Source organism: Zalophus californianus, chromosome X (genome assembly GCF_009762305.2).
Source record: "Zalophus californianus isolate mZalCal1 chromosome X, mZalCal1.pri.v2, whole genome shotgun sequence".
NCBI lineage: Eukaryota > Metazoa > Chordata > Mammalia > Carnivora > Otariidae > Zalophus > Zalophus californianus.
Window position 1 is genome coordinate 44633322 of NC_045612.1, and position 126283 is coordinate 44759604.

The 126283-nt window shown below is 43.3% G+C and overlaps 2 long non-coding RNA genes across 4 annotated transcripts; one reads left to right on the plus strand and one right to left on the minus strand.

Annotated features, from left to right (window-relative positions):
* Nucleotides 1–60380: 60380 nt before the first annotated feature.
* On the minus strand, nucleotides 60381–104844 carry LOC118356486. Of its 2 annotated transcripts, none has more exons than XR_004819798.1 (4): nucleotides 104437–104844; nucleotides 103679–103807; nucleotides 99462–100891; nucleotides 60381–61002 (listed from the first exon to the last, which is right to left on the minus strand). It is a non-coding gene; the product is annotated as an uncharacterized LOC118356486 (long non-coding RNA). The 2 variants fall into 2 exon arrangements; XR_004819799.1 differs by lacking the exon at nucleotides 60381–61002 and adding an exon at nucleotides 83809–84304.
* Nucleotides 104845–104934: 90 nt separating this feature from the next.
* On the plus strand, nucleotides 104935–119474 carry LOC113930992. 2 transcript variants are annotated; one of them, XR_003522644.2, is made up of 4 exons: nucleotides 104935–104974; nucleotides 116327–116408; nucleotides 117353–117449; nucleotides 118483–119474. It is a non-coding gene; the product is annotated as an uncharacterized LOC113930992 (long non-coding RNA). The 2 variants fall into 2 exon arrangements; XR_003522643.2 differs by lacking the exon at nucleotides 104935–104974 and adding an exon at nucleotides 109027–109444.
* Nucleotides 119475–126283: the final 6809 nt, after the last annotated feature.

Genomic DNA, 126283 nt, shown 5'->3' on the forward strand with positions numbered 1-126283 from the left:
CGCGGCCCAGTCGGGCCACTGCTCCTGCAGCAGGGACCCAACAAGCGGCAGAGCTGGGGAGACTCCCCTTCCTTCCCGGGGAGGAGCGGCGCGAGAGCGCGCCGCAGGGATCTGCTGGGTTTGGAGACTCCACACGGGGTCAGGTCCCAGAGATAGCATCGCTCGGTCACAGGCCGGGTGAGCACGGAGTGCGGCTGGAGACCGGGGACATGGGAGTGACTGCTTTTCTCTGACGGCGCACTGAGGAGCGGGGCCCCGAGTTCTCAGCTCCTCCGGGTGGAGATTGGGAGGCCACCATTTTTGCCCTGGTCCTCCAAGGCTGTACGGAGAGCTTGCAGGGAACAAAAGCTCCTGAGATCAAACCCGAGCAGCTTGCTTAGCCCGGACTGACAAGGGCGGGGCAATTCAGCCTCCGGCAAAGACATTTGGAAACCACAGCAACAGGCCCCTCCCCCAGATGATCAGCATGAACAGCCAGCAAGCCAAGACCAAGTTTACCGATCAAGGAGAATGGGAGAACTCCAGCGCTAGGGGAATACTGCACATAGAATTCATGGCTTTTTTTTTACCATGATTCATTAGTTCATCAAAGTTAATTTTTGTTAACTGTTTTTTTTTCTTTTTCCCTTTTTCAACCAACATCTTATCAATCTCTTTTTAAAAAAAAAAAAACATTTTTTATTTTTCATTTTTAGAGTCATATTTTATCCCTTTATAGTAGTTACCCTTATTTTTGGCATATATATATATATAAGTTGTTCTCTCTTTAAAATTTTGAGATACAGTTTCTTCTAACACATCAAAATATACCCTAAATCACTAGTGTATGTCTCTGTTCTAGTCTCCTGCCTGATCACATTCTCTCCCTTTTTTCTTTTTTTTAAATCTTCTTTCTTTTTTCAAACAACTTCTTATCAAGTCCTTTTATAAAATCTTTTATAATTTTCATCTTTACAGTCATCTTCTATCCCTTCATTGTATCAACCCTTATTTTGTACATATATGTCTTTCTTCCTTTAAAATTTTAGGAGGCACTTTTTTCTAACAGACCAAAATACGCCCAAAATCTAGTGTGTGGCACTGATCTATGCACTAGCCTGATCATATTTGATCACATTCTGCTTTTTTTGTATTGTTCTGTTTTTGTTTTTATCTTTTTTTTTCTCTTTCTTTTTTCTTTCTTTCCCTTTCTTTTCCCCTGGTTTCAGGTCTTTTCTGATTTGTATACAGTATATTTGCTGGGGACATTGTAAACCTGTTAGCATTTTGTTCTCTCATTCATCTATTCTCCTCTGGACAAAATGACAAGATGAAAAAAATCACCTCAGCAAAAAGAACAAGAGGTAGTACCGTCAGGCAGGGACCTACTCAATACGGACATTAGTACGATGTCGGACCTAGAGTTCAGAATCATGACTTTAAAGATACTAGCTGGGCTTGAAAAAAGCATGGAAGTTATTAGAGAAACCCTTTCTGGAGAAATAAAAGAACTAAAATCTAACCAAGTCGAAATCAAAAAGACTATTGATGAGGTGCAATCAAAAATGGGGGCACTAACTGCTAGGATAAATGAGGCAGAAGAGAGAATCAGTGATATAGAAGACCAAATGATGGAAAATAAAGAGGCTGAGAAAAAGAGGGAGAAACAACTACAGGATCACGAGAGCAGAATTCGAGAGATAAGCGATACGATAAGACGAAACAACATTAGAATAATTGGGATCCCAGAAGAAGAAGAAAGAGAGAGAGGGGCAGAAGGTATATTGGAGCAAATAATAGCAGAGAACTTCCCTAATGTGAGGAAGGAAACAGGCATCAAAATCCAGGAGGCACAGAGAACCCCTCTCAAAATCAATAATAATAGGTCAACAGCCTGACATCTAATAGTAAAACTTACGAGTCTCAGAGACAAAGAGAAAATCCTGAAAGCAGCTCGGGAGAAGAGATATGTAACCTACAATGGTAAAAATATTAGATTGGCAACAGACCTATCCACAGAGACCTGGCAGGCCAGAAAGGACTGGCAAGATATCTTCAGAGCACTAAACGAGAAAAATATGCAGCCAAGAATACTATATCCAGCTAGGCTGTCATTGAAAATAGAAGGAGAGATAAAAAGCTTCCAGGACAAACAAAAACTAAAGGAATTTGCAAACACGAAACCAGCCCTACAAGAAATATTGAAAGGGGTCCTCTAAGCAAAGAGAGAGCCTAAAAGCAGCAAAGATCAGAAAGGAACACAGACAATATACAGTAACAGTCACCTTACAGGCAATACAATGGCACTAAATTCATACCTTTCAATAGTTACCCTGAATGTAAATGGGCTAAATGCCCCAATCAAAAGACACAGGCTATCAGATTGGATTAAAAAACAAGACCCATCAATATGCTGTCTGCAAGAGACTCATTTTAGACCCAAAGACACCCCCAGATTGAAAGTGAGGGGGTGGAAAACCATTTACCATGCTAATGGACGCCAAAAGAAAGCTGGGGTGGCAATCCTTATATCAGACAAACTAGATTTTAAAACAAAGACTGTAATAAGAGATGAGGAAGGACACTATATCCTACTTAAAGGGTCTATCCAACAAGAAGATCTAACAATTGTAAATATCTATGCCCCGAACATGGGAGCAGCCAGTTATATAAGGCAATCAATAACAAAAGCAAAGAAACACATTGACAACAATACAATAATAGTGGGGGACTTTAACACCCCCCTGACTGAAATGGACAGATCATCTAAGCAAAAGATCAACAAGGAACTAAAGACTTTAAATGACACACTGGACCAAATGGACTTCACAGACATATTCAGAACATTCCATCCCAAAGCAACGGAATACACATTCTTCTCTAGTGCCCATGGAACATTCTCCAGAATTGATCACATCCTAGGTCACAAATCAGGTCTCAACCGGTACCAAAAGATTGGGATCATTCCCTGCCTATTTTCAAACCACAATGCTTTGAAACTACAACTCAATCACAAGAGGAAAGTCGGAAAGAACTCAAATACATGGAGGCTAAAGAGCATCCTACTAAAGAATGAATGGGTCAACCAGGAAGTTAAAGAAGAATTAAAAAAATTCATGGAAACCAATGAAAATGAAAACACAACTGTTCAAAATCTTTGGGATACAGCAAAGGCAATCCTGAGAGGAAAGTATATAGCAATACAAGCCTTTCTCAAGAAACGAGAAAGGTCTCAAATACACAACCTAACCCTACACCTAAAGGAGCTGGAGAAAGAACAGCAAATAAAGCCTAAACCCAGCAGGAGAAGAGAAATAATAAAGATCAGAGCAGAAATCAATGAAATAGAAACGAAAAGAACAGTAGAACAGATCAACGAAACTAGGAGCTGGTTCTTTGAAAGAATTAACAAGATTGATAAACCCCTGGCCAGACTGATCAAAAAGAAAAGAGAAATGACCCAAATCAACAAAATCATGAATGAAAGAGGAGAGATCACAACCAACACCAAAGAAATACAAACAATTATAAGAACATATTATGAGCAACTCTATGCCAGCAAATTAGATAACCTGGAAGAAATGGGTGCATTCCTAGAGTTGTATCAACTACCAAAACTGAACCAGGAAGAAATAGAAAACCTGAACAGACCTATAACCACTAAGGAAATTGAAGCAGTCATCAAAAATCTCCCAACAAACAAAAGCCCAGGGCCAGATGGCTTCCCAGGGGAATTCTATCAGACATTTAAAGAAGAATTAATACCTATTCTCCTGAAACTGTTCCAAAAAATAGAAATGGAAGGAAAACTTCCAAATTCATTTTATGAGGCCACCATTACCTTGATCCCAAAACCCGACAAAGATCCCATCAAAAAGGAGAATTACAGACCAATATCCTTGATGAACATGGATGCAAAAATTCTCACCAAAATACTAGCCAATAGGATCCAACAGTACATTGAAAGGATTATTCACCACGACCAAGTGGGATTTATCCCTGGGCTGCAAGGCTGGTTCAACATCCGCAAATCAATCAACGTGATACAATACATTAACAAAAGAAAGAACAAGAATCATATGATCCTCTCAATAGATGCAGAAAAAGCATTTGACAAAGTACAGCATCCTTTCTTGATCAAAACTCTTCAGAGTATAGGGATAGAGGGTACATACCTCAATATCATAAAAGCCATCTACGAAAAACCTACAGCCAATATCATTCTCAATGGGGAAAAGCTGAGAGCTCTTCCCCTAAGGTCAGGAACGCGGCAGGGATGTCCACTCTCACCACTGCTATTCAACATAGTATTAGAAGTCCTAGCCACAGCAATCAGACAACAAAAAGAAATCAAAGGCATCCAAATCGGCAAAGAGGAAGTCAAACTCTCACTCTTTGCAGATGATATGATACTTTATGTGGAAAACCCAAAAGACTCCACCCCAAAACTGCTAGAACTCATACAGGAATTCAGTCAAGTAGCAGGCTATAAAATCAATGCACAGAAATCAGTGGCATTCCTATACACCAACAACAAGACAGAAGAGAGACAAATCAAGGAGTCGATCCCATTCACAATTGCACCCAAAACCATAAGATGCCTAGGAATAAATTTAACCAAAGAGGCAAAGGATCTGTACTGAGAAAACTATAAAATACTCATGAAAGAAATTGAAGAAGACACAAAGAAATGGAAAAACGTTCCATGCTCATGGATTGGGAGAACCAACATTGTGAAGATGTCAATGCTACCTAGAGCAATCTACACATTCAATGCAATCCCCATCAAAATACCATCCACTTTTTTCAAAGAAATGGAACAAATAATCCTAAAATTTGTATGGAACCAGAAGAGACCCCGAATAGCCAGAGGAATATTGAAAAAGAAAAGCAAAGCTGGCGGCATCACAATTCCGGACTTCCAGCTCTATTACAAAGCTGTCATCATCAAGACAGTATGGTACTGGCACCAAAACAGACACATAGATCAATGGAACAGAATCGAGAGCCCAGAAATGGACCCTCAACTCTATGGTCAACTTATCTTTGATAAAGCAGGAAAGAATATCCAATGGAAAAAAGACAGTCTCTTCAACAAATGGTGTTGGGAAAATTGGACAGCCACATGCAGAAGAATGAAACTGGACCATTTCCTTACACCACACACAAAAATAGACTCCAAATGGTTGAAAGACCTAAACGTGAGACAGGAGTCCATCAAAATCCTAAAGGAGAACACAGGTAGCAACCTCTTCAACCTCAGCCGCAGCAACTTCTTCCTAGAAACATCACCAAAGGCACGGGAAGCCAGGGCAAAAATGAACTATTGGGATTTCATCAAGATAAAAAGCTTTTGCACAGCAAAAGAAACAGTCAAGAAAACCAAAAGACAACTGACAGAATGGGAGAAGATATTTGCAAATGACATATCAGATAAAGGGCTAGTATCCAAAATCTATAAAGAACTTATCAAACTCAACACCCAAAGAACAAATGATCCAATCAAGAAATGGGCAGAAGACATGAACAGACATTTTTCCAAAGAAGACATCCAAATGGCCAACAGGCACATGAAAAAGTGCTCAACATCGCTCGGCATCAGGGAAATCCAAATCAAAACCTCAATGAGATACCACCTCACACCCGTCAGAATGGCTAAAATTAACAAGTCAGGGAACAACAGATATTGGCGGGGATGTGGAGAAAGGGGAACCCTCCTACACTGTTGGTGGGAATGCAAGCTGGTGCAACCCCTCTGGAAAACAGTATGGAGGTTCCTCAAACAGTTGAAATTAGAGCTACCATTCGATCCAGCAATTGCACTACTGGGTATTTACCCCAAAGATACAAATGTAGGGACCCGAAGGGGTACGTGCACCCCAATGTTTATAGCAGCAATGTCCACAATAGCCAAACTGTGGAAAGAGCCAAGATGTCCATCGACAGATGAATGGATAAAGAAGAGGTGGTATATATACACAATGGAATATTATGCAGCCATCAAAAAGAATGAGATCTTGCCATTTGCAACGACATGGATGGAACTGGAGGGTGTTATGCTGAGTGAAATAAGTCAATCAGAGAAAGACATGTATCATATGACCTCACTGATATGAGGAATTCTTAATCTCAGGAACAAACTGAGGGTTGCTGGAGTGGTCGGGGGTGGGAGGGATGGGGTGGCTGGGTGATAGACATTGGGGATGGTATGTGCTATGGTGAGCGCTGTGAATTGTGTAAGACTGTTGAATCACAGATCTGTACTTCTGAAACAAATAACGCAACATATTTTAAGAAAAAAGAAAAAGAAGAAGATAGCAGGAGAGGAAGAATGAAGGGGAGTAAGTCAGAGGGGGAGACGAACCATGAGAGATGATGGACTCTGAAAAACAAACTGAGGGTTCTAGAGGGGAGGAGGGTAGGGGGATGGGTTAGCCTGGTGATGGGTATTAAAGAGGGCACATTCTGCATGGAGTACTGGGTGTTATGAACAAACAATGAATCATTGAACACTACACCAAAACAAATGATGTAATATATGGTGATTAACATAACAATAAAAAATTTAAAAAAAATTGCAATTATACAGTACAGACCACAGAAGAAAAAGATTTAAAACATAGGTATATCCTTATGTTTTAATTTTTACCAGGATGGTCAGGGATCACATCACTTTTTAAAATTCTATTACAGAGACATTGGTGTAGCCGGCTCTTTCCGAACCTTGGGAGAGTGAAAAAACCTCTCTGCGTCTTAGTTTCCTTTGTTGTAAAATGGGGAAACAAAAGGCCCTACCTTGTGGGTTGTTTTAATAATTGATTAATACAGGAACACACTTAGAACTGGGCGAGGCACACAGTAAGTGCTCAATAAATGCAAGATGTTTTTACAAATATATGCAATTTCAGATTTTTACAGTTTTGTAGGTTTTACAAAAGTTTTCCAAGTGTCTTTAATAAAGCTTAATAATCTTACAACCCAATCTTATTCACCAACTGATGCATGTTTTAAATCATTAACTTTCACTATAACCACAGTTGGATACCTAATTATCATGAGAACATCACAAAAAAAGTGAAAGACTAAAAAGTAAGAAAAACCCATAAATGCTATACTCTTTTCCCCAAAAGCTGAAGGTTTGCAGTTTTCTATAATGGGTAAGTTGGTGCTAGCCAGTTGTTCCTGCTGGTCTTCTGGGGGACGGGCTTGTTGCGCTGATTCTACGGTGCCCTTGCCTTGGTGGAATTGCGCCTCCCTTGCCGGAGGCCAGGCTCAGTGTACGTGGCTCCGGATTCCACTATGTGGCGCTGTTTTGCTCCCTGAAGGCTTTCGGCACATATGGGTGGGATGAAAATGGTGGCACCCCACTCTATGCCCTGAGCTGAAGGTTTGCACCCCCGACTTTTCAGTGAGCCCTCACAGAAGAGCAGTCAATAATTTTTGTCTCTCTGGTTTCCGTCTTTACTCTGTGTCCACCCAGGCTGTGACCGAGCGTTTTCATCTTAAGCACATTATAGAATTTCAAGTCTCCAAATTTTATGGACTCCTGTGGTGCAGACCCACGCTGTTCCTCCTGGAAGACGGCCTGGGGTCTCGCCATGCTTTTGCATTTAGCAGGGCCCCTGCCAGGATGATTGTGATACGACTCCGCAGTGGTTCGTAGTTTATGGCAACACCCAGCAGAAAGCCTGCACCTAGACTCATTTTCAGCCAGCTTCCCCACCCCAATGCCTGGGAACTCTGCTGCACTCAGCCCCTCCTCCCCCCTCCCATTCTTCTTGTGACCCTGGGAATCCTGAGACTACACTGTCCTACCTGCGATCCACCCTGCTTCTCCACCTGAGCACTTTTAAGCCAGGGACGTCCCCCACTGTAGCAGACCTCTAAGGGTCCTGATTTTGCGCTCCATGGCTTATAATACTTTGTGGTGGCCTCCTTAAGCTGGCTCCCTCCCTGCTACCCTATGCTCCAATATATCACCCTGGATTCAAGTCTCCACAGCTCCTACTTTCCAAAAAGTGGTCACTTTTCTATTTGTAGAAGTGCAGCATTTCTTTTCTCAGATCTCCGATTGATTTTGCAGGTGTTCAGAATGATTTTTTTTAATTAAAAAACATTTTTAAAAAGATTTTATTTATTTATTTGACAGAGAGATAACCAGAGCAGGAACACAAGCAGGGGGAGTGGGAGAGGGAGAAGCAGGCTTCCTGCCAAGCAGGGAGCCCGATGCTGGGCTCAATACCAGGACCCTGGGATCATGACCTGAGCTGAAGGCAGACCCTTAACGACTGAGCCACCCAGGTGCCCCTAGAATGATTTTTATAACTATCTAGCTGGATTCCAGGGACCAGACGAACTTAGGGTCCCCTACTCTTCTGCCATCTTAACTCCTCTTCCTCTACTGTCCATTTTTAAATTGGATTGTTTGGTTCTTTTGCTATTGACTTCCATGAGTTGTATTCATATTTTGGACATTAACCTCTTATCAGATATTGTTACTTTTTATTTGATGTGATTTCGCATCTTTTTTCCTCCCATTTTGACATTGGAATAGGAGCTTCCCGTTGATCCCCAGAAAGGAGATGGTACAGAATAACTGTGTATAAAGATGAGTTTGCTGTACAACAGAGTACAGGAGAGACCTGGCTCCCAAATACCAATTTAGTCCTTGCCTATAGTACTATGGGTAGTCACTTTCCCTCTGCTGGATTCAGCCCTAACACAGAACAAAGACTGTAAAACTTAATGGTTAAGGACAGGAGTTTGGATTCATTCTAGCTTGTCAACTTGGGAGAATTTAATACTGTTTTCATGATCTTTAGCAAATGTTGAGTCATATGTGCCACACAATACATATGTATCATGTAATGAATATCCACTATAGATGTACCCATAGAAAATGTAACAGGAGGAAAGGCACAGCCGTGATTCTCTTATTTTAATTAATAAAAGGTAGGATTGCTGAATAATTACATATTTCATTTTGGACTTAAATATTTTTCCACAATTTCTAAATTAGTATGAATCGTTTTAAAAAGCAGAATTAAAGCTCATAGAATTGTTGCTTGTTGTAAAATATTTTAGACAGAAATTATAAAAATAATATAACACATTTCTATATCCTATTAAATAAACTGCATTAGCTTCCTCCTTATCCAGAGGTCACCATTCACAAGAATATGGATTTTCCATTTTAATACATTTCTTTATAGCTTTGTTACATATGTATTTATCCCTACATGAAATATGTTATTATTCTCTTCCACATTTTATCTGTAGTTGCCTGGTTATAGTCTGTGTGTGGGTTTATGTGTAGGTATAGATTTTAAACATTTCCAAACATTGTTTCTCAAAGGGATTTGAGGAGGAATTTTAATGACGTGTCATTTTCATCCTATTCCTGGAAGTTAGAAATTTACTCCAATCCCCTTCCATGTGATGAGCCTTCCCTCCAACTGCTTTGTGAGACACACTGAAAGCCATTTCCTCAGAAGATGGCTTGGTGTGTACACAATCAGAACATGGAATATTATACTTTTTGAGAAGTTTTCTCAAAAAGGGTATACAAAATTTCTTAACTACAGGGATACGCTTGCAAGGAAGCCACATAAACAGGACAACCTCATCAGACAGCAGACACATATTTATTGCAGTCCTTGACCTTTCTGACTGTCCCTGCACAGCACTGCTGAGTGGCAGTCTGTCCAACTCTGGGGCTCATTAACAGGAAGCCCACCTGCATTGTGGCGAATCTAAGCCATGTTCTCAAACATAACCTTTATAAGGAATAAAGTCAATGCACTTTACTTCTTTTTCTTTTGTCATATTTATAGTCGGTTTAAAGACCAGATGTGCTGGGGCGCCTGGGTGGCTCAGTCGTTAAGCATCTGCCTTTGGCTCAGGTCATGATCCCAGGGTCCTGGGATCGAGCCCCGCATCGGGCTCCCTGCTCTGCAGGAGGCCTACTTCTCCCTCTCCCGCTCCCCCTGCTTGTGTGCCCTCTCTCGCTGTGTCTCTCTCTGTCAAATCTTTAAAAAAGATTTTAAAAGATTAAAAAAAAATAAAGACCAGATGGGGAGAAAGTGTGTGTTTGGGGGCTTTTAGAGGCCCAAGGATTTTTGAGCAAGATCATAGGAAGAGTTTGGGATCCAGTAAGACATAGAAGAGGGAAGAAGAACTGTGGATGTTTTTTAGACTCACCCCTGAGGGCAGACAAAAACGTGGTCCATAACGGCAGCTTGCTACAAGAGTTTTGAAGGGAGACGCCTGGACTGTGCAACCCATTTGTCATTCCAACCTCACTAACCAGGTAAGTGACTTTCTTGGTAGAGGAGTGAATGTACAGAGAGGTTAGATGTGTTTGGTCATGGATGTTTCTACACTATGGCTGTTCCTACACCAATATTTTCTTGGGAATGGAGGATAAGAATTCATCAGGACAACTAATGTATGGTTCAACTGACTGGGTTTCTGCCTCCTGACTGTAATAGTTTAGGCCTGCCTCTCTAAATTAACTCTGAGACTTCTTAAATGACACTTTTTTGTGTTTGTATCTAGGTGATTCAGTCCCACGATTATGGACAGTCTCTTAATTTTCTGCCATGGATGAATAACTGCTTAGCATAGCTTTGATTTCACATGTTCACACTCTGAGGGACAGCACATCTCCCAGAACACTAGGATACCTCCCTGGGACTCTGTGTACTGATAATACTCCCCTACTGTCTCTTTGAAACAAATAAAATTCCTAATGGCAGGGACATTCTTTGTTCCATCTACCTGGGCAGAATTCTGCCAATTGCCTGGGTCCTAGTCTGGTACCTCTGACTACTATGCTTCATCACATGGTGACCTGAAAAGCAAGGCTATTTGCTTTCAGCAAAAGTCAGGGGCTGGTTGAGTGTTCAGAGCCCTTTCTGTGTGGAGGACCCCCTTACACATACTGGTTGCCACAGACCTGATATCATGGTGATGGTGACAACTTTCTATAGAGATACGCATGCCTTGGTGGGGATTGCAGGGTTCCGCCTTCAGGTGTTTGGGTCTCAGTTGAGGGTGTGGGTCCCCACTATGAAGGATGAATTGCCCTGGGACATGGGGAGACAGAGGAATCCAGATCCTAGACACTCCTTTCATGCTTTGAAGCTCTGTACCCAGGCTGTCTTGGAGGTGAAGCCACTGGGGTCTCATCAGGCGCTAGAGAGTGTGGGGTCCAGATCCAGGGGTGTCCTGGAGCTGCTTTCCTCTAAAAGTAGGGACTCAGGAGGGAAGACAGGTAATGGCCTCTCTGAGTTCCAGCTTCCCCCTCTGTAAAATTAGGATGAGAATGCTTCACCCACAAGATCACTGACAACACTCAGTAATACACATGAGCAAGTCCATGGCCTTGTGGTTACTGTGGGATCATGAATGCCTGTATGAATTCAGACTACTTCTTACTCCTTCTCATCTTTTTTTATTAGGGGATAGACAAGGAAAGGAAAAGAAAAAGATCCTCTGAGAAGTCCATTATAACATGTGGTTGTTAGGATCACGACCCAGTTGTTTCAGTGTCATTGTCAGTAACCAAGTGCCTGACATGGCACTGAGTACATAGTTTCACCAGTAAACACGGCTCTCTCTTTGTGTAGCTCTTCATGGTGGTGGCCAAGCTCATATCAAGTGCCTGAAGGAGACAGATTCTGAGGATCTGTGTCCTGATGGCTGCTGAAGCTTCTACTCCTGATTCAAGAGCAGCTGTTCTCAGGAGACCCCAAAACTTGTCATGCTTAGTGGAATTGAAGTTGATTCAAGTGAGTTCATAGATCTGAATAAAAGTGTGCTGTGGAATAGCTTCTGTGAGGTTCAACAAACTAGCCTAAAAGTACATAAGTTGCTTTTTTTTTCTTTGAGAGGGAGACAGTGGGGGAGGAGCAGAGGGAGAGTGAGAGAATCTTTTTTTTTTAAGATATTTTTTATTTATTTGACAGAGAGAAACACAGCAAGAGAGGGAACATAAGCAGGGGGAGTGGGAGACGGAGAAACAGGCTTCCTGTGGAACAGGGAGCCTGATGCGGGGCTCGATCCCAAGACCTGGGATCATGACCTGAGCCAAAGGCAGACGTTTAACGACTGAGCCACCCAGGCAACCCGAGAGTGAGAGAATCTTAAGCAGGCTCATGGAGCCTGACACAGGGCTCAATCTCATAACTCAAGAGTCAGATGCTTAACTGAGCCACCCAGGTGCCCACATAAGCTGTTTTGATCTCATCATGGAAGAGGCTCAGCAGGTGGAATGTCATTCCATTAGCAGCTACAGCCTGTGTAGTAACACTTGAGGCCCATCTTAGGATGCTTTTTTTTTTTAATGAAAAGCAATACATTGTTCAAAAGTTGATCTTTACTATGCGTTTGCAATAAATAAACCTAAATTGTTCTCACTGTATAAATAATCTGCAATTCCCATGTATCTCATAGATGGGTGTGGTTATGCAAGTGTTAGATCTTCCTAGCAATTTGACATTGTAAACTAGATTCTTCCCTGGTGCCCATGGTTTTTTCCATCATATAATAAATTTTTGAATGAGCCAGAAATTTTCCAAATTATCAGTTTGAAATCTTAGTGACTAGAATTTAATATATATATTTTAACTGAAGTATAGTTGACACACAATATTAATTTCAGGTATAAATATAGTAATTTGGTCTATAAGTTATGCTATGTTCACCTCAAGTTATAACTATCATCTGCCACCATACAATGCTATTGCAATACCATTGACTATATTCCCTATGCTGTCTCTTTCATCCCCATGACATATTCATTCCATAACTGGAAGCCTGTACCTCCCACTCCCCTAAAAAATTTAATATTTAAAAAAAATATTTATTACTCTTGAATTTGCCTAAATGGTAGTCAGCCTCTTTCCATATAATTACCAGTTCTTTAAAAGATCATTATGATTACTTTTCTAATATATAAAATTTTATTTCTGTACTTCAGAAGGAAATGGACATCTACTTTTTCTAAATATTTGGAAAAATTCCATTACAACTGATTATTTGTACTTTGGTTATAGGTAGTGTGGACTAGTTTGATTAGATATAATGTGGGTCTGTTCATACTATAAGAATTTAATCATGAGAATATTTCACCTGATTTATTTAATTGCATCAGAGAATTATGAACATATAAATATATCTCAAATACTTCACTGAGGTATGGCTAACATAAAAACATTGTATATATTTAAAGTATATGCTTTAAAAAGTTTTCATATATATATGTACCTGTGAATTTAGCACTACAGTCAAGATAATGAGCATATCCATCACCTCAAAAACTTCTTTGACCTCTTTGTAATGTACCCAACTACCTTTCTCCAACCTGCCTATCCACATCACCCTACCTCATTTCCAGGCAACCACTGATCTTCTGTTGTTATGGATAAGTTTTCTGTTACAATAATTTTATGTGAACAGAATCTTACAACGTGCATTTTTGTCAGTGTTTTGTTCAACCTAATTATTTTTAGATTTATGCATTTGTTGTATATATGAATATTTCCTTCTTTTTTTATTATGTTATGTTAATCACCATACATCACATCATTAGTTTTGATGTAGTGTTCCATGATTCATTGTTTGCGTATAACACCCAGTGCTCCATGCAGTACGTGCCCTCTTTAATACCCATCACCAGGCTAACCCATCCCCCCACCCCCTCCCCTCTAGAACCCTCAGTTTGTTTCTCAGAGTCCATAGTCTCTCATGGTTTGTCTCCCCCTCCGACTTCCCCCCCTTCATTCTTCCCTTTCTGCTATCTTCTTCTTCTTTGTTTTTTAACATATAATGTATTATTTGTTTCAAAGGTACAGGTCTGTGATTCAACAGTCTTACACAATTCACAGCACTCACCATAGCACATACCATCCCCAATGTCTATCACCCAACCACCCAACCCTCCCACCCCCCATCACTCCAGCAACCCTCAGTTTGTTTCCTGAGATTAAGAATTCCTCATATCAGTGAGGTCATATGATACATGCCTTCCCTGATTGACTTATTTCACTCAGCATAATACCCTCCAGTTCCATCCACGTCATTGCAAATGGCAAGATTTCATTCCTTTTGATGGCTGCATAATATTCCATTGTGTATATATATACCTCATTTTCTTTATCCATCCATCTGTCAATGGACATCGTGGCTCTTTCCATAGTTTGGCTTTGTGGACATTGCTGCTATAAACATCGGGGTGCACGTACCCCTTCGGATCCCTACATTTGTATCTTTGGGGTAAATACCCAGTAGTGCAATTGCTGGGTCGTATGGTAGCTATATTTTCAACTTTTTGAGGAAACTTCATACTGTTTTCCAGAGTGGCTGCACCAGCTTGCATGCCCACCAACAGTGTAGGAGGGTTCCCCTTTCTCCGCATCCCTGCCAACATCTGTCGTTTCCTGACTTGTTAATTTTAGCCATTCTGACTGGTGTGAATAGTATTTCATTGAGGTTTTGATTTGGATTTCCCTGATGCCGAGCGATGTTGAGCACTTTTTCATGTGCCTGTTGGCCATTTGGATGTCTTCTTTGGGAAAATGTCTCTTCATGTCTTCTGCCCATTTTTTGATTGGATCATTTGTTCTTTGGGTGTTGAGTTTGATAAGTTCTTTATAGATTTTGGATACTAGCCCTTTATCTGATATGTCATTTGCAGATATCTTCTCCCATTCTGTCAGTTGTCTTTTGGTTTTCTTGACTGTTTCTTTTGCTGTGCAAAAGCTTTTTATCTTGATGAAGTCCCAATAGTTCATTTTTGCCCTTGCTTCCCTTGCCTTTGGCAGTGTTTCTAGGAAGAAGTTGCTGCGGCTGAGGTCGAAGAGGTTGCTGCCTGTGTTCTCCTTTAGGATTTTGATGGACTTCTGTCTCACATTTAGGTCTTTCAACCATTTGGAGTCTATTTTTGTGTGTGGTGTAAGGAAATGGTCTAGTTTCATTCTTCTGCATGTGGCTGTCCAATTTTCCCAACACCATCTGTTGAAGAGATGGTCTTTTTTCCATTGGACATTCTTTCCTGCTTTGTCGAAGATTAGTTGACCATAGAGTTGAGGGTCCATTTCTGGGCTCTCGATTCTGTTCCATTGATCTATGTGTCTGTTTTGGTGCCAGTACCATAATGTCTTGATGATTACGGCTTTGTAATAGAGCTTGAAGTCCGGAATGGTGATGCCACCAGCTTTGCTTTTCTTTTTCAACATTCCTCTGGCTATTCGGGGTCTTTTCTGGTTCCATACAAATTTTAGGATTATTTGTTCCATTTCTTTGAAAAAAGTGGATGGTATTTTGATAGGAATTGCATTGAATGTGTAGATTGCTCTAGGTAGCATTGATATCTTCACAGTATTTGTTCTTTCAATCCATGAGCATGGAATATTTTTCCATTTCTTTGTGTCTTCCTCAATTTCTTTCATGAGTATTTTATAGTTTTCTGAGTACAGATTCTTTGCCTCTTTGGTTAGATTTATTCTTAGGTGTCTTATGGTTTTGGGTGCAATTGTAAATGGGATCGACTCCTTAATTTCTCTTTCTTTTGTCTTGTTGTTGGTGTATAGGAATGCTACTGATTTCTGTGCATTGATTTTATATCCTGCCACTTTACTGAATTCCTGTATGAGTTCTAGCAGTTTTGGGGTGGAGTCTTTTGGGTTTTCCACATAAAGTATCATATCATCTGCAAAGAGTGAGAGATTGACTTCCTCTTTGCTGATTCAGATGCCCTTTATTTCTTTTTGTTCTCTGATTGCTGTGGCTAGGACTTCTAAAACTATGTTGAATAGCAGTGATGATAGTGGACATCCCTGCCACATTCCTGACCTTAGGGGGAAAGCTCTCAGTTTTTCCCCATTGAGAATGATATTCCCTGTGGGTTTTTCATAGATGGCTTTTATGATATTGAGGTATGTACCCTCTATCCCTATACTCTGAAGAGTTTTGATCAAGAAAGGATGCTGTACTTTGTCAAATGCTTTTTCTGCATCTATTGAGAGAATCATATGGTTCTTGTTCTTTCTTTTATTAATGTATTGTATCACGTTGATTGATTCGCAGATGTTGAACCAACCTTGCAGCCCAGGGATAAATCCCACTTGGTCGTGGTGAATAATCCTTTCAATGTACTGTTGGATCCTATTGGCTAGTATTTTGGTGAGATTTTTTGCATCCATGTTCCTCAAAGATATTGGTCTGTAAGTCTCCTTTTTGATGGGGTCTTTGTCTGGTTTGGGATCAAGGTAATCGTGGCCTCATAAAACAAGTTTGGAAGTTTTCCTTCCATTTCTATTTTTTGGAACAGTTTCAGGAGAATAGGTATTAATTCTTCTTTAAATGTCTGATAGAATTCCCCTGGGAAGCCATCTGGCCCTGGGCTTTTGTTTGTTGGGAGATTTTTGATGACTGCTTCAATTTCCTTAGTGGTTATAGGTCTGTTTAGGTTTTCTATTTCTTCCTTGTTCAATTTTCGTAGTTGATACATCTCTAGGAATGCATCCATTTCTTCCAGGCTATCTAATTTGCTGGCATAGAATTGCTCATAATATGTTCTTATAATTGTTTGTATGTCTTTGGTGTTTTTTGTGATTTCTCCTCTTTCATTCATGATTTTGTTGATTTGGGTCATTTCTCTTTTCTTTTTGATAAGTCTGGCCAGGGGTTTATCAATCTTGTTAATTCTTTCAAAGAACCAGCTCCTAGTTTCATTGATCTGTTCTACTGTTCTTTTGGTTTCTAGTTCATTGATTTCTGCTCTGATCTTTATTATATCTCTTCTCCTGTGGGGTTTAGGCTTTATTTGCTGGTTTTTCTCTAGCTCCTTTAGGTGTAGGGTTAGGTTGTGTATTTGAGACCTTTCTTGTTTCTTGAGAAAGGCTTGTATTGCTATATACTTTCCTCTCAGGACTGCCTTTGCTGTATCCCAAAGATTTTGGACAGTTGTGTTTTCATTTTCATTGGTTTCCATGAATTTTTTAAACTCTTCTTTAATTTCCTGGTTGACCCATTCATTCTTTAGTAGGATGCTCTTTAGCCTCCATGTATTTGAGTTCTTTCCGACTTTCCTCTTGTGATTGAGTTCTAGTTTCAAAGCACTGTGGTCTGAAAATATGCAGAGAATGATTCCAATCTTTTGGTACCAGTTGAGACCTGATTTGCGACCTAGGATGTGATCTATTCTGGAGAATGTTCCATGGTCACTAGAGAAGAATGTGTATTCCGTTGCTTTGGGATGGAATGTTCTGAATATATCTGTGAAGTCCATTTGGTCCAGTGTGTCGTTTAAAGTCTTTATTTCCTTGTTGATCTTTTGCTTAGATGATCTGTCCATTTCAGTGAGGGGGGTGTTAAAGTTCCCCACTATTATTGTATTGTTGTCAATGTGTTTCTTTGCTTTTGTTATTAATTGCCTTATATCATTGACTGCTCCTATGTTAGGGGCATAGATATTTACAATTGTTAGATCTCTTTGTTGGATAGACCCTTTAATTAGGATATAGTGTCCTTCCTCATCTCTTATTACAGTCTTTGTTTTAAAATCTAATTTGTCTGATATAAGGATTACCACCCCAGCTTTCTTTTGGTGTCCATTAGCATGGTAAATGGTTTTCCACCCCCTCACTTTCAATCTGGGGGTGTCTTTGGGTCTAAAATGAGTCTCTTGCAGACAGCATATTGATGGGTCTTGTTTTTTAATCCATTCTGATAGCCTGTGTCTTTTGATTGGGGCATTTAGCCCATATACATTCAGGGTAACTATTGAAAGATAGGAATTTAGTGCCTTTGTATTGCCTGTAAGGTGACTGTCACTGTATATTGTCTGTGTTCCTTTCTGGTCTATGCTGCTTTTTGGCTCTCTCTTTGCTTAGAGGACCCCTTTCAATATTTCTTGTAGGGCTGGTTTCATGTTTGCAAATTCCTTTAGTTTTTGTTTGTCCTGGAAGCTTTTTTTCTCTCCTTCAATTTTCAATGAAAGCCTAGCTGGAAATAGTATTCTTGGCTGCATATTTTTCTCGTTTAGTGCTCTGAAGATATCTTGCCAGTCCTTTCTGGCCTGCCAGGTCTCTGTGGTTAGGTCTGTTGCCAATCTAATGTTTCTACCATTGTAGGTTACATATCTCTTCTCCTGAGCTGCTTTCAAGATTTTCTCTTTGTTTCTGAGACTTGTAAGTTTTACTATTAGATGTCGGGGTGTTGACCTATTTTTATTGATTTTGAGAGGGGTTCTCTCTGCCTCCTGGATTTTGATGCCTGTTTTCTTCCCCACATTAGGGAAGTTCTCTACTATAATTTGCTCCAATATACCTTCTGCCCCTCTCTCTCTTTCTTCTTCTTCCGGGATCCCAATTATTCTAATGTTGTTTCGTCTTATCGTATCGCTTATCTCTCGAATTCTGCCCTCGTGATCCAGTAGTTGTTTATCTCTTTTTCTCAGCTTCTTTATTTTCCATCATTTGGTCTTCTATATCGCTGATTCTCTCTTCTGCCTCATTTATCCTAGCAGTTAGTGCCCCCATTTTTGACTGCACTTCATTAATAGCCTTTTTGATTTCGACTTGGTTAGATTTTAGTTCTTTTTTTCTCCAGGAAGGGTTTCTCTAATAACTTCAATGCTTTTTTCAAGCCCAGCTAGTATCTTTAAGATCGTGATGCTGAACTCTAAGTCCGACATCGTACTAATGTCTGTATTGAGTAGGTCCTTGGCAGACGGTGCTACATCTTATTCTTTTTGCTGAGGTGATTTTTTTCGTCTTGTCATTTTGTCCAGAGGAGAATAGATGAATGAGAGAACAAAATGCTAACAGGGTAACAACGACCCCAGAAAAATATACACCAAACAAACCAGAAGAGACCTGAAACTGGGGGAAAAGAAAGGGAAAGAGAAAAAAGAAAGAGCAACGAAAAAGAAAAAGAAAACGATAAAAACAAACAAAACCAGAACAAAACAAAACAATACAGAATATGATCAAATATGATCAGGCTAGTGCATAGATAAGTGCCACACACTAGATTTTGGGTGTATTTTGGTCTGTTAGAAGAAAGTGCCTCCTAAAATTTTAAAGAAAGAAAGACTTATATATTTACAAAATAAGGGTTGATACTATGAAGGGATGGAAGATGACTGTAAAGATGAAAATTATAAAAGATTTTATAAAAGGAATTGATAAGATAAGAAGTTGTTTGAAAAAAGAAAGAAGAAGATTTTTTTAAAAAAAGGGAGAGAATGTGATCAGGCAGGAGATGAGAACAAAGCCATACACTAGTGATTTAGGGTATATTTTGATCTGTTAGAAGAAACCATATCTCAAAATTTTAAAGAGAGAGCAACTTTTATATATATGCCAAAAATAAGGGTATCTACTATGAAAGGATAGAATGTGACTCTAAAAATGAAAAATAAAAATGTTTTTTTCCAAAAAGCGATTGATAAGATGTTGGTTGAAAAAGGGAAAAAGAAAAATTAAAAAAAAAAAACAGTTAAAAAAATTAACTTTGAAAAACTAATGAATCATGGTAAAAAAGCCATGAATTCTATGTGCAGTATTCCCCTAACACTGGAGTTCTCCCGTTCTCCTTGATCAGTAAACTCGGTCTTGGCTGGCTGTTCCTGCTGATCTTCTGGGGGAGGGGCTTCTTGACCTGGTTCCCAAATGTCTTTGCCGGAGGCGGAATTGCCCCGCCATTGCTGGTCCGAGCTAAGCAATCTGCTTGGGTTTGCTCTCAGGAGCTTTTGTTCCCTGCAAGCTTTCCGTACAGCTTTGGAAGACTAGAGTGAAAATGGTGGCCTCCCAATCTCTGCCCTGGAGGAGCCGAGAACTTGGGGCCCCGCTCCTCAGTGCGCCCCCAGAGAAAAGCAGTCAGTCACTCCCGTGTCCCAGGTCTCCGGCCGCACTGTGTGCTCATCCGGCCTGTGACCGAGCGTTTCTATCTCTGGCACCCAACTAGGTGTGGAGTCTCCAAACCCAGCAGATCTCTGCGGTACGCTCCTGCGCCACTCCTCCTGGGGGAGGAAGGGGAGTCTCCCCGAATCTGCCACTTGTTGGGTCCCTGCTGGAGGTGCAGTGGCCCAACTGGGCCACAGATTACAGTTTATGGCAACCCCGAGCTGAGAGCCCGCGCCTCGGATCCGTCTCTGCAGCTGGCTTCCCTGCTCCGATACCTGGGAGCTCTGCTGCACTCAGGCACCCCCGGTCTTTCTGTGCCCCCCAAGAGTCCTGAGACCACACTGTCCCACGAGGGTTCCACCCCCCGCTTAGCCACTGGAGCGACGTCCCTCAGCGGAGCCAACTTCTAAAAGTTCTGATTTTGTGCTCTGCTGCTCTATCACTTGCCAGAAGTGGCCAACGGAGGCCCCCTCCCCTGCCGTCCATCCTCCCGAATATCGCCTCGGATTCACTTCTCCGCACGTCCTACCTTCCAGTAAGTGGTCGCTTTTCTGTTCAGAGAGTTGTTGCTATTCTTCTCTTTGATCTCCTGTTGAGTTCGTAGGTGTTCAGAATGGTTTGATCCCTATTCAGCTGAATTCCTAAGACCAGAGGAAATCCAGGTCTCCTACTCCTCCACCGTCTTGCTCCGCCCACCATGACTATTTAAATGTAAGTTAATCAAATTTAGAATAAATTAAAAATTGATGTCCTCAATCCCACTTACCACATTTCAGGTGTTCCAACATCACAGGTAACTAATGGCTACTATGTTGGACAAGAAAGACTGACAAAACCAGAACAGAATCTCTAAGCACAATGGGACAACTATAAAAGGAGTAACATACATGTCACAGGATTCCAAAAAGAGAAGAAAGAAAGGAACAGAAGAAATATTTGAAAAAAACTACTAAGATTTTCCCCACCTTAATGCCAGACAACAAACCACAGACCCAGGAAGAGCAGAGAACACCAAGCTTGATATACAGCCCCCAAAATTTATACCTTGCCACCTAATTTTCAAACTACAGAAAATCAAAAATAAAGAAAATATGATGAAAGAAGCCAAAGGAACAAAACACCTTCCCTATAGAAGAGGAAAGATAAGAATCATATCTGACTTCTCAGAAAACATACAAGCAAGAAGAGAAAAAGATCCACCAACCTTGAAATCTGTACCTGTCAAATTATCCTTCAGAAGAGACAGAGAAAATAAAGACGTTCTCAGAAAACCAAAAATTGAGGAAATGTATTATCAGTTGACGTGCCTTGCAAGAAATATTAGAAGTTCTTTACAGACAAAGAAAATGATATAGGTCAGAAATTCAGATTTACATAAAGACTGGAAGAGCATTGAAGAAGGAATAAGTGAAAGTAAAATAAAAACTTTTCTTTTTCTTATTTTTAATTGATTTAACAGAAAACAGTTTTGTTTGAAATTAGAACATCAAGAATGCATTCAATTTATATAAATATATACACTGATATATTTTATGTATAAGTGAAATGAGATGAATAACAACAATGATAGCAGGGATGGGAAGAATGAATTTGGATTATTTTGTTATTAAAGATAGTTGCTCTATCTGTGAAGCAATATAGTATTATTTGAAAATACACATGGATTAGTGTATGTATATTGCAAACCATAGGGCAGCCACTAAAAAAGAAGAAAAAAAGGTGTAATTTGTGTGCTAACAGAAAAGACAAAAATGGAACCATACAAAATGTTGATTTAAAAAACCACACAGAAAAAGAGTGGAGGAAAAAAACAGAGAACAAAGTCAATAAGGAGAAAACAGCAACAGATACGGTTACATATTAATCCCACTATATCAATAATTATTTCAATATCAATGGTCTAAATACAGTAATTAAAAGACAGAGATATCAGAGTAGTTAAAAAAAAAAAAAAAACAAAACAAGACCTGGGACGCCTGGGTGGCTCAGTCGTTAAGCATCTGCCTTCTGCTCAGGTCATCATCTCAGGGTCCTGGGATCCAGCCTCGCATCGGGCTCCCTCCTCGGTGGGAAGCCTGCTTCTCCCTCTCCCACTCCCCCTGCTTGTGTTCCCTCTCTCGCTGTCTCTCTCTCTCTCTGTCAAAAAAAATAAATAAAATCTTAAAAAAAAAAAGACCCAATTATATGTTGCCTACAGGAAACCCACCAACCCTTGTGCAGGCTGCTCAGACCTTTTACCACCTACTCTCTGTCGTCCCCTGTCTGTGAAACAGGACAAAGCTGCCCAGATCCTGCTCTGATGCCCCAGCTGCACCACTGCCACCTGGTGTTTCAACTACTGCAGGTCCCAGAATATATTTTTCCACAATCTTCTATTACACATACCAGGTTTTTTTAAAAATTTATTTTTTAAAGATTTTATTTATTAATTTGTCAGAGAGAGAGAGCGAAAGAGAGAGAGAGAGAGAACAGCAGGCAGAGGGAGAAGCAGACTCCCCACTGAGCAAGGGGCCTGATGTGGGACTTGATCCCAGGACCCTGGGATCATGACCTGAGCCAAAGGCAGACAGACGCTTAACTGACAGAACCACCCAGGTGTCCTTTTTTTCTTTTTTCCCTAGACAGAATTAGAATTAGTCTTAGTCTGTTTAGGAACAAAGCCTGGGTGTTTGTAGATCATTGTAATTTTTGTGCTCTTTGTAGACACTTCTTAGGAGAGAAGTTTGATGATGGTGGTTCATTGGTGCCACCTTTTGTCAAAACTTGATCTGTAGCTTGAACATTTCTCAGCAGGATTGTGGGAGGGAGTGGCTTTGACTCAAACCCATGAGACAGAACTTTGTGTAAGGCAGGATAGAAAGGGGGGATTTTGTGGATATAGTATATTGATGGCCTCTCTGCACTCTTCATATAAACAGAATCATACAATTTATGGTCTTTGCATATTCAGCTTCTTTCACTTGGCTTAACATTTTCAAGTTTCAACCATATTGCAGCATGTATCAGTGCTTCATTTCCTTTGTCACCAAATAATATTCCACCTTTCATCATTCATTAATTGGTGGACGTTTGGGTTGTTTCTTCTTTTGGCTCTAATGAATAATAATATCATGTGCATAAGTATACTAGTTTTTATGTAGACATATGTTGTCATTTGTCCTGGTTGTGTGCTTAGGAGTGAAATTGCTGAGTCGTATGGTAACTCTCTGTTGAGGAGCTGCCAGACTGTTTTCATGACCCTGACAGTGTTGAGGAGTGCAGGCACAGTCTGTTGTTTTTGTCCTGATTGGACTATGATTTTGGGTTCTGGGAAAGAATATCACAGAATTGAAGTCCCTTTCTTGTCACATCATATTTAGGGGGATGTGAAACTCACATGACATCATTGTCATTGGAGATGTTGACCCTCATCAGAGGGTTCAGGTGGTGATTGTCTAGATTCTCCAGTGTACAGTAACTATTTTCCTTTCACCTATTTTATTCTTTAGAAGTAAATCACTAATTCTGCCCTGCCCTTAGGAGTGGGAGTCAAAATTAAAGTTCACCTAATGGAGGAAGTGTATTTAAGTGTATACATTATTTGAAATTATTTTAAAGCAGGTTTTCACTTGTTACTCATTTTTAGTTAATTCAAACATTTATATTAGTATGAATTTGTGTGCACTTATTTTGTAGAGGTTTTTTAATGGGTATATCTCAAAAGAAAGTCTAGCATCATGATTTCCATGGTGCAGAATAAAAATTTTGCCTAAACACTCAGGAAACAACAAAAGAGATTCCTATGGCCACCATTGTATATCACCACCATGGTATTGTCTAAATATGGTATATCAGACAACCCTTTAAGACAATATATTTAAGCATGGCAGAATTTGGAAAACATTATAATGTCACAAGGTTTTATTCCATACTTGGTTTCCTCAAGAAAGAAACCCAAATATGACAGAAATTATTGAAAGTATCATAAAAATTATTGCTAACATGCACAAAACATATTTGTAAAACCTTTTTCAATGAAGCAAATGCATGAGATATGTCCAAAAAATTTGTGTGTTTCATTTGTAAGCTCATTGGCTAAAGCATAGTCTTCCAGTTCTCTGACTCTGACTTTGTGGAAGTCTACCACTCTAGCTTTAGTGTAACTGATCACACTATAATACAATCCTTTGTCTATATCCAAGCAATTGAATTCTACCTTGGGGAAAAGAAGTCCTTTCCTCTTGGGGAAATACTGGTTTGTCTCCATTTGAACAATCATTTCAATATTCCTGATCTGTACATGTGGCCTTTGGGTGGTTGTAGAATTAGCAAGTGTAATATACATGGAAGCATGGGGGAATGTGGCTTTCTTAGATGAGGGATGGAGACCTAGCTGGAGAGGACATGTAGGGGAGAGTGATTTGAGTATCCAGAATTCTTAGAATTTTGGTGCAAAGGGAGACTATATGCAAAGAAGACATTAAGTATAGATGTGGAGAGGGCTCCAGGGCATTAAAAATATTTTTAAATCATTAATTTTAAGAAATGAAATTGTCGAGCATGTTGAAGTCTTAATGGGAAGGAGCCATCTCTTCTTGGATTTAACATCTGAATTTAACACTACCCTTTCCATACCTTACTTCCTTGTTTCCCTTTTGGAGAAGCCTAAAATTTAATCAAATGATGTAGAGTTTGCTCTTAATGCCTGTTAACTGTATGTATGTATGTATGTATGTATGTATGTATGTATAGATGTACATATGTATGTATGAATGATTGAATGGATGCAGGAGGTATCAAACATGTGGTGGGAATTCATGGATTTTTACATCCCAGGGCAGAGCTCTTCATGCAACTGACTGAACCTGCGGTATTGGTGGTTGAGAGAATGCAGTATCTGAGGACCCTGCAACTAATGAATGCTAGAAGAGAGGCATTTTTGGTGTGGAGGAACAGGTGTTGCAGCTGCCATAGAAAGGTGGCTTTATTGTGGCTACCATGACAACATTTAAGAGACAGTCACAGCCTGACCATAAGAGTAGGTCCTGCCTTCAGGTGTTTGGAGCTCAGCTAAGGCAATGCATCCCTTGGATGGGGGCTGAATCTTCCTGCAGTGTGGTGAGACAGAGTCCAGATCTAAGTCACCTCTCCTGTTATGGGCCTCAGTGGCCTGGCCTTCATGTAGTTAAAGCCATTGGGCTCCTGCCTAACCCTAATGCGTGTGGGTCCTGCTCCAGGGATATTCTGGAACTGCTCTCCTCTAAAGGCAAGGGCATAGGAGGTAAGACAGGTAACAACTCTGTGCCTCAGCTTCCCACCTGTAAAATGGGGATGAGAATGTTTCACCCACAGGATCGCTGAGAATATTTAGTGACACACATGAGCAAGCCCATGGCCCTGTGGTTAATGCAGGATCATGAATACCTGTATGAATTCAGGCTACTTCTTATTCTTTTTCAACGTTTTTTTTAGGGGATAGAGGAGGAAATGAGGAGGAAAAAATGCCCTGGTGAGACATCCATTATAACTTGGTTGTTATGATTATGACCCATTGTATCTGTGTTACTGTCACTAACCTGGTGCATAGCATGGTGCAGAGTACATAGTTACTCCAGTAAAGTATTGCTGGATCACTCTCTTCCTGTGCAGCTCCTCATGAAGTTGGCAGGTTCTGAGGATCTGTATCTTGCAGGCTGCTGAAAGGTCTACTTCAGATTCAAAGGCAGTAGTCCTCAGGTGCACCCCAACACTTCACCTTCCTGGTGGGATATGATGCCTGACACAAGTGAGTTCATAGATCTGAATGAAAGAAAGTTGTGGAATAGCTCCTGTGAGGTTCACAAACTAGACCAAAAGTAGAGAAACTGCTTTGATGGCATTATGGGAGAACAGGTTCAGCAGGTGGAATGTCATTCCCTCAGCAGCTGCATGCTGTGTTGAAAATCCTGAAGCATATCTTAGAGAAGTCCTCTCTTATCTGAAAGGAATGAATTGTTGACCTGAAAAAAAACCCCTTTATCTTTAATATGCACTTACAATGAATATACATATACTTTTCTGACTGTATAAATGATAATTAATGAATTATATGTGTTCCCAGAAGGATGTGAAAATATGCGTTATTTGGAAGGGTTCCTAGCAATTTGAGATCTTAACATGGATTATTTCCTGGAATCTTGGCTTTATCATTCTATAAAGAAAAATTTTGAGAGCCTGAAAATTTTCAAGTGCTAGTTAAAAACTTTGACTAAGTTTGACCAAACTAAGACTTTGGAATTTTTATAATAATACCACTGTGTTTGCCCTATTATGATTCCTAGTAATGTTCCTCATACAAATTGGAAATTGTTAAATATCAGTATGATTATATTCCCACATCATTTTTTCAGTTCTGTACTCATGGACCACTGTTTCCCTCACCATGCTCTGTTCCCAACCAACCACTTGTATTTTCTCAACAGATTAGTTTTGATCTTTTGTAACTTTATGTCAGTGGAATCATACAGGTTGCACTTTATATTCATCTGCTTGCCATGTCCAGTCATTTATTCACTCATTTATAGTTCTTTTTTTTTTTAAGAGAGAGAGAGCATGAGCAGTGGGGAAGGGGCAGAGGGAAAGGGAGAGAGAATCTTAAGCAGGCTCCACATCCAGCATGGAGCCCAATGCAGGGCTTGATCTCATAACTCTGAGACCATGACCTGAGCCAAAATCAAGAGTTGGACCCTTAACCAATTGAGCCACCCAGGCACCCCCATTTACTTATAGTTCTAAATTATCTTTTATTTGACATGAATATATGAAACATTATTTATGAGAAGCTACTCTGACTCATCATGGAAGAAAAGGTTTAGCAAGTGGAATTTCATTCCACCAGCAGGTGCATGCTGTCTAGTAGTCCTTGACACCCATCTCAGTGATGCTTTTTTAGTGAAAAGCAATAACTTGTCCAGTTGGAGAAAGAAGTTGGTCTTTATATGCATTTGCTATAAATATAACTGTTAAGCTAAGAAAAAAAGCATATGAAATGGCCACATATTGTATGATTCCATTTTTATGAAATATTTAGAGGAAGACCATCAATATGCTTTACCAAATAAATTCTCACCTTTACATCCTGACTTGGAGTAAGCTTTGTCTGGTAGATTAGGGTCACATCCCCTTCATCCCACTTGCTTTCACCACAATGTTCAAGCAGCAGTTCAGGCTTTTATCAAAAGATGGCACCAAAGTACCGTTGTCATCAAACTTCTCTTCAATGAAGAGTCTACAAGGACTAAAAAAAAAACAACAATCTCAAAACCCAGGTTTTGTACCTAAATAAAATAATTCTAATTCTGTCTGAAAAAAACTTGTACCTATAAAACTTTATGCCTATAGAAGAAGATTTTAGGCTATGTGAAAGCACATACCCCAGGGCCTGCAGACATTGAAACACTTGGTGGCAGTTGTGTATCTTAGCAGTCAGCGGCAGGTATTACAAAAGTGGTACAGGCCAGACAGGGGGTAGGTGACTGAGAGAAGATGGGGAGTCTGATCAGGGTCTGGGCATCTGTGCCCTATGTCACAGACAGGGGATGATTGACAGGGGGTGGAAGAAGGTCTGGGTAGCCTATACAAGGGTGGGGTGGTGGAGATTGAATGCCCTCTTCTCTGGTAGGGACCTTCTGTACGGTTCACATTGTGCATCAGCTGACAGTGATGACAACTAGATATATCGATGATGACCATGTAGTTTGAGGTCAACAGGAAATGGATCTACTTTAATACACTTACAAATTTTCCCAGGAGAATTGTTAAAATAGTAAACAAACCATTTCATGATATTTTTATACTCTTTGCAAAATGTATTCCTTTCCATTTAAAAGAAACTACAAAAATGGAGATAAATGTGATGTTACCTGGTGATGAGATCTAGAATGGCAGCTTTGAGAATCTCAGACCAGGGGGCTACCCAAAGGGGAGGGAGGATGGAGGTTGGGAGCTTGAACTCATGGAATCTGCCATCTTTCTGAATTTCCAAGTAATTGTAACAATCCATCTGTATCCATCACTTTTCTATGCTATAAGAAACCACTTTTGGGGCATATCTATACCTGAGATTGTAGGTCTAATGATATCAATGATTAATATTTATTATTGCCTTCTTATTGCCCAATATGAAAAATTAAAAATAGAATTACCATTGATCCACTAATTCCACTACTGGGTATTGACCCAAAGATAATGAAAACACTAATTCACAATGATATATGTACTTTTCTATTTATTGCAGTATTATTTACAATAGCCAAGATATGGAAACAATCTAAGTGTCCATTGATAGGTGAATGCATAAAGAAAATGTGATATGTATATACAATGGAATTTAGCCATAAAAGAGAATGAAATCTTGCCATTTAGACAACATGGTAGGATCTTAGAAGCATTATGCCAAATGAAGTAAGTCAGACAGAGAAAGACAAATAGCATATGATCTCACATGTGGAATCTAAGAAAACAAACAAAAGCAAACAGAAAAAATAAGCTGATGGATATAGAGAACAGATTGGTGGTGGTTTGAGACAGTGGCTGAGGGCTTGGCTAAATGAGTAATGGTGTCAAAAGGTACAAACTTCTAGTTATAAAATAGTCATGGGGATGTCATGTACAGCATGGTGACTATAGTTAATAACACTGTATTGCATATTTGAAAGTGTCTAAGAGTACAGATCTTGAATGTCCTCATCACACACAAAAAATCTACAGCTATGTAAAGTGATGGAGGCTAACTAGACTTATTGTGGTGATAATTTCATGATGTAGATATAGATATCAAATTATTACATTGAACATACAGAAAAGGTAATGAGGGGATGATTTACTTCCTCTTCCTCACCATAATCAGGAAACTTATGTACATAGAAATGGCACCTAAGCTATTCCAGCATATAAATATGTGTACATTTCCTCTCCTGCCCTGTCAAATCCCAATGATGTCTATGAGTTGTTTGTGGTTACGTCATCCCTTTTGTTAGAGGGAGAACACAGGAGTGACCATACATATATTTGCTGAAGTTTTACAGTATTACATGTCAGATACGTAATTTTGGTTTGTTTATTTCTCCTCAAATAGCTCTGGGGTAAGTATCAACCTGCCCATTTTACACATGACCTACCATAGGGTCACACACATCTAAAGAGAGGCATCTTTATGATTTTCTTTTTTAAAGATTTTATTTATTTATTTGACAGAGAGAGACTCAATGAGAGAGGGACCACAAGCAAGGGGAGTGGGAGAGGGAGAAGCGGGCTTCCTGCGGAGAAGGGAGCTCAATGCGGGGCTCGATCCCAGGACCTTGGGATCATAACCTGAGCCAAAGGCAGATGTTTGAGCCACCCAGGCACCCCACTTTATGATTTTCTATAGGTCATTTTTTCCCAATGAAAATACATAATTTTAGATACAGGAACAAAACCTTTATTCAAACCAGATTATGAAACAATAACTAGAGTGTGATCCCAATGTCTTTTGAGAAATTTGTATGTGTATAAAAAAGAATGAAGGAACATAAACATAGTTTTATTTCCTAGTTACGCTTATATTTACATCACAAAAACCGTAACCAAAGTCAAATGAAAAATTATAAATTGGGGGACATATTTACAACTTACATCATAAACAAAGGGTTCAATTCTTAATGTATAGAGAGTCATGAAAAACTGAATGCAAAAATGTCCCCCAAAACACCAGAGGAGAAATAAAAGTGATAGATACAAATATGTATTTAAAATGCATAGAACAACTGCTGTCCAATGCAGTAACCATAGCAACAGAGGGCTAGGTACACTTCACTGAAATTAAAAATTAGTTCCTCAGTCACAGTAGTTGTAATTTAGCAACTCAACACCCACGGGTAGCTAGTGGCTGCCATGCTAGATAACATAGATACAGAACATTTTTGTTTCTACAGAAATATCTGTTGCATGGCACTAGTGTAGAATAATATACCACCGTTTACCTATAAACAGGGGAGGAAACTCATCTACATATTGTAATCACTTATATTTTTAATTTTTTATTATTTATTTATTTATTTTAAAGATTTTATTTATTTGAGAGAGAGAGAAAGCACATGAGAGGGGGGAGGGTCAGAGGGAGAAGCTGTGGGACTCGATCCAGGGACTCCAGGATCATGACCTGAGCCGAAGGCAGTCGCTTAACCAACTGAGCCACTCAGGCGCCCCCACTTATATTTTTTAAACTGGAAGTTTAAAACAAAAGCTGATAAAAATGATTACATATAAGATTTCAGAGGAACTGCCAGGATGGAAAGAGATGATATATCTTCTCTTAAAAATTATAATACATATTTATAGGCTCCATGCACTGAAAAGCACAAGAAACAATGACCAACCCAGTAACAATGAGCAGCTCTAGTTCCCTTCTGACAGATTACCTTATTGGACTAGAAAATTTCTGACCGACAAGTTAAGACAACATTTCTGGGGAAGGTGAAAATGTAATTATGTGAGGTATTAAGGCCCAGTTTGGTGATGGTCCAGCATAAATGACTCCATTTTAGGTCTGTAGTTTTCTTTTTTTTTAAGATTATTTATTTATTTGACAGAGGGAGACAGCGAGAGAGGGAACACAGGCAGGAGGAGTGGGAGAGGGAGAAGCAGGCTTCCCGCCCAGCAGGGAGCCCGATGCGGGGCTCGATCGGGGCTCGATCCTAGGACCCTGGGATCATGACCTGAGCTGAAGGCAGACGCTTAACGACTGAGCCACCCAGGCACCCCTGTAGTTTTCATTTTAACACCACCAAAAGAGATATGGGCCAGGCCTAACATCACCCACCATGAGCTGACACAGTTCAACAAATGTCTCATCCTTCTCCCTAACTTTACTGACTACCAGTGTGGGCTCTGGAGACAAGAGTAGGGCAAAACCCTAGTTCTTCACTTACAAACAGTGAGAGTTTGATTATTCTGCTTTATCTTACTCAATTGCCTCATCTGCAAAATTGCACTTTTACAGTACTGTAGAAGAGAAAATTGAAAACAAAAATATATCCTTGTGTTTTGTTTTTCATAAAAATAAATGGTCAGAAATCACAGCACATTTAAAATTCTACTGCATAGACATTGGGATAGGTGGCTCTCTTTGAACCCTGGGAGAGTGAAAGAACTTCTCTATGCCTCAGTTTCCTGTCCTGTAAAATGGGGAAACAATCAGCCCTTTCTCATTGTTGTTATTTTGAGAATTGTTGAGTTAATACATAAACACACCTAGAAAAGGGCAAGGCATACAATAACAGCTCAATAAATGCCAGGTATTTTTATAAATATAGGCAAGTTCAGATTGCTACAGTTTTCATATTTTTACATAAGGTTTTCATGTGCCTTTAATACAGCTTAATAATCTTACAACTGAATCCTATTCTCGACTGATACATGTTTTAAATCACTATCAATACAGCCATTGCTGGATACCTAACAATCATGAGTACATCTCAAAGCACTTGGAACAATCTATCTTGGTAAATAACACCACCATTTCTGCACATGGCTAAACAAAAATCTGAAGGCTCATCCTGGAATCTTCACAAACTCCCACCCTCAGCCACTGAGGTCACCTCTCTCCTACCTCCAAAATGTTTAGTCCAGGGCCACATCTGCCCCCTGCACATTGCTGCAGCCCTTGGCCATTCCATCCTCATCCCTCACTTGGACTTCTGCAAGATTCTCCTAATGGTTATCCTCACAGCCATCTTGTCCCTGTGCAGTCCATTTTTGGGAAAGTCACCTTGTAATCACATGAATCAGATCATGTCACTCCCACACTGTAACACTTCACCCTCAATATGACTCCAATCTCCTTACACAGCTTAAACAATGTGGCTCCTGTCTGCTCACTTGACCTCATCTCCTACTGTCTGCACTTTGTCTGCCAGGCTCCAGCCACTCAAGCTTGTAGTATACTCTTTGAACATCTTTTGCCAGGCACCCCACAAACCAAAGCGCCAGCCCAGGCCTGGTTTCCTCTTGACATTAAGGACCCCTCTTCTCTCACAGCTGTGTTTTCAGTCAACCTTCCCTTTGATTTGTGTTTGCAGGAATGGGCTCCCCCCCCACCTGCCCCACTGTGCCCCAGACCCCTGTGCCTCTGTCTCCCCACCCCTCTCCAGGACTGCCCGGGTTAGTCGTAAGCTGTAGGGCATTTGGTCAGCACTATCTCAAGAAGCAAATAAAATTGCAGCCCAGTACAGCAGCCTCTGAATTAGTGTCATTCTCCTGTCTTTCCCCCCGTACCGCCCCACCAGGGTTTGCTTTCCAGATATATGTGTCTCAGCAAAGTCCATGGACCACCTCGACAATGATCACATTAATGGGTTGTGTCTGTGTTGACGCGTCTGTTCTCAGTCTAATGGGTCTTTCTGTCCCTGACTGCTGCCCCTCCATTATGGTCTCTGAGCACCCGATGCCAGCGCCAAGGGAAAGACTGTGCACATATTCACTTAAAGAAAAACAGTATTCCCAAGGCCACTTAATGATTTTAGCACCTCTTGATGCATTAAAAGCCCTTAAGGACAGCGGTTAAATCTATGCACCTTGCAGTGTGAACCCCAGCAAGATCCCCTGACGTGGTCACTGGGTAGGACATGCTGGCTATGCAGGACCATGAATGCCAATGCAACATCCAAAGGGTGGTAGGGCCATTCTAAGACATCGGGAGAATTCTCATCACGGTGCCACATCCCTCCCCAGCTCGATGAGGTCGTTCCCATTTCACAGGGAGAGAAACTGCAGCTTGAAGATGATGGGAAGTCCCAAGGCCACATGGCTGGTCTGTGCCAGGGACTGGAGTCCAGATCTATCTGGCTCCAATGTTCTTACCTGCCAATGGAGGGGGCTGCATGTGGTTGGCAAATGACTGTGGTTATCTTTCTGGCAGTCCCTTCCCTCACATGCTTCGTTCACTGCCTCTTCTCTTCCACTCCTGATTTATGGAAAGTTCTGCCTGGAACGTTCTAAGCAAAACATGATGGACAGCAGAGCCATGCTCCACGTGCCCAAAGCTCCTCTGAAACAGAAATGTGAGGATCCCACCCACAGCCGGCCTGCCCTGGCTTTGTGCTCTGTCCCTGGCCTCAGGAGAACATGTGGACATGCATTCCTGGAGGGGTACCAAGTAAACAAGATATTCGGTGTGTTCTGCCCTGCTCCCATGCAAAGGCATGCATACAATGTGGCATCTGATCCTGCCTTCCAGAGACCCCCTGGCCCATGTTCCCTTCCACCATTTATGCAACTATGACCTTACTTTCAATTTACTGTAGAACACATACCCTCCCGAAGGATTATGTTCCCCCCGAAAGGTGTCACCGGGAAAGGCTGAACAAGTCCAAACGCACTCTCGGTTGCTCAGGACAGGTATGAAACTCCCCTGGGAAGGGTTCGCAGAGCTAGTTTGGAAGGTTCTGGAGGGAAGCACACCAGGCCTGGTATTCCCTGACTCTGTTTGCGTGTGTGTGTGTGCTGTGTGTTTGTGTGTGTGTGTGTGTGTGTGTGTGTGTCCTGTGTCCAACTAGTTTGCAGGTTGCTGAGCACCTGTATCTCCTTTTCACAGTGTTATTGCCAGGCCTGTTCATGCACTGCACTCAACAGGACTTGCATGTTTCCTTTCTGATGCATTGATGGTTTTCTTAGAGTTGTGTCTACACATGTGCACACGTGTGTGAGCATGTGGCTTCTATCTACACCTGCAGCTATTGTTTTGGTCTTCCTGTATGGGCAGGGTAACATTCTTACAGGTGACATGTGATCTTTCCTCTGTACCACCCACTGCTGCTCTATCTAGGGAAGGACATGTTACACACACACACACACGCACACACGCGCGCGCACGCACACACACACACACACACACACACACACACACACACACACACACACACACCTGGCTGCTTTAACTCCCAAGACATTGCCATGAGCTCCAAGGTAGCCAGGGGAGGGGAGAGGAACAGAAGTGCACAGGGCCCCTTCTTTAGCCCACCCAGCTCCATGGCAGAGGCACGTCCTGCAGCTGCCTGGCATGCTTGCTGCACCCAGCCATGGGTGCCTGGAAGCCTACGTCCCGGGTAGCTGGCACCACCGCTCACATTCAGGCCTTTTTGAGTGTTGGGTCTAAGACCTGCAGCTTCATAACACAGGCCGAGCACGATTCTCACAATTGGACAATAAAATCATTTGCTCTATTTTCAACCGAATTTGTAAGTGGAAGTATCTGCATTGCTAGCACCCCCTGTGTGCCAAGCCCAACCCCCGCATCTTGGGATGCTGCCTCTGTATCTGCCCTCTAGGGCTGCTACGACACAACTGCACAGACGAGGCTTGAAACAGTAGACTTTCTCCCCTCACAGCTCTGGGGTCTAGAAGCCCAGGACTGAGGTGTTGGCAGGGTTGGTTTCTGGTGAGGCCTCTCTTCTTGGCTTGCAGGTGGCTGCTTCCTTGCTGTGTCCTCTCCTCCTTGCACACTTGGGGACAGGGAGAGAGGTCTTCTATGTCTCTTCCTCTTCTTACAAGGACACTAATCTTATCAGTCAAGGGCTCCACTCTGCTGACCTCACTGAACCTAAATCACCTCCCTAAAGGCTCCATCTCTAAACACAGTCACCTTGGGGGTTAGAGCTTCAACATCTGAATTGGGGGGACACAGTTCAGTCCCCAGTGGCTCCTTTTCCGGATCACTCCACCACCACCATCCTCTCTTCTTCTCACTACTACCCTCTCCCCCCACCCCGCCCCAAACAGGCTCTCCCGGGCTGGCATCTCCTCTCTCGTGCTGGGGCTGCTGAGGCCTCCAGGAGCTCCTCCCTGGACAATGCTGGACACACACTAGTCTGTGTCCCTCTCCTGCTGGGGCAGGCATGCAGAGCCCAGAGCTCCCCTGTGGTGGGTTTATACCTCTGCAGTTTATACCAATGACTAGTTGTGGGGGTAGGTTTGCATTCCCTGAGCAAGTATCAGCTGGACAAGAAAGGGTGGTGGGGCACAGCTGGCCAGAAGAGAACGCTCCTGAGTCATCTCGAATGTGTTGCCTGGGTTCCCCAAGCACCCACTGCACTCATGCCCAGCTCCGTGCCCCTGCTGCAGGAAACCCTCACTCTACCCACCAGAGCTCTGGCCTAATTGGAGGTTCCAAAGCACAGACTTAGAGGAAGACCTTCATAAATGTCGTAGAAGGCACAGACTGAGTGCTGTTCAGCTGTATCAGTGAAAGCTGAGCACCACTATGTGCCAGGTCTCGTGTCCCCACAGTGCCCAGCCTGGGGAAGTAGAGACATATGTCCTGCCAAGAATTGGGGACATGAGTTCTCAAGCACACATCACCCCACCACCAGCCCCTCCCTGCCCTCCCCCTGTCCCCATCCTGATCACAGGCAGGACCACGTTCCACAGACCAGGATTTCGTCCCAGTTCTGCTGCTTGATGGCTGGTGCCTGAAGCCCTCCAAGCCCAAGCTCCCTCACCATCAGACGGGCATGTAAGTGGCACAAGCTACAGACAGGTGTGAGGGGAGTTGTGTGGATGTAGAAGAACGAATGTACAAAGACAGCTGGCCCACGATTAAAATCAGTTGCTGGAGTCGCTTCCTCTGTGAGGTGACAGTGTCTGGAGCAGATCCAGCCGCTGGCCCTCCATTTACTGGCCCTGTCCTCTCCATCTTCCCATTTCCTCTCCAGTCACTGGAGGGGCAGGCTGGGTGACTGCTCTGTGTCTTTCCTGCATCATGTGCCCTGGTACTTAAGCCAGACAGACCTGGTTCACTTGCCCCAGACGTGTGGCCCCAACTTCCATCCAGAGCAGGGACAAGAGGGTTAATTCGGCAGTGCCTTTGGAGGAGGGCTGTGGGTGCAGGCTGGGCCAGTGCAAGGATGAGTGCCAACAGCACACAGGCCGGAGGGCCCAGCTCACTCCCTGGTTCCCATCCCACCAGCCAAGCAGGGTCCTTGGGCCACCAAGAGGACAGTGCCAAGGTATTGATTTGCACATGGCATCCGTCCCCTGAGCCCATGGCTTTCCCAACAGGCCTGCCCACCCTGCTCTGCTTTCCTCTGCAAGCAAGCTCATACTGTCTGCCACTGATCTCCACCCCAGCTGGCCCCCTCCTGACACACGACCCTCAACAGCTGGCTCTGGCTCTTGACCAGTGGGGTTTCTTTTCTTTTCTTTTTGCTTTAAAAAATGTCTTTAATAGTAATGGAAGAGAACAGTCACTCAGAAAAGACTATACAGTCCCATCCTTTATCCTCAACAAGCTGAAAAACCATGAGAACAGGAAATAACTCATAGAACAGGGATCGATCTAACTTCAATTTTGACCTCTCCTCAGAAAATGTCTTCAATTTTGCCCTCTGCCACAAGTGTTCACTGTAAAAATACAGATTTTTGAGGACAAAGGCAACTAAGAGACTCTAATCTTTTTTTCTTGTAGTGTTCAATGATTCATTATTTTCTTATAACACCCAGTGCTCATTACAACACATGCCCTCCTTAATACCCATCACTGGGCTAACACATCCCCCCACCTCCCTCCCCACTGAAACCCTCAGATTGTTTCCCAGAATCCATAGTCTCTCATGGTTCATCTCCCCCTCTGATTTCCCCCCTTCATTTTTCCCTTCCTTCTCCTAATGTCCTCCATGCTATTCCTTATGTTCCACAAATAAGTGAAACCATATGATAATTGACTTTCTCTGCTTGACTTATTTCACTTAGCATAATCTCCTCCAGTCCCATCCATGTGGATGTAAAGTTGGGTATTCATCCTTTCTGATGGCTGAGTAATATTCCATTGTATATCCGTGTATATAACCACGTCTTCTTTATCCATTCATCTGTTGAAGGGCATCTGGGCTCCTACAGTTTGGCTATTGTGGACATTGCTGCTATGAACATCGGGGTGCATGTGCCCCTTCTTTTCACTATGTCTGTATCTACACTCTGCTACACAGAGCAGCCTTGGAAGGCAAGGCTGCACTTCAGATCTGGTGGGAGGGGGCTTCTCTGAGACCTAGCTGCCTGGTGAGATCAGGAGACAGAGCATCCTGGGCACTGGGGCAGGTGGCGTGAGGGCCTAGGGGAGGAAGGAGCTGGGCTGGAAACAGGTACCTGGCAAGGTAGGAGGGAGCTCTGGGAGGACACTGTAGAGATGGGGAGAGGGCATCAGGTGTGCGGTGGGGTGGCAGGGGGCATCTAATCCTGAGCCCCAGGGCCATCAAGCAGGTGGGCAGGCTAGGGAGCAAGGTGGGCTGCCCCTGGAATGGCAGGGCAGCCTGACCCCACACTCCCAGCCCCTTCTGGTCCCTGGAGGAATGTGAGGCTCAATCTGCCCAGTGTCCGCTCGCTGCCCACACCGTCCTACAGACAAAATCTGTGCTGGCAGTGCTGTCCACTTTCAGCCACATGTAATGGATAGGTCCGGAGCCCAGAGCCTCATCATGGACTCACCAGTGCTGGCACCCTGTGTGGTGGTGGGGGAGCTATAGTTTCCAGAGCTTCACAGACCTGTGTGCAAATCCTGCACCAGCCCTTGTTAGCCCCCCGAGCGTGGGCAAATACATGCTCCCAACCTCAGCTTCCTCACCTGTCAGAGGGCGACAGTCATTCCTCCCCCAGTGGGCTGTGGCATGGAGGGTGAGTCTATACATATGGATGCTTAGGACAAGCCTGGCAGGTAAGATGGTCAAGAAACACTTTTTTTCCAATAATAGCTTTTTTGGAGATAGAATTCACATACCATACAATCCACCCATTTCAGGTGCACAACACAAAGGTTTTCAGTGTGAGCACAGAGTTGTACAACCATCACCACCCTCAATTTAGAGCATTTTCATCACCCCAGGAAGAGACCCTGTGCCCATCAGCAGCCACCTTCCATTTCCCCACACCTGCCAGCCTCAGGCAACTGCTAACATTCCGGTCTCTGTGGATTTGTCTATTCTGGAAATTTTACACCAAAGGACTCATATGCTATGTGGTCTTTTATGTTGGGCTTCTTGCATGTAGGATAGGGATCCAGGGTCCATCGGTGATGCAGGAGCTGTCAGAAGCTCATTGCTTTTGTGGCTGAGTAGCATTCCACTGCGTGGATGGGCCACATTTTATCCATTCCCCAGCTGATCATGTTGGGTTGTTTCCACTGTTTGGCTACCGTGAATAGCGCTACTGTGAACATGGATGTGCTTGTCTGAACATATGTTTTCTTTTCTCTTGTGTCATGTGGTAACTGTATGTTTAAAGGAAATGTTAGATCTCCTTGTTCTAGGGCCAAGCGAACCAAAGATCACCCCTTTCCTGGCCACCCCCATCCACCTTGGTGTTTTCTGAATGCACTTTTCACCTCTCACCCAAACTCACAATGTGTCTTTGGTTACGTGGTATTAATAGGTGTGCGGAGCAGGGTCACAGCCTCCTGACAAGAGCTGAAGTTATTCAGTGATGGCTGATGGGGCACCTGCTCGTCCACCCATACCTGCAGACAGCAGGATGAATCCTGCCTGCTGAGACAACTGGCCTCCGTGGAGAGAGTCTGCCGGCTGCCCACAAGAAAGATGGCCACCCATCGTTCCATCCCTGCCCCCACTTTGGTGAGCACATGCTCTGCAGTCAGCACTGCGCAGGGGCTGGGAGGCTGCAGAGTGATGGGGATATAGACAGGGTCCCCGAGCTCATGGAGCAAATAGTCTGGGGCGGGGTAAGGCGCAATTAGTCCACAAATAAACTAACTGAACGGGACACTCTGCTACACAGAGCAGCCTTGGAAGGCCTGGGCTGCACTTCAGATCTGGTGGGAGGGGGCTTCTCTGAGACCTAGCTGCCTGGTGAGATCAGGAGACAGAGCATCCTGGGCACTGGGGCAGGTGGCGTGAGGGCCTAGGGGAGGAAGGAGCTGGGCTGGAAACAGGGACCTGGCAAGGTAGGAGGGAGCTCTGGGAGGACACTGTAGAGATAGGGAGAGAGCATGAGACCAAGTGAGGAGTGAGACAGAGGGAGACAGAGGCAGAGGGGAGACAGAGGCAGAGACAGAGAAGCAAAGACAGAGGAAGTGTAAGGCAGTGGGTGAAGGCTGGGGTGTAGCATAGAGATGTAGGGCAGGGTGTAAGGCTGTGGTGTAGGATGGGGTGTAGGGTGGGGGTATAGGACAGGAGTGTAGGGTGGGGTGTAGAGTGGGGTGTAAGGCTGGGGTGTAGGATGGGGGTGTAAGGCGGGGTGTAGGACAGGGTGAAAGCGGGGTGTAAGGCAGAGCGTTGGCCCTCGCCCTCAGGCTGGCGGATCAAGGAGAGCCCAGGGGAGAGATGACACATGACTCATGGTGGTCTGGATCCAGAGAGCAGGGGGCTGGGGCCGTGTGTTGGGGGAATTCCTGAGACTTGCCCTGGTGAGTTAGGGGCCTGAGAGAAAGGGACACAGAGGAGAATCAGGAATGGCTCCTGGGCTCTGAGCTGAGCAACAGGGTAGATGGCAGAGCCATTTGTCGGGATGGGGACAAAGTGGGGGATAAGCATACTGGGGCACCAGACCAGCCTGTGTGAGAGTGGAGAGACCCTGAAGCCACGCTGATGCCATGGGTGCTTCCCAGGCATCACCAGGCGGCTCCCTGAGCCCCATGGTGGGGGAGCTCCCCCTCAGGAGAAGAGAGGCCAACTTTGCCCACCCCAGGCATGGGAGCCTAATCCCCACCTCCGGGGGGGGCTCAACTCCATCTCCCGAAGGTGAGAGCACTAGGAGTGCTGACTGCAGGCCAGGCACATGCTGCGTTCACTCGCTTAATCTCTACAGCCAGCCCAGGAGTTGTGAGCCATTTTCCCTGTCTTGCAGATTAGGAAACTGAGGCCTAGATGCCAGTGGGTTTCTGGTACCTCCAGCCCAAAGGCAGGGGTGTGTCATGAGAAGGGTTTGTGGGTGGTTAACTGCATCCAGAGAGATGGATGCTGATGGCGGGTATAGGCCTGGCAGGGCGCCTTGGCTCTGCCAGCTGTGTGTGTAGGCTCAGCACCTGCCCCTGCCCCAGCTCAGCAGTCCTGCTGACACCTGACCATCTCTTCGTGCAGCCACAAAGGAGCAGGACGCTAATCTGGGGCATACCTGTGCGGAGTCACCAACCCTAGCAGGGATGAACCCACAAGAAAGTGGTGTGGCCGAGGAGGAGGACAAAAGTGTGGTGGCCCTCAGCCCCTGGTCCCTGTGGGGGGCTTTCCAAGCTGGCTATAGAAGGGTCAATCCACACCTCAGAAGGGGAGGCTCAGAGAACATTTTGGACACTAGGCAGCCAGGGAGCACCTGTTCCCCAGCCAGTGGGTGGCCAGCTCTTAGCCCCAGTGAGTCAGGGGGCCTTGGGGCAGGCAGGGGCCATCAGTCACCAGATTGTTTTTCAGCTCCAGCTCCCCCAGGGGATGTCAAACCTGCCCCCTTCCCACTCTCTAGAAGCAGAGCCCCTCAGAACGTGGGAGCACTTTCCATTTCCCGCTGGGTTAGGACTTCCTTCTGCTGTTCCTGCTGTCAGGGCCCCTGGTTCAGGGGTGGGTCTGGAGAAGGGAGACACAGGGGCAGGAGGAAGAAGGGAATCCAGCTCATTGGAAGGACAGAGGGAAGGGCAGAGCTGGGGATGGGGTGTGAACCCTGGTTTCCTGCATCCGGACCTCCCCCATAGCCCAGGGAGGGACTCCACACAGAAACAAGTCAGGTGACAAAATCAGCTGCCAGAGCCCCAGCTAAGCAAAACACCCAACTGAATGGATTTCCCCAACAGAGGAAAGGTTGTGAGTGAGACGCTCAGCAAGAGGCCAGAGGAGGTAGGCTCCTGCTCAGGAGAGGGCCCCTGGGGGTCAGGGGAGAGCCCAGATCTGCAGGTGCAGCTCACACAGAGGACTCGGCAGAGGGCCACTTGTCTAGGAGAAGATGCTAGTGGTTATTCCTAAAGTCATGCTGTTGAGTAAGCAAGGACATTGCCAGCAGGCCACTAGTTGAATGCAGGGCTTAGCTCAGCTCAGCTCTGCAGCGGTCCCCAGGGACAGGACAACTAGGCCCAGGTAAAGCCTTCCTGCAGACATGACACGAGGGTCCCACCAGAGGCCACCCGGAGGCCAGCATGCTGGTTGGGTTCACTTTCTGAGTGGATGCTAATGCTGGGCTGTTTCTCTTCTCAGGAGCCCTGCCCACCCCACCCCACCAGCTGGGGGACTCCCTCGAGTTCCTTCTCTGGCCTCAGTGCGCTGACCCGGCCTCCTGGAGGCTGGTAGGAGAACAAAAGGAGGCACTTGTGAGAAGCAGGCCCGCCTAGTTGGTGGCTAGGGTGGGCTCTGTGCCGTGGTGGGACTGTGTATGGGGAGCTCCTGAGCCTCCAGGCCCCGGTCGTCCCATGGGGTCGTGATGGGATTGACCCTTTCTCGTTGATCTGAGAGCTACACTTTCTAGTTGGCCCTACACCCTTTTGTGACCTGTGTCCTTACTGTTTTCTATGAGGAAACCAGAGTCCATAGAAGTTTGGTGACTTGCCCAGTGGCCCAGCAAAGCCGTCTCAGGGTTGGAGCTTTTGGTTGGAGTGGTCTGGGGAGGGAGGAGGGGAAATTAGGAGAAGCCCTTGGTTGGGGGAGACATGGCCTAGGCACCCCGGGGTCTGATGGCAGGAGGGAAGCCCCACCCCTGGAGAGGGATGGGGGAGAAAGATAGGGGCAGTTGTCCTGGCAGAGCAGCCTTAGGGCCCCAAACCTGGCTTCAAGCTCTTCTGTCACCATCTTAAAAGTCAGAGTAGTCCTCAAACATGGGGCCACTTTGTCACTCTGCACCTGACCCTCACCCTGCACCCGACCCCACAAATTAAGTCAGTGCTGGCTTTTGGTGTCCAGAAAAAAATGAGCCCAAATTCTAGCCCTGACATTTTGTTGCATGACCCTGACAAATTACTTAACCTTCATGCCCCGTTTCTTCACCTGCAAAATAGGATAAAGGGTGCGCACAGCAACAATTGGTTCAAGGAGCTCCCACGGTCATTGGTCATTGGGTGAGTGAGGGCCATTGTCTCCGCACCTCTGGCTTGTGTGTTTGCCTCGCATATGTGGATCAAAGTAGCAGAGCTGCCCCACCACCGTCCTCCCTGCCCACAGTGCTCTCCAGCCCCTGCATCCTGGGTGCCAAGAGGGGTTGGGTGCTGTGTCCTGGCGCAGAGCACCTTCGCAAGACTTTTGGTGGGAAATGGCAACACTCATCCCAGCCCAGGGGCAAAGGGGATGAGGAGCAGGGGGCACATTAACAGTTGAGGAGGCGAAGCAGATGGGGGTTGGGCATGGAGGAGGGAGCCTGGTGTTTGCCAGGGTGACAGTGGCAGGTGGTGAAAGCACCAGAGAAGGGGACAGAGGAGAAGCAAGGAGACTGGGTTTGGGGAGAGGGCAGTGAGAAAGGTCCAACACATGTGGAGATGTGTCTCTGAGCCCAGGGTAGAGGGGAGGTCTGCAGACTTCCATGTGGAAGTGCTCAGTGTATGACTAGCTCTCGGAAGCATGATGGGGTGGCCCTGTGAGTGGAGAGTTTTGAAGGCTCCCCCAAGGAACCTCTTGTGTTTGGGGGAACAGAAGCTGGTGGCAAAGAGATGGAGGAACAGCAGGAAAGGGGCCCACAGAAGCCAAGGTGGGGGGAGAGGGTACAGGGAAGAGGGAGGGACCCCTCAGGGATCAAGTGGCTGTGCCAGTGACACACAGAGACTCTAAGATCCAGCACTGAGGAAACCACTGTAGCCCTACAATGGCAGGGGTGTGGGGGGGTGTGCAGAGAGAGCTCTCCATTCCTTTTTTTTTTTTTTTTGATGGACACAGTGGAGAGCCAGCTGTGAGGAGGGACAGGAGGGCCATGGTGAGGGATCACCTTGCTGGGAGCTTTGTGGTTTTATTTTTAAAAATGCCAATGACAAAGAGTGTGACAGACCACAGGGAAGGACCCTGAGCACCCCCAGAAGGAGGGAGGAGAGGCAGGGAGCTGATGGCTCCTGTTTTCTCCGTGGAGTAGGAGGTGAGGGTACCTGGGGTAAGTCAGGTGTCAGAGGTTGGGGCAGAACAGAGACGGTGTCACATGGTCCCCATGGAGACTGGGAGGAGGAGCCCAGCTGGACGGTAGACAGTAGCTATAGGCAGGTGTAGGGCCTCCGCCCTGGGGTGCGAGGGCGGTGTCTCTCATTGCTCTCAGCAGTCTGGAGGCAGGTGGGGGGCAAGTGCTTACAAAGCACCTACTGCATGCTGGCGGGGGGGGGGTCAAGGACAACGTGTTTGGAGGACTAACTCAGACATCTGTATGAGCATTCTGGGACTATTGTAACAAATTACTGCAAACTGGGGGCTTAAAACAAGGGAAAATTATTCTCCCATGGTTCCGGATGCCAGAGATCTGAAATCAGGGTGTCAGAAGGGCTGTGCTTTCTCCAAAGGTCAGGGAAGAATCCTTCATGGCCTTTTGCAGCCTTAGGTGGCTTCTGGCAAACCATGGCATGCCTGGACTCATTAGCTGAATCTGTTTGGTCTCTGCCTCTGTCTTCGCATGGCTGTCTCCCCCAAGAGAGCCCGTGTGCCTGCATCTCTGTGCAAATCTTCTCTTATAAGGACCCAAGTCATTGGATTTAGGGCCAGCCTCATTCACTAGGACCTCATCTTAACCTAAACAGTCACATCTGCAAAGACCCCCATTTCCAACTAAGGTCACATGCAGATGTTCCAGGTGGACATGAATTTTGGGTGGACATTATTCACCCCAGAACAGCATCTAAGCTTGATGAGGAAGAGTGTGAAGATAGGCAGGGAGAGGGGGACACTCAGGGGACGAGGGGCAAGCTGACCTCATGAAGTTGGAGGTGGGCATCTGCCATGAGAGGAATGGGTGGGGAAAGCTAGAAAGAGGAGAGAGTGCCAGGGAGTAGGAAGCAACAAGGTGGGGACAGGGCTCACAGGCTGATGGGGGTAGAAGGCAAAGGGAAAATGAGGGAAGGGTTGGGAGGGAGAGGCCATTGGATAGGTCATCATCTGGGGTCGGCCAGGCCATGCGTGTGGCCCGGTGCCCAGGAGGGGAGCAGACAGACCCAGGAGGAGGAGACGTGGAATGGGGTGCAGCCAGATAGTTGGGTCACAAAGAAGCAGTTGGCTTCATTTTCCCATGAAGATGGAGGAGGCCCAGCCTGGGAGCTGTGGTGTGGAGCTCGGGGGATGACCAGACACACCTGTTGACCCCACAGGCTGAGATATAGAATGTGAGCAGCCGGCCCCAAATGGGGTGAAAGACCAGAGGTCTGTCTTGAAGGAAGGGATTGAACTTGACCTCTGTGGTCCAGAGGGCAGAGCTCGGACCATGGGGAAATCACTGGGAGGCAAATCTCAGTCATTCCCAGGAAAGAACTTTGTAACAAGGGGAGTCTCTGGGACTAGGTGGGAGGAGAGGCACGGTGGGCTGGGAAGCACTGGGATCATCGCAAAAGTGACGTGGGGTTGGCCAGGGCTGGGCTGGAGGAATCATAAAACCCCACTGATCCTGAGCATCCACCTGCCAACCTGGATGCTGGTGTGGAGAATCTGGGCCTTTCATGAACAGAGTGAGAGAATGGATGTAAGGCTAGAGGATAGAAGAGGAACATGGTGTGAGACTGAGGGCATCTGTGACATACGCAGGTGAAGCCTGCAGTTGGAGGTGACAGCAGATGGGACACTGGAAATCCCACCCGAAACTGAAGCTAGAGCCATGGGTTCTCTCCTGCACTTGGGTGTTTCAGCTTCTCCTCCCTGCCTGCCCTCGGTTGTCCCTGGTCTCCATACCTAGACCTTTCCTGGCTTCTCCCTGGCCCAGTGGTTCCCTCTCCCAGAGGAATGGTGGCATCCAGGTTCTGAACAGCCAAGCAGGGGCCCCTGGCAACTTCCTGCAAGAGTGACAGGAGAATAGGTAGTCACAGTGTTTTGCAACCAGACACACCTTGGGGGTCTTTTATCCCAACCCCATCAACTTGAAGATGAGACAGGAAGGCCCACGGGGTTAAGTGACTTGCCCAAGACTATGTCACCCTGACTCAGAGCAGAGACTGAGGCCCAGACCCAGGGATACACAGCTCTGACGTGGTGCCTGTGTCCACCCAGTGGGCAGGCTGCACTTCAGCTCCAGCACTGATCACCCAGAGTTAGCAACAGACCGCACAGGCCTAGGGCCCAACCCCCAACAGACGCCAGCCAGAAGTCTCAGAGACCACTGGTACTTCTGACCCACCAGCTATAAATTCAGGGGTTCCCATGAACCCTCAGTTCCTTTTTTTAAAATTTAAATTCAACCAATCAACATATAGTGTAGTATTAGTTTTAGAGGTAAAGTTCAGTTATTCATCAGTTTCATATAACACCCAGTGCTCGTTACCTCATGTGCCCTCCTTAATGTCCATCATCCAGTTACCCTATCTCCTCATCCACCTCCCCTCCAGCAACCCTCAGTTTTTTTCTTATGATTAAGAGTCTCTTATGGTTTGTCTCCCTCTCTGATTTCATCTTTTTTTTTTAGAACTTTTTTAAAAAAGATTTTATTTATTTATTTGACAGAGAGAGCGAGAGAGCACAGGCAGAGGGAGCAGGAGAAGGAGAGGGAGAAGCAGGCTCCCCGCTGACCAGGGAGCCCGATGTGGGGCTCAATGCAGGGCTCGATCCCAGGACCCTGGGATCATAACCTGAGCCGAAGGCAGACGTTTAACCATCTGAGCCACTCAGGCACCCCTCTGATTTCATCTTCTTTTATTTTTCCCTCCCTTCCCCTATGATCCTCTGTTTTCTTTCTTAAATTCCACATATGAGTGAAATCATATAATAATTGACTTTCTCTGGTTGACTTATTTTGCATAGCATAATACCCTCTAGTTCTATAATTCAATAGAATGTCTCATAGACTGAAGAAAGCCCTATGCTTATGATTAGTTTTATTGTAAGGGATGTATACAGGACAAGATCCTGGAGAGAGCTGGGAGCTTCCATGCCCACCTCCCATGGAATCAGGCATGTCACTGTCCTGGCACATCCATGTGTTCACCGACCAAGACACTGCCTCAGCCTCAATGCCCAGAGTTTGTATAAGGGTTTCATTATATTGGCAAGATTAATTAAATCACTGGCCACTTGACTGAACTCAATCTCCAGCCCCATCCAAGAGCCTGGGCTGGTCCTAGCTTCCAACCATCCAGTCATGAGGTTGGTGATATGCCCCCATCCTGAAGCTACCCCAGGGATCACCCTTAGCATAATAGAGACCCTCCTGGTACTCAGGAAATCCCAGGGCTATGACGCTTTTTGGCAGGACCCCAGCCCAGCAGCATTCCCTTCAGGTCAGGCCGGCAGACCCAGTTACATGAACGTAGCCAAAAAATCCCACTCCTGATGATGGCAAATAATCCCCTTGAGAAAAATACTGGGAAGGTTCCCACCAAAACAGACATCACCTGAATGAGACAACTTAGCAGACCGATAGGAACCAAGGACAACAAGACAAGGTGCTGGCCAGGCCAAGACAGTGAGGACACTTCCTTAAAGGGCTGGAATGTCTTCAAGGGAAGAGGGGCAGCCTGCTGTCCAGGTTCCCACACCAGCAAGGGGACACGGGCTAGGACGGCGGTGCACAGGGACCTCTTTAGCTGTGCTCAGGTTTGCTTCTATTGCTGGATGATGGGCCACTCTGCACTCTGCATATTGAGATGAAAGTCATCATTTGCAGGAGAGAAGGCAGGACATCCCAACAGAAACCTGCACAGAGAGCTTCACCTCCCGGGTCACAGGTAAGCAGCCCTGTTAGAAAAGCCACTCTGGTGTGAGTCTGTTACTGTGCCAGCGATTTGGGTAGTGTTTGCCTAACAAGCAAAACTACATTCCTGCTGTCTGAGCAAGCTGAATGCGGAGCCATGGGCCTTGTGGACTTGAACCATGTGGGACCCTACTCCAAGCCAGTTCCGAGCCACCTGTCCAAAGTCACCTGCAGCCTCCAGTGCACACGACCTGCCCTGGGTTGGCTGGCTTTCCCGGCCTGGGGCTCTTGGGAAGCAGTTTATAAGCTTATCTGCGAAATTCCAGCCCAGCAAATCTCTGGAATGGGAGCAGATTCACCTAATGGAATTAAGAAGTATAAAATACTGTTGATCTTGAAAGGGATTCGGAAACTAAGCCCCTTCTGGAAATTGGAAAGTCGCTAACATCAGCTGGGGAAATTATAGACCTGTGTGCCCGGAGGTAATGAGGTCAAGCCACTCCACGTATCTGAAGGGAAATTGGGGTCTCCAACTCACCAGAGCCCTCTAAAAAGTTCATCAAATGGCAGGCATCCCGGCAACCCAGTGGACGTAATTTACCTGGGTTTTCAAAAAGCTTTGATGAGTCCTGCCTGAGAGCCGATCAGGCCAGGGGAACACGGCAGAGGAGAGTCCACTACAAGTGAGCCCCTCATTAGTGAGAGGGGTCCTGGGGCCAGCTGTTCCCAGAACTGCCTGAAGACAGTTCATCGTGGACCCCTTGGGCAGGCTTTGGGGAGGAAACCGCTATTAAATTTAAAAACTTAAGGGTCACCTCATGAAATCTAGTTTTCTTGGGAGCATTTCCACAGACAAAGAGGCAGTAAGGAGTTTTGTTCTTCAGAACTGTTTTCTGCCTTTGAGCCTTTGAAATGCCAGTTGGGATGGTGTCTGCCCCCACACCCCCGAACTGCCCCAGCACTGGCCAGGTACCATCCCTGCTGAGAAGGTGGTCGAAAGTCAGCTCTGGGCAGATGCAGAGTAGCCTGCTTTCTGGGTGGGTTTGGTGCTGCTTTTGTGTACTGCCATAAATCTGCCTTCTTCTGGGCTGAGGGTCCCCCAGGGCAGCAGAGGTGACCCAATGGCTAAAGCACTGCCCCCCCACCAGACCTCTTTTCTGGGCACGTTCCTCCAAAGGGGCCAGGGCCAGGAAGAAACAACAAGGAGGTATCAGCTCCCACCTGTGCTCAGAGATGCCCATAACCCATGCCCATATTTACTGGGCATTTAATCTCGTGGAGCTATGGTTCCAGGTAGGGGGTGTGGGGGTGTTTAGTGTCCTTGGTCTGCCATCCAGGTGACTCTTACCTGGCCGGCCTAGAAAGAAGAAAAGTGTAGCTCACATAGAGTCAGAGCAGCCTTCTGCTTCCAGCCTCTTCTTCTGGCAGCTACTCATGGAGCTGCCACAGAGCAGGGCAGGGTTCTCCAGCTGGGCGTCCATGACAGGTGAATACCTGACCGGGGAAAGAAGGTGCAGTGTCAGCAGAAAGTCTGTGTGCCTTTCCAGTATTCCAAACAAATAACATAAATTCAAAGTGCTATGGAATTTACAAAGTGCCTATAAAGTACCAACCTTCATTTGGATTGCTCCTTAAAAGTACTGGCCCCCTTCCAAGATGCTGTGCTGGGGGGAAAGGAATGGAGAAGAAATCATGAAAACGTTCACCTTTGCTGCAGTTCTCACTCTGGCCAGAACGTGTCCAGAACCATAAGTCTTCCACAGCCAGGGGACAGGCCCAGTGCCCATTTGGATCAGAGAAGGAGGGATTGTACTGAGCTTCTCAGAGCACTGGGGATTCTGGAATGCCTCATTAGCCCTGGATGTGTTACCCTACCTGAGCTGAAGTCCCCAAGCCCACTTAGCCAAGTGGCAGCCATCTTGAACAGGCGAGGGCAAATCCTTGGGGGTGGTGGTTGATGCTTACCTATCCTAGCCTTACCTGTCGAATTCATCCATCCAGCTTGTGTGCTCCTTTAGCAGCCAGACCACCTGAAATGAAGGGAGGAGAAGGCCACCAGAACAGAGGCTTCATGGCCAAGGGTCTAGAAGGCACATTTCCCTGTCTGGGCTACCCCTATGCCCATGGTCACAGGCAAATGGGTTGGTTCCCATCCAGTGGGAAGGAGAAGAGTGATTCTATTAAAGCAGTCATGGCCTGGCCTCTCTCATGCCCCACGCAGGGATACCTTCCAGCGCTGTGCAGAGAGAGTGGGCCTGGACAGACACCCGCAGCTCTAACGCCGCCCAGGGTCTGCTCTCCATAACCCTCCCAATAAGCCCACAGAGAGTGCCCACAGCTCTTCCCACTCTGCCTGCGGTCCTCCTCTCAAGAATGAAACCATGATTAAGGGGCCCTACCCTCGGAGCAGACAGTGGCACTGACCTAATTTAGGAGCCTAATCAATTCCCCCCCCCATGTGATTAATTGAGATCTTCCCATTGATTTTCCTTCAGAGAAACAGCCTAGGTGGAATTTGGAGAGAAATGTACAAGGGCTCGTACACCCCTGCAGCAGGGAGCCAAGACGAGGGGCTGTGTTCCCCCTCGTCTGAGCATGGGGCCAGCCACAGGTGCCCTTCCTCTCTGGGGTCCCACCTGCAGCCACTTTGGGAGCTCAGCAGACTCAGATCATGGGGAGCCTCCAGGGAGGGAGGGAGGAAGGAAGTCTGTGCATATTAGTTCAAGGGTGCTCATGCTTCCTCCTTCATTTACTCAAACATATTTATGGCATGTCAGCTTTGAACCAGGCCCTGTCTTAGATTCTAGAGACACATAAGTGTCCACATCAGTGGACAAAACAGATAAAAGTCTCTCATGGAGCTTACATTGCACTGGGCAGGGGGAGATGGACAATCAACAGAAATACAAATAAGCAGCATTGTGCCCGCAGGAGCTAAGAGCCATGGAGTGGGGATGGGAGGTGTGTGTGTTTGGGGGATGAATTGAGATTCTAATCCACATGAGAAAATGTATCTGAGCAAAGACCTCAGGGAAATGGGGTTTGGCTGGGGCAGGGGCAAAGCTGGAGCAAGTACAAAGGCCCTGGGGTAGCATGTGCCTGGAAAGCTCCACAGCCAGCAAGAAGGCCAGTGCTGCCTGTGGAAAGAGCAGGAGGGTGGTGAGGTCTGGGGGTGAACAGACCAGAGCAGGTGGAGCTTCAGAGCTGGGGAAGGACTCTGAGGTTTATTCTGAGCATGAATCTATGAGGCAGACTGGAAATCTCTCTCACATCCTGGTTTTTTCTACTCAGCCACCCCACTGGCCATTTCTCTTCTTCTCGGTGGTCAGGGGATTAGACACCCTTCAGGCCCAGATGACAGAAAGCTGGATCCAACTTCGCTGCATCCTTCACCACAGGCCCGACGTGACCAAGCCTCTCTAGGCACTGGAGGACTGGAGGCCAGAGGACTGGCCCTTGGGGTGCTAGCTTTGGCCTTGGCAGACAGTAGTTTCTTTAGAGTCAGGGTCTCAGACCTGGCCGCCAGTTGACCTCTTGCTCTTAGAAGCAGCCTTTGGGCACCTCTGACTCTGTTTAGCACCCACCACAGGCCCACATTCTTCCCTCCCAGGGGTCCTAGCTCTGAGGTGCTGAGGGAAAAGCAGGGCCACATGTGGGGGTTCTACAAGGGGTACAGGGCATGTGGGAGTTGAGGCCTTAGACGGCACTAGATCTATTGTGAGGGGTGTGGGACACCAGGCACGTTGGGACCACTTTGTGAGGAGGGCCCCTCAAAGAAGCTGAGCTTCAGTAGAGGAGTGGGACGCCCCCAAGGACTGACTCTGGGCAGAGGGTGGGGAGGAGTGAGGGGATTTCAGGCTGGACAAAGGGGGTTCACACTCTGACTCTCATCACTGCACAACCTTATCTGGTGATTAAACAAGGTGATGGATGGATTGGGCCAGGCCTTGGCGAGGGCAGGGGCGGGGGTTCTGCAAACATCAGTGAGACAAGGGAGGAGGGGTTCCCAGGATTTCCATGGTGTTCTGCCATGCAGAGGGCTCCACCTCTTCCATGTCTTCCGGAGGATGATGGCAGGAAAGGGCTCAGAGTCCAGGCTCCCATCACCCACCTCGTACTCAGTTTCCCCATCTGTAAAATAGGGATGATGCTCAGACCCACCTCTTAGGGGCCACCAGAGGGTGACTTGAGAGCCAACTAGGCAAAACACTAGGATCGGCACTGAGTCCAGGGGGCTGCTATGTGCAGGTGGGCAAACCCGGTGCAGGAAGGCTATGGTATTTGCTCAGGGCCTTGCACCTCGATGTGGCAGAGCCTTGATTCAAGCCCCTCTTTTTTCCAGTTCTTGCTCTGGAGCTCCATCCACAGAGCAGACCCAGCGGGTGTCCTGCTATCAGGCCCAGGTTTGACTTTCTGAATGTGCCCCCACCCCCACTCTCAGGGCACCAGCAGGGGCAGGGTGGGCGATGGTCTGTCTCACCTGCTTGCTCATTTCCTGGCCTCTGACACTCACAATTCAGCCAAAAGGTTGAGGTCGGGGTAATCCCACTGGCTCCCCTCACCACCTCCAGCAGCTACCTGTGCTGCTGGTGGCCTTCCTCCCGCTGATGGCTCCTTGGACCTGGCAGCTATCAGCCAAAGCCCTTGTGAGTCAGCCCCAGGGCTGCTCAATTTAAAAGGTTTGCTCTCCCCTCCCAAAGCCTGTGGCCACTCAGGCCACCTGCCCTGTTGACCTTTGGCCCCAGCATGACGCTGCTGCACCTGCAGAATTGGAAGGCTGCAAGAAGGGTCCCAGAAGGCCCAGACTGATGTGTGTTGAGCCGTCAGAGCTGGGTTCTTAATAAATGCCCTGTTGCCAGAGTGCACAGATAGTCCCGGTTTGGGATCACGTCTCCAGGGGGCACTTGGGACCTGTGTGGTCAGAGCATCACCAGGCTCACTGCTGCACCTGGGTCCTGGCCTCTCCTTGGCTCCTGGGGAGCACAGAATCACCAGTCCAGCACAGGGAAACATCTAGCATGTCTCTGCTCTACCTGCTTTCAGCCCCTCCAATGGCAGCTGAGCATTCTCCCAAGGTTGCAAAGCAGCCTCTCTCCCTGGCCCCTAAAAGTTTTGCTCTTCCCCTTCCTCCGTGAATTGCCTCCCAGATGAGACTGATTTGCAACCTGTCTGCTTCTCAGAAGAATAGGAGAGGTTCTTTCTAGGTGACGGCCCCTCTCCTGTTGATACCTTTCCCATATGCCTCTGTGTGCGGGCAGGTGCCCTTGACCCGGGGGGCTGGGGACCGAGAACACCCTCCCACCACACAGTAACAGGTCCTTCCCGGTGGACTCCACTCAGGAAGGGCACTGTGCCCACCCCGTCCTGCACTGTCCTCAACCCAAGAAGAGCATAGCCCCTGGGGTGGAGTCTGAAGATGCCAGGCCGTGTCTGCAGCTCACTCAGGGTATCAGGTCGGTGTCAGAGGGGAGAGGAACGTGCAACCACAGAAAAATGGCATTTGGCGTACACGGCTGCCCTGCTCTCTCTGCTACCGTACACACTTCAGCCTGATGTGCAGAATTTATGAGGGAAAGAATTTTGACATTTCTGGTTTTGAGCTAGTCTTGGAGGTAGAATTGCAAAGCCAGCTTTGGCTGCAGAAAGAGCAGCCCTCCCTCGAGCGCAGAGCTGGGAACCTGGGTCTTTGGGGCTATATCTGCTGGGATGGTGTCTTTGAACATGGAGCATGCAGCAGCTCCCCTGCCTCCAAGGTAGGTGGAGAGAGTCTGCTCAAGTTCAAGATAATCCAGGTTACCTTCTAGGCAACCAGCAGTGCAGGAGGAGCAGGTGGGAGTCCACTGGGAAGCCATAGTGTTGTCTCCCATAGCTCTGGGGTGCCAGACCCTCACCCCTCAAAGGGTTTGCTTATCTCCTGCTTGGTACAACTGAGAAGCACTTGGAGCCCTGCCCATCCCCTGTTGGCTCCCAGACCTGTAGCTCCTTTTAATCTGTCCGGGATCTGCCCCTGAGGGTTCCTGGCATCATTCCAGTTTAGGGAAATTATGCCCCATTTCCAAAGTGACCCCAGTAAGCCAGGGCTGGCCTAGCCCATTCCTGATGCCCAGTGAATGTGGCATCAGAATGGCTGCAGTGTTGATGGCGGTCCGTAGCTACCTACCCAGTGGTTTTGAGTGAGGGAGATTCTACCTTCTGCTCTTGCCTCAGCACAGGAGGGATGAGTGGGGTGTGAGGCTCAGGGGTATGGTTTCAGGTTTTCCCTCAGTGAGGGAGTGCCACTGCAGGCTGCTCCCAGTGCTTCACCTTCGCCTGCAGGTGCAGCGCTCCCCGCACCGGGTCCAGTCTGAGAGTTGCACCAGCCCGGCGCCAAGTCACAAAGCAAATATAAGTTCTTCTGCATAATCTCTAAATGACATGGGTTCTCCCTGAAAATGTCAAGAAGCAATCTTGGACTTATGTTAAGGAACTGGAATCTATTTTCAGTACGATGAGAAAACAGAAACAGAAAAAAAAGAGGATTCGGAATTCTTCAATGTAAGAAGCTGAAAGGTGTGCCTGCCTTGCTTTTCTTTGCCCAAAACAATAGCCAGGGACAGTGAGCAGAACTCGGGTCTGTTTCCCTGACCCCGTGGGTTCTCTGGCTCTTCAGCCAACCCCCCAGTTGATGATAAACCAGAGGGCTCTGCTGGTGGTGCATGCAGCTCAGCGCAGGCTGCACTGCTTGATTCCACAGCCCCTGCTAGCTGGAGTGTCTTTCCAGTCCCCAGTTTGCAGCCTGGGGCGGCCACACTGGGGACCTTCAGGATTTCACTTGCTAAGCATGCGCTGAAAATGACATCCTGCATGGGTTTCTCTGGAATTGGGCACTCCTCCTGAGGCTCGGGGTTTCTCTGGAATTGAGTACTCCTCCTGAGGCTCGGGGCTCCGGGGAGAAACTGCGTGGAGCACCCAAGGGCTGAGGGCTTGGAGTAGATCATCAGCTTCTCTGGAGGCCCTAGGACAGTCACTTCCCAGCATCTGGTGTTGCTGTGTTTTGGTTTCCTGATGATTCCCCTCTCACAATGGAAGGAGGCAAATCACTCCTCAGGCTGGAGATGTGACGCTGGGCAGATGGAGGGTCGGAGCCGATTGGTTTCCACATTTCTCCGCGCCCCACCCCCAGAGAACTTCTGTCTCTTTCTTAGGAGGAAGGGCGGCGGGAGAGGACACGGCGTCTTCCACCTAAAGACTTTCTCCTTCCCACAGTGATGCTTCTGCAATTTACGTTAAGGGCTATAATGGGTCGAAGTAAATGGAATACGTTTGCAATTAGTTTTCAAAGAACTTATCACATTAAAGTAAATGAATTACTGATTTAGTGACACTCATGCTTTTAGTGAGTGACATGGTGCCATCCTGGCTCTGTGCCTTGGTTCTCAGAGCTGGTGGCTGGCACAAGCAACCTTGCTTTGTGTAGGGATTTTATTTAATTAATTAATTAATTTATATTTATTTATTTATTTATTTATTTGACAGAGAGAGACACAGCGAGAAAGGCAACACAAGCAGGGGGAGTGGGAGAGGGAGAAGCAGGCTTCCCACTGAGCAGGGAGTCGGATACGGGGCTCGATCCCAGGACCCTGGGATCATGACCTGAGCCAAAGGCAGACGCTTAACGACTGAGCCACCCAGGCGCCCCTGTGTAGGGATTTTAATTTTAATATTTCCTTCTCATGACTTAGCTTTGTAATTAAAGTGCATTCACATGAGAAATGAAGGGTCGGTCTATGGGAATAGAAGATCCAGAGACAAAGTGTGCCTGCCTCCCTGCAGGGAAGAGCAAATCTAATACGTCTCTGACCTCAATAGCTAATGAAGGTTGAGGAAGGCAGGGGGGACACCCCTTAGGGGGTTGGGGCAGGTTAAAATGGACCCTCCATTGCTGGTCCATTAGCAAACCCCTTTCCTCTGGACCATGGAAGTTCATGCGTTGGAAGGTAGCTTCCTAAATTGCTAAGAGATTGTGACCAAGAGTTTGTGGGATGGCAGGGCTGGGCCCCCCAGGTTGGAAGAGCCCGGGGCAATAGCTTGAGGGCAGCTGAGCTCATCCTTGGCTCTGGAAGCAGAGGGAGCAGGAGCCCTGGCCCAAAGCAGAGGATGAAAGTTTCAGGCTTGGTTGGGCCTCGGTGCCAACCCCAGGACACCACTGTCCCCGGGATGCGCAGGAGGGTCTTCCCATCCCCCATTCTCTGGGCGGTGGGGGGGCGGAACAGGACTGCGCAGGGAGAAATGCAGGGACACTGCCCCTAAGCCATGGTGCCCTCAGGATGGAAACTTGCAGGCCTCGAGGCCAAGCCACGTGCTGGCTGCTGAACTGCTGTGGCCCCTGCCTGTCCTGGTGCTGACTCAGTTTTGCAGAGTCATCCCCAGGAGAGGCGACCACCAGGGGAAGACAGAGAACCCCATTAAAGTTGCTGGTTTATGCCGGCCTCGGGCTTCTGGCTGCCTGTTGTTTTCATCCTTGGTTCAAATTAACATGGCCTTGCCCCTGAGTACAGCTGCTGGGGACAGCTCTCTGGAGTGCAGGATGGGTGAGCAGGGACTGTGCCCCTGTGAGGTTACCACCTCAAACAGCAGTAGCAGCACAGGGGCTGGCATGCCCAACTGTCACTTACCGCATCATCAGTGTCCGGCCCTGGCTGGGCGGGGCCTCCTTTGGGTGGAGGCTGCTTTGGCAGAGGGCCCCTGGGAGCAAGGGACGCTCCTTACCTGCCACCACCGACGGGCAGGGCTGTGAACCAGGAGGGATCAGTCCTGAGCTGCAGCTGGCCTCCACACCTCAGGGTCCCTGCTCCCTGACATCAGGACACCTGAGCCCCTTCTGGAATGTGACAAACTCATGAATTTCAGCCTCACTGAGTGACACCTAGAAGCCTATTGGCCTGGGTGTTAGGGACCCAACAGTAAACTGGTCCTCCTTGCACAGCTGCATGCCAGCCTAGGCATCTGGGCCACTTCCTTTAGTCATTGATGACTCAGAAGTCCTGACACCCGCTCGGCAGATGGCTCCTCCCTGAGCCTGTGCTCAGCGGGCTGTGGGGAGAAAGGAAAGAGCTTGGGTTTGGGAATTCAAGTGGATCCACAAGTGGGCTCCTCATCCATTTACTTCTGCCGTGTGACCTCATGCAGGGTGTTGAACCTCTCTGGGCTTCCTTGCCAACAAGCCTGTCCCTCCCCACCCCCACCTCGTCTGCTATAGCTGGGAGAATTAAAGATGTATGAGTGTGTAAACCTTCTGGGACAGTGCCTGACACACAGTAGGTGCTCAACAAACAGCCGGGAGCCTCCTGTGCTTGGCCATGCTGCTGGGCTCCAGCGGCTGCCTCACCAGCTGGACACGAACTGCCCAGCCTGTGATCTGAAATCCCAGAGCAGCAAACCAGGGCCGTTGCTAACTGGTTCAAATGTGGCTTTTCAAATCCGTACCTTTCTTTGTAATAAATTTTTTTTTCCCTTTAGTTAAAAATGTTGACATTGTGCCTGGATACTCCGCCAGAGAAAGTGGCTATAAATTAAACATTAAATCTTTAATGGTCCATAAATAACTATTCATTTCTGGTTCTGTATATACTGGATATAAATACAGGGATTTTTTCATCTGGGAGGCAGACTTCTTTTTTTTAACCTCAGCTGGATAATCTTGTTAAGTGGATGTAATTAAAAGTTGAATTAATCTGTGTCCTCCCCCTGGCTTTGTCTGGGGTGGGGGAGGGGGGAGGGGTACTTAGGTGAGGAGGACATGGCCCCACTGGCTATAACCCCTCTTTGGGAGGTGCCAGGAAGAGGTCAGGAGGAGACAGGATGTCCTCCTCTGAGGCATTTGTCAGCCACCAGGTGCTACTTGGGCCATCCCAGGCTTCTGTTGTCAGGTTTCCTTGCTCCCTTTCCCAAACTGCACCCCCACAGTGGATTCAGCAGCCTGGAGCTCTGTCCAGAGAAGTAGGGGCTGCTCCGAGAACAACTTTGCAGAGCTCCAGGCTCCAAGAGAGTGCCACAGATGTGGGAGAAGGCTCAGAGTGGGCTAACACAGACCAGCGCCCTAGGAAGGTGATTTAGAAAACCCTCCTCCCCTCTGTGAGGGAGGAGCCCTGAGAAGGGGGCTTAGGGGCTTGTAAGGTTTTGAGACCTTCAGTTCCCCTTGGTGAATCTGTTCCTCTTGTATCATGCCAGGTTGGTCAGCTGGGGAGGTTGGATGCATGTCTCATTCTCTGTAAACGTTAAAGCTTGTAAAGGCCAGAAGGGAGAGGGAAGACAGGTAGACCGCCAGAGAGATTGGCTGGAAATGGCAAAAAGAGCTAGGATCATGTGCCTCTGGGGCCTTTCCCCTAAGCTAAGAAGAGCGTATTAGTTTCTGGTTGCTGCTGTAACAAACAAATGTGGTGACTTAAAGCAACACAGATGTGTTACTTCACGGTTCGGGAGGTCGGAAGTCTGAACGGGTCTCACTGGGTTCAAGTCAAGGTGTCAGCGGGGCTCCTTCTGGAGGCCCTGGGGAAAGTCAGCTTCCTGGCCTTTTCCAGCTTCTGGAGGCACCGCATCCCTGGGCTTGGGGCCCCTCCTCCTCCTGCAAAGCTGGCAGTGGCTGAGTCTTTCTCACACTGAAACTCCTCACTCTGCACCGGCCTCCCTCTTCCACATTTAAGGACCCTGTGATTACACTGGGCCCACCTGGATAATACAAGATAACCCTCCTATTTTAAGGTCGACTGATTAGCAAACTTAACTCCATCTGCTACCCTAATCCTCCTTTGCTGCATAACCTGACATAGTCACAGGTCCCAGGAGCTAGGATGTGGGGGGTTGGGGGAGAGCATTGTTCTCCGACCACAGGGGCTTTCCCTACCCCGATTGCAAACACAGCCTCCCCCAAAATGCATGTGAACCTGGGGCATGTCTTCAGTCTTCGGAGCCAGAGATTCTGAATTATAGCTTTGTGCAGCTGTCTGTGTCTTCTCATCTTATGTTGCCTAAGGTAAGACAATGCCCTGGGATTAAGGAGTGGAGTGAAGATGCCCTAACTAGGGAGAAGGGGAAGAGAGAAGTGCAGAGGGCCAAAGGGCTGGGGTCCATGATGCTTTGAAAGTAGAAGAAATCCTGCATGGTACCATGAGGGTTAACCTGAGGTTAGAGGATAGAACACTGTCTGGAAGAGAAGGGCCTGCAGCAAGACAGTGCTGCAGGTGGATGGTGGACGGAAGGGCAGGTGCAAAGTTGTCCCTGTGGCTGGAGCCCACATGGGAAGGGGGACAGGAGCAGCTGCAGGGGTGGGCAGGACCAGACCACATGGGACCTTGTATGCGAGGCCGAGTCTCTCCAAGAAGCAACGGAAGTGTGTTAATGGGAAGGAGGGAGCATGATCAGATTTGCATCATGAAAATATCTCCCTGGCTGTTAAATAGAGAGCGAACGGGTGGGAGCCTGAGTGGAGACCACTTGGGACTTGGTCCAGGTGAGAAGTGTGTGCCTGAGCTGGGGAGGTGGCATGTGGCACAAGGTGGCGAGAAGTAGATGAACTGCAGATGCACTCTAGAGGTCAAACTGACAGAATCAGTGACAGGCTGGATGATGGAGCATGAGGGCTTGCCCACTTGGATGGGTGAGGGCTCTATGTACCAAAATGGGAACCACTGACACGGGACCGGCTTTCTGGGAGAACCCTGAGCCTTGGATGTGTCAGGCTAGAGGAGTCTGGGAGACACTCAAGTAAGGGTGCACTCTGAGCTGGCCTGAACCTTGGGGACTTTGGCTAGAGGTGCCAGATCAGGCTTCCCTAGCATGCAGGTGCTGGCACAGAGTGTGGATGGAGTGGCATGGGGGCACAGCACAGGGTAAAAAGAGAAAGGCCAGGATTGGGCCCCCGGGAGCCAGGATATTCCATCACCCCCTAGAGGAGGCTGGAGCTACAAAGGGGATGGGTTGGTTAGGAAGGGCTGGAGAGGCAGGAGGGAGACCTGGTGTGGATGTCCCGTGCAGGACAGGGGCTCCTCAGTGGCAGTGAGGGTACAGTCAACAGTCCACATCCTACTGAGAAAGATAGGGCTGACAAAGGCCACTTGATAATTCGGTTGAATGAATTTGTCTGTGGAGAGAAAGAGGTAGGTCTTTTCCAGCAAGGAAAGGAAAGATCCTGAAGCATGAACAAGTTTATCAGGGAACCACAAGAAGCTCTACTTGGCCCGAGGGTAAACCCATGATAGGGGAGCTGGGGGGATGTGGGGCTACAAGGCAGGTTGGCATCCAGCGTGAGCAGCCACCAGGTTAAGGGTCTGGACCTTCCTGAGCCTGCAGGTGGCTGCTGAGGTATCTGATAGGGTCAAGGTTTGTAATGCAGCATTGAGGCCGGATTCACAGAGGGTCGGTGCAGAGGTGCATGGATGGAGCTCTGAGACGAAGAGGGGGCCTTTGCCATGTGACTTGAGAGCTTGAGTGTAGTGAGGGGCAAACAGATGCAAGAGGCATTGAGGAGGGAATGAGGGTAGAAGCCAGGGGGACAATTCGGGGAGGACACCAGGGAGGAGCTGGAAGAGCAAATTTGCCAAGGCTCTGAGCCTGGGGTGCTGGATCCCCATCAGCACCATTGGGAAATGCTGGGGCTGAGGAGTTTCTCAGGGTGGCAACCTTCAGTCCTCTGTCCCGCTCACTGAGTTGGCAGTGACCCTGGCACGGGAACCCGGGTGATGACCATGTCCAGAAAGGACCTGGATCCACCAGGCAGGAAACTTCCTTGTAGGAGTCCATGGAGGGTGGAGCCAGGGCATGGAGAAGTGCAGCCAGGCATGAGTTGCTTGGAAAGGAAGGGGCAAAGGGAGGGCAACACAGAGGTGCCGCTTGAGAGTCTGAGCTAGCAGCTAGGGGGCACAGAGAGCCAGGGAAGGGGGTGGCTGTCCAGTGAGCCTCACCGGGGATCCTCTCTGTGAACCTCAGCTCTGCTCTAATGTTTCTGTAAATCAGATGTTCTCCGGGTCAGGCAGGGCTATGAACCTCATCCCAACACGTCTGTCTGTTGAAGCGAATATTCGTCCAGTGTTGACCAACCACAGAAGCCAGTCTTGCCCACACCTTTTCCTCATTAGGGGCCCCTCCCCTAACAGAAGTCATTGTAATCATTATTGAAAGTCCTGATCACAAGCCTCAGGGAATGTCAGCATAAACACATTCACAATTCATCACGTTTCCCGTCTCAACAAAGACTTTCGGCATGAGCAGAGGACAGCCGCTATCTGTTATTAAATAAACAGAACTGTTAATGCAGGCACGATCTGCAAATTAGCCGCTTGTCAATGTGGGTTAGTCGCAGGCAGATGCTAGCCAGGACACGGGTATGATAGGAGGCCACGTTCACTCTTCACTTCTGAGACCACTTTCTGCAGAAGATTCCAGAATTGGTAAAGCGAGCAGCGATGTGTTAATCCCGAAGGGGAGTCACTGAATGGTAATCATCTTTTTGGGGGGTGGCTAGGCAGCAACAGTTGGGCGCAGTGCAGTGTGGTGCACTAACTCACTCCTCTCCCCCCTGGGGAAGCAAGAGCTGAGATCCTGAGGGGGAGACCAGCAGGTGCTTTAAAGGGACCCAGGATTTGTTTCGGCAGGCACAGTAAGACACACAGACACAGGAATGATGGTCAGGACAGAATTTTTATATACTCATTGTTCACTAGAAACAGGAGGTGCCCCTCATGGGGAAGCACCAGGGTCAGTCAGGAGGCAGAGGGAGCAGGAAAATCTGGGCAAGAGCCTTTATTGTGGTTTCCATGGGAAGGACCAGGTGGGGCAGTAGGCAGGCATAGGACTGGCTAGTTAAATGATTGCAGTGGGCTCTGGAGCACGAGGACTGAATCATCTGGTACCTGACCCTGGGGCTATGAGAGCAGGGGGAAAGTGGCCCCAAGCGTATAGAGGCTCTCGGTTGGTTGGTTTGTGTATTAAAGGCACATTCCTTCGCTAGCAGTCTGCTCTCTCTTTAGAAATTAGCCAGCCCTGGGAGGGGCAGTCCCTCCGGGGTGAGGTAGGTTCCAAAGTCAAGGCATCAGGATAAAGAAGATAAAAGGACTGGTTATGCAGCTGGGTTGGAGTAGAAAGGCCCAGGATGAGCTGAACAGAGGGAGTTGGCTAAGAGTGGGCTCTGCCTTCTTCACAGCACCTCCTGGTACAAACCTGCAGCCCCAGCACACAGGGGCTTTGGACACCAAAGCGCACCTTGGCTGCCAGTGCTCCAGCAGGTAGCAGTGACTGTGTCAGGTGTCCAGACTCCGTGGTGGTTCCAGAAGTAGGCCTGCAGGGCTCAGGGGTCTCAGGAGTCCTTGGTCAGCTGCAGGAAGGGGGAGGGGGCATGTGACATTGCTAATCCAGGGGAGGGGGGCCTTGTCCTGGCCCTGCAGGCAGGAAAACCCCTCCCCAGCCTTCAGTGGCAGGTCCCAGCTCACAGTAAGGACCTGGCAGGCAGGGGTCCACCCCTGCAGAAGATGAGGCAGTAGTCATGGGCCCCCAGATTGCCTGCCAAGCCTGAAGAGCTCTGAGCTTGGAGAAGAAGCACTGCAGAGCTGGGTCCTGCTGATTAATAAGGCTGGACACTGAATCACTCTGTGTGTCAACACTCACCAGCTCTTTCCAGCCTCATTCCCTAGAGAAAGTGACAGTGACACCTCTACCACCCGAGGCCACCAGCCACTGCTGGGGTGGCCACCTATAGAGAAGCCTCAGCTTCCCCATCTGTGCCTGGTGACAAAGACATGCATCTGGCAGCCCTGGGGAGGATTCGTGATAATTTTTGCCAAGTGCTCCCTAAACCATAGGAACACAGCAGACTCGATAAATGAAAACTGCTTACCTTTGCTTTACACTTGTTACCCCCCAGGCAAACCTGCTAGTTTAGGAAGCACAGTTTATTTTTTAAAAAAGATTTTATTTATTTATTTGACAGAGAGAGATAGCTAGAGCCGGAACACAAGCAGGGGGAGTGGGAGAGGGAGAAGCAGGCTCCTCACAGAACAGGGAGCCCGATGCGGGGCTCGATCCCAGGACCCTGGGATCATGACCTGAGCCAAAGACAGATGCTTAATGACTGAGCCACCCAGGCATCCCCGGGAAGCACAGTTTATCTCACACAAGTGGTGCCACACTCGCTTGGGTTTGAGTCTCCTTCCCTACAGAGGGGCACGTTGGTGCAAATGAAGCCCACCCCCCAAGTCTCCAAACCCCCACCCTCCCAGGGTGTAAATTGCTGCTGGCCTCTTCATCAGTTTGGGGCCAAGAGGTGCAGGAGCCTCCTTGGGGTTTGTTGCAAACTTCCCTCCCTTCCCTGTGCCCTGGGGCTGGGGGCGTGGAACAGCCACACCCTTTCCTTCCTGTTTGGGGGAAACAGCCCAGGTGGGCTGCAAGCTCAGTGAGCAGGTCCTGCCATTATTGTCCATGGATGCCCGGCTGCCTCCTCCCCAGCAACAGGTCAGGCACCTGATTTTCTTTAATCCTCCCAAGGGCACCAAGGGGTCAGTAGTATTTTCACCCCCACTTTACAGGAGAGTAAACTGAGGCACTTGAAGGCTGAGTACTCTGAAGGTCTAACAAGCATGCCAGGCCTGGCCCTCTGCCGTGAGCGCCCAGCACAGGGTCTTCTCTTCCCTGTGGGCTCCTGGAAAAAGCTGCAGGTACCCCATTCCATGATTTTTCCCAAAAAGGAAATCTCTGCATTATTTTCCTTTATTTCTACATGTGATTTTCTAGTTGCGTTGAACTGGAGCAGTGCAGCTCTGTTCTCTGTGTCTCCCCACTCTACAGAAGCCAGTAGGGGAGACACAGGCTGCAGACTGAGCTTCCCAACGTGGTCCCATATGGTTCCTAGGCCCGCGGGCGCCCATGGACTCTGCAGACAGCTTTGCTAACACCCAGCTCCCAGTGCTCTCAGCCCATTATCTGCTTTTGTTTTGTAAGTAGCTTAATGGAGACAGATTTCTGAAAATCTTAAGAGGGATGAACAGGTTGGTTTCTTAGGGTATTTGCTCAGGAAATGAGATTTTGCCCATTTCCCAAAGGAGAAAGAGCATGTCTAAATTATTGATAGAAAGCATGCCTCCTTTAAGAAGCCAGCATACAGCTGTCTGTGTGCTGAATGGCACTGTTTGCCCTGTGCATTGTCTCAGCTCCCTGGCCTGTCTCCGCCACCCACCCCATCCTCCACTGGCACTGCTCACAGACCCAAAGGGGCAGCTCCAACCCCACACGTCCCACCCAGCACTTCTGCTGAGGGGGCACGTTCTCAGTGCGGACCTGTCTTTCTCCGAGGAGAGGCCATGCATCTTCAGGTTTCTAAAAGTCACCTGCAGGGGATGTTGAATGGGTCTTGAGAACTCACTGGTGTAGGACACAGATCCCAACTATGGCTTTGAACCTAGCCCAGGCTGACTGTCTGTACTCAAGAGCCAGCTTTTAAAGAAAGAGAAGGGACAGGAGCCAAGGTGTAGCCAAGTGGAGACTGGACGGCCACCCAGACATGGCCATCACTGAACTCCATTTCAGCTGAGTGTTGAAGAGAACATGGTGTGCGTGCGGTACCCAGCTCCATGGGGAGCAGCGCAGACAGGGCCTCTGCTACCCCTATGGTTTGCATTAAAAAGAAGACCAGCCTCCTCAGTGTAATCAGACACCAGCACGCCAACGTGGCCAGGAAACCAGGCAGTCAAAGGTGTGCAAGACCCACAGTCAGAGCGCTCTCTGGGGGCAGCATCTGTCTCGTGGAGCACCATGCCCCTCCCACCTGAACTCGACAAATATTGTTGAATGGATAAATGAACTTGGAGACTGGGCAGCTGTGAAGTTGGATGTGCTGTTGAGGAGGTGCACGGCCCAATGTGACATCAAGAATGATGGGGAGAACATCAGACTACGATTGCTTGCAGCTTTTATCCCCACTGTGTCCTACAGATAGTTTTGTATCCATTTTCATAGCAGCATGAAATAAAATAGAAATGTGTCAATAGATAGAAGTCAAGATCAGAGAGCAGGAAAGATAGAACAGAAAAACACAGCTGTGGGGTTTTGAAATTCAATTAGCAAGGTTGGGCCACAGTTTTCCTGTGGTTTTCTGAACTTGCAGGCAGCCAAACAGGAAACATGGCTAACTTTATGATTCTTATCTTCAAATGTGGCTTAAAACCCAAATGGTCATCAACAGATTAATGGATGAACAAAATGTAGTCCATCCACACAGTGGAATATTATCCAGCCATTAAAAAGAACGGACATTCTGACACCTGCTACAACATGGACGGGTCTTGAAAATCTCAGGTTACGTGGAATCAGCCAGTCACAAAAAGACAAATACTCTGTGGCTCCACTTACAGAGGTCCCTGGGGTTGTCAGATTCACAGAGACAGACAGTAGAATAGAGGTTTCCAGGCGCTGGGGGAGGGGAACAAGGAGTTCATGTTTAATGGGGACAGAGTTTCAATTTGGGACAATGACAACGATCCGGAGATGGATGGATGGATGGATATACAACAAATGAGAATGTACTTAATGCCACTGAACTGTGCACTTAAAAATGGTTAAAGTTATAAATTTTGTTATGTATATTTGATCACAGTAAAAAAAAAAATTCAAACAAAAACAAAAAACAAACCCAAAACAAATAAAAAAGTGGATTCAAAATGCTCCCCAGAGGAATATCCGTTCTCCTGAGGTCCTTCACTCCGAAAGGTATTTCTCAGGGTCCGGTCATGTGACACCAGGGTGGGCGCCCAGCTCGACAGAGAAGAGCATTGGAAAGGACACCTATGGGAGAGGTGAGCATCCCAGGGGTTGGCATGTTGGGAGTAATGTCACGGAGGGTCACCCAGGGGGAAGGAAGTGCTGCTAGGCAGCTGGACAAGTGCCATGGTTGCTCTAAGGCATGCGGAGAAGGCTGCAAGAGGAGCATCCCGGCTGCCGTGACAAATCACCACACACCCGGGAAGTTTATTCTCTCACAGGCCTGGGGGCTGGCAGCCTCCCTCCGGAGGCCCTAGGGGAGAATCCTTCCTGCCTCTTCCAGCTCCTGGTGACCAAGGCTTTGCTTGGCTTGTGGCCACATCCCTGCTTCCCGCGCCTGTCCTCTGCCTGGTGTCTTCTCCCTGGTCCTTAGAAACACACTCACTGTACTTAGGCCCCCCCTGAGTCCAGGGTGACCTCGTCATGACCTTTTAACAACTACATCTGCAAAGACCCTATTTCCCGATGAGGTCACATTCTGGGGTTCCAGGTAGACATGCATTCCTGAGGGTGCTATTCTGCCCAGGACACCTGGCATCTTGTCCGTGTGCTATCGGCCCCGTGGGGTTCTGCAGACGTGTGGACTGGTCAACAGAGGTGCCTACTGAAATCTCTTCAGGGAAGGGCTGAAGGCCCACCGCCTGCTTCCCCTCCATGACTGGGGGACCCTGGGAATTTCCATGTCCATAGCAGAGTCTTTGGATGGTGTTGACCTTGGGGACCTCTGGGCCTCAGTTTCCATACCAGGCTGACCCGGGGACAGGAAGGTGATACACAGCAGTGCTGTCAATGCCCCTCGGCTGTGGGTGGCCACCTGTCCTGTGACCAGTGAGCTCACTTCCCTTCCCAGGTCTGTGCTGAGTTCAGCATCTTCCCCACGGCCCCTCCTGCTGAAGGCAAGGTGCCCAGAGACCCCATCCCCCAGACAGAGCCTCTTACATAGCATGAGCAATGACAAGCAGCACAGGGGCCGCTGGGCTGGGCCTGACATTCATCAGGACGTTACAAAGCCCAACACAGCCAGGAGAACCAGGTGGCCACAGAAGGTCAGAGAAAAGCAGGGCCTGGGGAACAGATAGGAGGGTTTGCACAGATGCTGAGCTGCTTGTGTCCAGGGGCCAGTAGACTCACTAATCAGCCATGTAGGCTTTACCGGCCTTTGCCGTGTGCACTGGTTGAGTGTCAGCAGCACTGTTATGACAGGGCCCCGGGGTGTATCCCTTGTCCCTTCCGGCAGAAGGTGAGTAAGGGGTGCGCCCTGCCCCTACTGGTCCTTGTGAAAGGAGACAGGAGAGCTTGCTGTGTGTCCGCCAGGTGACAACAGCAGGAAGACAGGAAGCAGGATCTTGCTGGGACCCCGGGTCTGCCAGCACCCTGACCTTGGACCTCCCTGCCTCTGGCACTGTTCAAGCCACCCAGGTTGGGGCATTTTGTTATAGCAGCCAAGCAGATGAAGACCCTGTGTCTTCGTGGGAAGACTCCCTCTCCCTGCTTCAGACATCTGAGGCTCCTCCTGCAAAAATGGGTCTGTTGTCTCTGGCAGCATGCTTACCCCTTCAGCATCTGCAAGCATTTCCCTCCTGGACCCCATTGCAAGGAGAGACCACTTTCTCTTAGCCCTAGAGCAATAGCACCTGTGGCTGACTCATTTATTCTTGCCTGTGGAGCTAAGAAGATGCTCAGGATAGGTTGTCCAAATACCCTATCCCAGAAGTGCAGGAGGCTCAGACCAGGATGAACGTGTGAGGGCCCCTTCCCTCACCTGGACATCGGGCACTATAATGCCTACCTCCTGGGACTGATGTGGGGTTTGTAATGCATCCTCATTGTCTGGCACATCATAGTTGCTCAATAAATAAGAGCCAAGATGGTGACCCGAGAGAAACACTTCAGCAAACAGGAGTCACAACCCACTACAAATACGTGTTCTGCTTTCTCTATATCTTTCCATTCCTGCCTATCATGGAGTGACTCAGAGTCCAACCGGGCGGGGAAGGGGCCAGTTCAGGATGCCATGGTGGTGGCAAATGAACAGACGTCACGAGAGGGAAGGGTCTGTGCTATAACCTTACTGGAGATTTTCTGGCAAATTGTTTGTCATGATCCACACTAAAAAGTGGTCTTACTAATGGACATGTGTTCTTGTTATTATAAGGGCAATACAAGCGAGCAGCAGTTTAATTTCTGAAGAACAAAACATCAGAAGGAAGCAGGGTCACAGCGGTCACCTGTGTCATCTGGATGGAGTTGAATAGAGAAAGGAACAAGTGCTCTTGAGGAGGAGATTTGCAGAGGAAAGCTCACATGGGGTCGGCATGGAGGGGACTAAACCGAGGCTGTGGGTTAGGCCATGGGCTGGGACCTGGTGGGCACAGGTGTAAAGCACAGTCAAGCAGGCAGGAGAAAGGGGAAAGGATCTACATGGGTGGATGGATCTCATCCACAACAGGGATTCCGTAGAACAAAGATCACTCTATGAAGGACCCAATCCCTTCTTTAAAACAGTAGTGCGGGAATGCCTGGGTGGCTCAGTCAGTTAAGCATCTGCCTTCGGCTCAGGTCGTGGTCCCAGGGTCCTGGATTGGAGTCCCGCATCGGGCTCCCTGCTCAGTGGGGAGCCCGATTCTCCCTCTGCCTGCCGCCTTCCCCCTCCCCTTGTGATCTCTCTCTGACAAATAAATAAATAAAATATTTTTAAAAAATAAAAGAGTAGTGCAGCTCGGGTCCCTGGAGGCAAATGCTTACTGGCTGGTTCATTCATTCATTCAGCAAACATGCACTGCCTCCCCTGTGGGGCAGCCCCATGCCAGGCTCTGCACGTGGGGTTTGCAGTCAAGTGCTGGAGGTGGCCATGCTGGACAGTGGAAGTCTCTACCCCTGCAGGTAGGGAGCAGCCCCACTCTGCATAATTCCATGCCCACCAGGACCCCCCGGGCAGAGTTACCACAGTCTTGTGTCTCCACAGACTTTGTGTGAGGGCCATTGTGATGGGGTTGGGCTGCGTGAAGACCCTCTGAGCTTGGTAAACGTGTCTTGCTCTGTTTGGACTTCGCTGAAGGGTCTTTCCACAAGCACCCTCAGGGAGGTCAGCACCCCCGGCCTAATAAGCTGTGTCCCTCTAGGAACCTTATCATCCAGGCAAAAGTCATCATAAGTGATTATCCTGTCAAGTGGTGGAGAGCAGTGTTTGCTAACAGTGAGGCTGAAAATCAGTTCCATATTTCCCAACCCACGAGCTTGCCCTGGGGTGTCACCAGCAAGGTCCCAGGTGCCTCTCTCTCTCTCTCTCCATCCCTCGCCCCCAGAGCAGGTGGTGGGGCAGGGTGGGGGATATGATAAAGTAGAAGAGAGTAGGAAGCCACTGTTCATCCCAGAAGTGCAAGGCAGGCCCCATCCAGGCCCGTCCTTGTCTGACTCACACCTGGCGGGTGGCCGGGCCACAGAAGGAGTGGGTCCAAATGGGAGCTGCTTCCTTTTCACACAATGAGGCATGGGGGAGAACTCCATTACTCCAGACATTATGTATCCTGACAGAGGACAAGGAGGGGCCAGGGGAACTCCTGGCCTGAAGCTCTGGGAAAACAGTTTGGACCTTCGTGTGCCATGAATGGTGGAGGCATTAGGCTCAGCAGGCCCTCCTCCAACCATTCCTCTGGTTCTGGATTTTTCAAAACACAGAGGCTCTTTTGAGATGGACATGGGTCCCAGGCTCTGAGTTTCCTGACAGAGACCGAGCAGGTGTAACACTGACATTCATACCAGATATTTTTGCTTTGACCAAATTAGGATGCTCGTGACAATGAGAGATATTTGGGAGAACTCGAAGACTGTTAGGGGTGCCTGGAGATCAGGGCAGGAGGCTAGGGATGGGGATGCCTTGCCAGCCCTGACCTGCGCAGATGTTGCCTGGTTGGGAATTCCAGGGCCAGAGCATCCCAGGCACTTAGAGGAGATCGGCAGTTTGGGCACAGAGCCTGGAGAATAGAGGATACGTGGGGGGGGGGGGGGGGGCAGGGGCGGGGGGGGGAGTGATTGGGTGGGAGGGACACAGGGCAGGGAAGGAGTAGTGCTCTACCCCAAACCCTCAGACTAGTCCTGACAGAGCTGCATGCGGGGCGAGGAGCAGACTCCTCTCACCCAGACCTGCACTCTGGGCTGTTTGCTCACCGGGGCTGGACTGATTGAATTAAATGGAACTAAAGTGAATTGAATTGGGAGGAAAACTCACTTTAAGAAACCAAGAAAAAATTCAACAATAAGAAAACCCCCAAATCAACTGAAGTCAGCGGTTGATGCTGACTTGAATTGATTGATTCAATCCATCTCATTTTGTGTTGAGGCCTTCTTCATCTGGCAGGGCATTCCACTCCCATCTGCCCCCCTCTGTGAGCCGCATGTGGAAACATGCCAGAAGATGCTTTTGCCATTTTGCTGGAGAGGGAGAATGCTGATCAACAAACAGGCTGCGTGGGCCACCTCAATGAGGGCCTCCCCACCATGTGGTAAAAGATCGGCCCTGCCTGGTGGAGGCCAGGAGGGGGTCCTGGGGGGTACAAGGGGGTGGGGAAGGGAGATTGCCCAGGAAATGCAGCCACCGTGATTCGCACAAGCTTCAACAGCATGCTGAGCAGGTTCTGTGCCGTTAAATGCTCTATTCCTGCAGAGAAGGGCGCTGTCCACCAGTGGGTGATGGGGACCTGCCAGGGAAACCAGCTGTCCCTGAGACTGGGGATGCTGCTGCTTAGGCAATCCATGTGTTTTCTCACCTTAAAAAGGGAGACTGAATAGTTAGTGCACACTTCTTAGGGTTAGGAGGGCTGAATGAGGCAATAGTTGTCAAGTGCCTGTTGCATAGAACGTGCAAAGCACATGAAAGTGGTGACCTGCTCTTTATGACGATGTTGATGATGGTAATGATCATGAGGTTTCTCCAGCTCAAGAAGCACCATGAAAAGCAGTGACCAGGTCATCCACCCTCTGCAGGTGCCTTTGTCCCCTGCCGATTAAAAGTTTAGCAACGCTTTTAACTAACTGCATATTTCACACCCTTCTGAGAGAACATAGGATTCATTATTTATATTAAAAATATATGCATATTTATTGCAAGTGCATGTTAAAGATCAAGTTGTTGTCAAGCTAAACAATCATTGCTTTCAGACCAATAAAAACTTCTTTAATATGGGCCTCATGGGCTCCTACAGAGCATGTAGCTGCTGAAGAAATAAAATTTTACCTCCTATAACCTCTTCTCCCATGATGAGATGAAAGTAGCTTCTCTACTTTTAGGATAGTTTGTGAACCTTAAGGACCCATTTTCAGATCTATGACCTCACATGAGCCACGCATCATATATATCACAGAGACGTGAACTGTCAGGAACTCCTGAGGACTGTTGCCCTCAAATCTGGAGTAAAAGTTTCAGCAGCCATCAAGACACAGATCCTCAGAATCTGACTCCTTCAACCACCTGATAGGAGGTTGACCACAGACATGAAGAGCTGCACAGGAAGCGACAGATCCAGATATTGCTATGATTTATGGAGTAATTATGTGTGGGGCACCATGCTAGGCCCTAGATTACAGATAATGGCATTCATACAATTGTTTTGTGGTTGTAACAACAATATGTTTTTTTTAAAGATTTTTATTTATTCATTGAGAGAGAGAGAGAGAATGGTAGAGAGAGAGCATGAGAGGGAGGAAGGTCAGAGGGAGCAGCAGACTCCCCGCTGAGCAGGGAGCCCGATGCGGGACTCAATCCTGGGACTCCAGGATCATGACCTGAGCCGAAGGCAATCACTTAACCAACTGAGCCACCCAGGCACCCAACAACAATATGTTTTAATGGGCTTCACAATAGGGACTCTTTCTTCTTTCCTCATCTATCCCCTCAGAAAAAAGCTGAAAAAAAAAAAAAAAAAAGAAGTGGCCTGATTTCATACAGACATTCATAACTGTCTGTGGGCAGTAACCACAAGTTCATGGTCTTGCTAATATGTATTGCTGAGTGTTCTCAGCGATCCTGTGGGTGAAGCATTCCCATCCCCATTTTACAGAGGGGGAAGCTGGGGCTCAGAGTACTTAATTATCTTCCCTCCTACACCTCTGCCTTCAGAGGAAAGCAGCTCCAGGACATCCCTGGAGCAAGACCCACACTCACTGGGGTGGGGCAGGACCCCAATGGCTTTACCTAGAAAAAAGCCAGAGCATGGCATCCCGAATGGGAAAGAGGTGATTTTGACCTGGAATCCCTTTGTATCCTCACACTCAACTGAGTCCCAAACTCCTGAAAGTAGGACCTGCTCTTCTTTCCAGGCCACTTTTGTTTCTATTCAAATGTCATCAGGGTCTTCACAATGAAGTCATGTTTCCCTGGCAACAGAGTTACTCAAGCTGGTCCTTCACAATGATACTGCCACTGTTCTTTCAGCCATCAGTTGCAGAGTCCTGGGAAGCTGCATCCTTTCAGCCACCCAAAACCAAGGTTTCAGTCAGCTGGGTAAAAACCTCTGGCCTGGGGTGTGATAATTTGTGACTTTCCAGCATATGTTTGATTGACATTCATCTACCTATCCATCCATCCGTCCATCCATCCACTCATCCATTTAACAGTCATTAAGATCAAACTCTACATCATCCCTTTGGTTAAGTTTTAGGCTTCTCTAGAATGGAAACAAAGAAGTAAAATGTGAAAAGACTAGTGTGGTAAATTCAGAAGTTAAATCTAATAAGAGACGGTCATTCCTGTTAAGATTTCAGCCTGCTCACTCAAGTCTCCTATAACTGACAACTTATAAATATGGTTTAATGCCCTGGACTCCTCTCCACATCTCTAGTTACTCTCCTTTTTACATATACATGCAAAAATATTCTTTGGAAAATTCTTGATACTTAATTCACATTCCCTGCACTTGCCATCCAACTTGGTCTTCATCCCTCATCTAATGGGGTGCTGTTCCCCCATGCTTCCACAGAAATTACACTTGCCAATTCTACAACCCAATCTTTGTTACATGTATAGATCAGGAAGATTTAAATGATTGATCAAATGAAGACAAACATGTATTTCACCCAGAGGAAGAGATTTCTGTCCCTCATGACTGAATAAATTGCCTGGGTATAGATAAGGATTTTAATGCAATGGGATCAGTTATGTACAGGCTATAGCTGTAAATACTTTTCATAGAGTCAGAGTCAGATAACAGGAAGGCTATGCTTCAGACAGTGGTCTTTCAAATGAAGTGCACATTTTCCCCAACATGTCTCTACTTTTCCTTCATTAAAAAGGATTTTGCAAATATGTTTTGTGCATGTTAGCAATAATATTTTCTGGTCACTTCCATAACCTCTTTCAGAACTTATTTTTATTTCTTTTTAAAGAAAACTATGTATGGAATAAAATTATGTGAAATTATAATGTTGTTCCAAACTCTGCCTCTCTTAAATATATTGTCTAAAAGCATTGCTTCATATGCCGTATTTAGGCCATACAATGGTGATGACATATGATGTTAGAGTTGGGGAACACTTGCAGTTACTGAGCATTCAGTCAAAATTGTTTTCTGTACCATAGAGACCATGCTAGATTTTCTTTTGGAATCTATCAAAAAAAACTATATCTGAATCCATACTGATATAAATAAATGTATCAATTACTAAAAAATGGATCACAGAATACAACCTGTCTTTATCAAATAATTCCAAATAATATATGTAGATACCTTTTCTCCATATAGTGATATTAATCCTACCTATCACTTGAGTACAGGGTACACTTAGTGACTCATTTCTTGAGTAGGTGAATGGAAAATAGTTACTGTACACTGGAGAAACCAGACAAAAACAGCTTTAACCCTGAGATGCGGGCCAACATCTCTAGTGACCCAGTACTATCATGGGTATTATGTCTTCCTAAATATGAAATGATGAGAAGGGTACTTCAACTCTGTGGTTTTCTTTCTCAAAACCCGTAACAATGTAATCAGGAGAAAAATAACAAATTATGCCTGCTCTCCTCAACACTCTCAGAGTCATAAAAACACTCTGGCAGTTCTCCAAGCGCTTCAACAGAGAACTACCATAGGACCCTGTAATTTCACTCCTAGGTTTACAGGCAGGACAAATGACAACTTATGTCTACATAAAAACTTGGACATGACTATATGTAGCATCATTACTCATAATAGCCAAAAGTGAAAACAATCCAAATATCAACCAATTAATGCATGAATTAAGAAATGAGGTATAGTATTTAGCAATAAAAAGGGATGAAGTACTTATATATGCTACAATATCAATGTACCTTGAAAATATTACCAAGTGAAAAAGGCCAAATATGTAGAAGACCACATACTGTATGACTCCATTTATACAAAATATGCAGAGAAAGACCATCAATATAGCTGTGCCCAAAGGATTCCCCTCTTTCCATCTTGACTTCCAGAAGGCTCTGTCTGGTGAATTTAGGTGACAGCCCCTCACTCTCAATTTCCTCCTCCACCATGTCTGAGCTGCATTTTACACTTTTGTCAGGTGACACCAATGTACCACTATCATCAAACTTGGATATGATGTATATACAGTCATTACTCATATTAGCAAAAGAGGAAACAACCCAATTTTTCACCATTAATGAATGGATGAAATAATGGTATATTATATGACAGTAAAAAGAAATGAAGTACTGACACATGCTATAATATGGATGAGACTTGAAAATATTAAGCCAAGTGAAAGAAGCTGAATATGCTCAAGACCATATATTGTAAGATTCCATTTAAGTAAAGTGTCCAGAGACAGCCTATCAATATGCTGTACCCAAGGAATCCCCCCACTCCATCCTGACTTCCAGAAATCTCTGGGGATTTGGGTCACAGCCGCTCCCTCCCACTTTTCGGCCTTGTGATATTCAAGCTGTAGTTCAGACTTATGTCACAAGGTGGCACCAAAGCACCACCACCAAAAAACTTCCTAAGACATGTTTACTGAGAAGACACGTCGATAATCTCCCTAAAACCCAGGATTTGAACCTATGCAGAATGATTCTAATTTTGTCTGAAAAAAAAAAACACGTTAGGTGTAAACAAATATTGTGAAACCACATACTCTGGGGCCTGCAGACAAACAAATACCGGGTGGCAGTTGTACACCTTGGCAGTCAATGGCAGATATGCAAAAGGACAATGTATAGCAGAACAGAGGGTAGGTGACTGAGAGAATGGGTTGTCAGAGCTGGGTCGGAGCAGCTGTGTCTTGTGTCATGGACAGGGGATGATGGACTGGGAGTAAGACAGGGCAGCCTGTACAAGGGTGGGGTAATGGAGGTGAACATCCTGTTCTCTGGCACATCAGCTGACAGTGACGAGGGAAGAGATAAATCAACAAACAGGATGTAGTTTGGGGTCAATAGAAAATGGGTTTGCTTTAATATACCTAAGAATTTTCTAAGCAGAATTGGTAAAATAGTAAATAAATTGTTTCATATTCTTTTATTTGTTGCAAAACATATTTAAAAAAAAACAAGAAAAATGGAAATAAATGTGATGTTACCAGGTGGCAAGATCCATAATGGCAGCTCTGAGAACCTCAGACCAGGGGGCTGCATAAGGGGGAGGGAGGATGGAGGTTGGGAACTTGACTTTATGGGATCAGCCAGCTTTCTGGATTTTCCCTTACCTGAAAGAACACCTTTGTATCCATCACTTCTCTAGGACATAAACGAAACACATTTTTCGGGGATATCTAAACCTGAGATTGAAGGTCCAGCTCTGGAACTGTTTAAACTGCAACTGTGAGTGTGTATGGAGGTGGTAGACCTAGAGGGAACATAGAAACACACACACACACAGAGTCATCTCAAATTTTCTTCTAATAGAAAACAAGGTGTTCTAGTTCTGTGAAAGATACTGTCGGTATTTTAATAGGGATTGTATTAAATCTGCAGGTTGCTTTGGGTACTATGAATATTTTAATAATATTTGTTCTTTCAGTCATGAGCCCTTTGTGTTGTCTTCAATTTCTTTGTTTTACAGTTTTCACAGTACAGGTTTTTCACCTCCTTGGTTAAGTTTATTCCTAGTTATTGAATTATTTTTGTGCAATCATAAATGGAACTGTTTTCTTAATTTCTCTTTCTGCTACTTCATTAGTGGTGTATAGAAATGCAATGGATTTCTATATATTGACTTTGTATCCTGCAAACTTACTGAATTCATTTATCAGTTCTAGCAGTTTTGGGGGGGAGTCTTTGGGTTTTCTATATCATGTAATGTACAAATAGTGAAAGTTTTACTTCTTCCTTACCAATTTGGATGCCTTTTATTTCTTTTTGTTGTCTGATTGCTGTGGCTAAAACTTCCAATACTATGTTGAACAAAAGTGGTGAGAGTGGACATCTTTGTGTTGTTTCTGATCTTAGAGGAAAACCTTTTAGTTTTCAACAGGTAGCATGATGTTAGCTGTGGACTTTACATATATAGCCTTTATAATGTTGAAATTAAAAACAAAATGAGATATCACTTCCCACATGTTAGAATGTCTACTACCATCAAGACAAGAGATAACAAGTGCTGGAGAATATGGAGAAAAGAGAAAGTTTGTGTACTGTTAGTGAGATGTCAGTTGGTGCAACCACTATGGAAAACATTATGGAGGATACTAAAAAAATTAAAAATAGAGGAGCACCTGAGTGCCTTAGTCGGTTAAGCGTCTGACTCTTGGTTTCAGCTCAGGTCATGATCTCATGGGCTGTAAGATGGAGCCCAGTGTTGGGCTCCATGCTCAGTGGGGAGTCTGCTTGGGAGTCTCTCCTTTCCCTCTGCCCCTCCCCTGCTCTCTCTCTCTAAAATAAATAAATAAATCTTTAAAAAAATTAAAAATAGAGCTACAATATGATCCAGCAATTCCACTTCTGGGTATTTATCTTTACCTATGTAGGGTCAAGGATGTTAACTAGATTTATTGTGGTGATCATTCTGCAAAATACAAATATTGAATCATTATGGTGTACACCTGAAATCTATATAATGCTATATGTCAGTTTTACCTTATAAAAAAGTGGATGTGGTTAAAAGGTAAAAAAAAACCCTTCTAGTTATAAGACAAATATATATATATATATATATAAAATTTACTAAATTTACTAAATCAAGCATTCAATTCAAGGAGCATAATAAAGAATCACAACCTAAACTATAAGAATGAGTTGGAAAGACTAGTTAGAGGTAAAAATAGAAATAAATAAGTTAAGAAACAACAACATCTCAGTTAATGCTCAGAGCTGTTGGAATGGAAAGACCACAAAATTTGGTGTTATGGGTGATGCACTGAATAGTGTACCAGCATATAATATAATTAACATTAACAATATTATGTATATATATAATTTATATATGTATATAATATGCATATATAATGTTAATTATTAATATAATGTAATATACAGCATGGTTACTATAGTTAAAAATATATATAATATAATATAACATACATTATATATAATATAATGTTAATGTTTTATAATATTGTTTATAGTACATATACATGAATATATGTATGCACACATTTTGTTAAATTAGCAAGTTGGAGGATGATGACACCTACTGTGTAAATGTGTGTGTGTGCATCTGTATGTAAAGAAAACATACAAAACAATGCTATATTTTGTTTAGGGATGCTGTCATTTTGAGTAAAATAAAAAAGGAATGTATGGGAATAGCAATAATGTTATTCTGGATAGTGATTATCCTAAGAGAAAAAGAAGCAAGTATAAAGATTTTGCTAGGGTCACCTGGGTGGCTTAGATGGTTGGGCATCTGCTTTTGGCTCAGGTCGTGGTCCCAGCGTCCTGGGATTGAGCCCCGCGTTGGGCTCCCTGCTCTGCCGGAAGCCTGCCTCTCCCTCTCCCACTCCCCCTGCTTGTGTTCCTGCTCTCGTTGTCTCTCTCTCTGTCAAATAAATAAAAAAATAAAAAAGATTTTGCTAAACCTGGATTAATTTCATAGCTCACAATGCTTTTTAACTGAAATATTTCGTTAAGTAGCAGAGTCTTTAGGGATGCGGTTTTTAACATAAATACAATAAAATGCTTAACACTGAGCCAAGCAAAGTGGTTAACAATATCAATACAGTAAGTTTAGAGGGAACATATCTCAAAATAATAAAGACCATATATGAAAAACCCACAAGTAACATAATTGATGGTGAAAAACTGAGAGCTTTTCCTCTAAGACTAGGAACAGAACAAAGATTTTCTCTCCTCACTTTTATCCAACATAGTACTGAAAGTTGTAGTTGCAGCAATCAAAGAAGGAAAAGAAACAAAAGGCATCCTAGTTGGTAAAGAAGAAGTTAAAATGTCACTACTTGGGGTTGACAAAATATTATGCATTGAAAACCCTAAAAACTCCACCAAAAGACTATTAGAAGTAATACATGAATTCAGTAAAGTTTCAGGATACAAAATTGATACACAGCAATTGGTTGTGTTTCTATACATTAATAATGAAGCAGAAGGAGAAATTAAGAGAAAAATGCTATTTACAATTGAACCAAAAAGAATAAAATACCTAGGAAAAAACTTAACCAAGAAAATGAAAGACCTGTACTGTAAAAACAATAAGACATTGATGAAAGAAACTGAAGATGACAGGAATAAATGGAAAGATATTTCATACTCATGGATTGGAAGAACCAGTATTATTAAAATGTCTATACTACCCAAAGCAATCTACAGGTTCAATGAAATCCCTATCAAAATACCAACAGCATTTTTCACAGAACTAGAACAAATAATACTAAAATTTTAATGGAACCAAAGAAGACCCAGATAGCCAAATCAATCTTGAGAAAGAACAAAGCTGGAGGTATCACAATTCCAGATTTCAATATATACTACAAAGCTGTCATAATAAAAACAGTATGGTTCTGGGACAAAAATAGACACATAGACCAATGTAACAGAATAGAGAGTCTAGAAATAAACCCATGATTATATGGTCAATAAATCTATGATAAAGGAGGCAAGAATATACAATGGGGAAAAGACAGTCTCTTCAACAAATGTTGTGGGAAAACTGGACAGCTACATGCAGAAGAATAAAACTGGACCACTTTCTTACATCAAACACAAAAGTAAACTCAAAGTGTATTAAAGACCTAAATGTGAGACCCGAAACCATAAAAATCCTAGAAGAGAAAACAGACAGTATTTTTTGTGATACCAGATATAGCAAGATTTCTCTAGATGTTTCCTAAGTCAAAGGAAACAAAAGCAAAAGTAAACTGTTGGGATAACATAAAAATAAAAAACCTTTTCACAGCAAAGGAAACCATCAACAAAACAAAAAGATAATCTACTGAATCATATATCTAATAAGATTTTAATATCCAAAATATATAAAGAACTTACACAATTCAACTCCAAACAGTCCAATTAAAAAAATGGGCAGAAGACATGAATAGACATTTTTCCAAAAAGGAATACAGATGGCTATCAGACACATGAAAAATTGCTCAACATCACTAATCATCAGGGAAATGCAAATCAAAACCACAGTGAATATCACCTTACAACTGTGAGAATGGCTACAATCAAAAAGACAAGATATAACAAGTGTTGGTGAGGATGTGGAGAAAAAGGAAACCATTACATTGTTGGTGGAAATGTAAATTGGTACAGCCACTGTGGAAAACAGTATGGAAGTTCCTCAAAAAATTCAAAATTAAAATTACCATATGTTGCAGTAATTCCACTTTTGGGTAGTTATCCAAAGAATATGAAAACACTAATTCAAAAATATATATGCAAAAAAGTGTATATAAAGTATATATATATAATATATATATATGATATATATATTATATATATATAAAAGTATATATACCAAAAAAGTATAATGGCAGAAGACTTGACATAAGATAGATGCCCAGCAATAAAGGACTGGTTGAATATTCCAAGGACATCTACATCCTAGAGTACAAAGCAGATATAAGAAGCAGATATAAGAAGCAATGAGGACTCCCTCCATATATTGCTATGGAGTAATCTCCAGGGTATACTGTTCAGTGAAAAAAGCAAGGTGTAGAAAAATGTGTAGAGCTGCTGCTGTCCAATACAGTAGGCACCAGCCACATGTGGCTATTTAAATGTAAGTTAATCAACTTTAGATGAAATTAAAAATTTAGTTCCTCAGTCCCACTCACCACATTTCAGGTGTTCCACAGCCACAGGTAGCTAGTGGCTACTGCGTTGGACAATGAGGACTGACAAAACCGGAACAGAATCTCTAAGCACTATGGGACAACTACAAAAGGTGTAACATACGTGCCATGGGAATACAAGAAAGAGAAGGAAGAAAGGAACAGAGGCATATTTTACATGACTAAGAATTTCCCCAACTTAATATCAGAAGACAAACCACAGATGCAAGAAAAGTAGAGAAATCTAAGCTGGATATATGTCAAAAAAAATGTATCTTGGCACATCATTTTCAAAGTACAGAAAATCAAAGCTACAGAAAAAATTCTGAAAGAAACCAGTGGGAGGGAAAAAACACATTATTTGTAGAGGAGCAAAAATAAGAATTATACCTGCCTTCTCAGAAACCATGCAAACAACAAGAGCATAGAATTAAATATTTGAAGTGTTGAAAGAAAAACCCCACCAGCTTAGAGACCTGTACCTGCAAAATTGTCCTTCACAACAGAGAAATAAAGACTTCCTCAAAAAAAAAAACCCAAAAACCAAAATTGAGGAAATGCATTGCCAGTTGACCTGCCTTTTAAGAAGTATTAAGAAAACTTCTTTAGAGAGAACAAGAGAACTTTTTAGAGAGAATAACAATGATATGTCATAAATTCAAATCTACATAAAGAAAGGAAAGGCCTTAAAGAAGTTATGAATGAAGGTAAAATAAAAAATTGTCTTTTTCTTGTTTTTAATTATCTAACATAACAGTTTGTTCAAAATTAAAACAGCAACAATATATTCAATTCCATATGCTTATATATAAATATATATGCTGACATATTCTCATGCATAGGTGAAATGAAATGAACAACAGCAATGATAGCAGGGATGGAGGAAAGAATTAAGCTTACTTTGTTATTATAAGGTACTTGCTTTCCCTGTGAGGCAGTATAGTATTGTTTGAAAGTGGACTTGGATTAGTAAATGTATATTGCAAACCCAGGGGCAGCCACTAAAAAGAAAAATAAAAAGTACAATTGATATCCTAAGAAAGAAAATGAAACTATATAAACTGTGAGGTGTTGGGATCTCCTGAAACTGCTGTCCTTGAATGAATAGTTCAAAGGCAGCATTTTCAGCAAGGCTTCAGCAGCCATGAGGACTCAGATCCTCAGAACCTGCCTCCTTCAGGCACCTGATATGAGCTCAGCTACCCAGCAGGAAGAACTGTACAGGAAGAGACAGATCCAGCTGTCACTATGATTTACTGGTGTAACTATGTGCTACTACCATGCCAGGCACTAGGTTAGTGACAATGACATTAATATATTTAGACCATGGTCATAATAGCCACATGTTATAATGGACTTCTCACAGCATTTTCCTGCTTCTTTGATTTGTCTATCCCATAATAGCAAAGTTGGAAAGGAATAAGAAGAGGCCTGAATCTGTATAAGCATTCGGGATCTCACAGTAACCACAGGGCCATGGGCTTGCTTATGTGGATCACTCAGTGTTCTCAGCCATCCTGTAGGTGAAGCTGTCTCATCCCCAATTGACAGACAAGGAAGCTGGGGCTCAGAGTAGTTCCCTATATTAAGTCCTGCAGCCCTGCCTTTAGAGAAATTCAGCTCCAGAACACAACTAGAGCAGGACCCACACTCACTGGAGTCAATAGGGACCCCAATGGCTTTACCTATGAGACAGCCTGGGCACTGAGCCCCAATATGGGAAAGAGGTGACTTGGTTCTGAACCCTTTGTCTCCCAATAACCCAGGGTGGTTCAGCTCCCCGCGCAAGGACCTACACACTCAACTGAGTCCCAAATACCTAAAGGTGGGACCCTGCGATTCCCACCAAGGCATGTGTGTCTTTATAAAAAGTCATCACAATTGTCATGTTGACATCAGGTTTTTATGACAAACAGGAGGTGTAAGCTGGACCTCCACAATGTAAATGCCTCCACACACTCATCCAGCCCTGTCCATTTACCTGAAAGCAAAACACATTAGCTCATCAGGTCAACACTTAGAAAGCATAGTAATTAGAAGCGCTAGCCTGGGACTGGTGCAGTTGGAGAAAATCTGCTCAGGTTCATGGAACAAAGAATGTCCCTGTCGTCAGAAAATTTGTTTGCCTAAAGGAGACAGTAGGAGAGTTATTATCAGTACACAGAGACCCACTGTGATATCCTAGGGTTCTTGAAAATGAGCTAAGCTTCTGAGAGTGAACATATAAAATCAAGGCCATGCTGCCTGAGTGTCCATTGACTGATGAATGGATAAATAAAATGTGGTATATATGTACAATGGGATATTATTCAGCCATAAAAAGAATGAAATTTGCCATTTGCAAGGACATAGATGGAGCTAGAGTATAATGCTAAGCTAAATAGTCAAAGACAAATGCCATATCATCTTACACTTATGTGGAATTTAAAAAACAAGCAAAGGGGAAAAAGTAAGAGAGAGAGACAAATAAAAAAAAACAGACTCTTAATTATGGAGAACAAACTGATGGTTACCAGAGGGGAAGGGGTTCAGGTGTGGGTTAAACAGGTGATGGGGATTAAGGAGTGTACTTGTGATGGGCACAGGGTGATGTATGCAAGTGTTAAATTACTATGTTGTACACCTGAAACTAATATAACACTGTATGTTAACTAACTGGAATTAAAATAACTTAAAAAAAGATCATTTTTAGACATCTGTTTTGTGGGTGGAAGAACACAGCAAAGACCATACACATATTTGCTGAAATATTATGTATCAGGTGCTTTCTAAATGTTTGCTTATTTCCCTTAATAGCTCCCTGGAGTAAACATCAATATGCCCATTTTACAAATGAGCAAGTTCAAGCTCAGAAAGGGTAACTCACTACTCCAGTGTCACACACATTTTAAAAGAGGCTGGAATTTTAGAGGCTGGAATGCAGCTCCACATAATATGTCCATTTACATATATACTTCCCCCAAATTATTACAATATACATAATTTTATGTAACCTGCCTTTTTCACTTCACATGATAGTCCAGGATATTAATTTTCATTCCTTTATGTATTGTAACTTGACATATTTTTAAAGTTTAGTATGTATATTGCTTGTTATGTGAATTATCCGTTCATATCATTGATCATTTCTCTATTCATTAGTAAGACTTCATATCAGGGATATTAAGTAGGTTTGTTAAGGATTCAGTATAAAAGTACCATTACAACAAAAAAACCATTCTATATACTAAATTAAAAGAGACAGGAAATGAAACACACTGTCTAGTGTAGGAGTGTATCATTTCATAAGTTTACAAAGAATGTACCAGGACTGAGTACAAATGATCAAAGACATTGATCATACAAGTAAATGAAAATGCACTCAACTCCCCTAATAATAGAAAAGTGTTTTCAAATTGTCTATTGTAGGAAAATCCAAAACAGTACTTACTCCAGAATTAAACCCAAAACCAAGGAATTCACATAGGTTAAAAATTTTAAAATAAGGAAATAACTATCAGGCAGTTGCCAATAACAAGAACCAAGGGTTTAAAGTCTTGCTATTAGAGAGAGTAGAATTGAGATTAAAAATGCATTTAAAAAGGCAAAAAAAAAATCACTTTCTCATGTAAAGGCTAAAATTCACAAGGAAGATGTGCCATGTGAATACTTGTATGCCCACACAGAAAGCAAAAATATTCAGAGAGCAAAACCTACAGTAGGTAAAAGGGGAAATAAGAAGAAAAACACTAATAATAGATGATTCTAACACACTTCCCTTAATACAAAAATGGTCAAGTGGAGATACATTTAATCTATGTAGACAAGACACAAATAATATAAATCCAAAGACAGATCTTAAAGACATTGTGATCACTATTAGACAAGACACTAACTTTTCAGAAGGAAATGGAACATTTATGGAAAGTGATTCTATCAGAGGCTCTTAAAAAAATCTTGGGCCCAAATGGAAATACAGATTAAAATTGTTGAATTTGAAAAGGATACTGATAATGAAAACACAACTTCTAGCTAAACCAACTGTGAGAAGATATTTTAAAGCATTAAATATCTATATGAGGGGTGGGGAGTGAACAAAATGGCTGAAGAAGGTCAAAAAGTAAAACATCAATTTATAATCCAAATTGGTCATGGGAATGTAATGTTGAGCAGAGCAACTATTATTATTAATGCTGTATTACATATTTCAAAGTTTCTAAGAGGGTGGATTTTGAAATTTTCATTAGAAAACAAATTTTGTACCTATGTATTGTGACACATGTTAACTAGACTTATTGTGGTGATTATTTCACAAAATACACAAATACAGAATCATTGTGGGGTACACCTGAAACTAACAAGGTTATATGTCAATTAAATATCAATAAAGAAAAAATGGGTAGATGTGGTCAAAATGTACAAACTTCCAGTTATAAATCAGTCTGGAGATGTAATGTACAGTGTGGTGACTATACTTAACAATACTGTACTGTATATTTGAAAGTAGCTAAGAGAGTAGATCTTAAAATTATCACAAAAAACAAAAATACTAACTATGTGAGGTTATGGATATTAACTAAACTTATTGTAATAATCCTTTTACAATATACACATGTATCAAACCATTATGTTATACTCCTTAAACTTATATAAGGTTATATGTCAATTATATCTTAATAAAACCGGAGAAAAATTAAAGTCTAAAAACTTATATAAATAGAAGAGAAAACAAATTAATTAAACATTCCATTAAAAAAGAATATTAAAGAATCACAATCCAAACTATAAAAATGACATGGAAAGAATAAAGGTAAAAGCAGAAATGAATGGATAAGAAACAAGATTTCTGTTAAAACTCCATTTATATGAAGTGTCCAGAGAAAACCCATATATATACTGTACCCAAGTAATCCCCCCTTCCCATCCTGACTTCCAGAAAGTTCAGTCTGGTGGGTTTGGGTCAAGCCCCCTCCACCCCACTTGTCTATCCTGAGATGTTCAAACAACAATTCAGGCTTTTGTCTCAAGATGACACCAAAGTACCACCGTCAAACTTCTTTCAGAAGTGTCTGCACAGGGGTGCCTGGGTGACTCTCAGTTAAGTGTCCAACTCTTGATTTTGGCTCAGGTCATGATCTCAGTGTCGTGGGATCGAGCCCTGGTCAAGTTCCGTGCTCAGCAGAGAATCTGCTTGTCCATCTCCCCGATCACATGCTTGCTCTCATAAATAAATAAATGAATAAATAAATAAATAAATAATCTTAAAAAGAGAGAGAGAGAAATGTCTGCAAGGACTAAAAATATAACAATTATCTTTCAAAAACCCAAGCTTTTTCCCTAAACAGAATAATTCTAATCTTGTCTGAAAAAACTTACAAGTGTAAAAGAAAATTGTGAAAGCATACCCCAGGGCCTGCAGACGTTGAAACACTTGGTGGCAGTGGTGTGCCTTAGCAGTCAGTGGTAGGTATTCCAAAGGAGATGCGGGTCAGACATGGGGAAGGTGACTGAGAGAGGATGTCCCCATCCTCTGGTCTGGGCAGCTGTGTCCTGTATCATGGACAGGGGATGACAGACAGGGGCTGGGAGAAACCACACAGCCTAAAGAAGGGTGGGGTAATGGAGGATGAATGGCCTTATTCTCTGGTAGTTAATCTCTGTACAATCCACACTGTACAGCTGACGGTGATCTGGGAAAAGATAAACCAATGAATACGATGTAGTTTGGGGTCAACAGTAAATGGATCTGCTTTAATATACTTATGTATTTTCCCAGGGAAATGTTAACTTAGTAAAGAAACCATTTCATGGTATTTCTATACTCTTTGTAAAATGTACTCCTCTTTATTAAAAAGTAACAAAAGTGGAGATAAATGTGATATCACCTGGTGGTGAGACCCAGGATGGCAGCTCTGAGAGGATCTGCAAGGAGGAGAGAGGATAGGGGTTGGGAGTTTGACTTCATGGGATCAGCTGTCTTTCTGGGTTTTCACTGAACTTGAAAACAATCTCTCCATACCCATCACTTTTCCAGGATATAAAAAGCACATTTCCTCGAATATCTAAACTTGAGATTGGAAGTCCCATTCTGGCCTGTACTGAATTTAAAATGCAACTGTGAGTCTGTATTGGAGGTAGAGTTGGAGGCAAGGTACAAACACACACACACACACACACACACACACACATGCAATTAAAATTTTTAAAAGAGAAATCAGGATGATTTAATTTGTAGAGTCAAGAGTTCTTTTTCCTTTATTATAGCTTTCAACAGGCAGTTTACATTCACCTCCCAGTGCAGAAATGGCACCCTGCCTCTTCCTTGGGATGGTTGACCCAGATGGAACTACTCCTGGGCAACCCTTAACTATGTGTCTGCCAGCAATTGTCCTCTCTCCCTTCTAATATGGATATGTAAACTGTCTCTTATACAGAATACCTGGGAAATGAGTTCATATCTTCAACTGTGTTGTCAGATACAGTATAGCACCATTGATTTGATATATCAATCATTTTGATATATTCTGAACTCCAGATCAAGGCCTCCCATTATTTAGCCTACCTTCAATGATTTCAAAGACATGTGACAATTCAGCAGTGTCTCAGGGTCACTGATTTTTACCTGACAGTATTAACAGATATAGAAGGTTTGCTAAGTCCATGATGGCTCTGGGTATTCACTCTGAAAAGTTTATTTCAATAAGGTTTTGACACATTTGTTCTGTTGTTTTGTGGTTGTTTTTGTAGTTCTTCTCTAATCCTTCTCTTTCTCTGTTTTACTGTTTGCTGGCTTTCTTTAGTCACATATTTGGATTACTTTCTCTTTAATTTTGCATATCTATTACTGGTTTTTGATTTGTGGTTACCATTATATTTGTATATAATATCTTCTGCATATAGAAATCTATATTAAGATGATGGTCCCTTAAATTTGAGTCCATTCTTTACTCCTCTTCCCTCCATGTTTTTGGTATACGCTGTCATACTTTACATTCTTTTATTTTGTGAATCTCTTGACTGATTTTTACAGATATACTTATTTTTACTGCTTCTATGCTTCCTACTTTTCTTATTCTTACTTGTGGTCTTTCCTTTCCACTCAAAAAGTCCCTTTTAACATTTCTGGCAGGGTTGGTTTAGGTGGTCATGAACTCCTTTAGCTTTAGTTTGTCTGGGGAACTCTCTATTACTCCTGAATAATAGTCTTGCTGGATAGAGTCTTCTTGGCTACAGATTCTTCCCTTTGAGCACTTTGAATATATCACACCACTTTCTTCTGGCCTGCAAAGTTTCTGCTGAAAAAAATCTGCTGATAGCCTTATGGGGCTTACCTTGTATGTAACTATTATCTTCCCTATTGCTGCTTTTAAAATTTTCTCTTTATAACTATTTTTGCCATTTTAATTACTGTGTGTCTTGGTGTAGGCCCCCTTGGGTTGATTTTGTTGGGGGATCCCTGGGCCTCCTGGATATTAATATCTTTTTCTTCCCCGGATTCAGGAAGTTTTTAGCTATTATTTGTTTCAAATAAATTTTCTGTCCCCTTTTCTCTCTCTTCTTCTTCTGAGATCCCTATAATGTGAATGTTATGCTTGATGGAGTTGCTGAGTTCCTTAAATCTAGTCTCATTTTGCATATTTTTTCTTGCCTGCTCAGTTTGACTCCTTTCCATTACTCTGTCCTCCAAGTCACTAATTTATTCCTCTGCTTCCTCTAGCTTGCTATTTATTCCATCTAGTGTATTCTTAAATTTTATTTATTGAGTTCTTCATCTCTGATTGGCTTTTTAATGTTTTCTATCTCTTTGTTAAAGGGTCTTACTAATGTCCTCCACACTTTTCTCACATCCAGTTAGTATCTTTATAATCATTACTTTAAATTCTCTATCAGACATATTACTTATATTTGTTCCACTTAAGTCTCTTGCTGTGGATTTGTCTTGTTCTTTAATTTGGGACATATTTCTCTGTCTACTCCTTTTGTCTAACTCTCTGTGTCTGTTTCTAGTTTAAGAAAAGTCAGTTATATCTCCCATTTTGAAAGTAATGGCCTTATGAAGAAGAGATTCTGTAGTGCCCTACAGTGCAGTGTCCCCTGTTCACCAGAACCTGGAGCTTCTTGGATGTTTTCTATGCATGTTGTGTGTACCCTGCACTTGTAGCCACTTCTTCCTTCAGTCCAATCATCTGAAGAGGTTCAATTTGCCTTTGTGTGCAGTGTTTGGTCCCTGGCCTGGGTGGGGCATGCAGCTTTAACAAGGTGTGCACTGGTCTGCTTGAGAAATGAGACTTGCTGGTCCTGGCAGAACTGAGGCTGTGTGAGCAGGGTGCACAATTTTAACAAGGTGTGCCTTGGGATTCCATAGTGCCCACAGCTACTGCCCCTGCCACAGGCACCAGGATCAAGGCCCTGCAAAACACACAGTTGAAGAGACATGGCATTGGCAAGATTTTCACTGGTCTTCTGGTGGGAGGAAACCTGTAGCACCCAGACTGAGGCAAATGTGACCGGGAAGGGCAATCCTCTGTGGAGCAGGGGGGCAGGGCTTGGTATAAGCAAGTTAGGTAGTGGATATTGGCACCATGCTGATTTCAGGAGGTGGCTGTGTGTTTATGCTGGCAGACAGGGGAGGGAGATGGCTCCTGTTACTGGAGAAGTCCCTCTGCAGAACCAGCCCCTCCAGGATATGCTCTGAAAGTGAGAGGGGCCAAATTTCATGAGTTCTTACAACCAGCAGGACTTAAAGCCTAGAATTTAAAATATCAGCGGGCTCCTCATAAATGGATTTTCAGACTGTACCTAACCTTAGAGCAGTCACTGAGTCATCATGATAATCAGACTGGCCAAGGAAAGCTTGTTAAAACTAATAGCAATCATCCTGACATGCTTCCTAACATGTGCTCAGAACTAAGGAGGACTGACATAACTCACAATAATTCACCTCACATATTCTTCATAGTAAATATTACTCACAGCTTTACCAATACACACACACATGCAAACATGCACATGCACACACATATTCATACATTCTCTCTCTCCTTTTCTTACCACCCAAGAACCCAGGAACTCCTCAGAGTAGATTTGTTTAGGATAAAGAAGAAAACTCTACAATTCAAGTTGAAGCACACAAATAAAGTTGAAAGCTTCTAAACTGTTATATGTCTTCTGGTTTTCAGAAGACAAACTGTAGAATTTTATCAGGGATATTCTACTCCTTAGGATCAGTATATCGCCAATCACATCTAAAACCTAAATCTATGAAAATCTAGGGAAAGGAATATTGTGATCATAAATTTTATGTATCAATTTGGTGAGGCAACAGGGCCCAGATATTTGATCAAATATTATGTGTCTGTGAGTGTGTATTTAATGAAACTTAAATTTAAATGGGTGGACTGTGAGTAAAGCAGTTAGCTCTCCATATTGTGATGGGCCTCATCTAATCAGGTGAAGATCTGGATAGAAGGGGAAGCTGAACTCCCCCAAGCCAAAGGAAGTTTTGGAAGTAGATTGTATTTGACTTCATCATCAACATCTGCACTTCGTGGTTCTTTAGCAGACTGCCTTTAGAATCTAACAGTAACTCTTTCCTGAGTCATCAGCTTGCCAGCATCCCACACCAGATTCTGACAATCCTCTATAATCTCATGAGTCGATTTCTTAAAATAAATCTCTATATATCAACATCCTATTGGTTATGTTTCTCTTAAGAATCCTGACTAATACAGGTGTTAAATGTGAAGTATCCTTTCTGTCCTAGAGTAATTTGTGTTTACACAAAAAGATTCCCCAGCAACATTTGGCTACTGACATTTCAGTGAAAATATAATCCCTGGAAGTTGGAATAAAAAATACTGTCATTGACAATAGCATCAGAAACTATGAACACACAGAGAGATAGTATATGTCACACAGCTATAGCTACAGATGAGCAAGAGTTGCAACTCTAAATAAATGGAGAGACATACCATTTTCAGGGGTCAGAAGACTCAGTGTTGTTAAGATGTCTATTCTGTCCAAACTAATCTATAGATTCAAAGCCAATAAAAATTCTAGCATACATTTAAAAAAAATAAATTGACAGTCTTCTTCTAAAAGTTATGTGAGAAAAAGGAACACTTGTACACTGTTGGTGGGGATGTAAACTGGGCCAGGCATTGTGGAAAACAAAATGGAGGTTCCTCAAAAAGTTAAAAATAGAATTACCTTATAATCCAGCAATCGTACTACTGGATATTTACCCATAGAATACAAGAATACTAATTCAAAAGGATACATGCATCCCTATGTTTATAGAAGCATCATTTACAATATTTACAATAGCCAAGACATGGAAGCAGCCCAAATGTCCACTGATTGATGAATGTATAAAGAAGATGTGGGATATCATTCAGCCATAAAAAAGAATGACATCTTGCCATTTGCAACAACATAGATGGAGTTAGAGAGTATAATGCTAAGTAAGCTAAATAACTTATTCAGAGAATTGAATACCTTATGATTCCACTCATGTGGAATTTAAGAAACAAACAAGCAAAGGGAAACAGATGAGAGAGAGAAAGAGAGAGAGAGAGAGAAAAAGCAAGAAACAGACTCTTAATTATGGAGAATAATCTGATGGTTACCAGAGGGGAGGGGGTGGGGGTGGGTTAAACAGGTGATGGGGATTAAGGAGTGCACTTATGATGGGCACATGGTGATATATGGAAGTGTTAAATTACTATATTGTACACCTAAAACTAATATAACACTGTATGTTAACTAACTGGAATTAAAATAAAAACTTAAAAAAAGATGATCATTTTTAAGACATTTGTTTTGTGGGTGGAAGAACACAGCAAATACTTATATTGGACAAAAGAGAATTTAAAACAAAGACTGTAACAAGAGACAAAGAAAGACACTAGATAATAATAAAGGGGACAATCCAACAAAGATATAAGAATTATAAATATGCACCCAACATGGGAGGACCCAAATACATAAAACTGTTAATAACAAACATAAGGGAACTAACCAATAATAATACAATAATAATAGGGGACTTTTATTACACCTCACTTACATCAATGAACAGATCATCTAAACAGAAAATCAACAAGGAAAAAATGGCTTTGAATGACACACTGGATCAGATGGATTTAACATCCATATTCAGAACATTCCATCCTAAAACAGTAGAATACACATTCTTTTCAAGTGCACATAGAACATTCTCCAGAATAGATCATATATTAGTCCCTAAAACCAGCCTCAACAAATTCAAGAAGATCGATGTCATACCATGCACCTTTTCTGACCACAATACTATGGAACTAGAGTCAACTGCAAGAAAAAATCTGAAAAGACCACAAACACATAGAAGTTAAATAACATGTTATTAAACAATGAATGGGTCAAAAAGGAAATAAAAGAAAACATTAAAAAATACATGGAAACAAGTGAAAATGAAAACACAACAGTCCAAAACCTTTGGGATTCAGCAAAAGTGGTCCTAAGAGGGAAATATATAATAATAGAGGGCTACCTCAAGAAGCAAGAAAAATCTCAAACAACCTAGCTTTTATACCTAAAGAGGCTAGGAAAAAAACAGCTTAGGATGCCTGAAATGAGCAGAGGAAAGGAAATAATTAACATTAGAGCAAAATAAATAATATAGAAACTTAAAAAAACGATAGGATGGATCAAAGAAACCACAAATTAGTTCTTTGAAAACATTAATAAAATTGATAAGCCTCTAGCCAATCTTATCAAAAGAAAGGAGAAAAAGAACCAAATAAATAAAATCACAAAAGAGAGAGGAGAAATTACAACCAACACCATAGAAATACAAACAATTATAAGAGAATATTACGAAAAACTATATGCCAACAAATTGGACAACTTGGAAGAAATGAGTAAATTCCTAGGAACTATAAACTACCAAAACTGAAAGAGGAGAAGTAGGAAACTTGAACAGACCAATAACCAGCAAAGAAATTGAGGGTGTAGTTAAAAATCTCCCAACAAACAAAAGTCCAGGCCAGATGGCTTTACAGGCAAATTCTACCAAACATTTAAAGAAGAGTTAATACCTGTTCTCCAACTATTCCAAAAAATAGAAATGGAAGGCAAATTTCCAAATTCATTCTATGAGGCTAGCCTTACCCTGATACCAAAACTGTATAAAGATACCACAAAAAAAAAGAGAACAATAGGCCAATATCTCTGATGAACATAGATGCAAAAATCCTGAACAAAATACTAGCAAACTGAATCAAACAACACATCTTAAAAAAATCATTTATCACAATCAAGTGGGATTTATTCCTGGGTTGCAATGGTGTTTCAATATTCGTAAATCAATCAATGTGACATCACATCAATAAGAGAAAGGATAAGAACCATATTATCATTTCAATAGACACAGAAAAAACATCTGACAAAGTACAACATCCATTCATGATAAAAACTATCACAAAGTAGGGTTAGAGGGAACATACCTCACCATCTCAAAGGCCCTACATGAAAAACCCACAGCTATTATTCTCAATGGGGAAAAAACAAGAGCTTTTCCTCTCTGTTCAGGAACACAATAGGGATGTCCACTCTCATAACTGTTATTTAACATAACAGTGGAAGTCCTAGCCACAGCCATCAGACAACAAAAAGAAATAAAAGGCATCCAAATCACTAAGGAATAAGTAAAACATTCACTCTTTGCAGATGATGTGATACTCTATATAGAAAACCCAGAAGATTCCATCAATAAACTGCTAGAGCTAATAAATGAATTCAGTAAAGTCTCAGGATACAAAATCATTGTGCAGAAATTTGTTGCATTTCTATATACTGATAATGAAGCAGCAGAAGGAGAAATTAAGGAACCAATCCCACTTACAATTGCACCAAAACAAATAAGATACCTAGGACTAAACCTAACCAAAGAGGTGAAAGACGTGTACTCTGAAAACTATAACACTGATGAAAGAAATTGAAGATGACACAGAGAATTGGAAAGACATTCCATGATCATGGATTGGAAGAGCAAATATTGTTAAAATGTTCATACTACCCAAAGCAATCTACAAATTTAATGCAATCCCTATGAAATACACCAATAGCATTTTTCACAGAGCTACAAACAGTCCTAAAATTAGTATAGAATCTTTTTCTTGGGTGTCTTGGTGGCTCAATTGGTTAAGCGTTTGCCTTCAGCTCAGGTCATGATCCCAGGTCCTGGGATCGAGCCCCACACTGGGCCCCCTGCTCAGTGGGGAGCCTGCTTCTCCCTCTGCCTGCTGTGCCCCCTTCTTGTGCTCGCTCTCTCTCTCTGTCAAATAAGTAAATTAAATCTTTTTTAAAAAAAGAATCTTTTTCTTATTTTTAATTGATTTAACAGAAAAAAATTTGTTCAAAATTAGAATATAAAAAATGTATTTAATTATATATGTTCTTACATAAATATATACCCTGATATATTTTTATGTGTAAGTGAAATGAGATGAATAAGCAATGATAGCAGGGATGGAAGGAGTGAATTTGGATTATTTTGTTATTAAAAATACTTGCTCTATCTGTGAAGCAATATAGTATTATTTGAAAGTGCACATGGATTCGTATATGTATATTGCAAACTCTAGGGCAGCAGCTAAAAAGAGGAAAAAGAGGTATAATTTATATGCTAACAGAAAAGACAAAAATGGAACCATACAAAATGTTGATTTTAAAAAACCACAATCAGAGAAAAAGAGTGGAAGAAAAAACAAATAGAGAACAAGGGCAATAAAGAGAAAACAGCAACAAATATGGTTATGTATTAATCCCACTATATCAATAATTATTTCAACATCAATGGTCTGAATACAGTAATTAAAAGGCAGAGAAATCAGAGTAGTTAAAAAAACAAGACTCCATTATATGTTGCCTACAGGAAACCCACTTTATTTATTTTTTTTAAAGATTTTATTTATTTCACACAGAGAGAGAGAGTGCACGTGCACAAGCAGGGGGAGCGGGAGAGGGAGAAGCAGGCTCCCCACTGAGCAGGGAGCCCGATGTGGGGCTCGATCCCAGGACCCTGAGATCATGACCTGAGCCTAAGGCAGACGCTTAATGACTGAGCCACTCAGCCACCCCAGAAAACCCACTTTAATATAAACATACATATGAGTAAAAGTAAAGGTATTGAGAAAGATATACTATGCCAACACTAATCAAAAGAAAGCAGCAGTAAAGATACTAATTTCAAACAGAACAGACTTCAGAGTAAGGAAAGCTCTCAGGGTGACAAAGAGGCATTCCATAATGATAAAGGGGTCAAATCTCCAAGAAGACATAGCATTCCTTCATGTGTATGTGCCTAACAAAACAGCAACAAATTACTTGAGACAAAAACAGATAGAACTGGAAGGAGAAATAGATGGATCAGTAAGCTATAGACTGAATATTTGTGTTCCTCCAAAATTCACAATTTGAAGCTATTCTTCAGTATGGTGTTATTTGGAAATGAGGATTTAGGAATGGTGATTACGTCATGAGGAAGAGCCCTCAGGAATGGGATTAAGTGTCCTTATAAAAGAGGCCTCTACACTATAAACCCACCAGGTCTGTGAAGGAAGGCAAGGCCCAACAATCAGCAACTGCTGACCTCTGACTTCTGTTTGGAGACTAACACATTGGAGATAATATTCTTTCTTGAGCTGTAAAATCAATTAGTAGTCATTACCAGCATTTTTAGAAAAGTGAACTAAAGACGAATGGAATAAAATGTATACTGAGTCATGAGTATTATTTATTGGTTTCTGCTAAAACATATGTCTGTTTGTACTAAGTCAAGATGTATAATGCAATTTATTGAATTCTAGTCCAATATAAACCTAAAAATGTCAAGTCTACAATAGTTTGTAAAAGTCTCTGCTATGAACATTAACATTATAGAGGTATAAAACAATCTATGTACTATTTTTTTCATTATGTATGTAAAAATTTACATATTTATCAGGCCATACACATGCAAGACATTATATCTAAAGTTATGTGTTACATGAAATAATCATTAATTTCCTTGTTTTTATGATATAAATTTCTGAAATTAAAAATATTCATGTGATTATTATTTTTCTACTAATCTTTCTATTCTTGCAATGAAATATGTATAAAAGAAACCAAAAAAACCCATTTCTGTACTTTGGTTTTTATTGTCATCAAAGTACAAAATTTCACTTTAGAAAAGGAAGAAATAGTAATGTTTTTATTGTCTCTTTTTGGAGGAGTTTATTAACTTCAACTTGTCATGCTGACTTACTAAATATTTACTGTAGTCCTAAATCTGAGTTCTGTACATTTTTTTTAATTCAGTGTATATGGAATGGATAATTTGGTCATTCATGAAAGAATTGGCAATCTACATGATTTCCCAAACACAAGTCGTTTAGTAAATCTTTGGTGTTAAATATTCAAGAAAGTGTTCCCCAAGTGTTCATAAATAATTTTTCATATATTTGTGTCAAGATAATTTAGAACAATAAGTAAATGAATAACTAAATGAATAGCTGAATATAACAAGCCAGATGAAAATAAAATGCCCTCTTGTGTGATTCTTTTTACATAAAACCATAGGAAATCAAAACTAATTTATTGACCAATGATCTGGGGTTGCTTGGGGACAGGGTAAGATGAGAGAGTGGGTGGTTAATGACTAGAGACCTAATATGTAATGTTCTGTCAATATATTTATAATATTCAAGAATATCTGGTTATTATAAGGGATGTTGCTAGGTACCATTATAATAGGGCAAACATATAGGTAACCTATTTCATAAATATCCGAAGTCTCATAACTGACTTTTTAAACTAACACATGGAAAATTTTAAAGCTTCTAAAATTTTAAGCTTCTAAAATTTTCTTTAAAAAAATTTTATTTATTTATTTATTTTAATTTTTTAAATTTTATTATGTATGTTAATCACCATACATCACATCATTAGTTTTTGATGTAGTGTTCCATGATTCATTGTTGGTGTATAACACCCAGTGCTCCATTCAATACGTGCCCTCTTTAATACCCATCCATGTTTTAATGGATTAAAACATAAAATATAAAGATCTTTGAGTTCATGATGACACTCTAACAAAAAGCAAAACAAAATAAAACAAACTCACTGTTCACCTTTGGAGGATTTTAGCAAAACAAATCATTATTTTGAAAAGTAGAAATACTGTGAAAGAATTACACATTCATCCTTCCCTTCCTATGCAAACCAAGTTTAGCAAAGCCTAAAAGTTGATGAGGTTAAGTTTCTTTAATAAAAGAATTTTAGCTAATGAATGCAGGCAAAATCAGAATTAGAATATCACTTTTTTTGCAGCCTTTAATGAAATGTAGACCCAGGCAACAATCTTCAGAGATTGCATAAAACATGAGATGAAAAGCACATGGGAAATTTTATAATCAATGGATCAGGCTAACTCAGAACTCAGTGATGAATCTTAATGTCACAACAGGAGACAACTAGACAAAACGAGCTTCGTGGTGTAATACTATAGAACTAAACAACACCACATCTAAGGTACTCGTGCCAAAAAACCTGAATCTAAATAAGCCTCTAAACCTAATTATCAATTTAAAGACAATAGAAGGGCCAGAGGAACATAATAAATTATATAATAAGGATATAACTAGCAAAACCCCAAATTTAAATTCCACAGGAAAAAAGATCTAGTTTTTTCAGCAAATAAAATAGAAGGTTAAAAAACGGACCTTCTTTAGATTAAAAGAAACTAAACACTTCAGAGAGAGTTAAAGAAAATTTATAACAGAGAAATTGAAGTTAAAGCCACAGTGACATACCACTACATGCCCACCAGAACAACAAAAATGAAAAAGATGGAACACACCAAGTGTTGTCAAGGATTTGGAAAAAGTAGAACTCACAACATACTGTTGGTAGGAACACAGATTGGAACAACCACTTGAAAAACTGCTTGGCAGTGTCTATTGGAACAACCACTTGAAAAACTGCTTGGCAGTGTCTACTGATCTCAACGTAAGCATACTCTATGACTTAGAAATGCCTTTCTTTAGTATACGCCCAAGAGAAATGAAAATATATATGTCCATCAAAAAATACATAAAAGAGCATTCATAGTACCATTACTCAAAATAAGTCAAAAATGTAAAAATATGTAAATTCCCCAAACAGATAGATATATTATGAAATATCCACATGATGTACCTCTTACTATACCTCAATGAGAATGAACAATTTACAACTATGGACAATGATAATGTAAATACACATTATGTTGACTGAAAGATGCCAGTCACAAAAGAGTGCATGCTGCATGCAAGATTCCAGGAATTTTTCTTCTAATCTCCCAATAGAGATTAGGGAAGGAGAGGATAATCAATACCCTATTTCTTTTTATTTGAAGAGACTAAGTGTCCTTGTATATTACTTGCAGGTTAACTTAATTTTTTACTTTTTACTTTTATTTTTTTACTCGCAGGTTAACTTTAAAGAAGCACGTATCCTTTGAGCCCTTAGAGTGATTCACTGCACATAGGAACAAGGACAGAGCTATGTCTGATGTACAGAAAACTGAGTACCAGACAGGAGACAAACTTGGCCCCAAAGGCCAACCTAACCCACTAACTCTAGGTGACCTTGGGTAAGTCACCACACCTCCTCTAGCTTCACCTATCCAAAGGGGTCAAATCAGCCCTGCCCTCCATCCAACAAAGCCTAGAGCACAGAGCAATGTGATTCCCATCTGAAAAGCACGTGGAGCTCCTAAGAGGGGGAAACAAAATTTACCATGAAAGTGCAAGGAATTATTTTTTTTTAAAGATTTTTTTTTTTTATTTATTCATGAGAGACAGAGGAGGAGAGAGAGAGAAGCAGAGAGAGAAGCAGGCTCCCGAGGAGCAGGGAGCCCAATGCAGGACTTGATCCCAGGACCCCGGGATCACGACCCGAGCCGAAGGCAGACGCCCAACCATCTGAGCCACCCAGGCGCCCGAAAGTGCAAGGAATTATTTTAACAGCCAATTTGTCTAATGCATAGTAACTATCGTGATTGTTCCTCTTTATATAATTATTACCCTTGATAGAGATTCTCTCCTGGGCCAAACTCTAGACAGACTCCTCTTAGCCCTTTTCTTGACTACACCTCAACCTTGGCCAGTTAAGTCTTGAACTAAACACTACCATAGTTTTTTTTCTTTATTAACATATTACGTATTATTTGTTTCAGGGGTACAGGTCTGTGATTCATCAGTCTTACATAATTCACATCACTCACCATAGCACATACCCTCTCCAATGTCCATCACCCAGCTACCCCATCCCTCCCACTCCCCTCCACTCCAGCAACCCTCAGTCTGTTAGTTTCTAACAGCTCAAAGCTACATCCCTAAGATGACCCTAAATCCCCTTAAAGTGATTGCCTGAGAAAACTCAAGGCTGCCAGAACAATTTACTATTTGTTCCAGCCAACACCTGAAGATAGGGCCCCTGCCTCCAGCATCTGTGGGAAAGTAGAAATCTAACCTGAATAAAGGCCAGTTAGCAAACTCAGGTGGGCAAAACCCACTTCCTTATTTTTGTAATTTTTCATTTCCTTGACTCTACTGAGCCCCTACTTACTCCGCTCCCTATTCCCTTATACTCCCTTTAAAATGCTCAGTCACCTCTGTACAAATTGGAGATGAGTTCACACTCAACTCTTCCCTGTTGCAAAAGTATATTACTGATCAAAATCTGTCCTTACCACTTTAACCAGGGTCTAGCTTTGTTCATCTATGACACCCTTTTGTTTCTATAATTATTACCTTTTTGTTTTTCTTAAATAAATACCATCTGGTACAATGCAAATGCCTACTGAAGCATAGTTTCCACCCAAAGAGATACAGATGGCCCTGACCTAACATCACCCATCGTAGGCTGATGTAGTGCAACAAATGTCTTTTTCTTCTTCTAAGTGTACTGGTTAGGAATGTGGCTTCTGGAGACAGACCAGATCCAAATCCTAGTTCTGTGTGAGTTTGAATACTTTTACTTCACCTTACAGTCACTCCATTGCCTCATGTATAAAATTGGGATTATGCAGTACTGTAGAAGACACATTTTTAAATAAATATTGCTTTGTGTTTGGTCTTTACAAGGAGAAATAGTCCAGAATCCTATTATTTAAAAAATTCTACTGCAAAGACGTCAGGATACCTGGATCTCTGTGATCTTAGGAGATTGAAAGAACCTGTGCTTCAGTTTCCTCTTCTATAAAACAGAGAACACAATCACCCCTTTGTCATGGGTTGTTTTGAGAATTGAGTTAATACACAAAAGTACTTTGAACACTGCTAGGTACACAGTAAGAGCTCAAAAATGTTAGCTACTTTAAACAAATACAATATGAGATTTGTATAGTTTTATAGTTTGTACGTGTGTTTAATAAAGCATAATAGTTTTTACCACTGAATCCTATTCATCAAATGCTGCATCTTGTAAATCACTTTCACCATAACCACTGTTGGATACCTAATTATCATGAGAACATCTCAGAAGCGCTTGGAACAACTGATGTCAAGAAATAGCACCACCATTTCTGCACTTGGCTGAACAAAAAGCCAAGGGCTCATCCTTGATTCAGCCTTATCATCACATACCCCCACCCACAGTCACTGCAGGTCCCACCTGTCCTATCGCCAACATGTCCTGTCCAAGACCACCCCTGTCCTTTGCACACTGTGGCAGCACTGGGCCAATCCACCCTCATCCCTCTCCTAGACTACTGCAAGATTCTCCTAATGGTTATCCCCACAGCCATCTTGTCACTGTCTAGTCCATTCTCATCCCAGCAGCCCGAGTCACCTTGTGAGCACACGAATCAGATCATGTAGCTCCCAGACTGTAACCCTCCACCATTAGAATGACTCTAATTTCCTTACATGGCCCAAGTGATGTGGCTCCTGTCTGCCCTTTGACCTCATCTCTGACCATCAGCACTTTGTCTGCCAAGCTCTTGCCACTCAAGCTCATCATCTGCTCCTGGAACAACTTGTGGCATGCACATCACAAACCGAAGGGCCAGCCCAGGCCTGGTTTCCTCTTGCTGTTCAGGACTCAACTCATGTCACTTCCTGAGAAAGAACATCACGGATAACGCATCCATAATAATCCCTGTCCCCATCATTTCCTATTAAATGGATTCATTTATTTTCTTTAAAGCACCCATTCCCATATGAAATTGTCCTGCTTATTGATTTGTTTACCTGTTTATTGCCAGGGACCCTGCCTATCTTGTTCTGTGCTGTGTCCTAGTGACTAGTTCAGAGTTTCATATGTAAATCTCTGAATAAATATTACTTACATGAAGGAATTGTTACCTATTTGACACACAGGAGCAGACACAGATATTTAAAGCTGAGTTTCAGGAGAAGTTGACAAGGAAATTAGACATCAAAGGACTAAAACTTATAAGAAGAGTTTGCTGCAAATTCACAGCAGGACTTTTTAAACTTAGATGAGTACCAGAAACAACTGGAGATATTATTCAAAATGTAAACCCCTCCCATTCTACCTTCCTGTTTTTGATGAACTCTGAGGACTACAGTTGGAGAAATCCTGACCTAAGCATCTGACATTTGTGTACCATTAATCTCATGACTACCAGAGTTCAATGATATCTGGGGTGTCTCTGTTACTATAATTACTCAAAAGTCCTTCCCTCCTACCTATGACCACAGATTGCTTTCCCCCATGGGATCACACTTACAACAGGCAATATTCCCAGGTGATTGGGAGAATTGGGTGTCGTTATCCTGTTGTACAGAAGACATTGAAGGAAGGGTAGTAACTTACCTAAATGGTCCCAATGATAGGATCTTAATCTCTTCACTCTTGTTCTAGGACCCAGTCTAGCACACTCAACATCACACTTTGTTCTTCTCTATCGGCTCCTCTTTCAGGGGCTCAGAGTCCACAGCCTTGTCTGCTGCTCCATTAGCCGGGAGACTCAGGGGATCAGACAGCACATGGAATAAAGAATAAAGTGAGAGAAAGGGAGAGCACAGGAAACACAGGGGCAATGGGTGAGCATGTGCTGGCCTGTCCCCACTCAGGTCACTGGAAGCTGTCCAGTGATGCTGTGCCTCTTCCCCAGCTCCATCCCACAGCCCCCTCCCGCACACAGCAGTGACACCGAAGCTCCCACATCATGGAAATGTGGGCTCATCCCTGCTTGCTGCTCCATGTCCAAGCATTGTCTCTGGTACTCATGCTATGATGTTCATGTCAGAAACACTGCCTTGACAGAATGAAGGAGGCAAAATTGGAATGGAGAAATAACATTCCCTGAGGACCTACTAGACGCCACATGCTGTAGGTTGTTATTTTCTCTTCAGTTCCTCAAAGTGATGCTCTGAGTTGGGCATCATAATTTTCTTTCTACAGATTAAAAGATAGCCTCAGGGACCAAAGCAAATGTTGAAAGAATTCTGGGGGCTCCTGGGTGGCTCAGTCAGTTAAGCGTCTGCCTTTGGCTCAAGTCATGATCCAGTCCCACATCAGGCTCCCTGCTCAGCAGGGAGTCTGCTTCTCCCTCTGCCTGCCGCTCCCCCTGCTTGTGCTCGCTTTCTCTCTCCCTCTCTCTCTCTCTGTCAAATAAATAAATAAAATCTTTAAAAAAAAAAAAAAAAAGAAAAAGTTCTAAGGAAGTGTCGAAGGGACACAGAAGTCAACTTGAAGGGGCTTCCATTGGCCAATTCTGAGACATTTGAGCATAAAAAAAAATAATTATAGCATCAGATGGTAACTCTTTCTGCAAAATAGGAATCTACGGGTCATACTGATATAAATTTTAAAAACAAATAAACAGGGAGAAGAGAAAGCCCTACCTCCAGCCAAATTTCAATTAATAAACCTGGAAAGAATGGGGAAATTAGAAAAGCAACACTTGACAACCATGATCCTAATAAGGGATTCAGGCTAGAATTATAAAACAATGCTCAATCTCCACCAGATACCACAGCAGTCACTGAGTTGCCATGGTAACCAGGCTGGCCAAATGAAGGTGGAAAAAAACAACCACTGTGATTTGCTTCCTATTATGTGCTAGGAAGTGAACACGACTGACATGACCACAGTAAAGTAATTAACCTGAAGTATTCCTCACCATAAAGATTCCTGGCAGCTTCCACAATATACACATACACACAAACATACATACTCATATATGTACATGGTCTCTCCTTCCTCTGTCTCACCACTCAAGAACACAGAATTCATCAATTCTAAGGAAAAAAAGGAAAACCCCACTATTCAACTGGTTCAATTCTAACCATACATATAAAGTTGAAAGCTACTATAACTATTTCCTTTTAGTGACTGATTTTTCTGGAGATGACCTGTAGAATTTTCTCTGTGACATTTTTCTCCCTAGTTTCAGTACATTGCCAATAATGTTAAAAAGCTGACATAGAAACACAGTCAAATGCTTGTTATCCATCAGGTAGCTTTTTCATCTTTGAGTAGTCTGTGCCTACAACAAAAAACATCCTGCAACAGCTATTATTAAACATTTGGCTGCTGACAGTTTGCTGAAAATATAATACTTGGGAATTATATTTACAAAACAATGCCTTTTACAATAACATCAGAAAGTATGAAATACTTACAGATCATCTGTCCACAGATGTGCAAACCCTGTTCATTAAACACTTCAAAACATTGCTCAGAAAAATTAAAGAAGACCTAAATAAATGGAGAGACAAGTGTCTTTGTGGGTTGGAAGATTCAGTATTATTTCAGTGTCACTTCTCCCTAAATACAGATCCACGTATTCAATGCAGTCCAATAAAAATCCTAGCAAATATTTTTAAAGAAATTGGCAGGCCAATTCTGAAGTTTATATGGAAATGCAGAGGATCTAGACCACGAAAAACAACTCCGAAGAAAAATCAAGTTGGAGGATGAACACTTTCGGATTTTAAGACTCAGAAACCTACCGTAATCAACACAGTGTGGTATTGGAATCAAGGTAGACAAGTAGATTGAAAAGCATAGAGTCCAGAAATAGACCCACACACATATGGACAACTGATTTTTGGAAAAGGGGCAAAAGGAATTCAGTGGAGAAATGGGAGTCTTATCAACAAATGGTGCTGAAACAAGTGGATATCATATACACAAATACCAATTGTGACCCATATATCACACTACATATAAAAGTCCACTCAAAATGGATCACAGACCTAAATATATACCCTAAAGCTGTCAATCTTCTAGAAGAAACATAGGAAAGAGTCCTTGTGATCTTGAGTTAAGTGAAGGTTTCATAGAAGAGATACCAAAACTACAATCTATAAGTGAACTAATACATAAATTGGACTTCCTCCAAGTTAAAAAATGCTCTTCTTAAGACACCGTGAAGAGAATGAAAAAATGAGGCACTAAGTGGGAGGAAATACTTGCAAATTACATATCTGACAAAGTACCTGTATCTAGAATATAAAAAATCTATATAGAAAGTCAATTAGAAAAAAAAAATACACTACAATAAATAAATGGAGAATAGACACTTCACCAAATGAATAAACACCTCACCAAACATGTAGAAATAGCAAATAAGCACATAAAAATATGCTCAACATCATAAGGGAATTGTAAATTAAAACTACAATTTGATACCACTACATCCTCATGAGAATGGCTATAATTAAAAAGATTGACCATACGAAGCATTGGCAGGGTTGTGGAAGATGTAATTCACATACAATGCTGGTGGCAAAGAAAAAATGGTACAACCAGTTTGGTAGTTTCTTAACAATGTTAATCTTAAAGCTACCATGTGACCCAGCCATTGCACTCTTAAGTATTTACCCTGGGGGAAATACTAGAGAAAGAAAGCTCATATCCGTGTAAAAACGTATACAAAATGTTCGTAGGAGGTTTCATTTTTTTTTAAAGCAACAAATTTCAAGCAAGTTGTAGTATATCTGTATACTAGGATTCTACTCATCAATTAAAAAAGAATGAACTACTTATATATACCAAAAAAAATGGGTAAATCTAAACAAACAGGCTTAATGAAAGAAGCCAGGCCAAAACCAAAAGCCAAAAAAAAAAAAAACTTTATGATTCCATTTAAATAAAATTCCAGGACATGAAAACTAATCTATAGTAAGAGAAGATCAGTGCTTGTTGGGCACATAGCGGGGCGGGTAGGCGGGCCTGGAGGCCAAGAAATAAGGAACTGAAACTGTAATATATCGGGAAAGTAAACATAACTATATTTAAGGATACTTGGTTATTATAGCAGATATGGCTGGATATAATAAATACATAATAATAAAACACTCTGAAGTATTTAAAAATATATAAATTCTTATTTTTTAAAAGATTTTATTTATTTATTTGAGAGAGAGAGAATGAGAGATAGAGAGCATGAGAGGGAAGAGGGTCAGAGGGAGAAGCAGACTCCCCGCCGAGCAGGGAGCCCGATGCGGGACTTGATCCCGGGACTCCAGGATCATGACCTGAGCCGAAGGCAGTCGCTTAACCAACTGAGCCACCCAGGCGCCCAAAAATATATAAATTCTTATAACTGACATGCTTAACTAATATTTGGAAAATTTCTGGCTTCTTAAGTATTTCATTATAAAATGAATAAAAATGTAGCAGCCAGGGACCTATATTACATTCTCAATCTATATTACATTCTCAAATTGCTAGGAAGACTTTCTAATCAAATGCATTTTTCAACACCCATCTGAGAGAAACATGAGAATCACTGAATATTTACCCAGGGAGAACAACTTAGGTATATTTACTCCAAATGCATGTTAAAGATCACATTCCTTCCTCAAGCCGGACAATTCAGTGCTTTCAGACAAAAGACTTCTCCAAGATGGGCCTCAAGGGCTACTACAAACCATGTGGCTGCTGAAGAAATGACATTCCACGAGCTAAACCTCTTCTCTCATGATCAGATCAAAGTAGCTTCTCTACTTCTAGGCTAGTTCGTGAACCTCACAGGAGCTATTCCACAACATGCTTTTGTTCAGATCTACTGCACTCACTTGATCCAGGCGTCATATTCCACCAGGAATGTGAAGTGTTGGGGTCTCCTGAGGACTACTGCCCTTGAATCTGGAGTAGAAGCTTCAGCAGCCATCAGGACTCAAGTCCTGGGCCACTGGTAAGAAGAGCTGCACAGGAAGAGACAGATCCAACTATCACTATGCTTTACTGGTGTAACTACGCGCCCCCCGTACCATGCTAGGCACTAGGTTACTGACAATGACACTGATACAACTGGGTGGTTGTCATTAACAACCACATGTTTTAATGGGCTTCTCACGAGGGCCCTTTTCTCCTCCTTTCCTTGTCTATCTCCTACCAATAAAATTGAAAAGGAGTAAGAAATGGCCTGAATTCATACAGGCATTCATGACCCCCCAGTAACCACAGGGCTCTGGGCTTGCTCAGTTGTACCGCTGAATGTTCTCAGCGATCCTGTGGATGAAGTATTGTCATCTCCATTGTACAGACTGGGAAGCTGGGGCACGGAATCCTTTGACCTGTCTTCCCTCCCTAGCCCCTGCCTTTTGAGGAAAGCAGCTCCAGGACACTCCTGGAGCAAGACCCACACTCAGTGGAGCTGGGCAGGACCCCAGGGGCTTTACCTATGAGACAGCCGGGGCAACGAGCCCCAAACCCGAAAAGAGTTGGACCTGGATTCCTTTGTCTCCTCACACCCCCGGGCGGTTCAGCCCCCACGGCGAGGACCCCCCCCCAACCCACCCTCAGCTGGGTCCCAGACATCTGAGGGCGGTACCTGCTCTCATTGCGAGGGCAAGCCTGTCTCCATGAAAAATTCGTCACGGTCGCCGCACGACGTCAGGTTTCTATGGCAACTGCAAAGCGCAGGCTTCTCCTCCACTCCGGAAATGCCTCCGCAAGACTCACCCACCCCCGGGAATCTCGCTGAACGTAAAACACCTTCGCTCTTCCGGCAACCACAGGAGAAAGCGTAGGAATTGGAAGCTCTAGACTGAAATAGGCAGTTGTCGGAACTCTGCCCAAGTTGGTGGAACAAAGAATGTCCCTGTCGTGAGGAATTTTGTTTGCTTATTTTTTTCTTTTGAGTTGTTGAGACTTTATTTAGCAGGGTTTTTTTTTTTTTTTTTTTAAAGATATTATTTATTTATTTATTTGACAGAGATAGAGAAGCACAAGTAGGCAGAACGGCAGGCAGAGGGAAAGGGAGAAGCAGGCTGTCTGCTGAGCAGGGAGCCCGATGCGGGGCTCGATGCCAGGACGCTGGGACCATGACCTGAGCCGAAGGCAGCCGCTTAACCGACTGAGCCACCCAGGTGCCCCAGGTTTTTTTTTTTTTTTTTTGTAATTATTACTTTTTTTATTATTATGTTCAATTTAGCCAGCATATAGTACATCATTTGTTTTTGATGTAGAGTTTGCTTTAAAGACGCAGTGGGGGAGTAGTATCCGCACACACACTCCAGGGAGGTATCTTGGGGTTCTTGGAGATGAGCTAGCCCCTGGGAGGGTGAACATGTAAAATTACTCGCCATGCTAAGCAGTTAACCATCTGTGGCAGAAAACTAAAAGATTGTCTATAATCATGTGACTAAATGATCAGATACATACACAAAAGGTGTAATTTAAGCAATTTGGAAATTATTTCAAGGAAGCCGGCTTAGAATATTATAGTAATTTAGCAGGCAGAAACTTAGTCAATTGAACAATGCATTGGTTTGTACTGGAGAATTCTGACCATTCATTCCTGATAATTTCTTCCATATGGAGGGGCATCCACACATAACCAAAATACTTCTAGCCTCTCTATATACCAGGTCTTCCCCCTTCAAACCCCTGGTGGTAAGTTGCCCTTATGGAGCAAAGTTCTGCTCTACCCTCAGGGGTGGGTCTTACAATTGACCCCCTGCTCTTCTCCCCTTTCTGTGTCTTGCTGGCTCTCAGACGTTCCTATGATCTTGCTCCAAAATGCTTGGGCTTTTAAGGTCCCATCCACCATACATCCCTGCTCCATATCTGAACTCTAAACCAACTAAAAAATATGAAAAAAGAATAAGGAGAACAATATATCAACTTTCTTATAAAAGTTAGAGAAAGGGCTTAGAATCTGCAGGCAAAGCATTTCCTATTAATAAACCCCAGAGTTGGACAGATTTAGCCATCCCTCAGTGTTGCATTGAGATGGTCACAAAGGCCAAGGACTGCAGTGAGTATCTGGGGAGAGAGCCATGTCCAAGTTTATCCAAGAAAGAAGTTTCCTTGCAAAGCCATCCTGGTAGCCAGAGAAAGTGTTTCAGGACACCTTCCTTGAGGAATACTTCTCAAAGTGTATAAATATTGCTGGTTCTGTTTTATTTTTTATTTAAATTTTAGATAACATACAGTGCAATATTGGTTTCTGGAATAGAATTCAGTGATTCATCACTTACATACCCAGTGCTTATCATATCAAGTGCTCTCTTTAACGCCCATCACCCATCTAGCCCATCCCCCACTCACTTCCCTCCATCAACCCTCAGTTTGTTCTCTATTGTTAAGAGTCTCTTATAGCTTGTTTCCCTCGCTCCTTTTTTTCTTTTCCTCCTTCCCATGTACTCATCTGTTTTCTTTCTTAAATTCCACATATGAGTGAGATCATATGGTATTTGTCTTTCTCTGACTGACTTATTTCACTGAGAATAATCCACTCTAGCTCCATTCACATCATTGCAAATGCAAATTCTTTTTGATGGCTGAGTAATATTCATGTATATATATATATATATGTAATATATATACACATATATAAAGTATATAATATACATACATACATATATAATGTATATATAAAGTATATAATTCATGTATATTTTATATATATACACACATACACACACTACTTCTTCTTTATTCATTCATCAGTCAATGGACATTTGGGCTCTTCCCACAGTGGGACTATTGTTGATAATGTTGCTATGAACATTGGGGTGCACGTATCCCTTGGAATCTGTATCCTTTCAGTAAATACCTAGTAGTACAATTTCTAGATTGTAGGGTAGTTCTATTTTTAACTTTTTAAACATTTTTTATTTAAATTCAATTAGCCAACATATTATTTCAGATGCAGTGTTGAATAATTTATCAGTTGCATATAACTCTTTTTAAGATTTTATTTTTATTTATTTGGGAGAGAGCAAGAGATATCACAGTGGGAGAGGGAGAGAGAGCAGAGAGCCCGACGTGGGGCTCGATCCCAGGACCCCAAGATCATGGCCTGGGCCAAAAGCAGATGCTTAACCAACTGAGTCACCCAGGCACCCCTATTTTTAACTTTTTGAGGAATCTCTATACCGTTTTCCAGAGTGGCTGCCTATTAGTTTGCAGCCCCACCACCAGTGTAAGAGGGTTCCCCTCTCTCCGCATCCTCACCAACATCTGTTGTTTTTGTGTTGTTAATTTTAGACATTCTGGCAGGTGTGAGGTGGTACCTCATCATGGTTTTGATTTGTATTTGCCTGATGATGAGTGATGTTGAGCATCTTTTCATGTGTCTGTTAGTCATCTGGATGTCTTCTTTGGAAAAGTGTCCATTCGTGTCTTCTGCCCATTTCTTAACTGGGTTATTTGTTTTTTGGGTGTTGAGTTTGGTAAGTTCTTTATGGATTTTGGATGCTAACCCTTTATCAGATATGTTGTTTGCAAATATCTTCTCCCCTTCTGTTGGTTGCCTTTTAGTTTTGTTGATTGCTTCATTCACCGTGCAGAAGCTTTTTATCTTGATGAAGTCCCAATAGTTCATTTTTGCTTTTGTTTCCCTTGCTCTTGCTGACATGTCTAGTAAGAAGTTGCTATGGCCAAGGTCAAAGAGGTTTCTGCCTGTGTTCTCCTCTAGGATTTTGATGGTTTCTTGCCTCACATTTAGGTCTTTTATCCACTTTGAATTTATTTTTGTGTATGGTGTAAGAAAGTGGCCCAGTTTCATTCTTCTGCATGTTGCTGTCCAGTTTACCCAACACCATTTGTTGAAGAGACTGGTTTTTTTTTTTTTTTTCCATTGGATATTCTTTCCTGCTTTGTTGAAGACTAGTTGACCATGTAGTTATGGGTCCATTTATAGGTTCTTTATTCTGTTCCATTGATCCACGTGTCTTTTTTGTGCCAGTACCATACTGTCTTGATGACTACAGCTTTGTAATATAGCTTGAAATCTGGAATCATGATGCCTCCAGTTTTTTTTTCTTTTTTCAGAATTGCTTTGGCTATTTGGGGTCTTTTGTGGTTCCATACAAATTTTAGGATTGTTTGTTCTAGCTCTGTGCCTTGTTCTGTTTTAATACTCGCCAGGGAATCTTCTGAGAATATGGCTTTTCATGTTGCTCATTGAAGTTTTTAGCAACAGCATCTTAGTCATTTGCCAGGCATGACTGACAAGGAGGCTCATCTTATAGAGGGGGATTGGAATTAGATTCTAAATTCCAAGAGTAGGGTGAAAATCATATATTGTGAAAATTTCCCATGGAGTTTTCTTCAAGAAGGAATTGAGGAAATGCTAAAAAAAAAAAAAAAAAATCTGTATCTGCACATCAGCCTACATGCAGACAATAGCTAAAATTTTAACAGAATCCTATTCAGCCTTCAAGGATAAGAGAATCCCTATCTCATCCAATGTTAACAAACTGAAAAAGAGGGAGAGTTCAACAAAACCACATGTTTTGTATATCCATTTCTGTTTAACAGATCATCCCCAAAACAGTAGCCATTTTTTCTCTCAGGATTCTGTGTGTTGACTGGGCTCAGCTGGGTATTTTTCTGCTCTATTTGGTGTCTGTCACCAGGGGCTGCAGTCATCTGGAAGCTCCACTCAGCTGGGACATCCAAGAGAGCTCACTCAACATGGATGACGAGCCATGCTGGGATGGGGGCTCAGCTGGGGCTGTTGACTGGAGCATCTTTGTTCTACCCCACATAGCCTTCCATATGTAGGGTTGCCAAATTAAATTTAACTCAGATAAATTTGAATTTCAGATAAACAATAAAAACGTTATGGTGTAAATATGCCTCATGCAATATTATTTTGTTTGTCTGAAATTCAAATTCACCTAGGCATCCTATTTTATGTATGTCTACTTACTAAATCTGACAACTCTAGGGGACAAGCCTGTGAATCTGTAATTTTAGAGACCATCTGAGAAGACTCTTCCAATGGGGAAAGTCTGGGGAACACAAATAGATTGAAAATAAAGACATAAGTTCATAATACCTGGTGTTGGTGGAATGAAAGGGCAACAGACACTCACATACACTGTTGGTGCTAAATGGGTGTATCTGTTTTCTGAGGCCTATATTATTATAACTTAATAATTTGAATGGCCTTTGATAGAGGCCCTATTTCCACCAACAAGGAAGTTTCAGGTGAGGGTTTAGGAAAGGATCCCAAAGTTGATTCTGACCTGCATTCAGGTTAACGGGCCCTGCCTAAGGGAGCAATTCAAGGAGCCACGTGAGTTTCCTGCTCTGGGGAGGAAAAAGTTATTATTTATGAACCAGATGGTGGAGCTGGGCCCAGGTCCTTTCTTCAGTTAGTGGCTGGATTTAATCCTCATGACAATCCTGGTAGTGAGGTATCGCGATCCTCTCTTCATGGATGTATGTCAGTACAAAGCATGTGCTCCTGAACACAGACACAGACAGCAAAGAGGTTGCTCCCCATACCCACTGCCAGAGCCAGGGATGGAAACTGGCATCCTGGGCACCTTTAGTTGCTGGTTGCAGAGCTTTAGAAAGATATCAGGACACATACTGCTGAGGTGAGTAATCTCTGTTCTGCTTTTTTTTTTTTTTTTTTTTTCACCCTCCCTGCCGTAGGGAGCCAGCCTTGGTGCCTCTTTCCCTTACCTCAGGGAAGGTTTGTGCCAGAGTGGGAAGTAGAAGGTATCTGAAGCCTGTGTTTCTTCCATGCTTTGTGAAAACTTAAGTTTGTGGAAAGGATTGGGCTCCTTGTGCCTGGTAGGGAGACGAGGGTCTCTGAGGACCCAAGAATGAGAGGAAAGAAGATTTTACTTAGACAAGGGTGAGATCAGAGATCAATAGGTCCTTCCAGGCGGAACCTGAGTGCTGTTCCATATCAATGCTTAAAATGACTCCATGGATGATCCACCAAGGCTGATATCCAGCTATGAGACAAATTGTCCTGTTTGAATTAAGGAACGGATGGTACAGAACCAGCTAGGGCAATGATCAACTCGGTCCTGAGCAGTGTGGACAGATGAGTAATGATGTAGGGGCCTCCCCAACTGCATCAGGAGGATAAATTCCGTACGTGAGACTGCTTTGTCAAAGAGCATAAACATTTCACAATTTTTAATATTTACTATCTAGTTGAACTTTGAGATCTCTTCGCTAATGTGTATTCCAACCCACTACAAGATGAGAGCACCAGTGCAAATCTGTGCAAACAATGGGTTTCATGGAATTTTTAATATTTGCTAATCTGATACCTTGTTAGAATGTTAGATTACATTTTTTCTGTTTCCCTATAAATGGTACGTTTCACGTGTCCGTTTCTAAATGCTCAGTTTTATGCTTACTTTATGCTTCCAAATACATATTGAAATAATTCTTGAATTTCAAAAGAAAACCTGGTCATTAACTTTGTATTTTTTTTTTCATTGACTTTGTATTTATGCTGCACCCTGTTTACACTGAAACTGTGGAGCCATGAGAAATCCATACACTGCTGGGGGAGAACACAGTTGTACAATCTCTTTACAGAGATATTTGGCAACATCTATGAGAAAAGGACGTGAGGTCTTGTCAGTTGCTGCACTCTTAAGTCTGAACTGCAGAGTCCCGGGCACATCTGCAAGTTTGTTCATGGTCGCATGCTTAAAAATATCAAAACAGTCCCAAGGTCATGTGATTAGAGAAATCTTAGCAACACTATTTTCAGAGAGAAAAATTTCAATAAAGCAATACATACATATATTACTTATATAATTAGAACTAAAAATATATAAAGCAGTTACGTGTTTTGTTTAGGGATGTATTCACATCCCTGGATATTGGGTCTCTCTAGGGATGAGGCATTCAGAGAGTTACACAGGGGCATCTACTTTCTGTAATGTTTTTACTTCATAACTTTGGTTGTATACATATTTGTCTCTTGTAGTACTTACTATACCTTTTTAAAAGTCTGAAATATATTTGGCATGAATAAAGCTCTAACAGGCTTTATTTCTTTTTTTTAATGTTTTATTTATTTATTCATGAGAGTCAGAGAGAGAGAGAGAGAGAGAGAGAGAGAGGCAGAGGCAGAGGGAGAGGGAGAAGCAGGCTCCCCGCAGAGCAGGGAGCCCGACGCGGGACTCGACCCGAGGACTCTGGGATCATGACCTGAGCCGAAGGCAGACGCTTAACCATGTGAGCCACCCAGGCACCCGGCTTTATTTCTAATTATCAAGTAACCCATGATCCATTTAGAAATGCAGAATGTGCATTCAGATACCAATGTGAATATATTCAATCACACCATGCAGTATAAAAACTGTTATTATGGTAATGTATTTTCTGTAGTTATCATCTACATCCAAACTTAATGGCTGAAAGCTATACCCATTTATTAGCTCACAAGTCTGTAGGTCAGAAACCTAGTATAGCATGATTATGTTCTCTCCTAAGGCTTCAAAAGGCTGGAATCAAGGTGTCTACGTAGGTTGGATTGAGGTCTTTGGAGATTCTGGGGGAAATCCACTTCCAAGATCATTCTTGTTCCTCATGAGTGTTGGACTACAGTCCCAATTTCCTTGATGGCTGTCAGCTAGGGGTGCTCTCAGATCCTAGAGGCTATTCTAATTTCTTGCCACATGGACCCCTCCATCTTTGAGCCAGCAATAGCGAAGTGAATTTTTCTTGTGCTGTGAATCTCTTACTTCCCCTCCTGTAAACAGCCAAAGAAAATTTCCTGCTTCTAAATGGTTTGTTTGATTAAGTCAGGCCCACCTAGATACTCTCCATTTTATCATATAACATAACATAATCACAGAAGTGATATCTCCTCATATTCACTGATTCCACCTACACTCAAAGGGGAGAGGATTGCCTAAGGATGAAGATCACTGGAGATTGTCTTAGAATTTTGCCTACCACATGTAGTTTCAGAACAAAACAAAAACAAAACAACACAAAAAATCTTTCAACCTTCAGCTACTGATGCCCACATTTAAAGTGAGTTTTCTGACCCAAATCTCAGGCCACTGTTATAGAATTAAGAGCATCGTTGTATTAGGGCTGAGGTCAGCATAGGGGGAGTGACTTATCCAAGGTTCTGTAGTCAGTGATGTGGCTGTTGTCTTGACTCCAGTCTTCCATCCAGCATCCATGTTATTTTGCTCTGTACTGTCTCTTCTGCCTGAGAATCAATGGGAAACTATTCCTCCAGTGTCAAACTAGATGATAAACTAAAGGGACAGGAAAGCATATGCTTTAACAGGAAATGGTGTAGTGACTTTTTTTCTCTTTCCCCAACTTCCACAGGTAACTCATTCTGTAATTCAGAACTAGCACCAAAACAAGTATGTTATATAGGGATATATTTCAGTTCTTGCTACTACCTTTCCAGGTGTTCTCTATGCTAATAATGCTCTTTGATTAGGTCAATGTCGTCCCTTCTCTAGGAGGGAGGACACAGGTAGGCCAGGACTAATACGTGTTGAAGTCCTAATACAGCCCATAGGTATTTCACATGTTTTCTCATTTGCCCCCCAGGACAGTGTTGTGAGAAAAATATCATGGCTTCCACATCACAGATAACCAGGTTCAGGCTCATAGAGTCTAAGTCACCTTTCCAGATAAATGACAGGAATGGTTGAGGGTCTATCTCTTGCCCTCCCCACAATATAACCAGCACCTTCCCATTTAGAAGACAATAGATTTATACTTCCCCAATATTGTGCCCTCATTAGTATGTACTCAACAACCCCCTCTTGTTGAGTAAGGTGATGGTGATTAAATTCTGCCCCTTGGGCTAAGAAGTCTGGCTATGGGGTCACATGGATTGGCTGGTCCCCAAAGTCCCTCCCAGGCCCACTGATCCCACTCCATTGACATCAAGCTTGGCCATGTGACTGGATGTGGCCATTGAAATGTAAGAGGAAATTGAATATTCCCTTCCAAGCAGAACCACTGAGGGGTATTTGTCTTTCTCTGACTGATTTATTTCGCTTAGCACGATACCCTCTAGTTCCATCCATGTCATTGCAAATGGCAAGATTTCATTCATTTTGATGGCTGAGTGATATTCAATTGTGTATATATATATGTATATATATATATATATACCACATCTTCTTTATATGTGGAATTTAAGAAACAAAACAGATGAACATAGAGTAAGGGAAGGAAAAATAAAATAAGATGAAAATAGGGAGGCAAACCATAAGAGACACTAAACTCTAGGAAGCAAACTGAGGTTGCTGGAGGTGGGTGGGGGAAAGGGATAATTGTGTGATGGGCATTAAGGAAAGCACTTGATGTAATGAGCACTGGGTGTTATATGCAGCTGATGAATAACTAAATTCTACCCCTGAATCTAATAATACAGTATATGTTAACTAAATTGAATTTAAATAAAGAATTTTTTAAAAGATTTTATTTATTTATTTCACAGAGAGATACAGCGAGAGAGGGAACATAAGCAGGAGGAGTGGGAGAGGGAGAAGCAGGCTTCCCGCCGGGCAGGGAGCCTGATGCGGGGCTCGATCCTACGACTCTGGGAGCATGACCTGAGCCGAAGGCAGACGCTTATCGACTGAGCCACCCAGGCGCCCCTAAATAAAGAATTTTTTAAAAGAACCACTGCCAAGACTTTTTTTCCCTCTAACTTAGAAATGTCACAGTTTACAACACAGTTTAATTCACCTAATTTTCCAGTAACGCTAGACTATGAGAATTTATATGATAATAGGAAAGCTTGGGAAGAGGGAAGTTAAATGGCTTATACCCAAATTTGACCTTCTGGAAGACCAATTCAAATCTCATGCTCTAAAACTGAGTCAGTACCCAGGAGAAGGTACACATCTTACCCAACATGATGCAGAAAACAGTCAGGGACCAACAGTTCCTTCTTTTTGCTCCATTGTGTTCTCCAGAAGACCCATCATCATGCTTTGTGCTTCTCTGGGAATTTGTCTTTACTGGGTGACAAGATGAACCCAGATACCCAATTAGTGTGCACTCCTGATGTTAACTCTCTAAGAGGCCAAAAGAGGTTAGTAAATGTACATTGATTTAATGATAATGAGAAAACTTGGGGCACCTGGATGGCTCAGTCAGTTAAATGTCTGCCTTTGGCTCAGGCCATGATCCCAGGGTCCCGGGATGGAGCACCTTGTAGGGCTCCCCGCTGGGCAGGTAGTCTGCTTCTCCCTCTCCCTCTGTCCCTCCCCCTGCCTGTGCTCTCTCTCTCCCTCACTCTCTCTCTCTCTCTCTCTCAAATAAATAAATAAAATCTTTAAAAAAAAAAGAAAATGAGAAAACAAGTTTTTCCCCATCCCACCTCCATAAAACAACTCTACAACGCAGAAGTGGCATTGACTCTTACACACATTGTGGGTCTCTGTGAGTTTATTTTCCTTCCTGTCATCACGTTTTCAGAAGCCATTTAGGACACATTTATGTGTCCTAACTGTTTAGGACAATGTAGTTTGGGTTAAAGTCATCTCAGAAGCAGAAGCTAGGAAGTGGGGTGGAAAGAAAACTAACACTTCAAGGGCCTATTACTGGTCAGACATCATATTAGGAACTTTGCATACTGTTTCTCTAACTACTTACAACTGTTCTGCAAGTTAGGTATCAGTATTCCTTGTTAGAGCTCATTCCTCCCCCAGGACATGCTCTACTAATGGTCATAGAGGTTAAATACATTTTCCAAGGTCACATGCCTGGTAAGAGGCAGCATGGTTATTCTAATCCACGGTTGTTGGACTGGAAAGTTCAGCTCCACCCTGAATCTATGTATATGGGATGTGTAGTAATATTTACTTTACTCTAGAACAGGTTTTCTCAAACTCAGCACTATTGACATTGTGGGTCAGAGAGCTTTTTGTTGTGAGAATTGTTCTATGCATTGTGTGGAATGTTTAGCCTCCACCCACAAGATTTCAGTAGCTCTCCCAGTTGTATTGTGAATCTCTGCAGAGACTACAAAAAATGTCTCCTAACATTTCTACATGTCTCCTGATGTGGGAAACAAAGTCACCACCATTTAAGAACCACTGCTCTAGATATACATTTCTGGCAGGTAGTCGAATATATGGGTCTGTAGTCTAGGAGAATGTTCTGAGATGAAGATATGGTTTGTGGGCTTGTGTGGCACCTGGCACGTAATAGATGTCCCATAAATATTTGTTAAATAAATGCAAATGGCTTATAAAATTTAGACTCATGAGGTCTTTTTCCATCTGTATATCAGTTCAACAAACTGAAGTAGGATCATTCTTATAAACTTCATCAAAATCTGCATTTTCGGGGCACCTGGGTGGCTCAGTCGTTAAGCATCTGCCTTTGGTTGAGGTCATGATCCCAGGGTCTGGGGATCGAGCCCCGCATTGGGCTGCCTGCTCAGCAGGAAGCCTGCTTCTCCCTCTCCCACTCCCCTTGCTTGTATTTCTGCTCTCACTCTCTCTCTCTCTCTCTCTCTCTCTCTCTCTCTCTCTCTCTCTGTCAAATAAATTAAAAAAATCTTTAAAAAAATAAAAGTAAATAAATTAATAAAAATTTAATTTTAAAAATCTACACTTTCAACCCAAATTTTATTGCTTAGGTTTTGCTTCCCTTTTTAAAAAGAATGCATTTGAAGTGGTAGAACATGTAGGCACTGATTACACTACCACCAGGTATAGCCAGAGCCAAAAGTAGTTTCAACATCAAGATGGCTAAATAAAGAGTGAAGGTCCATTGTAGTCTACATTTCTGTGCCAGATACCTTGCTAAGTACTTCAATGACGTTGACATATTTGATCTTCACAACAGCCTTTTAAGGTTTTTATCATCATTTATGGATCAGAAATTCAAGGTACAGAGAGGTTAAGAAACTTGTCAAGTGTTACAAGACTAGTGGGTAGCAGAGGCAGGACCCTAGCCAGGACTTTGTGGTATCAAAGCCCACTGGTACTAACCATGAAGGTATCCTATCATGTAACAAAAATATCTCTAGAGCCCACCTAAGACCTGGAAATCATGAATTTTTATTTAACTGAATTGAACTTAATATGGTGATGGAATGAAGAATTCCAGTGAGCCTGTAGCATGACTCTTAGAATAATTCTTTGGACTTACATGGAAAAGTAGTTCCCTTCTATAAACTCGAAGTGTTTTTCCTGGATGGGAATGGCTTTATTCTGTGGCCCCAACCTAGCTGGCTGGAAGAAAAGTCTGATCCTTTTGACAGGTAAGGCCACATAGAGTGAGGTCACTAATGCAACGTCATCCCAGAGTAATGAAGTGCAGTCTGCCACCAGGACCCAAGAAGATCTGGCTGCCTCTCTCAGGCAGAAGAGACAGTACAGAGCAAAATAACATGGATGCTGGATGGAAGACTGGAGTCAAGACAACAGACACATCACTGACTATTTGGGTCCTGTCCAAAATACACAGAAATAGCTTTTGATCCTATGCAATTCTTCATCTTTCAGGGGTTCAATGGACAAGGGCTCCTCTGAAGTTATTTGCAAGAAGTAAGGGAACATGACAGCACATGGAACAAGAGAAAACCAGGTGATGATTTTCTTCCTTTTTCCCAATTCCTCCAGGGGAGGAGAGTAGAAAATTGTAGGTTTTCCAGGGCTTTCTCTTTGCTCCCTTTCCTACCCTTTGCCCCCATTCTTTGTGATAATAGAGGGATGTAAACAGAAGTCAGGAATGTGGGGTGCCCTGAGAGGGGCACAGAGAGATGGGAGGTGCCTGACCACCAGAACGGCAAATCAGGAAACACGAGTACTGGATCCCATGCTCTAGATGTTGGTTTATTCACCAAGCTCTCAGTCTCCATCTGTTTCCTTTTGCAGTGCCATCACTCTACCACATAGCAATGAAGCGCACACATGACAAAAGTATCTATTTCCAAGGCAGGCTAACAGGGTGAGGTGACTGATCCATGAGACATGAACATCACAGAGTTATTATTTTGTGTCTGGCATTGGGACCTACGGAGATCTCCTGTCTCTCTTTCTCCAGTATGCTGTCTAGCAGACACAGTATTAGGCTCTGATCTTGCCCATCAGGAGCTCAAAAGAAACACTCTTATGTAAAACAAGAGGGTGAGATAAGGGACTAAGAAAACACAGGGATGGGGTGGGTCGTGAGTTCAGTCCCTTACCCTAAATTCCATGTGTGGGGTACAGAACTCAATTGAATGAAAATGTAATTGTCTTATTCCCTTCCCCCAACCCATCAGGGCACTCATTCCACCACATAGAAATGACACTGACTCACAGCTAAAATAGAAACATACATGTATTTTTCTTCTCTTCTCCACATATTCCAGATCATGCTGCCCCTTAAATATATTCACACCTGTAGGTCAGAGTCTCCAGCCTCCTCCACTGTCAGTAGGGTAAAGCTCTGCCAGATTCCTGACTCTCAGCAGATCCACCCTCAGAAATTATGAGTCCCCTTTCCTTTTTCCTTTCCAATGTACCACTCAGCTTCTGTCTTCCCAGGCCCACTGAGGCTGGAAGGAAAAGAGGCCAACGCCCCAAGTCAGGAAGTGACTGCACCGTCCCCACTGGACCGTAGGAAGGCACTAGATGTTTCCTGGTGAGCATTTTTTCTGCGCTCGGTGGATCAATCCAGAAGAGCAGGGAGGTGGCAGAATCCACCTGTGGGAGAAGGCTGTTTCTGGGCAAGAACTGGAAATCACAGGTTCTGTTCAGTCCAGCAGTTTTAGATATGGAAAGAGTTAGTCATAGAGTAAGGTGGTTCGTGGGGCAGATTGTTTTTCTAAAAGAATTAATTTAAGGGCTTTGAGATCCTAAAAGAATTAAATCCTCCTGGCAAAGTGAGGGGAGTTTTCTTTATTGAGGGCTGGGCAAAGGGCTTCTGAGAAATTACCCCTGCTCCCTGTGAACAGTCGGGGAAGCGGATTGGAAAGAGGACCCTTGGATGAAGTCTCTCCTCAAGGGCCCTGAGGCGAGAGGAACCTATGTTCAGCATAATCCGCCCAAAGCAAGAGTAAGGATTTGTGGTAAAGCCCAGAAGGAGATAACCCCATGTGGTAAAGCAGTGGTTGGACACTTTTGATGAAAGCTACAGCGCTTCTCTTCCCTCCTGATGTGCTGGCAGAAAAGAATCACAACTCACTCTTCAGTACAAAATGAGGAACACTAAATTCATCTGCCAGTGATCGAAGTTCTAGGAAAATTAACAGTAGCTCCTCCACCCGAGGCTGAACTGAAAGCCCAGAGGCTGAGGAGCAGGTCTGTATGCTAGCGTAATAAGGGAGGTTTCAGGGTGAATACCATTGGCAGGTAATAATGAAGCTGCCCCGTTGCCAGGCCAACAGACATTGAACTCCTCTGGTCAGACTCCCTTTAAACCTCTGGCCCAAATCACCCATCACTGTGAATTCAGACTGAGTGAAGAGGAGACAACAACCTTGAAGGGCTCGTGGCTGTGGAAAGGCTCCTCTTCCAACACAAAATGATGAACTCCCTGATGTTGGCAAAGTGAAGAGAGCATCCTCTTTGAGTGAAATACCCATCCATCACAGTGGGTGGTTGGTCAGATATGATTCCCTATCACTGTTTGATATTGCAGCTAATTCTTTCTCTTCTGCTCCTCATCACCTTAGCGTCACGCATGGCCTTCCACGTTTGGAAACAATTTTGGGCAACTTAACTCCAGGAGATGCAGCCTCTTTAAGATGAAAGACTCTCAAACTCAATTGTCATCTGCAGCCCTCAGAAGAAAAGAACAAAGAACACGCTGAAAGGGGAGACGGTCATGTAGTTCACTAACATCACCTTTTGGTACCGAACAGCTGGCTTTGGCTTTTGTTCACAAAACCATGGACCATTTGACGTAACAGCAGAGAACATAAAGAAACAGCAAGTTTATGTGTCTGCCTCTGCGTATTTTTGTCATTATCTACCTAAAAGTTTCTCAGTTTGTTTATGTGTTGTAAGTAACTTTTTCCGTAAATACTCTTTACTGTATGACGGGGAATGTGGTAAGTGCTCTTCTTGCATCATCTAATCCTCACCACAAGCCTATGAGGTAGGTACCATTTTTATGCCTGCTTTACCCAAGAGGAAATGGAGGCTGGGGGGTTTGTCCAGAGCACCAGCTAATTTTAAGTGGCAAGGACGGGACTCATACCAAGACCATATGACCTCCAGAAATACACTCCCAACCTCTAGGATATTCTCTGGTGGACAGAGAATGTGACAGTCTTCTGTAGTCCTAGCCATATGACTTGGAGACATGGGATAATTTCTCCTGGCTACCCCAACTTTCCCTTAGCTTAACATGAACTCCTTTGGGGCTGTAGCCTGGTGCACACTCAACACAATCAAGCCTCTTAGCATTTCATAAGTAACCTCATGACATTTGTATAGAGCAGAGGAATCCTTTACACATCAGCAAATAATGTTTTATATTTTATTTGTTTTATTTTATTTTTTAAGATGTTCTTTGGAACACATTCCTTTGCAAATTCTTATGGGAGTTATTGCAACGACGTGGATGGAACTAGAGGGCACAATGCTAAGCGAAATAAGTCAATCAGAGAAAGACAATTATCATATGATCTCACTGATATGCGGAATTTAAGAAGCAAGGCAAAGGATCATAGGGGAAGGGAGGGAGAAATGAAACAAGATAAAACCAGAGAGGGAGACAAACTGTAAGAGACTCTTAATCTCAGGAAACAAACTGAGGGTTGCTGGAGTGGTGGGGGGTGGGAGGGATGAGGTGGCTGGGTGATGGACATTGGGGAGGGTATGTGTTGTGGTGAGCACTGTGTGTTGTGTAAGACTGATGAGTTACAGACCTGTACCCCTGAAACAAATAATACATTATAAGTCAATAAAAAAAATAAAAATAAAATGATAAATGGATAACAACAACAAAAGATAACAAAATGTAAGTTCTTTCAGGTTTCCTCCATAAGCAATCATGTCACCTGCAAATAGGGACAGTTTTCTTTCTTTTATATGTAAATATATATGATATATATATTTTTCAGAGAAGTAGAGGGGGGGGAAGGAGGGACAGAGGTCAGGGGAGAGATAAAATCTTAAGCAGGCTCCATGCTGGGCATGGAGCCCGACATGGGGCTCACCATTCCACAACCCCGAGATATTGACCTGAGTCAAAACCAGACACCCAACCAACTGAGCCACCCAGGCGCCCCGGGACAGCTTGCTTTCTTCTTCCATTTCTTCTTTACCAATTTGCATGCCTTTCGTTTCATTTTCTTGCCTTCCTGCAATGGCTAGAACTTCCAGCGCTAGGTTGAATAAGAGTGAAGAAAGCAAACACTCTTGTCTTGCTGCCTATTTTAGGAAGACAACATTAGGTCTTTTACCATTAAGTGCAGTCTCATCTGTATGCAATTTGTCAGTATTCTGGATAAAGGGGAGGAAGTTTTCTCTATTCCTAACTGAGAATTTTTATCATGAAATGGTTTGAATTTTGTCAAATGCTTTTCTGTGTCAATTGAAATAATAATATATTTTTACTTTGTGGATTACATTGGTTGATTTTTGAGTGTTGAATCAGCCTTGCATCTCAGGAATAAACCCTACTTGGTCCTAGTGTGTACGCATCTAGACCCCACATATTTTTGTATACTATGTTTTCAGTTTATTACTCTGCTCAAAATATTTTATAATTCTTTTTGTGAGGTCTTCATTGATCCATGGATTATTTATAGTCATGTTGTTTAAATTTCAAATATAAGACAATTTTCTGATATTTTTCTGTTATTTATTGTTGAATTAATTCCGTTGCCAATGGTGACCGCACACTAAGATTTTAATCCTCTTATATTTTTTGAAACTTGTTTATTTAAAAAATATGTTTGAATGTTATTTAATGTTCCATATTCCAACTGTAAATAATATGTTTTCTGCTGTTGTTGGCTGAATACTTCTACAAATTTCAATTAGGTCAAGTTGATAATGTTGTTCAGGTTTTTTTTTTAATTGATAGATTTTTATTTTAGAGCAGTTTTAGATTTACAGAAACAGTAAATTGAAAGTACAGAGAGTACCCATATATACCCTACCCACCCCCAAGATTCCCCTATTATTAACATCTTGCATTAGCATGGTACGTTTGTTACAATTGATGAACCAATACTAATACATTATTATTAACTAAAATCCATAGTTTATATTAGGGTTCACTCTTTGTATTGTACATTATAGGAGTTTTAACAAATGTATAATGGCATGTATCCACCATTACGGATACAGAGTAGTTTCACTGTCCTAAAAATCCCCTGTGCTCCACCTTTTCAACTTTGCTCTTTCCCCTGAATCCCTGGCAACCACTGATGTCTTTACTGTCTCCATAATTTTGCCTTTTCCAGAATGTCATACAGTTGGAATCATATACTGTGGACCCTTTCCAAATTGGTTTCTATCACTTTAACAATATGCATTAAACTATCTTCCATGACTTTTTGTGGCTTGATAGCTCATGTATTTTTATTACTGAATAATATTCCATTTATGGATGAACCACATTTTGTTTATTCATTCACTTATTGAAGGACATCTTGGTTGCTTTCATCTTTTGGCAATTATAAACTACTATAAACATTTGTGTGCAAATTTTTGTGTGCTAATGTTCAGGTATTTATATCCTTACCTTTTTTTTTTTTTATCTACTTGCTCTAACAATTATTGAGAGAGGAGCATTGAAATCTACAACCATAATTGCAGAATTGTCTATTTTTCTTTTCAGTGTTGTCAGGATTTGCTTTAAGCATTTGAAGCAATTTATTGAGTGCAACATATCTAGGATATCTATGAACTTTTGATAAATTAATTCTTCTGTCATAAAAATGTCCTTGTTTTTCTGTAGTAATATTTCTTGTTCTGAAGTATACTTTGTTTAATATGAGTATAAACACGCTGCCTTTTTTATGATTAGTGTTTTCCTTGGAATATACTTTTCTATCCTTTGAGTTTAGCCTATATGTGTCCTTATATTTAAAGTCCATTTCCTATAGAGAGCATATATTTGGGTCTTGCTTTTTATCTGGTCAGACAATCTAGTCTTTTAATTGGAATGTCCATGATGCTTTATGTTTAATGTAATTTTCAACAGAATTTGGTTCGATTTTACCATTTTGCTCTTTTTTTCTATTTGATTGTGTCTCTTTTTCACATTTTTCCTCTTTTCCTGCCTTCACTTGAATTAAACATTTTTAGTATGTTATCTCCTCTTTTGGCTTGTTACTACAGTTTTATTTTTACCAGTTTCTCTGGTGTTTACATACTGTATTTCTAACATATTACTATCTACTTCCAAATAATAATTTAGCACTTCATTTATAAGTGTTAAGAATCTTATAATAGGGGCGCCTGGGTGGCTCAGTCATCCAGCGTCTGTCTTCGGCTCAGGTCATGGTCCCGGGGTCCTGGGATCAAGCCCTGCATCAGGCCCTCTGCTCGGCGGGAAGCCTGCTTCTCCCTCTTCCACTCCCCCTGCTTGTGTTCCCTCTCTCGCTGTGTCTCTCTCTGTCAAATAAATAAATAAAATCTTTAAATAAAAAAAGAATCTTATAATAATCATATTCTGTTTTCTTCTCCTTTATTGCATTATTTCTGTCATATATTTTACTGGAATATATATCAATTCTACACTGTATTTATATTATTTTAGTTTTTAAAATAATCTTTAAAAATACTGAAAACAGAGGGACACCTGGGTGGCACAGTCAGTTAAACGTCTGCCTTCAGCTCAAGTCATAATCCCAGGGTCCTGGGATCGAGTCCCACATCGGGCTCCTTGCTCAACGGGGAGCCTGCTTCTCCCTCTCCTTCTGCCGCTCCCCGTGCTTGTGCTTTCTCTCTCTCATTCTGACAAATAAATAAATAAAATCTTAAGAAAAATAAAATGAAAATATTGAAAATAGAAAAAAATATATTTACATATATATTTAGTGCTCTTTAGTCCTTTGCACATATTCAAGGTTCTGGCATTATTTTCCTTCAGTCTTAAGTACATTTTAAAAAATATTATATTGCTGGTCCACAGGCAACAAACTGTTTTAAAGCTTTGTTGAATACTGAAGTGTTTGGTCATTACTTTGAAGGCTATTTACACAGAATATCTAATTCTAGTTTGACAGTTTGTGTTTTTAGCACTTCAAATATCTTTCCATTGTACTCTGGCTTTCTATTGTACTTTTTTTTTTAAGATTTTATTTATTTGTCAGAGAGAGAGACAGAGAGAGAGCACAAGCAGGGAGAGCGGCAGGCAGAGGGAGAAGCAGGCTCCCTGCCAAGTAAGGAGCCCAGTGTGGGACTTGATCCCAGGACCCTGGGATTGTGACCTGAGCCAAAGGCAGACGCTTAATGGACTGAGCCACCCAGGTGTCCCACTGGCAGTGTTTCTGATAAGTAATCCACACATGGTGATTTTTATCTTTGTTTTCCTTTACATATTATGACGTATTTCTCCAGCTTCTTTTAAGATTTTCTCTTTATTACTAGTTTTCAGGTATTTTGTCATTATATGCTTTGGTGTGGTCTTATTTTTATTTGTGTTTTCCTACGTAGTTTCAGAGGGCTTCTTGGATCTTTGAGTTTTTCATTTTCCTTGAACTTAGAAACATTTCTGCCATTACTTTTTTCAAATATATTTTCTGTTCCCATACATATTTACACACCTTACTTTCTTGATTATTAGATTACAAGATCTGTAACATACACCATTGACTCAAATACTTTTTTGAGATAAAAATAAAACCATCACATAAAATCTACACATCTATTTTATGATGTATCCCCATGTGAGAAATGTTGAACGATTTTTAAAAATAGAGCCTAATATAGAATAAGAAAATTTTGGGGCGCCTGGGTGGCTCAGTTGTTAAACGTCTGCCTTCAGCTTGGGTCATGATCTCAGGGTCCCGGGATCGAGCCCCAAATCGGGCTCCCTGCTCAGAGGGAAGTCTGCTTCTCCCTCTCCCATTCCCCCTGCTTGTGTTCCCTCTCTCGCTGTGTCTCTCTCTGTCAAATAAATAAAATCTTAAAAAAAAAAAAAGACAATTTAGGTCATGTTATATACACATTGCTAGGATCTCTGACATTTTTATGTATTTCTTTGCAGTCTTTTTCTAGGCATGTTTGTATCAACATAATTTTATTTCTACTCCATTACTAGTGGTTCTTCAGTCTCTTATTGTGCTTTAGAATTTTTCAGGGGAGCATGATAATAATGCATATTTGGGGGCCCAGTTGGAAGTATGTTTGATTCATGGAATCTGGGGAAGAGGTGCCTATGTCTGCATTGTTAGCAAAAGAGACAGGAAATTCTAAAGCAAGAAGTCTGTGTGCCATGCTTCAAAAATCACTGGTACATTCTGACAAGGATGCCCCGCTAGACCAAAACTTTAGTCGGACTCCTCTGAGCCCTCTTTCTATTAGGTCTTGCCCTTGGTCCTGGTCTTGGTCTGCAAAGCTGTTTTAACAAGGAATTCTGGTTAGCCAAGTGATCAAGAAATCCCCCCCAACCTTAATATCCAATTAGTCTTGATATCTAATCAAGTTGCTGTTTCCCCACCTTGATACTTAATCAAACTATTCTTCCTAATTTTCCATCCTCTCTCTCCCCCTTCCCATTGGCCGTAAGTTCCCAGCTGTCCTTGTATTTGGAATTGAGTTCAATCTCTCCGCTCTAGGCAATAGTCTTGATCCCTATTGCAATAATCTTAAGTCTTCCTTGCTGTTTTTTTAACAAGTATCTGATGCAAATTTTCTTTTACAATATGATGCAAAATTTTTGTTCATGTTTTAAATTGTTGTGTCATCCTGCCCCTGCTACACTCCTTGAGAAATGCAAGTCTTTGCCTCTAAAGAAGTGACGTGAACGAAAAGAATGAAATTCTTTAGTCAAGGGTAGAACTGGGTTGAGGGATGAGGATCTCCAGAGTCATAATGGCCACATTAAACATTTATTCAAGACATACCAGTATTTCTACTCCTGACTAGGACAGAGTAACAGAGACTGGAATTACCTTCCAATCTGAAGCAACTATAAAACTGGATAAAATCTACAAACCAACTCTTCTCAAGAGTGGACATTGGGCAATGAGATCTGTGATCCCTGAGAGACTGGGAACAAATGAGGTTATTCTTATGATTGCCCCAGGCTACTTCCTGGAGAAAGTTTTCAGGCCACAGCGCAAGGAGTGGGAATCCAGGGGTAGCCCAGTGGTATTCCATAGATCAAGATAAGAAATTAGGAACTAGGGAGGCCCAGGTTGCTAGAGTTTGCAGGGCAGAGTATCAAAAAGAGAAGAGCTCACAGAGAAAGAATTTCGATGATCTGCTCAGTGTCCTCTTTGAATAACTGAGTAGTCTAGGGCCATACAACCCTGAGCGTACCCAGTCTCGTCTGAGTAATTACCTGAGGGCTGATCATTAAATGCCTGTGAGAAAACTACCCCACACCAAGAAAAGAACCACCCCCAAAAGATTAAAGGGAACAATTTAAGTTCACACATGTTTAGGAACACTATATGTCCCTAATAGCCAGACTTGAAGACTTCATAATTCATGGGACATCAGATAGAGTACTCAGAAGGATTTTTCCTCATTAGTGGAGTACAATTAACCCTGAACACTACTCTGGTCCAGCCTTACGAAGATTAAAATCAAGAACCTAAAATATCAAACTGTTTACATGTAATTTAACCCTGTCCCAGAATAAAAACCAATATATTTACAGGGATCCAAAAATATCTAGCGCTCAAAAGTTAAAATTAACAATGTCTGACATCCAAACAGTTCCCAGGCCTGCAAAGAAGCAGGAAAATCTAACCCACCATGAGGAGAAAAATCAATCAAAACTGACCAAGATATGAAAAAGATGGTAAAATTAGACAAGGACATTAAAAGAGATATTATAACTGAATTGCATATGTTCAAGAAGCTGTGGGGCACCTGGGTGGCTCAGTTCGTTAAGCATCTGCCTTCAGTTCAGGTCATGATCCTGGAGTCCTGAGATGGAGTCCTGCATGGGGCTCCCTGCTCAGCGGGGAATCTGCTTCTCCCTCTCCCCCTGCCCCTCCCCACCCCCGGTCATGCTCACATGCTCTCTCTCTCGCTCTCAAATAAATAAAATCTTTTAAAAAATAATAAATAAAATAAAATAAATGTTTACTATATCAAGCACTATACTAAAAACTGAGCTCCAGGGTGATTAAAACAAAATCATTGGTGTAAAAGGGCATAGACTTGCATAGAAATGATAATGCTGGGGCACCTGGGTGGCTCCGTCATTAAGCGTCTGCCTTTGGCTCAGGTCACGGTCCCAGGGTCCTGGTATTGAGCCCCACATCAAGCCCCACATCAGAATCCCTGCTCGACAAGAAGCCTGCTTCTCCGTCTCCCTCTCCCGCTGCTTGTGTT